The following is a 129,086-nucleotide window of genomic DNA, read 5'->3' on the forward strand; positions in this document are numbered from 1 at the left end:
TGGGGCATGAAGGGTTGAAATAGTGACAGAGCTGATCAGAGCGGGTTAAAACAAATTTGTTACACACATTTCTTATATGAGTGAAACAGTCACTGGTCACAATGATGGTTTATTTGTTCACATGGTGGTGTTATGTAAGTTCTTATATGCACTATGCATTCCCTGCGGTGATGTTTATCACCTCTGGGAGAGGGATCAGAACTCTTGTTTTGCCGTACTGGGTAATGTTGACTTATGATACTATCACATCACTGGTCATGAGCTTAAGCTGGTACTTGCATGCAATATTGTTGTTGTGCCTGTACCTTGGGCACTTTCTCTCAGAATTTATTCATAATCGCACCCTATCTATGGGGAAGATAGGGAGAGATAATTTCTCCCACTCTTCCACCTCCCCATTCTCCTTCAGGCTACTTAAAACAGCTTTTGAGAATTTTGAATATCCCTGGGATGTTCAAGCCAGCATGCTCTTATTGCTCTGTCTCCTGAATACGTCTCAGGTCTTGTAGGGCCACAAAAAATTTTTTTAAGAATACCACCCAGAGATCTGCCCCAAGGCTGGATAGTCACAGGTGGCATGGCATTTGGGACAATATGGGCAGATATCTAGAGAACTTCTCACCTCCAATGGTTTGGAACTTCACTCCCAAACAACTATAGGACCCTGATGAAGTGATAAAATATTTGAAAGGAGAATGCTGTGGGTATGCCAAAGAGGCACAACTTACTGCACTGTGTTGGGCCCTGGCCAGTATCTACCAAACACTGCTCGATATTATGCAGCACCCTCAGGGGGAAGGGAGGGAAAACAGACTGACAGGCACTGCAGCTATTGCAACCCTCGTGACAACCACAGCAGCTACCCCAACCCCAGTGACAGGCACTGCAGCTGAACCAGAGAACCAGCCTGTGCCAGTATCAGTCACGCCCATACAGAAGAAAAAACACACAAAAAAAATCAGTTCTCTTAGTGAGGGATGAAGGTGAACCAGGGTCATCACGAGAACAGGACGAAGAGGCAGAACCAGAGATAATCACCTGATCCCTATCCCTGAGTGAGCTGCAGGATATGCAAAAGGATTTTGGCTGCCATCCACGTGAGCACATTGTTACCTGGCTGCTCCGATGCTGGGATAATGGGGTTAGTAGCTTGTAATTAGAGAGCAGAGAAGCCAAGCAGCTGGGATTCCTGTCTAGGGAAGGGGGTGTCAACAAGGCAATTGGAAAAAAGACACAAGCCCTCAGCCTCTGGAAGCGACTTCTGTCAGGTGTGAAGGAAAGGTGTCCCTTCAAGGATGGTGTTACATGTGTACCCAGGCAAGTGGGCCACTATGGAGACAGGTATCCAGTACCTGAGGGAATTAGCCATGCTGGAGATGATTTATAATGATCTGGAAAATGAGCAGTCACCCACAGATCCAGATGAAGTCCAATGCACACAACCCATGTGGCGGAAGATTCTACAAAGTGTGCCACCATCATATGCCAACTCATTGGCAGAACTGACCTGGAAAGAAGGTGGGGGACAAATGGTGGATGAAGCAGCTGGCCAACTCCAGCAATACAAAGGAATTCTCTCTTCCTCCTCATAGGCCTGCATCTCGGCTGTGGAGAAACTGTCCCAGCAGTTCCAGCAATTCAAAGAGGATATGTCCTACTCCCCACCTGTACGAGCCCCTATCTCAGCTATTAGGAGTGAGCATTCCTGTGCTCAAGAGTGAGGATATAAAAGGTACACACCACAGTGTACCCTGTGGTTCTACCTGCGTGACCACAGGGAGGACATGAGGAAGTGGGGTGGAAAACCTACCTCAGTCCTAGAGGCACAGGTACATGAGTTGCAAGGAAAAACAATCACAAAAGGGGATTCCTTGTGGAAAAATGCCACTCCAGTTTCCAGCAGGCACTTCCCCAGAGGAGAAGGGCTGATCTCACCTCTGATCCTCTTGAAGGGGCTTCTGGTTCATGTTTACAAGAAGTGAGTAGCAGATACTCTAATCAGGATTAGAGGGGCCCTGCCTCCAGCCACGTGGAGGAAATGGACAACCAGGTTTATTAGACTGTGTGGATCCAATGACCTGGCACAATAGGTCCACAGGAGTATAAGGCTCTAGTGGACACCAGCGCACAATGCACCCTAGTGCCATCAAGCTATAAAGGGACAGAACACATCTGTATTTCTGGTGTGACAGGGGATCGCAACAGTATCCCAACAGGGGGATTCCTAACTGTATTGGAAGCTGAAGTGAGTCTAACCGGGAATGAGTGGCAGAAACACCCCATTGTGACTGGCCCAGAGGCCCTGTGCATCCTTGGCATAGACTATTTCAGGAGAGGGTATTTCAAGGACCTAAAAGGGTATTGGTGGGCTTGTGGTATAGCTGCCTTGGAGGTGGAGGGAATTGGACAGCTGTCCACCTTGCCCGGTCTCTCAGAGGACCCTTCTGTTGTGGGGTTGCTGAGGGCTGAAGAACAACAGGTGCCAATTGCTACCACGACGGTGCACTGGTGGCAATATCGCATGAACCAAGACTCCCTGATTCCCATCCATAAGCTGATTTGTTGAGTGGAGAGCCAAGGAGTGATCAGCAAAACTCGCTCACCCTTTAAAAGTACCATGTGGCCAGTGTGAAAATCTAATGGAGAGTGGAGACTAACAGTTGACTATTGTGGCCTGAATGAAGTCACGCTGCAGTTGAGTGCTGCCGTGCTGAACATGCTAGAACTTCAGTACGAACTGGAGTCGAAGGCAGCCAAGTGATACAACACAACTGATACTGCTAATGCGTTTTTCTCAATCCCTCTGGCAGCAGCGTGCCAGCCACGGTTTGCTTTCACTTGGAGAGGTGTCCAGTACACTTGGAATCGATTGCCCCAGGGGTGGAAACACAGCCCCACCATTTGCCATGGACTAATCCAGACTGCACTGGGGAAGGGTAAAGCTCTGGAACACCTGCAATACACTGATGACATCATCATATGGGGCAATACAGCAGAAAAAGGTTTTGAGAAAGGGAAGAAAATAATCCAAATCCTTCTGAAAGCCAGTTTTGCCACAAAAGAAGTTGAGGTCAAGGGACCTGCACAGGAGATCCAATTTTTAGGAATAAAATGGCTAGGTAGACATTGTCAGATCCCAGTGGATGTGATTGACAAAATAGCAGCTATGTCTTCATCGACTAATAAAAAGGAAACACAGGCCCTCTTAGGTGTTGTGGGTTTTTGGAGGATGCATATTCCAAATTACAGTCTGATTGTAAGCCCTCTCTACCAAGTCACCCAGAAGAAGAATGATTTTAAATGGGGCCCTGAGCAACAACAAGCCTTTGAACAAATTAAACGGGAGATTGTTCATGCAGTAGCCCTTGGGCCAGTCTGGGCAGGACAAGATATTAAAAATGTGCTCTACACCACAGCCGGGGAGAATGGCCCTACCTGGAGCCTCTGGCAGAAAGCACCTGGGGAGACCCGAGGCCGACCCCTGGGGTTTTGGAGTCAGGGATACAGAGGATCCGAGGCTCGCTACACTCCAACTGAAAAAGAGATATTGGCAGCATATGAAGGAGTTCAAGCTGCCTCAGAAGTGGTTGGTACTGAAACACAGCTCCTCTTAGCACCCCAACTGCCGGTGCTGGATGTTCAAAGGGAGGGTCTCCTCTACACATCATGCAACTGATGCCACGTGGAGTAAGTGGGTTGCACTGATCACACAACGCGCTCAAATAGGAAACCCCAGTCGCCCAGGAATTGTGGAAGTCATCACGGACTGGCCAGAAGGCAAAGATTTTAGAACATCACCGGAGGAGGAGGTGACACAGGCTGAAGAGTCCCCACTGTATAATAAACTGCCAGAAAATGAGAATCAATATGCCCTGTTCACTGATGGGTCCTGTCGCACTGTAGGAAAACATGGGAGGAGGAAGGCTGCTGTATGGAGTCCTACACAACAAGTCGCAGAAACTGCTGAAGGAGAAGGTGAATTGAGTCAGTATGCAGAGGTGAAAGCCATCCAGCTAGCTTTAGACATTGCTGAATGAGAAAAGTGGCCAGTGCTCTATCTCTGTACTGACTCATGGATGGTGGGAAGTGCCCTGTGGGGGTGGTTACAGCAATGGAAGCTGTAACCCATCTGGGCTGCCCCATTATGGCAAGATATTGCTGCCCAGCTAGAGAATCTGGCTGTAAAAGTACATCTGTTAGATGCTCACATACCCAAGAGTCGGGCCACTGAAGAACATCAAAACAACCAGCATGTGGATCAGGCTGCCAAGATTGAAGTGGCTCAAGTGGATCTTGACTGGCAACCTAAGAGTGAATTATTTATGGCTCGGTGGGCCCATGACACCTCAGGCCATCAGGGAAGAGATGCAACATGCAGATGGGCTCGTGATCAAGGGGTGGACTTGACCATGGACACTATCACACAAGTTATCCATGAACAGGAAACATGCTGCAATCAAGCAAGCCAAGCGGTTAAAGCCTCTGTGATATGGAGGGCGATGGCCTGGCAGATTGACTATATCACACCACCCACCAAAGCAAGTGCCATGTGCTTACAAGAGTGGAAGCAACGACCAGATGGCTGGCAACATATCCCATCCCGCATACCACTGCCCTGAACACTATCCTGGCCCTTGAAAAGCAGGTCTTATGGTGACATGGCACCCCAGAAAGAATTGAGTCAGACAACAGGACTCAATTCCGAAACAACCTCATAGGCACCTGGGCCAAAGAACATGGCATTGAGTGGGTATATCATATCCCCTATCATGCACCAGCCTCCGGGAAAATTGAACCATACAATGGACTGTTAAAGACTACACTGAGAGCAATGGGACACACATTTAGCAAAGGCCACCTGGTTAGTTAAAACTGGGGGATCTGCCAATGGAGCTGGCCCTGTTTCGTGGTTTAACCCCAGCCAGCAACTAAGTACCACACAGCCACTCACTCACTTCCTCCCCACCCAGTGGGATGGGAGAAAGAATGGGAAGGAAAAAGGTAAAACTCATGGGTTGTGATAAGAACAGTTTAATAGAACAGAAAGGAAGAAACTAGTAATGATAATAATAACAATAATAAAATGACAATAATAATAATAAAAGGATTGGAATATACAAGTGATGCACAATGCAATTGCTCACCACTTACCAACCGATGCCCTGTTAGTTCCTGAGTAGCGATCCCCCCAGGCCAATTCCCCCACAGTTTATATACTGGGCATGGCACTACATGGAACAGAATATTTCTTTGGCCAGTTTGGGTCAGCGGTCCTGGCTGTGTCCCCTCCCAGCTTCTCCTGTCCCTCCAGCCTTCTTGCTGGCTGGCCATGAGAAGCTGAAAAATCCTTGACTTAGTGTAAACATTACTTAGCAACAACTGAAAACATCAGTGTGTTATCAACATTCTTCTCATACTTAACCCAAAACACAGCACTATACCAGCTACTAGGAAGACAATTAACTCTATCCCAGCTGAAACCAGGACACCCTGCCCAATCAAAACTTCCACATACTGTAGTGCACATGAAAAATATGTTAGGGAAGACACTCTGGATTATTCCTGCCTTGGGCAAAGGCAAACCCATCCACAGGATTGCTTTTGCTCAACGAGCTGGGTGCACTTGGTGGGTGATGCAGAAGGATGAGGAATTTCACTGTGTACCTCAGGGGGATTTGATTTTGGGAGAGAATAGCCAGTGAATTAAACTGTATGATGTTAATTGCTAAATAACCTGCCACTGTATGTCATCACTACTACAGTTGCTATATGCCATATCAATGGTATTACAGTAAGAATCACCCAAATCACTGAAGGATGGGCTTTGATGAAACCGAGCAAAGTGCCACAGTGATGGAACTTGAACTGGCTTCAGCAACTGGCACCCAGCAACTTCCTCAAGATAGACACCTTCAACCCGCAGACTGTGGGCATGGGCCGCGCCAAATACACCAGCTGCAAGCTCTGGATGCAGCATGGAAGGATCCAACACCACATACCATCTCTCCTGCCCTGAAAGACTGTTATGATAGATGGAGTCCCAAAGTCATGGATTAAATGAACTCAACAGACACGTTAGAGGCATGGCCCATAGTCTAAGGGAACGATATCTCTGTGTGTATCTGTCTATCTATCTATCTATCTGTCTGTCTGTCTTGAAGAGGGGAAAAGTAGTGGTAAATAATTCGAAAGTGTAGGATCTGGGCATGACATAGGTGGTGTAGAATAAGGGATGGATAATGTCCTGGGTTCGGCTGGGATAGGGTTAGCTTTCACAAGAAGCTGGGAGGGGGCACAGCAAGGACAGCTGACCCAAACTAGCCAAGGAGATATTCCATACCATAGAACATCATGGTCAGTATATAAACTGGGGGAGCTGGCTGGAGGGTGGGGGGGGAGGAATCACGGCTCAGGAACAAGCTGAGCATTGGTTTCCGGCTGGTGAGCAATTGCATTATGCATCACTCACTTTATATAGTCTTTTATTATTATTGTTACTATTACTTCTTCTCTCCTTGTGTCATCCTATTAAACTGTCCTTATCTGAACCTATGAGGTTTTACCTTTTTCTTCTGATTCTCCTCCCCATCCCACCGTGGGGGGTGGGGAGGGATGAGCAAGTGGCAGCCTGGTGTTTAGTTGCCAGCTGGGGTTAAACCACAACACTTGTATCCTCAGTAGTCTGCCAGCCAGCTTGGGGAGATCCAGTTTGGTATTCATAACAACTAATTTTCAAGATGAGCTACGAAGGAGAGTGGGCTGGAGGGAAAGAAAACTCCTAATGTTTTTTTTTTTTCTGAAAACTTTGTGGGCTTTACAAAAGCAAAACAAAACTAATTTAATACAAATTCTTTGCAGGTCAGCTTTTAAAAAATGTCTTCACCTCTTCCCTGTGTTCCTTACTTAAAGGCAGGACAGGCACAGCTGCCAGGTGAAAAATTCAGAAATGTTCACTAAACTCTCAGCTAGAAAAGCTCACTTTTCAATCAGCTGACAAGAAGTCTGAATGAAAATTTTAAAAAAGTAATTAGCCCTTGATGTCCATGGGCTCAGATAAATCAAAATTTCATATTCCAAGATTTCTGTGTGCTGAAATAATGTGCTAAACTGCACTGCCTCCAAGCCCCCAACCCTGTTCAGAATAATTCACATCCTTGAGAATATGAGTTGCCTGTAATCAGGAAATCTTTCTCCTTTGTTCCCTGTGGAGACATTAAATACATAGCTATAGAGATACAGCAGTCAATAAGGATAATTTACTACAAGATTAAATTGAACCTGTGATTCCCAGCATGTCTTTATATGCACCTAAACTGTACTGAGAATGTCAGTAGCTTTTAGCAGCTAAACTTCACCACCACAGTCTTGATCAAAATAGAAAAAACTAGCACAATGTGACTGATTATCCAACTCGATGTGATAGATGCATTACAGCTTAAGCAGAAGAGTTGTCATTAACAATATAAATCTATGTATATACACTTGAGGACTGGATTAAATGTTTAATTGAAGATATACTCATTGTGAATTTTATGTAATTCAGTAACATAATCACTGATTGTGGAAGATGCCTGACATCTACCTGACACGTTAAGCACTGCTTAGCTCTCAGACGGCACATTACCTGACCCACCCCCTTCTTCAGACACTTGGAAGATGACAGTTCCTGGCAACTGCAGAATCACAAAGCCCATGAACAGGGTGCACAGTAGCTTTTACCACTTGACTTCATATTTTGAAAACATGTCTCAAATACACCAGCCTTTCTTCTGCTGTCCTACAGGCCTATGAGCACAATCCTTACATGTGTAAGGGAGCCAGAGTGATCTGCTCAGCACTGTGCAGTTAGGTGATGGGGACATGAGAATTATTACTTAGATTCCAAGTTGTTTTGCTACACAGATGCCACAAAAGCAAGATGGGGCTGTGATAGACTTTATGAACTGGAGAATGTGTCCTAGATTCTGTATTCATGTCTTTGTAGCTAAACCTTTGGACATGAGGACATCTAAAATGGAAAAAAAAAAAAAAAAAAATCAAAAACCTGGATCTAGACAGCACATTTTCTGATCCTGTAGTTTATCAGCATTTCCATAGTACAAACCACAGGACCAAACCATTGGGCCATCTATGGATTGGGAAACTCCTTCTGGTGGAACAAAACTAAATCCCAAATAACAAGATCAGGGATAGCTTACAGACAAGACAGTCCACTAGCATCTGCTTGTGTTTTGGTAGCTTACAGCTCTCTGACATAAGTCATTGATTTATTTTCTAGTTTGAGTGCTTCTTCTACCACTGATTCAGCTACTCTGGGAGAATATTTTGTTGAAGAGACCCAAGGAAGCAAATGGCATATCCAACATGGTAACCAAACATAGAAGCAAGTTTCAAGGTCTCTCTCACTGAATCTGTAATGCTTACAGCTTCAATAAGAAAAACTGTGCACACAGAATGCTCATTGCAAGCACAGCCAAGTAAATAGCCATAAAATTTCCAGAAGTGTGTCTGTGCAGAGTTTTGTAGTGCTTGTGTCCACATTGTTTGAAAGAGTACATAAAGGACTAGGTAAAAAAGAGAAAATCCACTTCCAAAATAGTGTCAATACTATTAAAAAGAGACACAACTAAATTTGAATTAGCACTTATACTTCCACTTGAAAGAAATCCAAAATCTGTTCTGATTTATTTGCATATTTATTTTTATGCCAACAAGGAATGTTAGGTCGCCAGTGCTGTCTATCCTCCTCCTTCCCAAAGAAAGAGACCCAGCTGAAGGAAGAACAGAACCTCCTACTCCAAACCTGGAAGAAAATGTATCTGTTACAAACTTGCCAATAACTTTTTTTCCTGCCCAGTGATAACTAGCCTAATTTCTTCCCAGACCAAGCAGAAGAAATCAAGGAAGAAACAGACTTTTTCACAAAGCCAGATTCTCCCCTGCTAAGGTTAAGTGTCCCTGATATAGGCAATTAGGATTTGAGGGGAGCACTGAATGGTCACCTTTCGCTTACAGGTAAGCAGACCGCCAGAGCTGGCACATCATTACTGTGAGGTGCAGCTGGTCAGAGAACTGGCCTGTGAACAGCTGATAGTTTTGGAGATTGGAAGCCCACTGCTCTTGCTGTCATGTTATCACCCAGCTTGAGGATTTTTAAAACTTTCTGCCTGGTTTTTTTTGTATGATTTTTTTTTGTTTTCAAACCCTTATCACTGTATCTCCAAACATCCCTGTTATCCTACGATACTCCGTTCTTCTTGGCAGACATCCCTCCTGATTTTCTATAGGAGTCAATGATGTCTATTCTCCCCAGCAAAAGCAGTAACATAACTGACGATGGGGATTTTTACCAACATCTGCACTTACTTTATCAGAACATGATACATTAAGATTATTCTGCAGAAAAAATCTATTGACAGGTTTTTCAAAATCCAAAGCTCTTTAACCTGTACTAAATTACATTTCATTGTTGCACTGAGTTGTTTGCTCTAATTGTAAAACAATGTTTTGGAAGAACTTCAATTTCTGTGGAGTCAAATCAGTGAAAACTGAGAAAATCTGCTGTGAGTAAGATTTTCCTTTGTGGTAAGCTGCTTTTGAGTAATATTGAGCTGATTACACAGTACGCATACTAACAACTATCTTCCTGAATCTCTTGACATTTCTCTTTTTTCCTTTTGACTGTAGAAATCAGTATCATTGCAGTTCTTGCAAGGTCTACCTGCTTACCAGACAATTTGTATTTATTTGGCATTTTGTCAATGTCTATATGCATATTTAGTATGCCTGCAGCACACATTTGTAATACAGTTATGAAAGGTGTAATGCCTCCCTAACTGATTGTTTTAAGGTCATGATTACACAACTTATCCTTGCACAATTAACTTTGAAATGGGAAAAAGTTACTTCCAACTGTGTAACAGCTTCTTTAAGGCTACCTTCAGCTGAACAGTGAAACTCTCCTTCAGCCAGCAACTGCATATTCAGAGCAAAAGGGAAACACTGTCTGAGACTCCTGCTCCAAAGCAAGCAGTTTTCAACTGAATTATCTTATTTTCTCTCATGGATGGGGTTTCAGTTCTTGCTCAGGAGAACAAGCATTTATGAATTTGCAAAGGCAGTCTTTTTGAAGGCAGCCTTCTTTTCCCTAATAGCACAGTGTGGGTTTTTCTGAACTGCAGGAAAAGTCAGGAAGGACTCCTTATTTTGTCATTCATGTATGTTTGACTGTTACTTCTTGAGGTTTCTAAGAAATGCCAGCCTCTTCTGGCACGGAGGGGCAGCTGTGAAAGCAGCATGAAGGAATGTTTTGGGGTTTGATTACCTTATTTACCACATAGCCTTGGAGTAACAAGTGAGTTAAACAAATGAGTAGAAAGCCTATCTTTCTTTACACATGTTTTTTTTTTTGTTGTTAAAGTAACAGGCCCTGCTTAAAACTTCCACACAATTCCAGTAGATGTGGACTTATTTTGTTTACCTTATGGACGTATCATTGCCACCGAAGCCCTGTCAGAACCCTTTTTTTATCACTAGTGTATGGTTGTCCTGTACCTGAGAATCAGGATCAGTGTACTATCTCTACTGAACTGATTCTGCAATATTGCTTTATACTCCAGCTGTTGTCAAAATCAGCTTGCAGTCTTTTTAAGGTTGAAGTGTAGCTTTCACTATTTGGGTGTTTCCACTGTACAGTGGTCTACATACCAGGGTATATAGATTTAACTCTTCCTCTTGTTTCCTTCTTTTTTTTTTTTTTTGCTACAGAGGTCTGAAGCATCTTTATTTTCTCATTTTTATGGCACACAGTGCTTGAATAGCAAATTCATTAATAAAGAAATAGGAAAGAAAAAAAGAAATAAAAAAAAAAGAAAACCAGAACACTAGGAAATCACCAGATTGTGTATAAATGCTCATTTATTTAACCAGAAGCAATTATTTATATCAAGAAGCTCTTTATCATGAGTGGATCTCTGCTCATTTCTACATATCTGAGCATAGAAATAGTAGCCAGTGCAAGTGAAGAAGCAGAAGTTGGCAATAGGCTGATTTGATTATAGGAACAGGCCAAGCATTGTAAATAGAACCACAAACTTAACCTTTACATAGACAGTCTTCACTGGCCACGCCAGCTGGCATTCTTTTGTTTGCTGCTGGTGGAAATCACCTGCACCACTTGGTACTGAAAACAGAGCGCTTTCCTGGTAGCATAGCTGTGCCTTTCTAAAGTATTAGGCCAAGAAAATAATTTCATTGTTTTGACATTTGACATCGTTTTAGATAAAGATGCAGGCGAGCACGTGGGCAGCATGATTGGCAACAGCCTAAAAAGTGGGGAACGGCGACACGGGGTAGAATTGGGATTGCAGACTTCCCAAGAGAATGAGCTTAGAGGTCCCATGCATCTGGCAAAGGTCGCGTCCGTGCGCTAAGGTGAGGAAATAGGTCACTTTCGTGACACGTTACGGTGAAGGAAGCAAGGGCAGTTACAAGCCTCAAGAAGCAGCGCCGTGAAACGTGCCTGAACGAAGAAGTGAGGAGCTCTCCCTTCCCCTCAGTCTCCGGCAGGTTTTTCCCCCGGGGAGCAGCGGGTGACAAGAGGCGCCGGTCAACACGCCCGCGGCGGAGGGTGACCCGGCCCGGCGGGCGGGGCGGGGCGGGGCGGCGCGGGGCGGCGCGGGGCGGCGCGGCGCCCGGGGAAGGGGGGGGGGGGGAGCTGTCCGTGGTGCTGCCACCGCCCCGCGCCCCCCGCGCCCCGCCCAGCCCCGCCCCGCCCCGCCCCGCCCCGCGGCATCCCGCCCTCAGCCGCCGCTCACTCCGGGGCTGGCTCTCCGCCGGGCGTGTGCGCGGAGCCGCGCAAACACCTTGCCGTGCCGAAGGAGCGCTTGCCCGTCCTCCGGGGCCTTTGTTTGGAGGAAGGGTTCAAAGTCTCGACCTGCCGAATTTTTTTCATTAAAAAAAAAAAAAAAGAAAAACCAGCCCGTTCAGGCGGAGGGTGGAGGCGTCGCAGCCGCGGCTCGTACCTCCGCGCAGGCTTTCTGCGCCGCTGCGCCCACTCTCTGCTACTAAGCGGCCGTGCCGACGCAAAAAGCTGGGAAGAGCTGTCGGTTCACCCGAGGAGAAGGGGGAAGAAGGGCGGCCACCTCCGCCTTCTGCGCCTCGGCTACCTATGGGTGTCCGGATTGTGCGGGGAGGCAGCGCCAGGGCGAGCGCGCCTGCCGGGACGGTGGCGGAGCCCCGTTGACACTCGGCCCGCAGTCCTCGGCCCGCTCTCGTCCTTAAATCCCGCTCTCGTTAAACAAAAGCCTTTTGCTCCCTTTCCTCCTGCTCTTCCCGCGGGCCCCTTCTCCTCTCGGGGGCGGGGGGGGGGGGGGGGGATGGGGAGGAGAGACCGCCTCGCCGCCGGACGCCCTCCCGGGAGGCCGGCCCCCCCCCGGCCCTCAGAGGGCAGCGCAAGGCGCCCCGCCCCGTCGGAGCAAGGCCGGGGACCGGCCGCGGCCGCTGTGCTCCACCGCGGTGACGGTGACACGGGCGCAGGGGCGAGGCGGGGCCCGCGGGACCGGGCCGGGGCGGGCCGGGGCGGAGCGGAGCGGAGAAGAGCGGAGCGGCAGCAGCTGTGCGGCGAAAAACAGCGGCGGGAGGCTCCGTCGCGTCCTTGCAGGTGGAAGCGGTCCCCGCGACGGCACCGGACAGGAAATCCCGGGCCAAGGCCGAGGCCGGGGACGGAGCCAGAGCCAGGGCTAGGGCTAAGGCTAGGGCTAGGGCCGGGGCGGAGCCGAGCCGCGCTGCGCTGCGCTGCCCCGTGTGCCCAGAGCGGCCAGCGGCGCGGAGCGGCGGGGCCGAGCGCTCCCATGGGCAGGGCGCCCCTCGCGGGCCGCCGTCGTCGCCAGCCCCGGGCAGCGTGGGGAGACCAAGGAGAGGCTGCAGTTCTCTGCGACCCCCGACCGGCAGCGCGCGTGAGACCGAGGCGAGCCCGGAGCATGGCTCGGCGGACGAGCAGCACGGTCGCGGACGAGCTGGCCAACGCCGCCGCTCGCGGCGACCTGCAGCGCCTGAAGGAGCTGCTGGACGGCGCGGCGGACCCCAACGGCGTCAATTCCTACGGCCGGACCCCCATCCAGGTAGGGAGGCCCGGGGAGGGGGCTGGGGGTGCGGGTGATGGGGGTGATGGGGCTAGTGGGGGTGCGGGCGGCGGGGCGGGGGCAGCGGTCCCTCCGTGCCCGAGGAGCGGCGGCGGCAGCCCCGGGGCATCCTCCGGGAGCCGGCCGCCCCCCGACGGCTGCGCTCGGCTGCCGCGGCAGCGGCCCGGGGCGGCGGTTCTTCTCGCCTTGCTGGAAAGGCGAAAGTCTGTGACGGCCGCAAGAGAGAGGTTTTAGTCTTAGCAACCCCTGACTTAAACCAGCTGAAATAGGGTGACTCAAAACCGAGAGCTTTAATGCTCATCTCGCAATAAACGTGCAATAAAAAGTAACGAGTCACCTTTTCAGAAAGAATTACCCTTTCATCATACCTCGTCTTCTGATTTATACACCTATTAGTATTTTTCCTCACCTCTCCCGTGAAAAAAGTGTATTCACTGACTCTCACGATATATTGACTGGCCGTTACGAGCAGAAACATCTGGGTGCAATAGCCTTGCCCAGCAGACCCTGCAGGTAGAAAGCTAGCAGTCCCTGGGGGGGGTCAGTCTGCCTACATTTTACAGTCGCGTGAACGTGTAGATAGATGTAATGCCCGGAGGAGTAGTAGGTACTAGATTTATAAAGCCGTGTCGATTTCCGAGGTAGTTCTAGCCAGCTTCTTCTTAAATTTTCAAAATAAAACGAAACGGGAATAATCTGAGAAGTTATATTTAAGTTTTACGGCCAGTGCTTGCGAAACTCTATCCTACAAAATGTCGGTGCAGCATTTCTCTCGAAACAACGTATCCGATGCCGTCCCCCGGCGTGTTTTTTTCTGCACCTTTGCGCAGCAGGGATTTAGCCCGTGCGCTGAACGCCCCGCCGGGTGCGCGGGGGGAGAAAGGCAGCTTAGAAAACGGTGAGCCCGAGCCGGGGGGCTCCCGGGAGTTTTGGTGCTGCACTGGGCGGGCGGGGGGGCAGGTTAAAGGTGCGGTTTGAGTCTCCCCTGAGGGCGAGGGAAGCGCGGGCTCCGCGCTGCAGGGAGGGCAGCTTCCCTGCACACGCGTGTCCCCTTGCCAAGGACCTCCTGGAAAAGCTTCCCGGGTGAGAGCGGGACGGCGGCAGCCCCCGGGAGCGGCCCCACTGGCACGGTTCCGCTGTGGCCCTTGCAAAGCGGCTCGGGACTAGCCCTCGGTTCCTGCAGGGGTGCGCCGGGAAAAGGGCGAGCCCACTCCCCCGGTCCCTCCACCCTGCCCGTCCCTCCGCCCTCCGCCCCGACCCCCCCCCCCGCCGGCTCCTTTCGCGGAGCAGCCCCGGGTGGAGGCCCGCACGCCCCGGCCCCAACGGGTCTTCCGCGCCGCTCTGCCCCACCTGGAGGGTTTCCCTCGGCCGCCCAACGCTCCCGCCGCGTCCGTGCATCCCGCCGTCCGCAGCGACTCCGGAGCCGATCTCTAGGCCTCACCCGCGGATTCTCCGCTCCTTTCCGCGGGCGATCCCCGCTCCTGCGGGGCTGAACGAGGGTGCCTGAGCGGGGCAGGCGCCGCCGCCGCTGACGCTGTCTCTCCCCGCAGGTGATGATGCTGGGCAGCCCGCGGGTGGCCGAGCTGCTGCTGCAGCGCGGAGCCGACCCCAACCGCCCCGACCCGCGCACCGGATCCCTCCCGGCCCACGACGCGGCCCGCGCTGGCTTCCTGGAGACGCTGGCGGCGCTGCACCGCGCCGGGGCGCGCCTCGACCTGCCCGACGGCCGCGGCCGCCTCCCCCTCGACGTGGCGGCGGGGGGGGCCGCACGGACCGGTGGGCCGCTACCTGCGCCACCCGCCGCCCCGCACCTAGCCCCCCCCGTCCTGCGCGATGCCATCCTCTAATTTATTGCCCGCGCCCGCCTCGGGAGACGCGAAGTCGAGCAGCCCTCACGCGCCGTAAATACCACCACCACCGCCCCCACCATCACCACCACCCCCCACCCCCCACCCCGAGTCGCGTTTCCCCGCTCGGATGCTCGAAGGGCCCGCGGGATATGTATCGTTTCTGGTCTACTCTTTGCACGCGCCTGCATGCTACCCTGCACTCGAAACCCCACGCCCCTGCATGCTCTCCCCTTTTCACGCGAGAGCACAAAAGCTGTGAAGTGAAATATATATGAAGGACACCCCCCTCACAGAAATGGCACAATAAATCCCTCGTATTTTGACAGGACGGCGTCTGGGCTTTCTGTTCACCCTCCTCCCCGGGGCTCTCCACTCGCACTTCCCAGCCCCCCGTCTGAAGGGAGCGGCAAAGGCTCCGGGCTCTCCCGGGCCCGAGCCGACTGCTCCCCGTTTGATTTCAGACTCAGATTAAGTGGGACTCAAGGGGAGCCGAAGCCAGTCTCTGCCTCTCCCTGGCAAAACCGGCCGGGACAGCGGGGAACTGAGGCTTCCTGGTGCGATTGCGGCTTTGGCAAATGCCTTCTTACAACCACGTAAGATGCTGTGCAAGTCTGTGCATGGGCCCGTGGCACATCCGTGGCTCTTCTCATGACGGTTGTAAACATGGGACCTGGAGGGAGCAGATAAAGAGCGATTTGTGTCTCTGCAAGCCCGATACCGCCCTCGCTTGAAGTAATAGATGTTTTACCAACTTGCAGGTGACCTTCCCAGAGTTACTGTACGTTTAACAGTATTTTGAAGACATCATGACGACGGTTGCAAATGGAAGGCGGCGCGGAACTAAAAACCAAAAATCGTGCGTCCTAGCTCGGCCCCAGGGCTTCCCAAGCTGCTCGAAGGTGGCACGTTTGGTAAAGAAACAAACGAGCCGTTGCAACAACAAGCGGTTGTAACGGCTGTGCTGCTAGCAGGAGGACGAGCCGGGGCGAGGGGCAGGTTCACGATCGGAGAGCTGCTCCACGTTTCCCTGACAGCCTCGGCGCGGGTAAGCAAGCCGGGCGTGAGCATCCCGCAGGAAAGCCACGGCGGCAGCCCGGCCTTCGCCGCGGGGAAGCGGACGGCCGGGGAAACCTGCTCGCCGCCGCTGCCGGTCCCCGACCCCCGGCGCTGGGCAGCGGGAAGAAGGGGTCGGGCAGCGGCGGGTAGGGCGGTGAGGCAGGCGGCGAGGACGGGGCTCCTGCCGCACGAGTGGGAGAACCTGCCTCCCCCCCGGGCCCCACGCGGGGCCGTGCTCGGACGGGGAAGGAGAAGAGAGGCGGGGCAGCGGGAGAGGTCTGGTCCCGTTGCCCCGTGCAAACCCTGGGCGCTTGGCAGAGCCGCCTGCGGAGAATTAAAGGGGAAGAAGATTTCTTTTCATTCTGCGTCCCTACAGAGTGTCCAACCCCCAGATATTTCACACATACACATTAAAAAATATTATATAAGTACTTTTATATAACGTATTAGAACATGTTATTTATTACAACATAATTTCATACGATGCGTGCGTTATAATTACTTTGTATCGGCTGGCACGCTATAAATATGTAGTTTTGCCATTTATGTACGTCATAGATCGAGGTAATATCTATATACGTAACATGCATATATATATAAAAAATATTATATTATGTATCAAGCCTATGTATTTGCTTATCAATTATTTGTATAAGTAATCCTCTTGTGTTTAATTATAACTATATTACATGCAAATAAATATGTACAAAAAATTCGCATTATATTTAGTCTATATTCATGCTTGGTTATTGTAAGGGTGCCTAGAATATGTATTTTATACATATGTTTAAATAAAAAGATATAAAATTACAATATGCGGCGATACCACCTTACGAAATTGTACTGTGTTCTCTCTTAGTACGTGGCATAGCCATAAGCGAACCAAGGACGACACTGGGGATGCAGCAGTCAAGCACCTGCATCCCATGCCTGAGGGAACTGGGATGGAGCTGGGACCAGACATGGAGACAGGTCACGTCTAGAGCCTGACCACCCTCTTTACAGAAAAGTAAGGGTCTAATAAACTGCACTTCCAATCTCAGTTAGACCAGTATTCCTATTTTAAAAGGTCGTTTTCTCTAAGAAGCAGAATTAGATTTTAAAATTTTGAGTATTTCCATTGCAGCTTATGAAACAACAACAACAACAATAAAAATAAAACATAAAAAATAAAATAAAATTATAATAATAATATAAAAAAAAATTAACGTGGCAGGGAAATAACAGACTTTCCTAGGCTGACCACACCAAACGAGCAGAATATGCCCTCAAAATCCAGCAGGGCTAAATGCCTAATTGCTATAAATCTGCCTCACACCATAGGTCTGGAGCCCCTGCCCCGGCTAGGCCCACGATGGGGGCTACTCACCCCGTCGGAGGATTGGGGTCCCCAACACAATCCTGCTCAGCTGCGGGAGCTTCCACAGGCACCTTTTCTTCTGGCAGCAGCATCAGCTCCAGGTCTTGGAGTCCTCCCTGAAAAGAAGAATAGTAATGGTTAACAACAGACAGCAGCAGCAACATATATTTCGAGAAAGCCCTAAAATAATTACGTTTAACATCTCAGACACCTCGCACTTTTTATTTTTAATATAGCAGCTGTAAGTAAGTACATGTGCACAAACTCCACGCACACATACACATGCACACACAACCCTCTGGCGGCATGGTTTGCGCCCTGTGCACTACGAGATGCTCCTCCGGCCCGGCTCGGCCATGCATTCAGCGTTGGTGGGTATTTGGTTTCTATTGCCAAAACTGTCGGTTCATCCTCCCAGCACTGCTCCAGCACCTGCATCATGCAGCCAGGCAGGCATTCATTTCTCTCAGTTTTGCCTTGCCTGTCGGGGAGGAGTCGTCACGGGAGGGAAGGGAAGAGAAGGGAAGGGAAAAAAAAAAAAAAAAAAAAAAAAAAAAAGGGGGGGGGGGAAAAAAAAAAAAAAGGCAGCATCTCTCGGAGAGCTGCTTTCATTTCGAAATGGCTGTTTTCACTCACCCATTTCCCAGGCTTGAAATCGGACTCGGTCCAGGAGAAACCATTACAGGCTCTTCTTTATTAGCATTGTTGTGAGGGTTACTCCGTGCCCCGGCCGAAGAAGGAAACTTCTGTTGACATCGGTGTTATTACTGTTTGTCCAGCCGAGAGAAGGAGGTGTTTGTTATTGGGGGTGGGGGGGGTGGTGTTGCATACGCGTATGTCCACCAGCCCTCCCAGGGGCTGCCGCGATGCCTCCCCACTCCGGAGCCTTCCCCGCCGGCTCCCTCCAGTCCCTGCACCCCCAGCTCCGCGTCCAGCCGCGCCGTGCCGAGCAGGGCCCCGCCGCAGCCGGGGAAGGCGAAGATGCGCCTGCAGGACCGACACCCTCCCGATCATCACCCTTCCCCGCGCTTCGCGCCGAGGTACCCCACACCCTGGGAGGGGGGATGTGCAGGCAGAGGGGGTCCCGGGGACGGGGGCAGAACGGGGAGGGGGCGGAGCGGGACACCCCTACCACCACCACCACCAGCAACAGCCCCCCCGTCCCCCGCCGCCCAGAGATCCTCTGCCGGACGGCAGGCCCCGCTCAGCACCGACTGTCGGGGGGCTCAGCACCCCTCCGGCGGTCCGCGCGGCAGCGCCTGGAGCCGGCTCGGGAGGGGAGCGCCGGCAGGTTGCTCGGAGCTTTTGAGCGCTCCTCCGCTACTCCCCCCACACCCCCGTCCCGGCCCCAAAATCTCACCCTTCAAACCGAAAACAAAGCGGTCTGGCACCGCGGTGCACGACCGGGAAGAAAGTCGGGGGAGAGGAAACAGTTAATTACCCGTTTCGGTTACCGGCGGGGGGAGACGAGATCCGCTTTTTTTTTTTTTTTTCCCTTTTTTTTTTTTTTTCGCTCCGCTACGCAACGGCCCCGCGTCGCGTTCAAATGACCATGTGACAAGGAAATAGCTGCTCGCCCGGGCCAATACTGGCCTGCGCTTTTAAAGCGGCAGGGATCCGCTAGCCGCCTGCCCGGGGGACAAACGCGGGCCCCGGGGGAACGGGCTGGAGTGGCGGTGCGCCAAGCCGCCGCAGCCCCCGCCCCGCCGAGGGGCTCCCGAAGGGAGCGAGGTCTAAAACCGACCGAACAACAAGAAAAAGAACAGAATCACCACCAGCACCACCACCAGCACCACCCCCCCCGCACCAGGGGAGCGGGAGGCGGCGTGTTTGGAGGGGACGGACGGACGGGGGGGGGCGGGGGGGCAAGGACATGTCGTCAAGGCTTTATTTGAAAGCAGGGGAGCGCCCTGCGATTGGCCGGCCTCCACGCGCGTTCGGTGGTGGTGCTCCTCGGGGCGAGCCGGTGGGAGGGAAGAGGAGCCGGCGGCCTCCCCCGTCCCCATCCCCCGCCGCCGGTCCTCCTTCGCCCGCTTTCGAGGCGGGAGCCATCATCGTGGGAGGCGTTTAAGGGCGGGGGGGGGGGGGGGCGGGGAGGGAGGGAGGTAAGGCGAAATGGGGAGTCGAAATTAGTCAAACGGAAAAGAAAAAAAAAAAAAAAAGAAAGAAAAAGAAGGGGAGAGGAAAAAAAAAAAAAAAAAAAAAACACGCCAGAAAGTCCTCTCCAATGAATGGAGGGTGAGAGGGCCGATTCACCGGTGGGGCCCCGCCGGGGAGGTATTTCTAGCGCGGCACGCCGGGGGCTCCGCCGCACCCATGACCCCCCGGATAAGGTGCACCGTCCGCTTTCGGCGCGCCCGCAGCCTGCGCCGGGCCCGGGCGCTGGCCTGGCGCATCCTCCGCGGTGTCGTCTGGGCGCTGGGGCGGTGCCGGCCGCCGCGGCTCGCCCTGCTGCTGGTCCTGCGGAGGCGGCGCCGCGGGAGCCCCCGGCCCAGGTAGGGCCTCCGGGGAGCGGGGCTGCTGGGGCTGGGGGGGGGAAGGAGGGGGGGTGTTCTGGGAAGGCAGGCCCCGGTGGTGGCGGACGGCCCGACGGGGCGGCAGGAGCGGGAGGCGCTGGCCCTCCTCCCGGGGGGAGCGGGGTGCCCGCTCGCCGCGGCTGCCCGGTCGCGCAGCGCCCGCGGAGCCCTCTCCGCGCCACATGCTCAGATTGCACTGGGAACACGTGAGGTTTGTACAGGCGTGCGGGTTATTCTTTTTGTTTTGTTTTGTTTTTGGTTGGGTTTTTTTTTTTAACGCAGTAGGAAGCGACAGGTTCTTGAAAAGTTACTGTACCTTGCTGCTGCCTTTTTTTCCCCCTTGAGAAGTTTTTGGTTTTGTTTTCTCTATGGCTGATTTAGAAAAAACAATCCCACCACCCCTTACCAACATTTGCAGAACAAGGAACATAACTATTGCTCTGAAGAGAGAAAATGGCCACTGTTTTCCGAGCGTGTGTTACTTTGCACTGTTGTAAATGACAGTGAAATACAGTGGCCTACTTTGCCTTCCCTTGCTGTTATATAAATATGCGCAACAAGGGTCAGAGCGGCTGAGCAGCGTCAGAAAGAGTAATTAAAACACAGACGTGTAAAGGACCTTGAGAGACACCCGAGGTGCAGACGTTTTTAGAGACTTTCTCCTGACGGCAGAATGCAAAATCGGATTGCTGCGGATCTGCACGGCGCAGCTTAGGCCTCGATCATTACACATAATTAGACACATAATGAATAATAAAGAGAATATTAATTTTGAGGAGTATTTGAGGATTGTTCTGCAAAATCCTCGTAGGGGTCATTAGAGGAGTCCACAACCTCCTCTAATCCAGAGCACAGACTGGAGAAGGACAGAGGTGGAAGAGAAGGAAAGTGGAAATATGTGCCTGAAAAGATCTACAAAAATAGAGATTTTATATATTAAAATTATATATAAATTAATTAAATATATAAATTAAACCCTTCATAGGACTTGAGGTGTGGAGATAAATCAATTCACAGTTTGCCTGCTCCAGTCTCTGGTTATATCACTTTCAGCACTTTATTGAATATCAAGTGTGGGGAGATACACACACACACACACATATATATAAACCAGAAAAAACATCCAGTTTTCCTTGTTACCTTCAGATCCCTCGTTTCTTGAATTAGTAGTAGGCCTAATTTCTTCATCTTATACTAAATGGGGGAAAAAAGAAACTATAAACCCTGGCTGACCTGAAATGCACGAATCTCGAATATAAAATATAAATATGAAGGTGCTGATTATCTCGAAGTAAATTCGCTGTAGCAAGGACAAAACCCTCTTATGGATCAGGCAGTGTGGCAATTTTTTTCTCTCTATTTTCACACTTGCTCTAAATGCTGCTGCTTCTCCCCCCCCCCCCCCCAAGCTTTTCATGGGGAAGATCGTGTTCTTCTCAAATGCCAGTTACGTCTAAAATAGTCACTGAAATGTGCTGAAAATCTGATTCTGAAGGGGCTGGGGAGGGGTAAAACAAGCGGGTGTGTTTAATCTAAAAAAAGATGAGATTTTCCCTTTTGCCTAACCGTACTCCTTCCATAATAGGATGTAACAACATTACAGTCACAAAAGTAATGCATAAATATTTTGGCAGCTCGGAGACAGCGAACCCTGAACCCACAGTATTTCGGGCCGCAGTCCGCAGGTAGAGGGTGGCTTCATATTTGGATTAGATGGGAATCTATTTCAGGGGGGAAAATAAGTTTAGAAATAAAGAGAAAACAGCTCTTTTTGCCCTTACTGCCTATTTAGAGAGACTGGTCCTATTCTCAAGGTTCGTTCAAAATTAAATTGCTTAATTAACTAGATGGAACAAAGAAAATGTTAACACTCCTCGAGCAGAGTTAGAGACACTCTTTTGCTGAAACAGCGTCCATGAAGCTGCTTCTGAACCCCGAGTGGGTCTGAGACGAGGACCGACACTCAAAAACTGGCTGATAGGGGCAATCCTACAGCTGCCCACCCGGGCAGGGCATTGGCCACACCATGAGATATTTTTCTTGCAGCATCTGAATCTACTTATTTCTTAGGACGATGGAAGAGATTTTATCTGTTTTGCCTTTTGTGTGCATGTATGTTTATTTGTGATTTGTCTTTTTTTTTTTTTTTTTTTTTTTTTTTTAAAGGAAGGGAATATTTTGCCTCATGAATGCTTAGTTACTTTTTGTAAATTATTAGGTGATTATCCAGAGCCATTAGGTCGTTTTACTTGCCGATGACTCCATAGCCCAAAACGAGGTACCGAAAGAATATGTATCTAAAATTTTATGGAGGGTTTCTAAGAAAAATGTCAAAGTATCTAGGGATATTTTCACAGCTACTTAGGGCAGCATATTACATTCACAAATGCTCCCTGCACAAGTTTATATCACACGACTCGCAAAACAGAAACCATCGTATTTATTCTTTGTTATTGCAGGTTGTTGGTAGGGGTTTTGGCTTCGGCGGGGGGGCGCATTTTTATGTTCAAAAGACACCTCTGTGGCACAACTTCTAAAGGTCTAAAATTAAGGCGCTAGATTTTTCTGTTCTTACCCAATATGTGTAATGAGGATAATTATCTTTGCGAATATAGTGACATTTCAAGTTGAAGAGTAGAATGATAATGTTTAGCTATTTCCTTTATCATTTTTGCTTAATTTTTAGCATAACTCCAAAGAACTGTTTTTTCCACCCCCCCTTAATTGTAAATCAGGTTACTTCCATGCAACTTCTCTATTGCACCCCCCACACCTCCCTTCGTGTGCTTTTTTTGCCTATTTACAGGCGAGGAGATCCCAGTATTATGTTCTCTATAGTGTGTCTCTTTGTACTATTTAATTAACCCTAAACTTATTACCGAAGTACTCGTTAGATGATAAAATAACTCACGTAAATGTTTTGAAGTACATTTTTTAAATTATTTTTTTATTATAATTATTTTCGTTAAAAGGGTAGTACTTGCCAAGCCTTAAACAGGGCATAAGATGGCTGCTTTTGGTAACTGAAAATTACCTTTTCCATCCTGTATGCTATTATCAAAACGTCTGAGAACAATTTGGAGGATTGGCGTATTGTAGTATTAAAATGGATCTGTTTTCAGTGTCAAAGAAAGATCTATATTGTTAAACAGCGACTTTAAAAAGAAATAAGAGGAGAAATGTAGGATAGGGAAACTGCTTAACGCGGATCGATTTTTTTGTTTTTGTTTTTCCTTCAGGGAAATATCTTTGCAGTAAGGTTTGTTGGGGAGAGAAGGTGGTTTCTCCTCCCTTCCTCCAAGATACAGGTGTAACACAAGGGTCGCTTTCAAAACACATTAGCATGGGCTCGGCTGTTATTTCCCTAACTTCAGCTATGACCGTGTGTTGTTATGCTTCGATTAATTTGAGGTCGTTTGTTGGTACGAGAATTGTGCAAAATAGGATTTGCATTTGTGGGGGGAAAAAAATCATATGACTTCAATACTGTAACTTAAAATTGTGTCGTTTTAATGGTCCAGTAGCTTTGATAAGTAATTTGGAGGGTCAGTAGTTGTTAGCACAGGACCGTATTTGTTGTCTCACGCCATTGTGCTATTTCGTAGCTTTTAACAGATTTTAGCAGGGATGGAGATGTAGACAGGCCCTCCGACTCATCTAGTAACGTCTTCACTTACAAATATGTTGACGTGTGAGTGTATACATTTTTTTATGCTTATATATTCACAAAAAGACACGCATGCATATATTTATACACACACACAGAGATGCATAAAATGCACTATCAGTGCTATTTCACAGAAAGCAAGATTAGCCAGTGATAATACGCTACCCTGCCGCACCTCAATATTGATTTGGAATTTTAAGACACCTGACACACATAACCAAGGTTTTCTCCTTGGATTTACCTCTACAAGGCTATCATTAATGGCAGAGAGTGCATGAAGGACTGGAGGGCACTGTGCCTGTTGGGTGGAGGATCCTTCCCTTTTAATTTCTCAGACGTTACGGATTTTTTAAAAATCCACTTTTAAACTTTATTTGATGATTTTTTTTAATTTCTTACTTATTTTATTTTATTTTATTTTATTTTATTTTATTTTATTTTATGTAATCGCCTGCCAGCCCTGGGGTCCACTCTGCACCATGCGCTGCAGCGAAACCACGGTGCATGGGAGCTCACCGCAGGTCCTTGCCGAGCGGGCATCTCACCCTACCCAAGCCCCCTTCAAATGTCGTACCCTGCTCTTGCAACGCCAGTTTCCCCAGAAACTTGGCGAGGAAGGCTCAGAAAGCCTCCAAATGAGGAAATTTCAGTGAACCCCCAACTTGTCTGCGCAGGAAAAAAATTGTGTTTATTCCTCCTCATCCAAGGATGCCTCTGCCTTTCAGCCGTTGGTACATGTAGACATAAAATCGCCTGTTTTCCCCTTTCGCCACGCAATGCTGTTCATGTGCCCGAGCGGCGGGGGGAGGTTAACGCCGAAGGGAACAAAGGTGCATCTGCACGGCAGGTACTCCTTCTGTGGCAATCGCACCGGCTTTCTACAATTAAAAAGAGGACATTAGGGAACTGACATTGGGGGGGGGGGGGGGGGGGAGAAAAAAAAAAAAGGAAAAAGCCCCTAAAGAACCTCCTTAGCCTGTTTTCTGTATTTGCTGACTTTACTGTCCGACCCCGGCGGTGGCTCCGCGATGCCCCGCTCCCCGCGTTGCCTTAACCCCCTCCTCCGCCTTGTCTCTTTCTTACCCAGGTCTGCCCTTAGCTCCGACGTGGCAGAACAAAACCTTCGAGCCCCGGGTCGTGGGCGCTGCGCGGACCCCCGTGGGGCCGATCGCCCCGCTCCCCTCGGTGGGGGGGTCGCTTGGGGGGGTGAGGGGGGTGGGCGTGTGTCACGGACCACCCCGGGCCCCGCAGCGGGGAGCTGCTTGGTCCAGGAGGGGTGAGTGGAAGGGCGGAAAGCAAGGGGAGGAGTCAGGTGCTTTTTGGGGGGGGGGGGACGGACACCTTCACAGCGGCAAGGCGAGGCCCTGCCCGACCTGCGGCTGCCGGGCTGGAGCCGTACCTTACACCGGCTGGGTCTCGCCGCGGCTTTCCTGCCGGCGAGAGGCTCCCGCGGGGCCGGGTGAAGCGTTCCTCTTCTGCCGGGTGCCATTAGGTGGATCGCAGACTTCCTGCGGGCACGGCTTTCTTCCTCATCCGGGCCGCCTGCTCCCGGCCGGCGGCGGGACGGAGGGACGGACCCCAGACCCACCGCTCGCAGGGGCTCGGGGCAGGGCAGGGTCCCGCTCCGGGGGCAGAAGCTAAATCCGTCCCTCGCACAAGACTCCCTCTCTGCCCCTCAGGGAATGCTCTGGTCCCGTGTCGTCCCCCCCCCGGGCCCGTCCCACGCAAGGTAGCCGCGGGGCGCGTCCCACCTGCCCGGGCCGTGGTATCTGCCCCGGCCCGGCCAGCCCGCAGAAGCCGTTTGCCTGTGGGGCTGAGCCCCCCTCCCCTGCCGTCACCCACCCCCACCCACCCCAATATAGGGGGTGGGGGGCGCACAGGGCCGCAGCCCCCATCCCCTTCCTTCTCTCGCACCGACGGCGCCCCCGGAGGAAGGCAGCCCCCGCGGGAGCCGCCCCGCGCCCTCGGGGGGTGTGAAACCGCGCTGCCCCGCGGGGCTGCCGAGCTGCCCCCAGCTCTCAGCTTGGGGAGCAGGTTGCCGGTACCCCACCCCCCCGCCCCCCCCCTCCCCCCCGCGCCCTCCCAGGGAGGGTGCGCGGATTTTAACCGCAGCCGCCAGGACCGTGCTCCTCTCCCGGCTTGGAGCCGGGGGCGGGGGTCACACAGGCTGCAGCGCCCTGCCCCGCCCGGGGTGTGCGGGGCGGGGGGGTGGGGGGTAAGCAGGGCCGTGCCCGTGGCCCGTGGGCCCCCTTCCCCGGATGGGGGGGCCGGGGGGCGGCCGCTGCCCTCGGGGAGGAGGAGCTGCGGAGGGGGAGGTTCTCTGGGGAGACTGAAAGCCAGGGGCGGCCCTGCGGTTCGGGCCGGCGGGGGCGATGCAGGGGTCCCCCCGGAGCGAGGGTTCCGGCGACCGTCTGTGCAGCGCCGCCGCCTGCGGGGACCGCGAGGAGGTGCGGAAGCTCCTGGACGCGGGCGCGGATCCCAACGGGACCAACTCTTTTGGGAGGACCCCGCTCCAGGTACGGAGCACCGGCGGGTGGGGGTGAGGGACGGGTGGGGGGAGCTGTCCTCTGCCACGCTGGCGGGGGGGGGGACACGGAATTTCGGGTTTTGAGTGAGTATTTATTGTTGTTATCAGAGCCGGACTGCAGCCGCAGCTGCCCGAATACAAGCGGGCGCTTTTCTGAACCCTCGCCCTCCTGCGAATGCTAGATGGAGTTTAGAGGGGCACGGCTGGCAGCAAACGAATTATGCTAGAGGGTATTCAGAAGGAGAAGCGGGACTGCAAAATCCGCTTCCAGATGGGTTCAGGGAGTTGCCTGCGCTTCGATCAGCTTTTCTTGTTTGTTTTTTTTGTTTTAAATACAGCCTTAATGGGTCTTTTTCCCCAAGGAAATCGAAGTGGGGTCCCTTACTAATATATTCATGTGAAAGAACAGCACAGAAGGCGGCGTAGAAATTGTCACTGAGTAGAAACTGTAACTCGAAATTAGGTATATATTAGTAGTCGCCAGTATTATTATTAGTATTTTTAATATTCACTATTCATCAATAGTGGTAGTATTAATTGATGGCTATTACAAGTACCAGTGTGTAGTGGAGTTGCTTCCCAGGCATTTTGAGAGCTAGAAGTGTGTTATTTTAATCGACGTACTTAAGCTGAAAGTTTTTTAAATGCTCATCGAACGATTAAGGTACTGTGATTTAAACTGGAGCTGTGTATTTCATGAAAAGGTTTTCTCGAGTTGTCATTTGAAGCATATATTTAATGATTCACCAGCTAACTGAACAGCCATTTTGGTCCTTGCACTTCATATGGATAAAGAAATATTTTCCTAAAGTAAGCTGCTGAGAAAGGCACTGAGAAAGTTATTCGTTTTGTTTCTGTTGTAGGTTCAAATTCCAGATGAAAAGGGTCTCCAAATTGTTGTAAATTTTCTCTCTCCTCCCCCCATGTCAGAGTGAGATTAAGTTCTGTTTCCCTGACAAACACTTTGCAAAATGGCTGCCACTCTCACATGTGGACTTTCTATATCTTCCTGAAAAATTTAACCTCTGCAGGAATTTACGAATTATGAAATTTATAAGCACTTTTGCACTTCTATGATAAATAAAACCAAATATTTGTAGTCCATAACCAAATTCTCTCGAGAAAGAAAATAACGAGAAAACCTATTGTCTCAAGGTATTTTCTACAGTGTTAAGACTCGATTTATAGAGGTTAAAATTCCATTGAAAACAACCAGGACAATGCGGGAAGTAAAACCCCAAGTGTCACATTCTTCTGTTTGTTTGCTTGTTGTTTTTGTTTGTTTCTTTTTTGTTTTGCTTTTGTTCAATCGTGCGTGATCAGACCTTGCCAGAAGTTTCTGCTTTTGGTTCAGCTGCAGAGTGGCATTGGGGCTTCAGAAGGAAAGTTTTGTGCGTTACCCGTGGGTACTCAAGAGCTTCCCTTGCTCCTGTGAGAAGCAGCGCAGGTTTAGCCAGAGCTGAGAAAGAGAGAGAGAAAAAGGGCTCGATCAAGAACTCGGGAGGGGGGGAAATCCACACCGGGCACTGAAAAGAGCCAAACCACTGCCAGGGCCGTTACACCCAACTAACTGCCTTGTCAGGCGGTGCTTGCTGTGCTGCGAGCCCCGCTCTCCAGGGGTAAATCAGTAACGCACCCTAAGCGGCAGGAGGCTTAACGCAAGGCTCCTGAGGGCTGTCACAGAATACACAGTGTGCATAGATATATACAGTGTGTGTGCGCGCCTGTCTGTGTGTACATATATATGTGTGTTTGTATACACACAGACAGGCACACGCACTATTTATGGTACAATGAATGGTACATATATAGGTGGTATATGTAAATGGCATACAGATTGTGTGTGTGTATGTATACCTACGTATATATGTGTGTACATACATATGTATGTGTGCGTGCGTATACACACCCCACAAGTACTGTGTATGCCATGGTATCTAGAAATGGCACAAAAAGTGGAACAGAACGTACGGACGTGTAGCACCTAGTCTGGAAGTCACAGGCATCGCAGCTAGTATTTTATCATAGAACACCCCAGGTTGGACGGCACCCACCCCGACGGATGGTCGAGTACAGCCGTGCGCACCGACGCGGGTCACAGCTACAAAGAGCTGACGCAGGAAAACTATGCCCAGAAGACATCCCAGCCCCGCAGCCTCCCAGCCCACAGCCGCCGCCGTCCCCACTACCCACCCCACCTGCCCCGCCGCGGCTCTCCGCAGCCGCGCTGCTCCGCGCAGCTCCGCGGCTGAGCGGGCGGGGCGGGCGCCGCCGCCGCCGCCGCTGACGCTGTCTCTCCCCGCAGGTGATGATGCTGGGCAGCCCGCGGGTGGCCGAGCTGCTGCTGCAGCGCGGAGCCGACCCCAACCGCCCCGACCCGCGCACCGGATCCCTCCCGGCCCACGACGCGGCCCGCGCTGGCTTCCTGGAGACGCTGGCGGCGCTGCACCGCGCCGGGGCGCGCCTCGACCTGCCCGACGGCCGCGGCCGCCTCCCCCTCGACGTGGCGGCGGGGGGGCCGCACGGACCGGTGGGCCGCTACCTGCGCCACCCGCCGCCCGTCCCCGCCGCCGCACCGGGAGCCGGGACGGCCGCGGAGGCGGCTGCGCCCTGACCCACCCCCCGCCCCGCCCGCTGCCCGGCGCTCGTCCCGCCCCCCTCCCCGGGGCAGCGCCCGAAGCCCCGGCGGCAGCCCTCCCCCGCCTCCCCCCGCCGAGACCCTCTCTCTCCCGTTGCCCCCTGCGCGCATCTCCGCCGCAGGTTGCCGGGGAGGTCCCCCCTGCCGTCGAGGCACCCGGCGAGCGCTCACGGCTGGCGGTGCTCCCGGGACCCCCGGCTGCTGGGGAGGGCGATCCTCTGTCCCTCTGCCCCAGAGCTCCTCCCGCACACCCCGGGCGCTCCGTGTCCCGCTTCTGAGAGGCCATGCGTGCTGCTGAATTTTCCCAGAAAAATCGGAAAGAACCAAACCGCGGCCGCGGGGAGCGCTCCTGCTCCTCCCCCCTCCGCAGGCTCCCCGGCAAACCGTTCTCCGGCATTCCAGGCAGAAAAAAACCCGCAACAATTTCGTCGTTTACCCCCCTCCATTTATTGTTAAATTGATGCGGTTTGGAGAGGTGAGAACGCTCCGTTTCCCTTAGCAGCTTGCTCACTGACCTGCGAGCCGCTGCCTCGATCTCCATCGGATACCTGTCTCATTCACGACGGTACTGATTTTATTCATTATCGCACAATTCCAGAGGGCTTTGCATTTTGGCGATACCTTGAGATTCTTTTATATAGCTCTCAGAAATAGTGAACGCAGTCACCATCCCGTTTACAAATGTAAGTCATCTTCAAATCTTCTCCCCTCACCGCCCCGCTCAATTTAGAAAAGTCTTAAAATATTTAACATTGGTCGAGATTACAATTTGGGAACTACTACAAATATTTTGTAGAGATGTATTGAGGGACGGCTAGCCATGCCAGAAACCAATTGGTAATCGTTTAATTACTACGTAGTGTTAACATTTGGAGATACCCCGCTGATAAAGAAGATGTGGGCAACGAGCTCGGTATTTTTAAGATAGCTTTCCGGGTCTCTAAACCAGATATTTGGAAATAAAAACAAATGACCGAGATAAATCTGAATCTCTTCATACGCATTGCCTCTGTTTTTCCTACGCTATTTCCGTAGGCTACCCAATGTTCACTTATGTTTGATGAAATACGTGTTATTATTCAAGTGCAAAATATATATTAAAAAAAAAAAAACAACAAAACCAAAACCCAACCAATCCTTGTGTTCAACTATTAAACTTCCCTGTACGCAGCACTACTCAGTGTTGGGCAGTGTTATATCGACTTTGTCCTTGGCTTACATTTTTTGTGTCACGCAACACATTCACGCGGGTAGAATGGACAGGGCTTATACGCAGGTGTGAATTATTTACACACATACACACTCGAGCTAAAAACATCCATGAAACTCGTTAATTTCCTTATTTTAAACACGGCTTACAGAGCAACAGGAAAGCTCAGCTGCACTTTGTACCTTTGCATGACTTCACGATCTCTTTAAAAGCGAAATAGTTTTTTTTTTTTTCTTTTCCTGCTAGAAGACCGATGGCAAGCACACTCTGTAGAATAAGGCACCACGGGCGCATACTATGCCTGAAGGCTATTTTTTCCCACTCCGGCAGATACGTTGGTATTTTTGTTGCCCATGCTTAGGAGCCTGCACTTCGCTCAGGGCACAGACCACGAGGCCAGAAGAAGCGCTCCAATGCCCTCTCGTTTCGCCTTTGTTTGCCATGGAACGGCTTTCTGCCGCTCATTTGTTTAAAATAGAAGGGGGAAAAAACCCCAAATCATTCTCCCCTCAAAAAACCCCGGCTATTTCCTAGCTCTCCGGGGGCCAACTGGAGAGCAACCCCCGCCCCAGAGGGCGTTTGGCGGCCGGCGGGACGAGGGCTCAGCAAATCGGTCTGGGGCGGGGGCAGGGCGGGCGGGACGAACGTGGGGTTTTTTTTCCTCCCCCGACCCCCCTCTCCGGCTTGCATGCATGCAGGCGGGAGCCCAGCTCAGCTCTGCGACGCTTGGGCCTGAGGGCAGGTGACGGTCCCACCCGCCCAAGACGCCGGCGGACCCCGGCCGGAGCATCCCTGCCTTCTCCGCATCCTGCTGGGCCCCGGCCCCCGCTGCCCGCCGCCCTGCCCACAGGCTGCCCACCCGAGGCGTCCCCTACCCCCTGGGAGCCCCGGCGAGTCCCTTCGGAAACACGGCAGGTGGAGGAGTGGCATTCGCACTGGCATGCCATCGGGGCTTCCACTCAGCCTCTCCCCACCCGGGAAAGCTGCGCTGAAAGAGCGTGACTTTCCCAGGGGCTTTGGCCTCCGAGCTGCCGAAGCCCCAAACTTCCTTGGGAAGTCATCGGAAGAGAGGAGGATGAAGAGTTTTTGGGATGGATTTAACGTGTGGTGATTTCGGAGGTGGTGTAAGCACGGTAAGTGCCTGAACGGACAAGGCATTCACCAGAGTGAGGAAAGGAAGACTTCGCACTGCTTAGGAAAGTATAGAAAAAGGTTTTCTCTCCCAGTGTCCAGCCCAGCCTCTGTGAAAAAATATTCACCACTTTATTGTCTCTATAAAAAGTCTTTAAAAAGATAGGTTCATCACATTGAGGTAGCAGCTTTATGCTGCTTTCCTTTCTGTCATAAATGTTCACTCTTTGGACAAGGACCCAGCAGCAGTATGTGTTACAAAGCATGCTTCAGTTGTGTGTGCACGCCAGCATCTAAATAATTTGACTAGATATCTTCCACTGTGGTGTCCTCTGTCAAGCTTTTATACTTAATGAAAATCCCTTTAGGTGTAATGGCACTTAGAAAAACAAATTGTTTTCTATGACACATTCTGGAAATTTACTCTTTGAGAACATGACTCCCAGACTTTACAACAGGCATCATCCCCTTTAAATTCACCTAAGTTTATTGTGTCTAAAGGTCCATAGGCTTTACATACTGTGTTCAGTCTTTAAAAGCTTCACAGAAGTGAAAAACAAGAAGCATTTTAGGAAAGTCATCACCTGACCTTGCCTGGGCCATAGGCGTGGAAATAATGTGGAAATAAGCTCACTGCCTACTTACATAGAAAACAAGCCTCAAACACTGTGAGTCTCAGGAGGAAAATGTAAATGCTCAGACCCCTCACAGAAGAAAGTGAGGAATTTGAAGATGGGACAGGTAAGCCACAGGACCTGGTGCTGGAGAGAGGACCTCTGAAGACATTAATATTTTACAAGAGCTCTGGTGGGTCAATCACCCCCAGTAGTAGAGGTGAGGGTTGATATATCTGGTGGTTCTAGGTACATATTTTTTTTAATCAGGTCTCAATCAATCCTAACCTGACACTCACTGAAGTAATTCACCATTTCCTCTTTTTTTTTTTTTTTCCTTTTCTTTCCCAAACTTACAGGAAGAAGAGGTAGGAATACTTTAAGATTCTGTATGAACAGAAGTTAAGAAGGAACACTCTTTTTCTCTGTGGAAAAGAGATCAGAGGACAAATCTCTCCACATTTCTCTCAGTTACCATGTACTCCTAAGTACCTGCACGCTTTTGGTAGAAACACTTGCTAAGAAAGTGCTGGAGAAAGCCCAAGAAGGGGAAGCAAAATGAGAGGTGGTCCTTAGAGTTGAAAACCAAGAACCTTGCAACTGTAGGCTTCAGGTTGCCTCACAGAAAGGTGCACAGATATTTTCCACTAGTCCCAGCATCGCTTTTGGTAGACTGAGGCTGGGTTGTGAGAAGCCCTGTTTGCACCTACTGCTCCAGCCAGGGTCTGTGCAACTAGGGAGAGGATTTCCACAAAGGACCAAGGGAACAAGACATTTAGAGTTCAGCTCACACTGTCAGCAGAGGTCATGGTATTAGAAATACCCTGCTTCCTACCACTGAACTAGGTAGCTCATGCTGCCATTGATGTAGTCACTCTCCTCAGGAAGCAGCCTCCTACACGTGATTTCTGAACAAAGACATTGCTACTTGAGGAGGTGAGACTGGTAATCTAGAACATAAGAGTTTGATCTCCCAGGTGGGGAAAGTCCCAAGATAAGCATCTTTTTCTCTGCACGGTGCTGGTGGTTGATAGCATGGACTGGGTAAAAAGCTAAGAAAACAGGCATGTTGAGAGCTGGGAGGATGGGGCAGAGGCACAGGGTGTCCAGAACAGGTGGAAAGAAGGGAGGTCCAGCTCAGGGAAGAGGTTCCTGGAGAAACGGGAGACAAACATGGCAGAGTCTGTCTAAGCCTGAAAGGATGCACAACAGATATTTACCTCTACCCCATCCCATGTCAACCCAGATCTATGGTTTTTTTGGCTTCTAAAGCAAAACTCATTCCTGCAGACACCCAATGTACGTGGCTGATGAGCAGTGGCTCTTACAATTAGGCAGCAGACCCTGTTTGGTGGAAATCATGGGAGAGAGGGCATTTCTTGCCTCCGGAGATCAAGCATTAGAACACTGCTACCTTTACGGGTTTTTTACATCTGTTTACAACTTAGGTCCTGAGCAGCCTAAGGGCCAGAAGAAGGAATTGAGAGTCAAGCCAAGGTACTAATAACACCATGGAGTGGCAAATATATATCAAATATGGTTTAGGTCCAAGGACAGAGCTGATTCCACCGTCCTCTTCACATGCACTTTAAGAGGAAAGTAACTCCTACCATCACCTTCCTCCTATTGGCTTATCTTCCCGGCTTATTTTCAGGCAGATGTGAAAGAATGATTTTAAATGTTTGACCACAGTATGAAAACAAATAAAATGTATTTCAGGACCTTCTTACACAGTTGATAAAAGCCCGTACAAAAGCTGCTTCCTATAAAGCACTAATTAATAAAACACAGATTCTAAGGTCAAATGAAAAGATTTCCATGAGAACAAATGTCTTTCTCCTTGTGCTAGAGGAACCATGCTGTAAGAAACCACACAACTGGACAGACTTCATGTGTCATCTAAGATATATTTCACTTACTACAGGCATTATTCTTGGTTCTGTATGTTGCTAAATTTGCGCATCAAATGTTTTTTTCTCAAGTTGTACATAGAAACCACTGATTTTTTTAACTCACATTGTTCCGTTATCAGTGCTATTCAACACTGTGGACATCAACATTTTCTACAGATTTGCATCATCCATTTCTTTTCTACAGCTGTACAGAAGCACACAAGCTGTTGCGATTTATCAATATACTTAATTTGCATATATGCTCCTTCTGTGGTTGTTTTCAGTAAATGTTCATGCAGTTCTGTTCACTAGTAGCAAGGCAATCTGTTTCACCAAATGTCAAGCTAAGTAATTCCATGCTAAATAATGTGCAGAAGAAACCTGATTCAATGAGGAATGCCTGCCCTAAGGCAGGACATTTGAAAAAACGGAGCGGTGTATGTATCCAAAAAGAACATCCTGCAAACAGACTAGTCCAGCAACCTCATTTACAAAAATTATATGCAGAGGTTACATTCGCATTTCATGTCAGTCAACAACAATTTGTAGAAAATCCCAGTCTACATAGCCATGGAAAAAATAGATGATGTTAATTAAAAAATTGAGAAACTTCTGGACTCCACTTAGATTTATTCCACATGAATTTAAAGCATTCTGTTTTCTGGTATTGTTACTGAGACCATAAGGCATTTATCTTGCCCTGCTCTGAGTAGAAGACTGAGTCAGAAGATTCATAGTGTCATTCATACCTGCCTAAGGTTTCTGGAAGCAGGGTCTGTATTCAGTGGTGAACACAAGAGCAATAAAGTTATTCCTTATTGCTTGGTTTCATGAGAATAAAATCTAAAGGCAATAGAAAATACAGATACAGAGTTAGGTGTGGGCTTTCTTACCTACACAGAATCTTTGTACTCTCTTCCAGTAAAAACAGCAAACTAGTGTTATTTTCTCCCATACAGTTCAACAAAGGTCAAGAGATCCAGACTGCCAGTTGTGTACTAGGAATTAGGCTATGGAACAATGACTTTATTGTTCATTTACAAGAATTAACTGAAAACAGACAATGCAGAGTTTGATTTTTTCATCCTAAAGTTCTATGACACCCTGATGTTCAGACAGAAGACATATTTCCAAGTATGCCTAGTCATGCATGGCTTTACACCACAAATTCCCTGAGACAATTCATAGTAAAAGTGTTGGAGAGCTTGATAATTATCTAAATAAACAATCACAAACTTTTGCAAAAGAGTGATTAAATGTTAATTTAAATTCTCTTGTACTGTCCTGCTTCAGTCAGTACTGCAATGACAGCAAGGAGAGGAAGCAGTCGTTAAAACAGTTAAGCCAGAGTTTCCATCTTAGAGGGCTGATCCCGCCCAGTGCTGAGCACCTCCTGATTTAATTCCTCCCCTTACTGACACTCAGCTGGTTTCGATAAACAAAATACTGTCTTACCGGTTACAGTTCTGGGAACCCCAACTGCTTTCAGGTCTGTTTTGAATACCAATGTGAAAACTAAATTCTGATGTCATGTGCCACCTGTGCTGATGCTGAGAGATGATTTGGGTGTTGTTAGGATGAAACAGTGCAAAGTATTAGCTAAGTGAAAATGAGATATGAGTGGGCTATCTCATGTTAGCAAGATAGATCAATGTTAGGCTGCACAGAGTGATATAGAGGAAATAGAAAAGGGAGAAAAAGGGTAAATCTAATGGCTTGCTTCATGGTCCCATTTGTGCCATATTTGAACCTGCAATATTGCATTGGCATCAGTACATTACACTGTGAACATCCACACTGGAGGACAATCCGAGCAAAATAAATGGAGATCTCCAAGAGAAAAGGACTTTAAAAGCCTTGGATAGCTGGAGTAAGCAAAATACAACATCCAAACAATCGGTGAGAAGCAGGGTAGACACAACAACTCCACAGTGAGAGAGGTCAAATGCTCATGATACAGAGAAGTGTGGGGTGCTGGCTTGGAATATAGGCAACAGCTGTTTGGGTCTGAATGCTGCTGAGTCCAGATCCAGAAGTCTCTGCAGTCAAAGTGCAAGGAGATCTGCCGCCTGTGACACATGAGCCAAGATGAAGCAGAACTCCTAACGAATGCCACTGGAGGGACAGTTGGACAAAAGTGTGAGTGGGTGTATGTCTTCCTCTTGCATTTGTTATTTGCATGTTGGAACTTACTCTGCAGTGGAACTTCTGCTTGTGGCCTGCATTGATCTGGACACTTCATGTAGTTCCAAGCTCTGGTATTTCTTTTGGAGCCCAGAGGAAAATTTTACAAGGAATCAGCTGGCTACCAGTTCTGTATTTCCCAGTCCTTGGCTAATACTGGTATGCCTCCTGCTTTGTGCACCTGTGCTATATACAATCACTCACTTCCATTCAGTCTCCTCTCTGTATATAAGCCCAGCCGGTAACAGAGCACCCTGAAGCCGCTCACTCACTCCTCCCCCCGGCCCCATTGGGATGAGGAGGAGAAAATACAAAGAAAGGCTTGCGGGTTGAGACAAGGATGGGGAGGGATCATTCATCACTTATGGTCACAGGCAACAGACAGACTCAACTTGAGGAAAAAACCAAAATCAATTTAATTTACTACCAATCAAATCAAAACAAGGATAACGAGAAGTAAAACCAAATTTAATCCCCCCCACCCCTCCCTCCTTCCTGGCTCAACTCCACTCCTGATTTTCTCCACCTCCTCCCCGCCAGCAGTGCAGGGCGCCAGGGAATGGGGGTTGGGATCAGTTGTCACACGTTGTCTCTGCTGCACCTTCTTCCTCAGGGGGAGGACTCCTCACTCTTCCCCTGCTCCAGCATGGGGTCCCTCCCATGGGAGGCAGACCTCTATGAACTTCTCCAACGTGGTTCCCTTTCATAGGCCGCAGTCCTTCAGTCACAGGCTGCTCCAGCGCGGGCTTTCCCATGGAGTCACGGCCATCTTTGGGGACCTCCGCTCCCCTGCTCCTCTCCATGGGCTTGGGGGGGACAGCCTGCTGCCTCACCACAGGCTGCAGGGGCATCCCCTCCTCCGGTGCACCTCATCCCGCTCCTTCTGCACTTACCTCGGTATCTGCAGAGGTGTTCCTCTCACGTTCCAATCCCCCTACTCACTGCAGGTTGCCTTTCTTAAATCTGTTCTCCCAGAGGCACTACCACTGTCACTGATGGGCTCGGCCTTGGCCAGAGGTGGGTCTGGCTTGGAGCCGGGGAAGCTTCTAGCAGCTTCTCACAGGAGCCACCCCTGTAGCCCATCCCCCACTACCAAAACCCCACCACACAAACCCAAAACAATGGCAAAGAAAATTAGGCTTTCAGCATTTATTTCTAATATACCCAGTTTCCCAGCTGCATTTTTCTATTCCCCCAATGCAAATCCCATGAGGGGATGAGAGGCACATGGGACACAGGACACAGGACCATGAGAGACTGATCTGTTCTTCAGCAGCTCCTGCTAGCTCTAGGGGTGATCTCCTTCCCACAAAAGCCTTGAAAACATTCAGGCCATACAAATCAATGACTTAGTTTAGGACAATTCCAGTGGAGAATGAGAAATAGGTTTGAGAAATGTAAGGTTAAATTTCAGTAGCTAATACTTTACCAGGCTTTCCATGGTTCTAATCCATCTTGCACAAGACATGCCATTTAGTCACAGAGAAGCTGCTTCATTTGCTTCGGTGTTCACTATTTACATACCTGTATTGAAGTAGTCACTGTTTAAATGAGGCTTTAAAATGTACCAGATTGGGAAACATACACATAGAAACCAGTCAGGTCCTGAAAGGTCCTACTGAAAGCTTTGTTAATGTTTGTAAGAGACAATATTCGGTGTAAGAGATGTCAGTGTAAAACTGTACCAGTAAGTGTATAACAGGTTGTGTTTAACACACAGAAGACACTGTTTCTCTAAGAGGAGCAATGCCATCAGTCAACCTTGAGAGGCATTCATTTTGGAGTCTGAGATGTTTGAAAACTAGGCAACTGCAACAATTTAGCATCCTATACCCTGGTAAGCTGTTTACCAGGCCAAGATGTGATTTTCCAAGAACCTCAAGCTAGTATTTGTTAACACTGGTTATGACGTTACAACATAGGAGAAGTCAATACTATGCACCACAAGAAGGCACTCCAAATCCATCACTGCAAACGGACTGAATAACGGTTCTACAAAAATAAAATTGTCATGGAGAGACAGCCAAACAGAAGAGAGGTAATTTCCATCAAAAAAGTCCTCTGCGTGTCATTGTCTCACTCTTGTCAAACCAGAGACATTTTGAGCCTAGAACAGCCACTGTTCTCTGCTAGAATGTTTACTTGCTTTTAGTAATGCAGTACATTAAATTTGTATCTTCTTCTCTATCATACCTGTTGTACTTCCTACAATAAATTCGATACCTTTCTTAGGACTGTTTAGACAGACCATTACAACCAGTTACTTGGCCTATCTTTATATAATTGAACGTTACCTATGCTTTTCTTGCCAGTTACCATTTTCATCATGTAGTCTGTTGGATAAGTATCTCCCTATACATTTCAAAGAATATAAAATGTATGCTAAACTTTGCAAAAACACAGTACACACTACCACCATGTTACTGACTATAAATTCTACGTGAGACACCTTTAGATACCAAGCCTATGTTGACAGAACAAATAGGTATCACAGAATCATAGAATGGTTTGGGGTGGAAGGGACCTTCGAAGCTCATCTAGCCCAATCCCCCTGCCAGGGGCAGGGACATCTTTCACTACATCAAGTTGATCAAAGCCCTGTCCAACCTGGCCTTGAACACTTCCAATGATGTGGCATCTACAACCTCTCTGGGCATCTTGTTCCAGTGTCTCACCACCCTCATCGTAAAAAAATTCTTATATCCAGTCTAAATCTACCCTCTTTCAGTTGAAAACCATTACCCTTGTCCTATGGCAACAGGCCCTGCTAAAAAGTCTGTCCCCATCTTTCTTACAAGCCCTGTTTAAGTACTGAACGGCTGCAATAAGGCCTCACTGGAGCCTTCTCTTCTCCAGGCTCAACAACCCCAACTGCCTCAGCCTGTCTCCATAGGAGAGCTGTTCCATCCCCCTGATCAACAGGTCCATGTCTTTCCTGTGATGGGGACCCCAGACCTGGATGCAGTACTCCAGGTGGGGGTCTCGCCAGAGCGGAGCAGAGGGGCAGAATCCCCTACCTCGACCTGGTGGCCTCACTTTTGATGCAGCCCAGGATACGGTTGCCTTTCTGGGCTGCAAGTGCACACTGCCAGCTCACATCCAACTTTTCACCCACCAGTCTTTCTCTGCAGGGCTGCCTCAATCCCTCTATCCCCCAGCCTGTATTGATACCAGGGGTTGCTCTGACCCAGGAGCAGGACCTTGCACTTGCCCTTGTTGAACCTCTTGAGGTTTGCATGGGCCCACACCTCAAGCCTGTCCAGGTCCCTCTGGATGGCATCCCCTCCCTCTAGCAAATCAAATGCACCCCTCAGCTTGATGTCATCCACAAACTCAATCCCACTATTTTATGTCATTGCTGAAGATACTACATAGCACTGGTCCCAGTACAGACCCTTGAGGGACACCACTTGTTACTGGTTTCCACTTGGACATTGAGCTGTAACTCTCTGGATGTGGCCATCCAGCCAATTCCTTATGCTTACCTAGCGTTACCATCTAGCCTTGCATATGACGATGAATGTGTAACAGAAATGTGTAACAAAAACCACTAACCATGGGCCTAGTCTGTGCCATACTGTCCTGTGACACTGTAAGTACTCAGTATATAAAACAAGAAAATTAACACAACCAATTTATATGTCACTACGGAATGTTAAAAAACCCCAACAAAAACAAAAGGGGATTGAAAATGGAAAGCCAGAAACAACTTTCTCTTAGAACACCCAAATACAAACTTTATGGCTCCAATCCATTTCACTAAAACTGTCTAGGGGGCAAAGATAACAACAATGAAAACCATTTTTAAGGCCAGCCATCTGATTTGGCTAGATTTTAAAAGTAGTCAAATGTATGTTAGATCTGTAGCCTTCCTGTCAAGCTTCAAGCTCTAGCTCCTGCAAACTAAGTTCTTTTAAAAACCACCAGGAGATATGGAAAGATGGTTAAGCTATTTTCCCCAGTATCTGAAAAGCACCTGTACTGGTTTTGCTAGGGAGAATATGTCCAAATCTAAAGGCTTTCGCAGCAGGAGACTGGGTGTCTAACAAGACTAGCAAGCTAAAAAGCTTATGTACCTGCTTTTTAAAATTTTCCTTTGGATTAATTTTTTTTCTTTTTTTTTACATTGCTGTGAGAATCCATACCTTTCATGTTTCTCCCTTGCTTGGCTTGGATTGCATTCTGATCCACTTCTGTCTCAGCAATCCCTGTTGTTTCAGGGACTTAGAACCTTAAGTTCTAAGCAGCACAGTATTTTCTAAAAGTGGTCTTTCTAAAAGGGGTGTTTACAAGGTATCATCATCAACCTGTTCCATGAATGGCAAAAGTCATTGTCAGACAAACAAAATTCACTTACTAATGACTAGAAGCAAATAAAAAAAACAATTTCCACACAGTTTGGAGAAGCATAGGTTTCATTTGTTTTATTTACTAGACAAGAAGCTGCAGATTATTTTACTGAAGTCAAATTGTATTAAAAAAAGAAATGCATACATTCAAAGCACTTGAGCACATTCATCACTTAAAACAGAAACTAAACCTGGAGTTTTTCACATCAATGAAGCAGCAAAAGGCCAGCACAGTGTTCAGGACACTGGAAGCAAAGTACTTTTCTGTACCGTTCTGTAAGTCACATAAGTAAATCTTCAGGCACAAATTTGACTTTGGCATTACCTAAATAAGAACATTCATTCATTACACAACTGCTGCTCTGAAAGAATCACAATTATTAAACCATGTCTTCTAGCACACAAACAAAACCCACTGCTTTAAAAAAAAAACTACTGAAATAAAAAATACGGATAATGTATAAAAATAGTATAATTTGAAATGGCCTGTTCGGTTTTTCTGGTATGTTTCTGGAGTGAACTGTAAGCATTTGCCTTGTCAAAGGAAAAGATGGGAGGCAGAAATTGCAAAGCAAATAGCATACCTGTGAATCTGCTTTCTTATATCTTACAAAATTGCAACAGAGTATTACCTAGCCTTTCCTTTCTTCCATCAACTAAAGGTATCACTGAATAGAGGATGACAACTTGCTGCTGACTTTTTTCTTCGGCCACTGTCTGATCCAGCTTGACGGTAAGGCTATTCCTAGTTTAAAACATACTCAAAAATCTAAATTCAGCCATCTTATACGTTATGAAGCATGACAAAGGTTATAAAAGCTGTCTTATACATTATCATCGGTCAACATTTACTCCATTCTTTTACACTTGTAACGACTCTTGAAGATATTATAAACTCTGGAAGTTTGAAAGTGATCCACTCTTCCCTGTGAGCACCCAAACTTCAAGGTCCATCCAGGTTGTTACTGCTTTGGCAGGAGGACTGAACACTGCACTGTTGTCTGAAATACAAAGCCAAAGTAGATGAATGCTTCCTCTGCCAATGCAGAGCAGAATTACTTTTCAACATAAAGGCAGACTACATCGCTTCCATTTGGATTACAAACATGTGTAACTCTTTCCATGTTGATAGTATCTCCAACTTCCTCCAACACCACAAAAATTAAAAGAATTGCAGGGAGGGCATATGCTACAACAGTTCAAGGACTTGTCATTACAACTTTGTATCTGTGTAACAGGCTTATTGGTATTGAGAACAACAATCATATTGCAGAAACACTAAATTAAGGACTTCAGGATCACAGGCTACAAATGAAAAATTGTGCAGCTTGCTTTTTGTTTTTAAGGCTAGCATACTGGCTTACATACATCACATTCATAGAAAGCTCTTTACAAATATTATCAGAAGGCTCTGAAAATGAAGTTCCTTTAAAAAAGTGATTTCTACATGTTTCTTCATCAATTTTGAAGTACAGCTATCAAGAACAGAAACCTTTCTCTAAACGTGCACTGATTGGGAGTGAATGAAATACTCATGTTATGCAGGGACAGCCAACTTTGACATTAGCCTCTTTCAAGGGTAGGACCTGAGAAACATTTCAATCTCAGCTTTCTTGAGAGGTCCTTAGCCTGCAAGGACCACAGTATGTAGACCAATGCAGCTACAGTTGAAGTGAAGCCTCAATGAGTTTTTCCCCTCCACCTTATTCACCTGAGCCAATTCACCCTAGTCACATAAGTATGTTCACTGATTTCACTGAGGTATTTTTTGAGGAAGAAAATTACTCAAGAATATTTACCAGATCAGAGCTCTATATTCATAACATACAAATGTCAGTTTCAGTTTGTGATAGACTAGAAAAAATGGCTGAAAAATGTTAACCTTTATGCCCTTCAACTTGTTAGCTACCAAACATATTAAAAGTCCAAGTATGTCAATAATGAAGTGTGCTGAAACACATCTACAGATACCTTACCCAATCTAAACTATCCCACAGTATTCACTTACCACAGCTCTCTTACCAAAGTACAACATTATTCCTTGTATCAGAGGTCTGACAAATACCATTTCACATAGGCTAGTACAGAAGTTCAAAAAAGCAGGTAATATCAGCAGGTCTCCTCACAGAGTCAAGAAGTTTACCTGAGGAGCATTCACAGAAGCTCTGACACCTCACCACAAGCTGATTTTCTTACGCCCACGCTGTAAGAAAAATCAGTTCTAACATGACATTCCTTTTACCATCCCAGTACAGATGCTCTCCCAATCCTCTTGGGGTTGAACCTTACTCTAATAAAGGTACAGATCTCAATTCCCAGTTCTTATGAGTTAAAATTCTTTTCAACAAGACAGTTTTTCCTCTTTCACCAATACTTTTCCTAACAAAGATAAAAAATAATCTACTATACTGGTTCCCTTTTGAAATTGTCTGCTGTCACTAATTTGTTTACTTCATTAGGCAATGAGTGCACATTGTACTCGATCAGCTTTTGATATCAAGGCAGTGGCTGAAGTTCTTGTTGCCTTTGACATCCCTTCAAAGCGTCAACTACAGGCAAGGTCTGGTTTTCCTGAAATCAACCCTACACGCCTGCTCTTGCTTCTGGATTCCTTCTTTGTAGCTTGTCCCTGCTTCCAACCCTTGAATGCTGCATTTTCACACTGGAGCTCTGTTTCCTGTTTAGCCAAGTCAGTCTCCCAGTTGGTCTTTCTGTGGATCACCCCTGTGCTTAGAGAATGCTGCCCTTAAAGACCTGCCAGCTTTCTGGAGCTCCTTGCCCCTTCAGAGCTGCCTCCCATGAGATGATTCACTGGTTAAACCCAAGTATGCTTACCTGAACTCCAGCATCTGTACTCTGCTACTTGTCCTCCTTGCTCCCTATAAGGTGTGGAACGCCACTATTTCATGAGAATTACAGCAACAACTGCCATTGATTGTCACCTCACTAAACAACTCTTCTCAGTGAACAGCAGATCCAGCTGTATATCACCCATGTTGACCCATCCTATCCAGAAATTTCCCTGACACCAGCCAGAAATCACTGTGATCAATAGCATCATCTGTGTCTCCTGATCCATGACATAAATACAATGTGGTCATACCCTGTTCTAAAAGAGCAAGGGCTTTGTACCCTGGCCATGCTTCAAAATGACAGGCTCTAGAAAGATGCTGTCCCTGCAGAAAAGTTTGCTCCAAACATTTTTTTCAAGCTTATGTAACCTAAGCCTGGAGAACGATCTCTTTTCACAGCAACAGAGCCAGGAAATACTGGCCTAAAGACATCTTAGGCAGTTAAAAAATAGTAACTTTCAAACTACACTTAAACTCATTGGCACATCACAGATGAAAAGACACATGAAAAGGAATGGATGGCAGGCAGCCTATCCTTTAGCAGAAAAACAGCTCTTGGACATTCTTGTTTCAACACTCCAGGGTCTCCTAAAGACCACTGTGAGATTCAGAGGTGACATCACCACATGTGTGGGTGGGTGGGTGGGATGTATACCGCCATGGGAGCAGATAGGTAAATGCAGGTGGGCAAAGAGACTGGCAGCGTGTTTTCTCCTGCCTGGTGAAGTTCCTCCAGTCACAGCAGCCAGATTACAGAGCTCAGAAAGGAAAAGCTGTGTCCATGTAGAACTTCATAGCTTCACATGCTTCCCCAAGCACTAGAAACAGACACTGGCAAATGTCCATTTGAGATGCCCAGCTGCAGCTTGGATATAGGCTGGCATGGCTTTACATCATCACTGATAGCAGAGTACCAGATGCAGTCTTGCTCAGCTCCCTCCTTGTCTGTGTTCCTTACCACATTACCACAGGGCATGCAAGAGGAGCTGCCTTCAAGCTTTAGGAAAAGGTGCCTCAGAAAGATCAGTTCAAAAAACCCATCATCTGACTTTCAAAATTCCCAGAGTAAAATATACAGAAGAACACTTCAAATCAACAAAGAGAATAGTTTTTTAAAACTCTTTATGGTTCAGCTACACACTTGTATGCACTCATACAGAGGCACATACACGCATCTCTCTCTTTGCTGTATTGCAAAATTGCCTCTGTCCTTACTCATTAACACAGAAGCCGAGGACCAATCCTTCATCTACTCTACCACCATTTAATGCCTCAAACAGAAAGATTTTTGGCCTTTCCTGCCCTTCCTAAGTAAAATCAGAGGAAGCCTCCAAAGCCTCAGACTTCCCTGTCACTTTTCCAGTGTACTTGGTTGTGTTAAATCAAAACCAATTGACTCCTACTCTCCTGACATAAAATCTCAATCCTCACTGCCAATACCTAGTTCCTGTTTCCAGTTCTTCTAATGTCTTCAGATCAACTCCCTTTCTCAGTATATTATCACTCAGACCAAGCCACTACCAGCAAAGAGCATAAACACATAAGAGTTGCCAAGCCCAAGTGAAACTATCTCAATACGCATCACTGATACCTGGCAGTAGCAGATGCTTAAGAGAAAGAGTGTAAGAAGCTACATTAGAATGGAGTGACTCTTCCTCTGGTGCATCATATTTTCTTCTTCCAGCAAATAGTAGTTCAGGGACGGAGCTGGAGGAAGCACTTGCATTGGTGTCTTAAACAACTGACAATGAAATGAAAGATCTTGCAAACTCAGTGCCAGCTCTTTCCAGTCACCTGCTCTTTCACTCCCAATGAAGAATCAAGACAATCATGCAAGGGAAAGCCAACAGGACACTGCTTACTGAAGTACACCCACCAGAATTGGAGGCAGATCCCTCAGTACTTAAGCAGCATTATATACCTGGGAAATTTCCTTCCATGGCAGCATGGCCAAAGTAGCTGAGGAATATCTAGCACATATTTTAGATTACTTGTTCAAACTGTGAGTTTTTTTGTATAGCTAGGCATCTGTATTAAAAAAAAAGTGTGACCCAGCCCTCTGAAAATGTTTTCTGTGGATTAGAGTGGAGAAGGAATACTGATTCTGTTGCCCCCCTTACCCATCCATGACACAACTTCCTAAACACTGCAAAGGGGAAGGGAAAAGTTTGTTACCTCTCACAAATGTATAGAGGGGACATTAAAATAGCTGTTTCAGATAACTGGGTGAGGAATAGTCATAAACATAATCCAAGGCTTCCTAATAAAAAGTAAGTTTTCTAGTGAAGAATCAGCAAAAGACTCATTTCAAGTATTTGGGTTGGACCTCCATGCACCTGACCTGGTCAAGTATGCTTAGAAGTGTCTGGGGTGAATTTTGCTTAATATGTCTTTCCTTTAGGACACTGACTAAACTAGAGATGAGAGTCACTGACAAGAGAACCATACTGGAAACAAAACTGAAAATTTGATCCCAATCTGAAGACATGGAAGATTTTTACACCACATACAGTTCTGTTGATAGTTGAATTTCAAGGAGACACTTTCAGAGATATGAAGACATGACTTACTATCTGTGTTCATCTTTCTTACCCATTCAAATTTCAGTCAACACAGTGAAAAGAGAAAGAACCTAAGAGTTATCTCTTAACCTAAGAGATAGGTTATAACCTAAGGTTATAACCTAAGAGAGAGAGAGTTATCAGAGACTGGACTTTCTCAAAAGTTTCCTCAACAGGCTTCCTCCTTTTCAGACTGCTGCTGCTTCCACTAACGGAGATCCTTGTGGCCCACTTCTGTCTGCTCTTTGCCTTTCATATTCCAATCCTCCTTCCCTGTCTCCCATACCATCTCAATATAATCCTCAGTTGCTCTCACGCTTCACGCTTTTGTACTCTTGGAAGTGGCTACTTGTCACAAAAAGCTTGTCGAGAAGCTGGACAGACACCCAAACTATTTTAACATTGTTCTTTCCCTCTATGTTATAGCCACATATGAACCTCAAGCATGCCTGTGAAATAGAGTTGATATAAAACATGTAAGTAAACTCTTGCCTAAGAAAAATTCTGCCTAAAAATTTCTTCACCAATACATTTTGAAATGTTTTTCTTTTTCATTTTTTTTTTCACGCCCTATGGATCTGAAACCTGTGCAAGACCACAGTTCTAATAATTTCAGTCTGGTTATTACCTGTATCTTGCAACAGACTCCTCTCCTTTTACATATTAAAGAGAGCATAATGTTTCTGGTTTGGTTCAGTCTTCTCTGCTTGGGTCTCTGTTGTTCTAAGATCTAAGCTAAAGCTGAGTGGAGGTACAGGTTTTTCATTTGGATACTCACATAGTTTTGTACCTTACCTGTGCTATGAAGGGTTACACTTCATCAACCATACGCAGATGTCCTTATTTTTTTTTACCTTTTGTAACATTTCTTGTGAAACGGAAGCTAGATCTTTGCAATAAAGCTTGTGAGAGTCTTAATGAATTTGTTTGCCCATCTTGAACGGATTTGGTTTGTTGAAGCATCCACTCTAAGAAGTTATGATTTCAGCAGAAACATCTTGGAACATACACCTGTATTATGTGTACATATGCATACACTGTCCCCAGTACTCATCAGCCTCATGTGTGTACTTACTTTCAGGGTGTGCAGGGTGTCAGTCCATTCCATGGAACCTATCTGAGGTATAGCAGTAAGGAGTACGCTAGTAGCCTTATTTGCATTCCCTTTCAGCGTCTTTAAAACTTTATCCACTGACACCTAGAAATACAATAAAACTGAGTGCTGTCTCTCAATTTTGATGGCACACATTTTAAATACCCAAATAAATCATTTAACTCATACATCTCTAAGTGAAAAGGTGAAGCCTTAAAATGCCACAATCTTTTTAGCCATTAAAAACTTCTTTCCTCTGTGGATTTATGACTGATTGTATTTTACACAAATAGGAGAACTAAAGCAGATACATCATTTTGCAGAGAGCTGCAAAAGAAGAAAACACTAGACCAATTATTGGAAGACAAGCTCATACACAGAGCTCATGAGCTTCATACACACAGACTCCAAGATTCAGACAAGAGGAGATAAAAGGTTTGCTAGTAGTGAAGCAAGTTTATGAAAATGAATGAGGTAGCAACAATTACTTTCTTTCTTCTTACTTTACGTTCTTACTTTCACAATTGTTCATCCAGAATAACTCAGTGATACTGATCTAAGTAAGAACAGATTTAGTTCAGTATGTGATCTCTTATTAAAACCTACAGGTTCTCATCCAGATCCCTCAGGACAAGACCCAGAGGAAAAAAAGCTTCACTCACTGCTTCTTCATGTTCCTTCCAGCAGTCGTAATCTGTTGCCATGGCAATACTAGCATAACTCATTCCAGCTTCTTTTGCAAGAATCACTTCAGGCACTGTGGTCATGTTGATAACATCAGCTCCCCAGCTGCGAAACATCAAGCTTTCCGCTCGAGAACTGAAACGTGGGCCTTCGATTGTGATCATTGTCCCCTTGGAATGACACTGGAGCCCAAGCTTCTTGGCAGTCTCAATAAGAACCTGCAAAAGAGGCCAATATCAGGAAAAGGAAACAATTCCCCTGGTGCGCTGCTTTTGCATTCCATCAAAAAACTTATATACAAAAGAAATTAGCTTTATACAAAGCAGTCAAGCTTCACAGGGCTACAGCTGTCCAAAACCAAGGATCAGTTTCAGTTTCCTCATCCAGCAAGAGAAATTAATAGTCCTACTAACAGGAATGATATCTGAGTTTGTTAGTATCAGTTGGATTATTGTGTTCAGTGCAGATTAAGAAGATTGGAAAACAGAAGATTTTTGCATGATATTTAGGCTGTGCTTACCTTGAGAACAGAATGGTGAAAACGCTCCATTGAGCGCTACATTACCACATGGTGGAGTTGAGCTGGTGAGAACAGTAATAGGAAATTTACTTTTTGAAAATAAAACTTTACAAGCACGTACTTCAAAGAGTACCCTGGGAATCTGTAAAGAAATTATTACTACATTTTCCCATGTCAGTGACTGAGCTGTGCACTTTACATATACCATGTACTTCACATTAGTCTTTACAGTTCCAACTAGGACCTTCTATATGGCAGAATCATCATGACTTTCTCTCTTGGTAAATGGCCCGGGTAACACCAGTTGATACAGTAGGAATAAGAGTGTACCAGCATGTGTAAATGGGACTAGGACACCCATAACTGTCCTGAGTAGGAAGGGGAAAGTAACTATGATGACATCTGTTTAAAATGACCATCAACAGAAAAGAAACGCTTGAAAATAAGTATAAAAGCACCATGAAAATTTGTGACGGGACAGGAGAGACCTTCACACCACAGCAGCAGTGAAAACCTAGTCTGACACCACTAGAAGCTGATTTGTCAGCATCATGACCTTCACACAGGCCAGGTGGAGCAAAACGCTCTGCAAAGTCTGCACTCCAGCTGGTTGGTCAACCTGTCATACACGGGTGCTACAAGCAGCAATACCTCGAGTGTACTGTGTGACCTTGTGAGGTGTCTCCTTGCTGGAATGTGGATCAGTGGATTGTGTGGAGCAGCACAAGTACACATAAAGCCCGAGTACCCACATCTCCCACTGCTGATGCATGTGAACAGGTAAACCTGCACTCCCGAAGAGGGTGGGTATGCATGTAACCCACATGTGCTGGGGAAGGGTATTTGTGCATGCAACTGCATGAATATGCATGTAGGGGTAAAGCAGAGCTTCTGGGGATTAGCCACAGAATGACACTTAGAAATTTGTAGGTGTTTATTAACATGCTGTAAGTTAATCTAATATTAATTATACCTAATATTGTGGTTTATTGCTGATATTAATTCTGAATATATGATTCACTGATAGCCAGTTAATTAGACATTGCTAATATATCAATAGACAAGTCCAGTTGTGATTTGACTTAAACCACAGTTGAGCAGTATTTCCCCAAAACTTTTTTACAAAGTTCCAACTTCACTCCCTATAAGATATTGCAGTGAGCCCCAGTTTTGGAAAACAGTAATAACCAAGGCACCCTACATTATTAAAAAATTTGCAGTTGGATAAAAGATAAACTCCTTTCAGATTCTCATTTAATTTACAGTGCATAAACCAAGTAAACCAGAGTATTTTCTTGTATTTGCACCAATACAATTTAATATAACGTTTTCAGATGTTTTCATGCAAAATTCCTTAAATAGTCTATTACATTAATAGTTTTGGGTTTATTATTATTGCATTTATCTACGAAATTCCCCTGAATTAGGATAAACTGGGCTGAAATGATCCAAACAATTTTCAGGGATAGTTCCAGGAAAAAAGTTTAAGTCACTTTTATCTGGTATTTTCAAATGAAGTGAAAGTATCCCTTTTCTGCCTCACTAAGACCTCAAAACCACATGTTCTTTAAAACATCTGTTAGGCTGATTAGAACTCATAGGCTAATGAGATAATGATCACATGTGAGACTGGGAAGTACCTAAATGTTTTTTCTCTGTTTGAAAAGGAGCATTTCTCTGTTGGCTTTTCAAAAAATTTAATACCCAAAGAACACTGTCTCTAGCTACTTAACAATCAAATGCAAACTAGCCTTGGTGTATGTTTCCTGCAAGCTCAGAAAATGGCTTATGCATATCTGCTTACCTTGTTTAAAAAAGAAGAAAGAGACACAGTGTAAAGTACTGCCAATCACTTCAATAATAACACTGTTTTTAATCCATTTCAGAAAGTGTACAGTTAGCTCTCAATAAACTCCTTGAATCTGTTGTGACATGACATCATGCTCAAAGTCAGTAAGCAACTATATGCCAACTAATCTTTAGTAAGAGCATGTGATAGGCTCTTGTTGCATGAAAAATGCAAAGTGTTTTGCATAATTTGCTGCTCAAATTATGAAGGGCAAAAGCATGCACATGTATAATATGTAGTGGTTTGTCTCCTCATGAGATTTAAAATGTCTTTACTTCATTGCTCAGTAGTACAAATATTTGTACATGCTCTGGGTACGGATTGGGCCACCTGCTTCACAATTCAGCTTTGTCCTGCTCAGTGCAGTAACTGCGTCTCTTAGATGGATATGACTGATTCTGTAAGCATTCCTGTGCCCCTGGAGAATGCACCTCCTTGCAGCTTCTCATCAGAGCATTCCACAACAGCACAAAGTACGCAGTTCAATTTTCACCTTCTCTTTTCCTCAGGTCTAAGAATACACTAAGTTGGCATATTTAATCACAGATACACTCCTCCCAGAAGCTTATAAAGGTGCTGAAAAACAGAGCAGTGTTTCACACTGCTTAGTCTAACTGTTTTTGAAGCCTGAAAATCTTGAAGTGACAAAACTAAGAGCAACAGTTAAGAATAAAAGCCTACTGTAATTTGGCTTGTTTCTACATTTAATATCCTTTAAACTAAGCCTTGACTCTTCACCACCACCCACTGCTACAATGCATAAAAGCACAAATGCAATATTGTAATTTCTGTGAATGTTAAAGTACTATTTATTCAATTTTTGTATTAAGTATGTAAAGTGCCTCTACCATAGGTGCAGTTTTATTCAGAACAAAAAGGAACTAATTCCTAATTCTATCTTCCTGCTTTGTCCACTTCATTCCTCTCTTGGCTTGTTACCTGATAAATAAAGATCTTTTGTCCTGTTATTAAGACCCCAGGGAAATCTAGGTTGCCAACTGACATCTTCTGCATATCTCCCTTAGGAAGACAGCTCCTATAGACACAAGATCTTTTACTTCCCATGCCTTCCAAATGTTACATTTTTCCTTAATACCATCATATATATCTGAGAAACGGGAATAAAGAGGTGCAGATTACCTCTGTATTCTAAGAATGCATAATTAGAGTACTATATCATGAATAAGTGCCATAAAAAACCCATTTCTAAATACTATTACAAAATTCACTAACCTCTCTGGTTTTGGTGCAGAACGGCTCTGCCATTGGAATATGACATACTCCTGGAAGAGAGGAATGTTGCCCATCGTATAAAGTACAATGTCTTTTAGTTGTCCTAGAGAAGTAGAAAACATGCTTAGGGAGAAGAATGGGAATGAAACGGAAGAGAAAGCAAGAAATTTACACAATTCAGAAAACATAGCATACCTGCGAGGGAACAAAAGTATCAGTATGATATTAATGACCACCTGTAATCCTGTTTTGCCTCTGTACAAACCTTTCAAAATTGAGCTCAAGAGTATAAAAATAAAACCGTTACTCCAGTACTGCATTGTCAATTAATTAGAGAAAATCTATTGTTAACAAAACACTGAAGTGCTTATTTGTTCCTAAATGACACAAACAGCTACATTATGCTGTGATTCTACCCAAAAGAAATCAGCTAAATTTAATAGTCAGGCAAGTAATCTCTGAAAAAAAGAGCACAGTAAGCTTTCAGGAAGGGAAGGAATCAAGTCTGAATTACCACAATGCTTGTCAAAATAGAGCTTGTTCATATCATTGCATTCCTACATTGAAAGGATGGGAATTTATAGGAACAGCTTCCTGAACAAAAGAGCTGTGAATTCAAAACCCAGAGAAAAACCCTGCAACAGGGTGCCTTCATATTCTCAGAAAGATTACACACATGCATTGGCAGCTTGCAAGTAGAAAAATCCTATTTCTCCCTTCTTTCAATTGAGAAACTGTTTGCTTGCATGAAAATGGTCAAACATGCTTTAGAAATTACCATCTAGCATGCCATTTTGACAACTGGAACTGTTACCCACTATCACTTTACCTTCAAATGCACTGCCTCAAGCTGATTCAGCCAACTGGATGGCGAAAACCTTCTGGAACAAAATTCGTTGAGACATTCCCTTCTTCGCCCCAGTGTGTCACATATTGTACTTTATAGGAGAAAAGTAAGCCAACAGCCAAATTCAATCCACAGTTAAAATACAAAATTTCTGCTGGTAAAACTGCTCACAACAGTTCCTCACCTAAGTCACCAGCAAATATTTAAAAGAAGGTTTTAAATACAAGTTACATGTTAGAGTAGATTTAAAAAAAAAAAAAGAACCAATAGGGTAGCCTTAAGGGTGAGGTTATAAAATAGGAAAAGAGATCAGCAGATTAAAAACATATGCAAAATGAGATATAGCTGTTAAAATCGGTTGAAACGCTAATTTTAATTTTTCCTTTATGGGATACTGAAGATATGCAAATATCTGCAAATAGAATGTATCCGATTTTACACACTTTTTTTCAGTGTCTGCGAATGAATTATTTAGAATTGGAGGAAACGGGAAAAGTCATCATCCATTTCCTGCATTATAATATTTCAGATGTTGTTAGTCAGGCCCTTTCACTCAGAAAAGCCCTGAGGAAAGATCACGTATGTATAAATATTAATCTCTGACTTTCAGATACCCTGTGTTATTTAGAGAGAATGGCCGCATCACTACATGGTCTAATAAAGAAATCCAACTGTGTTTAGCACCATACATACAAACTGCATGGGAATAAGTAACAACAGTAAGACCTATGACTGCTCTGGGCAATGGACCACATGTATTTGTACTTGGAGTGCAACGACTTCTCTTCTGCATGGAAAGCTGCAACTTTGCAAAGGCCTCAGCTATTCGATATGGGGCCAGCTGATGTGTCTGTAAGTTCCTAGGCTTAGGGCAAGAATAAAGGCAGATTTGAACCAATCTTTGATTCTTGCTATCTGTGAATTGATGGCTGTCACAGGGGAATGCCTTTTAGCCTCTCCTCATTTCTGTAGCCCTGCTACTCAGGTCAGGAGTTGGCCATCCTGATCTGTCCCACACACCTGTCTGCAAGGTACAGGGCAGCAGCACATAATTTTCACCACTGCAATACTGCTCCTTTGCATCCCTTGCAAAGAGAAAGAAGGTTACAAAATCACAGATGCTTTTCTTGTCTTACTCTCACAGAGACCAAGAGCCAGAGAGCAAAGGACAGTATCTGCCTAAGGCTCCTCTTATCACAGGAGTTTCAAGACCTTCCCCACATACCCCACCTGACTCCTTATGGAATCAGCAGGAAACAAGATATAAGGAACTCAACAGTCACTCTTCAAAGACAATCTGTTCCTTAGATCTCACAGTTTTTCATGCAGAGAAGTCCGTACGCCCTCCATCAGAAGGAGGGCCTGCTTAACAGAGCACGACTGAATGTTACACAACTGCCTGGTTGTTTACATTAAAACAGGAAGCAGTCACCAAGTGCCTGCCTAGAAACTAGCCACGCTATTTGTAGCAGAAGCGCACAATCCAGACGGCTCAAGGATAGCGTAAAGGGAAAGTACAGAGATGCCCCCAGTGGGTGAGATCAGAAGCAGCACTTGAAAGCACTGGACTGATAACTACAAGGAAGCAGCTAAGAGCTGGGGCTGCACAGCTCCTGCTGGCCATCTGACCTCAGTAGGGCTCTACGGAGAACCCCCACTGTACCCACTCTGTGCCAAACAGTGGACAGCGGTACTGGAGAAAAGGCAATTTGCTCCCTGGGAAAGGGGCATGTACGTTTTTGTGCATAACTGCTTGTGTATCAAGCTCAAGGAGACAGTGGTACTCACAGCGCAAGCAAACCCTTGCACTGTTGCATAGTTTCACCATGCCTGCCTTGCCCTTACTGCTTTTTCAGATTCAGAGCTGCGTGTACTGCAGTTTTGAAGGTGTGCTAAGAGTTTGTATTCCCCACCCTGCAGCAATAGCCACACTTTTAATCAGACAGTAAGGTGGCTTTTGCTCCTTCATTTTGATTTTATCACAGTAACACAAGATTTTCTGGCAATGCTGACTATGACTGATGTTAGGAAGCAAAATCCAACTCAAGTAAGTGAATAAACCAATCATTTCCATCTGTGACAAACAGTCCTCTACCACTTGCATCATCATCTTCCCCTTTCTTCCAGTAGTGTTGAATTATCAACAGGTTATTAGTAATTAAAGAACAAAATGAAAATTCACACTGGCATCTGCTGTATAAAAAGTAGCCCCAGCATGCTCTGCCTCTTTGGGGACAATGAAAGAAAATTCTCCCATGAAAAATGTTACAGAGTAGTGGTGTATGTCACACAAAAAATTCAAACAATAAAGTTGGCAGCTGTTACAGGATTTCTTTTATGAAGCTATTTTCTGCATCTTCCTGACTGAGCTGAGTCATCCAAGTAAGTAGTTACCTTCTTACTCTTCTTTTCTTAGCAAACATCAGCAGCAAACCAAACAGAAAGTATTAAAAAGCCCCTAATCAGTCTGATCTAGCCAGTTGACTAACAACACTGTAATAAACTAACAGGAGCCAAAGACATAAAAAAAAATTCTTCCAGATTTTTTTTTAGGCACTTGTTTCAAAGAAGAGAACAACTGTTGTAGCCCATAATAGTACCTGTGGTTATTTTTGTATTTCAAAGTAGGGAGAACACCATGTAAATATTTTGGTACTTACTTAACAAAATGTATCTTTTATTGCTTAAAGATACAAACTAATAGATAAGCCTGAAGAAAGCAGAGACTATATACCAAACCAAACACTTACTAGTAGTGCTAATGATCTGCAGAACTAAGCTCTCAAAAGTTTGGAACTGCTATATAGTTCTTACTACACCTATTCAGTGTTCCTCACTGTAAGTCAAACCTATGCTCTAAACTAGGTAGAAGTCCTACACAACTTCATATATTGAGATTCTGTCTTTAATGCCACGGTGTACGTGCCCAAGGGGAGCAAATTACAATTTGTGCATACAGCTTTCTGCTCATTTCTAGGTCTTCTCCCATTCCCATTCACTGTTCCTTCTTCTTGCTTCACACCCGGAAGGAGAGTAATGATGTGCTCCCTACTGAGAAGTAGAGCCCAGATACCAAAAGGTACCTGGACACCTGGAAGGCACTGATTTTAATGGCAGCTTGAGTAAATCCCTCCCACCTAGACCCAAGCCTCGTTGCTGTGTAGTACCTGATATGGGTTAATAACTATATAGAAGCCAGGGTACCTTTCAAGACAAATAACCGACTCTTTTTGCAGCTTTAACCAGTACCTTCTTTCCAAGACTGCTGACGTAGTTTGCTTGCAGGACCCTGATCTTTCATTAGAAGGTATTTCAGAAAAATTGCATCTTTTCAGACTTTGGTGGACAAATAATCATTTTGTCCCATGAAATTACCTTCCCATCAGCAGCGCTGTTTTCGTAATGATTTATGGCATATAATACAATCACTCTTACAGATGATACACCCATCTGAAAGGCAAAAATGCAGACCCTACATCCAAAGAACCAGCAGTCTAACACCCACTGGCAAAGATCACCGGGGAAAAAGACTTCTCACAGAAATCAATTGTCAAATGAAACAGACGATTATGACTTGCCAGCTTTCTGAATTAAAGGGCAAGCTAGTAATGATTTTTAAATTCATATTACATATTGTTTTCCACACTGAGACATGTGCTTTTCTGAGAAGCTTCTTGGTTTCCTAAAGCCATGAAACAAGTCCCCACAAGGTCCCACTCTTCTACATCGAAATGAAAACTTACTTGCCCAAATGAAACACTGCTCATATATGGGCTATGTCATTACTACTGGTGACCACCTGAATAAACTCTAAATGAAGATGCAGTTCACAGAATCACTGAATGGTTGAGGTTAGGAGGGACCTCTGCAGGTCACCTGGTCCAACCCCCTGCTCAGGCAGGGCCACCTAGAACTGGTTGCCCAGGACCATGTCCAGGCAGCTTTTGAATATCTCCAAGCAGGGAGACTCCACCACCTGCTTGGGCAAACTGTGCCAGTGCTCTGTCACTCTCACAGTGAAAAAGTGTTTCCTGATTGTCGTGGTTTAACCCCAGCCAGCAACTAAGCACCACGCAGCTGCTCGCTCACTCCCCCCGCCCCAGTGGGATGGGGGAAAAAATCGGGAAAAAGAAGCAAAACCCATGGGTTGAGATAATAACAGTTTAATAGAACAGAAAAGAAGAAACTAATAATGATAATAATAACACTAATAAAATGACAACAGTAATAATAAAAGGATTAGAATATACAAGTGATGCACAGTGCAATTGCTCACCACCCGCCGACCGGCACCCAGCTAGTCCCTGAGCGGCGATTCCCCACCCCCACTTCCCAGTTCCTATACTAGATGGGATGTCCCATGGTATGGAATACCCTGTTGGCCAGTTTGGGTCAGCTGCCCTGGCTGTGTCCTGTGCCAACTTCTTGTGCCCCTCCAGCTTTCTCGCTGGCTGGGCATGAGAAGCTGAAAAATCCTTGACATTATTCTAAACACTACTAGCAACAACTGAAAACATCAGTGTTATCAACATTCTTCACATACTGAACTCAAAACACAGCACCGTACCAGCTACTAGGAAGACAGTTAACACTATGCCAGCTGAAACTAGGACACTGATGTTCAGAGGAAACCTCCTGTGTTTCAGTTTGTGCCCACTGCCTCTCGTCCTGTCACTGGGCACCACTGGAAAGAGCCTGCCTCCATCTGCTTTGCACCCTCCCTTCAGGTTCCCTATTGACGAGATCCTCCTTGAGTCTTCTCTTCTCCAGGCTGAACAGTCCCAGCTCTCTCAACTTCTCCTCATAGGAAAGATGCTCCAGTCCCTTCAGCACCTTCGTGGTCCTTTGCTGAACTCTCTCCAGTATGTCCATGTCCCTCTTGCACTGGGGAGTCCAGCACTGGACACAGTATTCCAGGTGTGGCTTCACCAGTGCTGAGTAGAGGGAAAGAAGGATCACCTCCCTTGGCCTGCTGGCAACACCCCTACTAATACAGCCCAAGATACTTTGCCTTCTTTGCTGCCATGTAAATGAACCCTGTCCTTTCACTCATCTTCGCATCAGATAAATATACTGATATGTTCTATAACACCCCCGTATTTTTTTCCTTCTTGAAAGGGACATGTCCTTAAAACCCAAACTTAACCAAGCTGATTATTTCCTTTCCAGCTCAGAAGTTTTGATGCAGACTGGCAAATGCTGGGAAATGTAAAGATGCGGGAAGAGATTAGGTAGCTTCAGAATTAATTGTTAATTTTGATAATGACATTTTGGATGACGGATGGTCTCAGATTTCATATCTCGATTCATTTCCTGGCTCTGTTAATGTCTTTCTGCCTGACCTCTGCAAGAGTTAGTTTCTCCATACTTCCACCCCTCATCCGCAGCAGATAACTGCAATCATTCCAACTGTTTCTTGTTTAAAACTGCAGGCTCTCTGGGCCAGAGGCTACTTCCTACTATGCATGCAATTCACAGCTTAGCACGATTAGGCTACCCTTACCTACTTAGGAGTCTGCTAGATGATAATGCTGTCAAAATAACTGGTGCTTTACTCACAATCATCCAAACCGTGTATGGAAGTACGTTTAGTATCTTTCCTATACAAATCAATATTGATACTAAAATTACTCCTTTCAAAGTACTACTGGCAGAATAAGGATGATTATGATTTAATCTATATAAACAAAGTGATCAGCCTAAATACTTTTAGACTTGAAAAAAAGAAAAAAAAAAAAAGACCACTGTCAGCAATAGAGCTGCTCTCCACCCATAAACCAACTTTAGTATAACAGGAAGCAGTTTATATGGGGATTGCTCCTGCAGGGTACTTACTCATTTAGATACACTCTACTTAAAATGTACTCTCTTACAAGAAGAGCATTTCAGTTAAACACACACAAAAATGTCAGTAAGTCAAAACTTGAATAGCACTGCACTGCAGAGAACAAACCTAGGTATACATGTTCAGTTGGCAAAGAAATATTGCCAGCAGCCCCACAAAGCACAAAGAAGCTGCATAAACCATTCCAAACACTTAAAATTGGGTGGAATACTCAAATAGGACTTCCAGATATAGTACACCTGTAAGTACTAATAATAAATTTACCTCTTAAAATGTGCAACTATTTTTTAAATATTTGGTGTGCTTGGCGATCTTTAAACATAGCTTCCCTCCTCCCCTCCCCCATTTGCTTGAATTTTTCCAAACATCAGATAATCAAGGAGGGGAGGACTGACTGGAGTACAGAGACTTTGGAAAAAAATTACTTCCTTATGATTCTTAGCAAATAGAAAAAGTTAGCATCTATCCTCGTTTTAAAACAACCTCCTCTCTTTTCCTGCTGTGTTGCATTTGATCTCTCTTCTGTAGAGCCTCATTATTACTGCATAAATTTTCCTACCTGGCTCCTACTATGCCTTCTTGCACCCCTCCATCTCATTTCAGATTCTTCTTAAAACTTGTAACAGCCTGTGCTTTTATCCATGTTCCTCTCCCACACCTGAGAAGAGGAGATATCTTCTCTTCGGAAGACTATTACCAAGGAGCTATACTTTAGTTCGTTCGAGGTCATTCTCCAAAGCCTGGTATTTCATCTATGTCTGTTAGACCTGAATTTCTTGTAATTTCATTCCTGTTCCTATCACATCTTCTTGTATGAATCTCACTTTTTGCCATAAGAACTGAGGCTATCACCTCATTCCACAAAAACTTAATTTAACATTAACATGTTATTATATGGTTTAACCCCACTTGTCCCCCTTTTTCTCCTCCAAAACTAAGAACACAGTTAAAACCAGTGTTACTCACCTGTCAATGAACTGGTCAATTATGACAAGATCACCAGGTTGTATTTCCTCTCGTAAAGAGCCACAGGCAGTAGTCACTAATACATGTGAACAATTTTCTTCTTTTAATGCCCAGATATTGGCACGGTAATTGACGTTCGATGGCATAATTGTGTGATGCCTTCCATGTCTGCAAAGATACATGTTGCAAGAGAGTAAAATAAATCAGACTGAAATTGTCTTCCTTCTCCCAGATAAAGAAAATTCCAGAAAATGTAATTTCCCTAACAGCATTGGAAGTGGAACTGATCATTTCAGCTACTTGCAGTGTAGCTTTCCTAACTGTATTAAGGTTCTCTCAAGATTTGGTTTAAGAAGTAGTGGTGTAGTTTTCTTTTTAAATGCAAAATTTTTAAATTCAAGACTGTAACGAAAAGAATCTTGAAAATACAATCCAAATAGACATTAGCAGCTTCAAGAGTACAAAAAGCTTTTTTCTCTGAATTTTCGAAGTCAGTTCCATAGATTCTGAAAACCCAGGTATAACAAATCAAATCTTCCATACACTACAACAGATTTCTAAGATTTACATACACCTCTACAAACTTTCTGCTCAGAAGTGCTGTTTGTATTCTCCCACTCAGAAAAGAGTGGCATATCACAGGAAATTCAAAACAGAAAGAACACACTGTTTTTATCTGTCACCTTCCCAAAGAAAACAGTAGAATCATCACATTTTTCTCTTTGCTCTTAAAATGATCTGACAGCTTTCATAAATTAGAAGAATGACTTCACACTGTTGCAGTATATTTTTTCACCAAGACAGGAAATACATAGTCTTATAAGCACAAGCTTTCGTGTTATCTCTGTCATCGCTACAGAGGTACATCACTCACATAATGATTGAACACATTTGAAAATTATTTTCAACCATGTAAGAGGAAAGGAGGAACTTAATTTCCCAATTGATTCCTTCACAGAGACCAAAAGGTCTTAAGAACTTCATCAGCTGGGAACTGGGAGTTAGACACACAATGACCAAGCACTGTCAAGCAGGATTCCCATGTTTTCTGATAAGATTTATTGTTAAATGTTGCAGTTGTTGTCATAACCTTCTTCTAGAATATACATGCCTTTTTCTTTAAATCTGGCATTCACAAGCAATTCTGTTATTCTTCCTGAAACACGAAATGAAGTTGCAGGTACCTTAGCCCCAAAAGTAAACTCACAATGGTCATATGTGAATGGTCATAAATCTCAGTGAGGATGTAAACCACAGCTGAGTTGTTCAGCCATCTGTAGCCCAAGGCCTACTTTGATACAGCACAGCTATGAGATCCCGGCTTAGCATTTCATTTGAGAAAATGAGAAAAATGTTGTCCATGTGTAATAGAATACATGAGCAAGGTCCATGCAAGATAAGAAAAGTAAAACCACAGACAGAAGGGTAGTTGCAGAGATGGTAACAGTCAGCAGCTTAACAGAAAAACTAGCATGAAAAGAATCAGGGCCCTGAGTGCATCACTGGGTGGTAATTGCCCTGGCCAGCCTCACCCTGGGCCTCCACGCAAACACCTGGTGTCTGTGAGCCTAGGTGCTCCTGCCTTCAAGCTCAGGCCCTAGCCTTCTCTCCTGGCCTGAGCTATGTCACAGTGTGCCCGTCCCCAGCCCTGTCTCCTGGATGGCTTTCAGACCTCGCTGTAGATTGTCTACAGGCCTGTTTTTTTGGACGACCTTTGGACACATGCTGCAGCCTTGTCTCCAACTCTGTCTCTGGCCCCATCTCCTACTGCTCCTGCCTGGACTCCCTGGGTGGATCCTGGACTTGGATTCTTTGCCTTGACTTGTCCGGGACTGCTGATGGACCCTGTTACCAGCACCTGGCTCTGCCCATGCTGTCCAGATGCTAAGAACTGTATTAGTGTTCTTATATTTAACGTAGTAGCACACTGGTCTTAGATATCCATGGTTACATTAGTGTGAAATTTCCATGCGCTCATCTGCAGATCCTGCTTCCAGAGTCTCTTCTGAGTATGGTAAGAGATGTCTGAATAAAAATGACCCAGGGAGGGAGAGCTACAGGGAATGCAGCCTTGTAAGCAATAAAGGTAACAGCCAGAAGACTTAATAATCACAGGGAATAATTTGGAAGAGTCTGTAGTGGTACCAGAGATACAGTTCATCTGGAAACAGGCAATTTCCCAGTTTCACAAAGGAAATTTGCAAACACAGGGAGCAGTCGGATTACTGAGGTTATCAGGCACCACCTACCTACCACCAGAGCAAGCAGCCTTGCAGGTTGCCATTCTTACTAGGGCAGCACCTCCCACTGGATTTCCCTTTCCTAACCTAGATGGTATTTTTAATACTCTCAGTCCTTGCAGCACTAAATTTGTTCAGGAAAAAACCCAGACTTCTGCTGGACTTTGCTAGCAACCCCAGAGCAAGATGAAGTCAGAGTAAAAATTCAGTTCACCTAATGTAAAAAGAAAAAACTTCTGAGAAACCTTTAAGACACATAATATAAAACCCCTTAAAATGCTCATTTACCTTGCCAACAGCACACAGTCCACATTTTTTATCTTTCCCAATATCAAAGCATCTGAGGGCTGCAAAACAATCAAATAAGAATGAGTTACAGCCTGACAATCACATTAGAAACCTTAACTGCTACTTAAAAATAAGCAGGATAGTTAGGAAATACTGGTTACCCCTGTAGTCTCCCATTTTCTTCTGCTGAGCTCTGTAATTTGATATGGCAGATTAATAAAACTGTCTGGAACAGAACATCAAACTTGACACCAGAGGGATTATCACAATTTTTCTGTGTTCCTACTAACAATATTGCAAATCCTTACTTTAGGGTTTGAAACAGTAATACTTTCAAATAGTTTGAAGCAGTATTTCAAACAGTGATAGACAAACATAAAAAAAGAAGCACATAGGTGTTGCCTTTAAATTGGTTAGACCTCTCACTCTCTTCTGTAAACTTTGGTAGCTTTTTGCTAAACAGGTGCCATTTCCTACTAAAGGCCCCCTCCCAAAAGAAATCACATTTAATCTGTCCCTTTCTGTAACACTCCCCATTCTCCTCTCTGTCCCCCTTCACCCCTGTAGCTCATGCTAGGGGTGTGAGGAGGAGTTGTAGACTCCTCCAACCCACCCTTCACTCCACCCCCCCCCAGCTTCCTGATAAACTCCCTCTTCCCTGCTGCTGGGAGTCCCGCTTCTGGGAATTGAACTGTGATATGACAGAGAACTTCTGGTACACCAGAAGCAGTGCTGTATTTGGTCAGCCGAGGGACCAGGAGACAGCTTGCGCTCTCCTCTCAGCTACACAATGAGAACATGCATTCCTCCCGATGAACCAAACAGCCAGGAAGCTAGAGCGTTTTATTTTTAGCTGCCCAGCTGGGACATGTGCTCTGCCTTGGAGATGGTCATACTGCCCATGCAGGGCAGCCCCCAAGTAATTAACTGCTCTGTGGGCTGCGTTCTGTTCCTGGCTATATGCATTAGGGATCTGAAATACAGAATGCTTCTAGCTTCCCTTTTTGTTAAAAAATGTAAAGCCTCTGTTTAATTAAATACTAAACTAATCCACATGCATCTGTGCAGCTGGATGTGCTGCTTCTCCTGCCCAATTCAGAACTGCACACATTTCACTCTTTTTATTGCAGTGTAGAAGAAACTGTAAGAAAGCTGGAAGCCACTCTGTGCCAATCTCTCTTTCCATGCCCTTGGGATTTAAAGCTGAAATAGCTATTAACAAAATTATGATTTATTTACTGATCACAAGTTTGCAAGTGTCTGGAAGGACTCACACATTTGCATTTAGCAATGTTCTGTTGCCTGCTACCTGATATAATTTTATTTGTATTTTAATGCTAGCGGCAAGATTTCAGTTAGCATTTAGTTTTACAGCTGTTAATTGTATTATACACTTGAAAATTTGCAGAGATCTAGAATAAAGTAATATGTGAGTCCCACATAGCTGCATTTTAGAGATAACGAATTTCTAATAAAAACACCACTTTCTACTCCCTATTGCATAGCTCCTTTGGGTAATTTTTAATGTGAAATCTCTTCAAAGCACCACAATTTACTCAATCACCTAGGTTTAAATTCTGCCAGACACAGATTTACCACTTTTTTGTTTTAGTAAAGGGAATGTTCAGAAATTTTATCTCTAGAACTGTAGTGTGTTCTGATTTCTTTTTAAAAGTCTCCATTTAATATTAACCTATTGTCATTTAACCGTTTAATCTATTTACCTTACTTTATGTATACTCTTCTGAACCAGACACAGCTTTGAGAGTGAAATTTTACACAGGGCAAAAGCCTTGCTGTCTAGGTGCCAAGGAATTTTGATGTTCCAACATTCCATCTCAATGAAGGTTCACAATAATCAGCACTGGGGTTTTGTTTTTTGGTTTTGTTTTGTTTAGAGAGCACACATATGCTGTGTGAAGTAATAAGCATGCAACTTCACTCACAGCAGGATACAAAAATACTCTTAAAAACTAAAGACGACTTCAGCCAAAATTCCTTGCCTCCTATCAAAATGAAAAGTAAAGATCAGTAAATTGAAGACTGGATCCTTTGCTTTACAAGTGACATATTCAAGTTTAGTGCAAGTGATAGATACAAGTTTGTATTAATTTCCAAAAGATTTGGGGTCGAAAGGTGCAATTTAACTGCTATTTGATATTCATCCCCACCACAGAACTCCACTAGCATACACAGCTGACGCAGAAACAGTGCAACAGCTTTGAAATTCAACAGGCTTCAAAATCTGGTTGCAGCAGCTAAGGTTTCCTTCCCTATCTGCTGCCATCCTAGTCACTTCAAAAGGCTTCAGGGTGGCTGCGTAACAGGACTGGTTGTCATCTTTACACAGATTTCCACAGAACACATTCAGGGCATCTTCCAGGTGACTGCCTGAACACCTTTCTTGCACATGATTGCTAGAAATATGGCAGAGAAAAGGAAAGATCTGGAACAAAGAATGTACTGCTAAATGATGAACTGACAGTTTAAGAAAAGAATTTGCAGATACTGTATCATGGGTCATTAGAAGAGAAGAAATAAGGATAAATCAACATGTGTAAAGTTACAGGTGAAAGATACAGAAATTTCAAACTATGTGTTAACCATATAACAGAGCTACTGTATACTTCTGTTCCGCTCTCCTTTTCCCACAAGTTCTTCCCAGTGCTGTACCTCTCTAATATTACCTCAGTTGCAGTCAGTAGCTTTGAAATGCTGATAAAGTAATAGAAACTTCCAATGGAACAATCTAAGTTCAAAGCTCTAGTACAGTATTTTTAAAGCAGGATTTAATAAAAGGCCCAATAAAAAGTTGTCAAACATTAATAATTCATATACATATTTAACTACTTCCTCCTTCCACAAAATCCAAGTCAGATATATATTATTCAGTGTTGCAAAACAGAAAAGGAAGCAAAGAACCCTCGGCAGTTAACCCTAAATTATGACAATAACAAACAATTGAAATAAATTCCCTTTGTCTGCAACATAAATATGCATAAAGTATTGTTCACGTGGTGCTTACAGAATTCATTTTTTCCTTGGTCTCACGTCAGAAGCAAGCTGGAACAGAAAATAGAATGAACAAGCAAAATAAAAATCTAATGAAAACCTGAGATGGAGAAGTATCTCGTAAGTTCCCCAAGCCTTCATTTAACCTGTGATCTAGTCTAGGAACCAAATGATGTATGTCGTTTTGGGGAGGCAGAAGAGGAGCTTAAGTGGCACATTACATGGTCTGATCTTCCTGACGCAAGCATACAAAGCTCATTTGCAAGGTGGGCCCCCTGCTGCCCCTACTTTGCCAGATATACCTATGACCAAAAAAAAGGGGGCCACCTAAAATAATTTTGTAGAACAGGAAGATATTTTGCTGATTTGGGGAAAGGTGATTCAGAACCAAGTTCTGTCATCCAGAAAGTAAAATGATCTAACTAAAAGTATATTCTGAACAAAGTTTTATTAGTAGCTTCAAAATTCAATGATGAAGATAAATGCTGTTGCAAGCCATTTTCTTATCCTGTAAGAGAACAATGTTTTCCACATCTGGAGTTGGAATGCCAAAAAGTTTTAGGGTATTTTCCACAGAATCCAAATTTTTGATGCAATGAAAATGGTGGAAGTCGGCAAGGGAGAAAAGACGGCTGGAATATTAACAGCTGTATGCATATTCATTTTTTAAAAACCTAATGTACTGCATTTTCACTAGTATTACTAATGTAACTTGAAAGATCATGGGAGGACCAATGCCAGTACAGAGAATTGCAAAAATTCTCATACTAGTTTCCTTTAAATTTTTCCATACTTCACCTGAAAAAAATATGCCCACATTCCCTAATGATGTAAGTTTTGTTATTAAATGATTCTTAGGATTTGAGAAGGCCAAAGCAGAAGACAATTCAAGGACTCTATATGAACAAAATGTAAGCTATTATTCTGCTTCTAAAAGTAAAGAAACAGCAATAAAGAAATGTCTATTTTGCTGTTGTCAAAGGTGGCAAGGAACGTCACCACCAGAAAGGTTTTCAGCTAAAAGTCTTTTGGCTATGTCCTTGCCAAGAAACTTAAGCATTAAAAACAAAAATTTAAGGAGAGTACAATTGTACACTTTGCATTTTTACAGGATAGAATGAAATGGAGATACTTTTTTTTTAACTATGCCTTGCATTTTCCTTTTGGCATTCAGACATTAATTTTCTTTCTTCCTAGTTTTGCTTGAACTAAAATAGGCTTGATGTTGCATCTCTAATTCTCTCAGCAATTAAAAGACCACAAAGTTCTGAACAGTTTATTTAGACTAAGCCCTTTACTTCTTAAAATTTCAGGCAGATTATCTCTCCATTGATGTCACAGCTCTATGAAAAAGCATCTTTACGGAAGAAAAATCCCAATTTCGTTTTATTTTGGTAACAATCCAGGACAAGGCACACCTTTAGGAAAAAATACTAACATAAACCACAAACTTCTAAACTTTTCCAAGCACACTTCAAAAAAAGTTCTCATTTGCCCTTTTGCATTTGGCAATAGCTGCTTCTCTCATCTCTGTTCCAAAATGAGAGGTGCAGGCTGTGTAACACCTCCTTCCTGAATGCTGAAAAGTTTCAGCAGCAAAATAAGCAAACATTGATCCACCTAATGATACCAATTAGATTTGTGAAGTTTGTTTCTGCTTCAATTGAAGTCCATGAACTTGACCCACTCAATGCACTTTATGCCACTGCAATTTGTGGTCTAAGCCCTGTGTGTCTTACATTAAGGCTGATCCACCAGTTGCTCCACGAGGATGAAAACTCCATTCAAACACTGAAGTTAATGTGATCCTATGCAGGAGTTAATCTACATGAAACAACCATCAGACTGACGGCCTGAGTTCTTATTAGTTCAGCTCTACAGGCAGAGAGAAGAGAGAACAGGCCAGCAGGGATAAGGACAAAAGCTTGCTGTTTTGCTGTGCTCCCTTTCACAGATACAGAAGCCTCAGGAAGTTGCAGTTTTCCATCCAGGTCAGCTTAACAGTCCCAGTTCAGCTCACCACAGTATCTAGAATCCACGTGTGGGTTCCTACCATGACATCTCAGTTATAACCCCCCGCCTCCTGCTCTACACAGAGACAGAATATTCACAAGCTTTTTCTTTAAGTTGAGCCTATGTTAAATGCATATAATACACAACCTCAGACACAGCCAGTCCATTGATCAAGGTTTCTCACAAACCACAACAGGCAACCAAGATTTATTTTCCCCTATTCGTGTGCATTCTGTGAAGAACACAGAAGAAAAGACAGTAGCTAAGCTGCTTCCTAAATGAAATTAAAAAAGCCTTCCATACTGAAGAAAGGTGCAGGACTGAGGAAGCTTTTTCCACTCCCTTGTGCGGAACCCATCCTGCAGGTACTCCTACTCTTCTCAGCAATACTAAACCCTGCTGTAGGCCACCTACCACATTGCAAAAATTGGGCCACCTACATCCTATTGCATCCCAGCGTTGTGACAGAACAGCCCTCCAAATGCTGTGCTGCCACTGTGCCCTTAACTCTGATCTGAAGAGACGCCTGTGAGGGAGGTGAAGAGTGTTTCATCCTTCCTGGATAGAAAGGCTTCAGTTGCTATCTGCTACAAGCATAGTGCTATTTTTGCTTTGTGAGCAGTCTCCAGACACAGAGATGCTGTGACCATCCATGACTCTCAAAAAATAGGGAATGCAATGGCAACTGGTTTGGTTTAGCCAGTGGATTCCACTTCAGACCAACCCTGGCTACCATTTGGAAAGCAGGCTACAGAAAATACAGGAGGCAAGTTCCCTTCATTCTCTTGCAGTTTGTTAACAGATTTTAAGGGATGGTGGAAAAGTCAGATGTATAATTCTGATTATGTTTTCTCCTCCCTTAATCTTTATCTCCTTCCCCTTCTTGACTGGTGCACACACAAACTCTGCTTGCTCTTTATGCTCTTACTTCCCCTCAAACCGTTTTCACTGGAATCACGGATTCAGATTTTCAGTCACACACCACAGCGCTGAGCTTTCTGGCAAGCTTCTACCCAGAAAATGGCTCGTTACCACATGCCAGATGTTTTATTCTACATATACAACCTTACACTGGTAGATTTCATAAGATATAATTCCAGTGGCAATTATAAAGCACCCAGACTCCCCTGGTCTTACAATAATTACAGAATAGGTGAGATCCAGTTCTTCTATGAACTTCCTGTGTCAACCTCTCTCCCCCTTGATTTCCTGCCTTTAAAACTCTCTCTCATCCTTTGTGTTTTATGTTCCTACTATAAATGCGTTGGGGTGAGAATTGCCCCTCACAACACACTCGGCACTGTGTATAGAGCAACACCCGTAGCCTCCACTCCCTTTTGCTGAGGAAAAGGGCTGAAGCAATGCGAAGGAGAGTTGGTCAAGAATACCTGTGCCACAAAAACAGTTTCAGAGCTTTGTTTACAAATCAGTTTCAAATTATGTGGTTGTAACCATAACTGTAAGGAGAGCATTGGTATGTAAAGCATAATTCAGTGGTTACAGGGAAAATGGTGGCCCATACACCTCAAAGGACAGTTTTCTGCAATTCAGAAAGGTTCCTGGAGCGATCTGACATATACTGCAGATCACACAGCAGCACAAATTTGAAGAGAGGGTTTATCCCTCTTGACTGCAAATTCAGGACTGAGTTTGTAAATTCATCGAATGTACAAACGAGAAGAGGTATAGTCTCCTTTGCACATCACCTTGGTAACACCTTGTTTCTACAAACTAAGAATCACACAGTATGTAGCAACTAAAAGGAAATACTCTTGTGACAGTACCTCCTTTATGCATTCATTTAACAGTCTGAAAATTCTTGAAGCATACAAACACCTTTAGAAACAGCAAAAAGTCTCGGTAATAAAAAAAGTAGTTATACAGACCTTGCCATAAGGAGTATCAACATATTTTTCTGTTCTTCCTTCTAAGATATCCGGATCATCCAGGCCAGTTCCACCAATAATTCCGATCTTACACAGAAAAATACATATTAGTCTTCTTGAGATTACACTCCATTTAACAGCACATCTGAAAAACTAACTAGGCAGCTACAAAATGTATCTTCTGCTTGAGATGGGGCTAGACTACAAATCAACGAAACATAATATGCCCAGCAGTTTTCCAGAAAGGAAATTTCAAATGACTGATTTTAAACAATTGTATTTCACTTGCAAATTTCTTACATTATGATTCTCCTCTTTAAAGATAGCAAATTAAAAAAGCTATGGAAAATGCACAAGATGTGCCAATTCATCATTTATTCCTGTTTTGGGTGGCGAGGTTTTGGTGGCAGGGGAGGGGCTGCAGGGGCAGCTCCTGTGAGAAGCTGCTAGAAGCTTCCCCAGCTCCAAGTCAGACCCGCCTCTGGCCAAGGCCAAGCCCATCAGTGACAGCTGTAGTGCCTCTGGGAGAATAGAGGTCAGTGAGGAAGTAGGGGGAGGAGGAGCAGGGGAGGAGGGGATGCCCCTGCAGCCCCTGGTGAGACAGCAGGCTGTCCCCCCCCAGCCCATGGAGGGAAGCGGGGGAGCAGATGCCCACCTGCAGCCTGGGGAGGACCCCACGCCAGAGCAGGTGGATGCCCCCGAAGATGGCCGTGACTCCATGGGAAGGCCCACGATGGAGCAGCCTGTGCCTGAAGGACCGCAGCCCACGAAAAGAACGCACGTTGGACAAGTTCATGGAGGACTGTCTCCCACGTGAGGGACCCCACAGTGGAGCAGGGGAAGAGTGAGGAGTCCTCCCCCTGAGGAGGAAGGAGCAGCAGAGACAAAGTGTGATGAACTGACCCCAACCCCCATTCCCCGTCCTCCTGTGCTGCTGGCGGGGAGGAGGTGGAGAAAATTGGGAGTGGAGTTGAGCCAGGAAGGAGGGAGGCATGGGGGGAATTAAAATTTGGTTTTACTTCTCATTATCCTTGTTTTGATTTGATTGGTAGTAAATTAAATTGATTTTGTTTTTTCCCCAAGTTGAGCCTGTCTTTTGCCTGTGACCATAAGTGGTGAACGATGCCTCCCTGTCCTTGTCTCAACCCATGAGCTTTTCTTTATATTTTCTCCTCCTCATCCCACTGGGGCCAGGGTGCAAGGAGTGAGCGAGTGGCTTCAGGGTACTTTGTTGCCAGCTGGGCTTAAACCACAACAATTCCCAACATAAAAATGAAGGTTGTTATTTAGGAATGCCTCTAATGAGTGAGAAATACCTGTATAAAACATATTATAACAAAGGCTTCTTGTTCACATGAGGAAAATCAGTCCTATACACAACCACCATACTGAATACCAGGCATTCCTATATAGTAGCATACATACAAAATGATGAAAACCTTTTTTCAAAAAAATTTGTGTTGACTCGCCAAGATCTAAGAACTTCCCCGTTTCTCTAAGTAGTCTCTGCACAGCTTCTGAAAAGGGGGACAGCTCAACAGCATCTTCACAAGTGAAATAAAAAGAATCTGCTGACAATTTCACCTGCTGTGAGTACTGCTGGGTTTCTTCACATACTTACAATCAGGTCATCTGGTACCTAAGAATGTGTAAGTGCTCATTCAGCTTTGCCTGCAGCTGGGTCACTAATTGTTTCCTGTGTAGACATACTGGTGTCAGGTTTTATTCAACTCACAACCTTTCCCCAAGTACAAACTTAACAGACTCTTGTTCCTTCTACTTTTTTAATGAAGTAATTTCAAGTATTTTCTTGCCAAATTTTTATGACATTGACTAACAGTTCCAAAGCATAAAGCAAAAGGGAAAAGAGATGGCAAAGCAAAGGGCCACTTAAATAAAATCTATTTCCTTAGGAGATCAGGCTAAAAGTTCCATGTTGTGTTTTGATACAACTTGTAGTGAAGAAGCATGAAGTGACTCACAATTACCACCTATCTGTCATGCTTTAGTAATTACTGATGTCTTGGTTTTGCTCACTGTTCATCTGGTCTAGTTCTTTTCTAAAAAAGGGGAAAGGAAAAAAAAGGTAATTTGAAACATATTCTCACTGAGACTAAACTCACCTGTGATTTCATACTCCACCTAAAGAAAAATGCATCTGAATTTTCTTGTTTCTAGTTCATCATTGGAAAGTATCTTGTTTTTGTCTTTCTAGGGATAATTCAATTTTCAATCAAGTTGAGTTTTCTCTTGAGTTCAGAACACTTCTAGCTCTTTGGATGGAATGGGTACTGTCAGGCCCTTCATAACCTCAGGCTTAGTAATTATATTTAAAAATAATGTCACCTTTTATCACACATGGAGAAAATGCTACTGCTTTTTTTTTCCTCCAATGCGACCAGTTGTTGCAAAGTTTGTCTCACTCTTAAGCTGAAGAGTTCATATCGTGGCTTATGATTGCTCATCGTGGAAAAAAAAAATTTTGGAACCATTCTGGTGTGAGTTACTACTGCATGGTTCCAGCACTATTTATTAAAGACAGGAAATCTCTCAAATAAAACCTCCAGACTTCAATGTACAACACCCCCCTTCCACAACACACACCCAACTGTCTCTTATTCTAGCTTTTTCTTAACTTTCACATTCATAGAGACCTCATTTGTTCAACCACTGTATTAGCTGGCTCATCAAGCCTTTCGTTTCAACAAGCAGAGGCTCTGTGGTCTTGGTTACACATCAAATACTTCTCCGAGAAAGCTTTCCACACCAGATGGCGTAAAAGCTGATAAGCTGAAGTAGTTTTAAACAGATCTCCTGCTTCCTTTTGCTACCCCCCTGTGGAGCACGATGAGTAGTGCAAAGGAAAATGCACAAACTCCAACCCTGAATATATTATAGTCAAAGCATTAGGGAAAACCTAGACTGTTGTTTCCAGTAGTATTGATGGGTCTGTTCCCATGTTACTCATGTTGCTTATTTATCACAAACGTTCAGATTGTTAGACTGCTCATGAAAATCCTGAGAACTATACAGACTTCAGGATGAATAATTTTTTGCCTTAAGAACCATGTAAGAAGTATGCAACAGGAGTAATCATAAAACTCAAAATGAACAGAAGACCACCTTTAACATTGTTCATGCATGCATTCAGTCAATATGGAAGATTACTACACTGACAGAAGCCAGGATCAAAATGCTGCCTTTTGTCTTTAATCTAGAAAAAAAATGGTTCCTTCAATAACTTAACTAGTTTTAGTTTGGTATAATGCTTGTTTTATTAGTGCCTTATGACTTAAGATTGAGTCTATTCAAAAGGGAATGCTCATCTGCCTGAATTTTTATGTCTGGCAGAGCGAAATACTTGATCTCAAACACTGGCATGAAGAGCAACAAGAGTGAAACTTAACAAAAAGTTATCACAACCAATAACTACAAAATCAAAAGCATTTCTCTGTGGGAGTCCAAATGATGATCACACTTAAGTGTATGCCTTTCTTCACCTGCTGTTTGGTGAAATCCCTCAAACAGGTTCAAGCACAAGACACATAAGTATCAGTGCAGTTAACAGTCTACACTTGTCCATGTGAGGGTCTTAAAAACTAGTTCATGTTAAGTGTTGTCACGATCAGCTGTAAGTCTTTGTGACAACTAACAGCTAATGAACACATCTGTATTCCTCCTCTCTTCTGTTTTGGGGATAATGAGAAGGGGAACAGGATGGCATTAAAAAGGAGATAAACAGCAAGCTGTATACAATTAACAGTTAAGAGAATAAACCTGCTGTCTCTGTAAAATAGACAGCTTATAACCGATTTCTACACACCAAACCAACTGGGAGGGTTACATCACCTCAGAAAACTAATTCATGTTTTGGTCAAAACGCAAACGCAGAGTATCAGCCTAACTTGGCCTGCTCATGTCTGACGCAGGCCGTCACGTTTTGCAGCCATTTTTTGAACACGCAGGACGGACGAGTCTTAAGCTAAACTTTTGTACCGGCTCACTTCTGCTGCAGCTTCGGGATTTGTGCCCCCTGCGAGAGTTACAAACCCGCCCCGCTTCCCCTCACTGAGAAATCCGACACGCCGCAGCCGGGTCGCAAACCCCGACAACCAGAGGCCTCCGGCTCTCCTGTGAAAAAAACCCCATCCGTCTCTTCCGGGACGGCCGCGGGAGAGCCAGCGGAGACGGCCCGGGCCGCCCGCCGGGGCACGGCCGGGAGCGGCGGGCAGGGCTGTCGCCTGCGGCAGCGCCGCGACGCCTGAGGCGCGGGGGCTGCCCGTCCCGCGGCGGAGAGGCCCCAACCGGGCGAGGCGGCGGCCTCGGGGGGGAGGGGGGGGCACTCGGCCCGGCGCCGCCCGCCCTGGCGGCTCCTCTCCCGCCCGCCACCGCTGAGGGCCGCCGTCCTCCCGGGCCCGCTCCCAGCGGGCGGGGCGGGGCGGAGGCGGGAAGGGAGCAGGGAGCAGGGAAGGACACTGCGGGCGAGGGGCTGCGCCTCCGCCCACGCGCTCGGCAGCGCCAGGAGGGCAGCGGCGTGGCCCGCGCCCTCCCGCTCCGCACGCCCGCTGCGACAGCAGCGCCCCGGGGGGCGACAGGCGGGGAGGGGTTGAGGATGGCAGTGGGCGCCGCCTCCCGCCGCCGGCGCCTCCTCCGTCCCAAACCATGGCGGCGGGGAGCCACTCTTACCTTAACGGCCGCGCCGGCGGCCATGTTGGCGGGAAGGGCGGGAAACGTGGGGCGGTGCCGCTGGCACCCGGCCAGCCCGCCAGCGCCGCGCGCCACGTGTGGCCCGGCCCGGCCCGGCCCCGCCCCCGCGGGGCCGACCCCGCTCCCCGGCGCGGAAGGCGGGAGGCGGGAGGCCGGTGGGCGGGCTGGCCGGCCGGCTGGCTGGCTGCTGCCGCCGCCGCCGCCATGCGCTCTTCGCTAGGTGGCAGCGCCCGCCCGCGCTGAGGGCAGGCCGCGCCGGCCCGCGGCGCCGGCGGCCCCTGCCCTCCCCTCCCCTCCCCTCCCCTCCCCTGGCAGCTCCGGCCCCAGGAAGCGCCGGGGAGGCCCGGCAGCTCCGCGGCGCGGCAGGTCTGTGCCTGCGGCCCAAGCGGGAGAGGCCGGGGCGCCCGAGGACTCCGCTCCCCGGGCCTGAGGGACCGGTCTCCGGCTGCGAGCCCGACGCTAGCGGTTTCGCCTAATGCTAGTCACACAGCTGGAATTCTTCAGGAAGCGAGTAGGAGCACACGATGCAGAACAGCTTCTTGGAGTAAAATCTGGTTTATCGTGGTTTTGTGTCACAGCATACGACATAACTGCTTTTTTTCCCCCCTCTTTTTTTTTTTCCCCAGGATATCTCCTCTGTGGAAGTGGATATTGCCATCCCATTATTTCTGAGTATTTCTGTTAGCATGCTGTTCCTGTACTTCACCAGTGGCCTTATCGAAGCATCTCCAGCGTGCTTTTGAAACATCGCTATCATCTGGTCCGTAAGTCGTGACGTGTCGCTACGTCCTTGAAATGTATCCTCAGTGAAGGTTTTAATGCTTTTTTAAAAGCTTTCATCTCGGAAGTACTTTTATTAAGTCAACGAGAATGCTGCTGTGTTTAAATATCTCTTGAACTCGCAGCCAGGGCACCCATCCTGCTTTCTTTTTAATACTTCTGATCTGCACATTTACACGCAACCGTCCAGGAGTCTTCACTGACTGCGCGTAAAGGGAGCGAGGCTGCAGCGGGTGGTATGTAATTGCTTTTCTGAGTTATGCTGCAGTTTCAGAAAACAGTATTCCACAAATGTCGTGGATAGATAGAAATGATTTATCTACTTAAATGTGTAAGCACATGCTGAAAAGGCTAAGCATTGGCTCGGTCTCTGAAAACTGACTTACAGATGGTCCACATTTCAGCTGGACTGCCTACCATATTCCTGGAGACACTGTGGTTTATTTGACTTCCCCTGAAAATTCCTCAATTTGTGAACAGAGGGTGGAACTGAGCAGCACCGCAAAATCCAGGGAGCGCCCTAGAAAACAGTGACATGAAGCAAAAAGTGCTGTTTACTCCTGGATTGCCAGAAATGGCAAAATGAGACCAAAATTCCAGCTCTAACCTATGTGAAAATTCCTAGTTATAAATTAGGTATTTGTAACTAAGTGGAAGAGGTTTGTTTTCAATTAAAAACCAATTCATTTAGAGGTTTAATATGGTTTAAATTAAGGTTGATCTTTTCAAGGCCCAAAAATGATTCTGAGAACAAACTGGAGCATGTTTTGGAAAAAAAAAAAAAAAAAAGGAATTTTATTTTCTTTCTGAAGTATATGTATATAGAAAGTATGTATATTTAGCTCTCCAAGCTAAATATAGCTTCAAGTGATATGAAAAGATAAACACTGTAGCATTATATATTAATAATTACAGTTGTCCTGTTTGTGGTATTTTTCTTGTTGCCACAAGTCCATACATTTAAGCCGAACATTCATTTTACTGTAACACGATCTTACATTTTGAGAAACTTCAATAGTTTTGATATATTTATGTATTCTACTAGTATAGATAGATATAAATATCAAATATAGAGCTTTCAGAAATAGCCAGTATCTTGTTAATTGGAAGGATTTACTTTTGAAAGTATTTGTCATAGATTTTCTTTAAAGCAACTTTATCTATTGGAGAGACCTCAGCCATCCAGACATGCCATTCTCAAGTGCCACTCAGTGCTACCTGTATATTAAAAAATGTCACACATCTGCTAGTAAATGCAGACTCAGATTCATCACTGAATATGTGTCCTACATTTTATCATGGCTGAGAAACCTTCTGAGATCTGTGAGGCAGTTCATTGTATACCAGAAAAAAGATATTCCTGATAACTTAAGGCAGTAGCAGCTAGTGCTGAACTTTTATTCCAGCTGGAATTTGCTCTCTGTGCAGCTTTGAACACTTATCCTCTTGTCTTCAGTGTATGTTAGACATTTTCCTACATAGCTGGGATTTTTGTCACGGGGGCTGAAGACTTCTTACTGCAGTTCAAAATGTGAGACTATACTGATGAGAAGTGACTTCAGAAAATCATAGGTTAATAAAGGGAGAAGTACACACACTTCTTCAGTCTGGTGCAGTATAGCCATAATACCATATTAAAGACTGAAATTTACCCTATTTTTCTCATTCTAGGTTGGCCTTTCTGTTGAAGGTACATGTTGTACTTTCAGTGCACAGAATCTTTTAGTGAATAATTTTTGGCAATTACTTCTGTTTAATTCTACTACAGTTTTCCTCCACTGAACTGCTTATAAAAAGCTGTGTCAGTTTTGTTGCAGTATTCATCTTTTACTAGAACTATGTGCAATCTTTTTGCTTTTCTGGTTCTGTTTTTTGCTTCTTTTTGAATATGAGAACTCACTTTGTTTAAATAGTGTGAAAATATTCACTATTTGAACTCCTGGGGACTGTAAGTTAAAAGAGTCCTTTCTTGCTCCCATTTAAAACTTGTGGTAGCTGTTCCTGCACAGACTGTTCCTGTGGGAGTTTGATACTGTAGCTGTCCAGAGAGGTACCACCTTTCCAACTTCATGCTTATGGACTCTCTAACTATAGTATTTCACAGGAGTATTAGTCTATATAAAGGTCTATATATATGCAGGGTAAATCTGAACACAGAACAGCAAGCAGAAAAGCCTGCTTATGGTGAATTGTTAATGACGTAAGTACTTCAAGAAATGTTGAGCTGGAAGCTCAAAAGAATCTTCATTAGATGGGGTTTCCGAAGATGTCTAGTCTGAGCCACTGTTTTTGCACATTCTAGACAGTGGGTGGACAGCTTGTACTCAGAAAAAGGAGCTGAAAAACTGGATTCTTGCAGACAAACTAAGTACCTTTTCAAGTTTAATACCATGCTAATTTCAATTTAGCTGTTAACTAGTAAGGAAAACCTGTATCAGTATGAAATTTTGCACTCCTTCAAGTGAGCTCACTGTATATCAACAGCTAGTGAAATCCCATTACTTACACCAGCTTATAACTTAGGTCAAGCTGTACATGCATTTAAGCCTTCAGAATGATTTAACTGTTAAATAACAGGTAAGAAATAGTGCTTTGTGAAATATTTTTAAATGCTTTCATTTCTGTAGATAATATGCTTTTGGTAACCCAGTTTTGAATAGCTTAAAATGAAAGTCCTGCTATAGGACTGAGAGATGGAGTCCACTTCAGTGACCGTTCATTAGTAAACTATAATCTAGAAATTCTTCATGCAGCATTTATCATTGTGAGTAGTCAGCTTTCTACAGCAGCCATTTGAAATTGGAAGCAGATAATCAAACACGACCCCACCAAAAGCACCACCATAATTTTCAGGAAAACATCATGAACATGGATGTTTAGGATGAACACATACCATTAAAAAGACACCAGTTACAGCATTACTAGAGAGGTTGCAATTTCAGTTCACAATTCCATTTATGGCATTGCAGAAAACCTTGAAATAAAATGATAGCTTTGTATTTTCCCAGAGGGTGCGCTTGGTACTTTGTATTCTAAATGATGAAATGTAAATCCATTTATCTGAATAAAAATGAGTTATTTAGTGGGGTTTCATTTCACTTTTTCAAAAATCAATGCACAGTGACTTGGAGTCTCTCTGCTTTAATGTCTCAGTATTTCAGGTGGCTGTGTCTCATGGACAGTGTTTCCTTGGGTTAAGTTAAAATAATGCGTTGAGAACTAAGTGTCATTTACAACTTACACCACTCAGAAAATACAAAAGTATCTTTAGATGAAAATAAGCAATTCATACACCAGATTAAGGCCCTTCAAATATAAAGTGTCATTTTTTATGCCTCAAGAGAATTGTGGTGAAAGTCCACATGTTGTCAATACCTGAAAACCCTGTCCTTAGAAGTACTGATGGGAACATCTGACAACTTAAGGTCCTTGCAACTACCTAGCAGTTTTGGCTATATGCCTGACGGAGTTGTGAAATCTTGGCCAAATGAACAGAAACATTCTTGTTTGTGTAAGAAGCACTTTAATGACACAAGTAGTATATTATTTAGTTAAATATAGAAAATAGTCTATGTGTAAGAAGATAATTCTTCACAGTGCAAACAAGGTTGGAAGAAGAGGGTGTAGTGTTGTGGGCAGATAATTAGGACATAGTGACCCTTGAGTTTTAATCCCTTTTCTGACATCAAATACTTTTGTGCATTTATGTAATTTAAACTCTGTTCCTCTTGTAAAGTCATAATCTTGATGATAATCAACCTTAACTATGTTGAAGAGGAGTTCAGATTAGCTGGAGTGTATTTGTGAAAATGCTTTGAAGATGAAAAGCACTGTGTCAAGGTAAAAGGTCCTATTTTTTTTTTACAAAAGTTGCTGTAAAGAAATAACTACTGCATATACATAGCTGAGCTTTGAATTGCTTTTGCTAATGGTACTTTAAAGAAACAACATTAGCACTGAAGAGAGGGGAAAATAAATTCTCAGTGAAGTTTACCTTCTGCATTCATTCATGCAGATCTCAGTGTCGAGAGTTCCCATTATTGTACTTCTTGTAGACTTTGTTGTTTCTGTCCTACAAATTAACAAAATTTATTTCAATAGTGATGGAGTATTGCACACACGTTAAAAGAAGAGCATCCTCTGTGTCCTTATGTATCAGCCAAGACACGACTCAAAGAGGAAGCCCATTTTTACCATATGCTCTTGCTATGAAACTGGCTTTCTCTTGCACAATCCATGTAAACTTTACATTTTCTCCTGTATACTGGAAACAATTTGTTGGACCCTGTCCCCAAAGTAACAATTAAAGATTTCAACTGACTTCAAAGAAAAATTAATTACTGTGGTGCTAGGGCAAATTATTTTTAAGCATGAATAAAGGCTAGTGTATGGAAGCATCCAAGCATCACGTTCAGGAATATGTGAAAATGTCAAGTTTCCAGCTGTTTATTATGATCCACTACCTAGAGTTTAGTGTTTCTACAGCTCTCTTGTGGATCAGAAAGGTCTGTGAACTCTCAAAAGCATGCCAACAAAAGGCTAACTGAGGAAGTTCAAGCAACCTTTATCAATAGCTGAAGTGAAGATGGCTGTCTTCACATTGACTCTGCTATGGGACTGTAATACTTTACATTTGTCCATCCATTTGCAAAATGAACAGTTGGCTTTTTCCTTAGTTGCAACAAGTGGAAGTATCTTCAAGGGACCATTTTAGCAACACAGAAGCACCAGAAAATCCCTAGCATGGTTTTTCTCAAGGAGAAACCATCAAGAAGCTGACTTCACCAGCTTCAAAGCTGTGGTGTGCTCCTTGAGCACTAAATAACCTTAATGAGGTGAAGATTGCACAGTCCACAGAGCAAGCAACTGCCCATTGCAGGTGAAAGGAGGAGAATTTTTCAGCTTACAGGTAATTTACTGATGTAGTATTTTGGAAAGCTTCCATGCAAAGAAACACAACGCTGTATGAGATCATGTATATAAAATCTACTACAAGATAAGATAATCGGGTCCAGAACCTTGACATTTGATGTTACTGACACAAGTTACTTCAGAAAATAAAATCCATGCTGCAATTAGGCAGGAATTTCTTCCCGATTGTAGTGTACGGCCCCAAAGTCCCATTATCTTCAATGATGCCACAGAGAAAAGGGAACCCCAGATCATGTAGGAAATGACTACAGAAAATGAGTATTATTTTGATGATTAGCTGCACTGGTGTGCAGGAATTAGAGGTGTGTCCTTCTCCCTAATACTGCCCCCATACCAGTTAATTAGTTTTTGTGCATGAAGTACATGAGTGCATCCTTACCACCTGTGGATAGAAATGCTTATAAAATTAATCTAGGTAGCTATAGTATGAGCTGCCTCCTCATGTGGCTCTGCTGGAACTTGCTGATCTACCACATGCTTCTACTTCCAGCAACTTTTTTAACATGTGTATCAGCTTAGCTCTACATCCATCGCACAGATACTAAAAGGGGAAGAACGAAAAAGACTGGCATAAGTTTTCCATTGGTTTATGTTGAGGTGTAGTTATTTGAACCCCAGACATATTTTGTTTACCCATAACTCCACTTCGACTGCGTCTTGACTTCAGGTGCCTTACTTGGCTCTGCTGAGGCACCGCTTCTGCATGACTTTGATGACTAAAAGTTAGGTCCGGGAGATCGCACCCCAGGGGACTGGCCCCGGGAGGCGTGCTGACTCAGAGGCGTCTGACGCAGACTGCCTCGGGCTGCAGGCGTGCAGGTACGCACTGCTGGCCTCATGCATCCTTCAGTTAATACATGCCCATCCCACACAGCCTCGCTGTGGATGGTGAGTTGTGGGAGTGGGGCCAGATCCTCACCTCGTTTGTGCCTCTGCCTGCTCCCATTAAGTGGGCTCACAGTCCGGTTTTTCTATGGTTAGACCCCTGGTCCGGCACTTCTTCTGTGGAGGTGAATAGGTATGCGGGCATGTAGTGCTTCGTTCTGAGGTTTGCTGGTGCTTCCAGCCAACTTCTGGCTACGCTGCGCCAAATAAAACCCACATCACTCTTTCATGTGAGTCCGTTGCAGGCACAGCTTATGTCCTTTAGCAACGTCTTTTAACTCTAGCAGCAGAATAGCTCCTTTTCCTTGCATGAGCCATTTCTTTGCTAGTGTAGCCTGTTTGGCAACACTGGTTAAGCCTGGATATATATGTCATACTCTAGCTCATCATCCAGCTTTAAATAGCAACTAAAAATTAGGTCCATGCTTGTTACCTGAAAAAGTTTTGTATGTCTTCTTTGTATTGCCATCTACCAAAATAATAAAATAGGCTTTTTAGGAAGGTGACCACTTAAAAAAGAGTCTAATTCAGTAACTATTATAAAATTTTTGGACTGAAGCTGACTTTTAAATAAAGTTTATAGCTAATATTTTAGTTGGGCTCATCATAGGGTGACTAACACAATGTAGTAATAGGAGTAAAATAAACCCCTTAAATCAAAGGACATACTACTTTCCAGCTTAGTAAGGGGACAATGCTTTGAAAAAAGAGTTCGTGTCTGCTGGTATCCGTTATGCGTATGGCATTCATCTTATTGTAGTTGAGAAATGTGCAATATTTGAAAACTTTCTCCTAACACCACCCAAATGAGATGGGAAAACTACTTACAGATGATAGGCTAAAGGCTTGATAAAGGAAGAGGTCAGGGAGTTGAAATACTGAAGACCTCAGCTGGTGCTCAGGCCTCTGTGTAGGTGATCAGTTAATGGGGAGAGGCCTGCACACCTTGTAATGGGACCAAAGTATCCCAAATGCCAAGAGAGACATCACACAGAGCTTGCAGAGTAACTTCTGTGTTGTCCTTGCTACAGGTTGAGTCTTTTGTCAAACCTGAGAAGGAGGGCAGTGCAATCACAGTGAGTAGTTCTGCCATGGTCACGTCTGCAAAGAGAAGGGAAAGAATTTCCCAAAAAGCCTTTTCTAGGAGAATTCTCTGGGTCTCAAGTGAACACAGAGGTGCATCCTCAGACATCACTGCCCAGGCATCTGAGTCTCACCCAGATTCAGGCACAAAGAAAACAACTCCTTGATTGTGACAGGCCATCTCTATCAGATGCTCATGTGACAGAAGGAGTTTTCAGAAGCTGAAATTTTGTCTATGAAGAAAAGTCTATCTAATTTCCACTATTTGCCTTTGAGCAAGATTTAAGAGATAGCTATAAGGTAATAATCACAGTTCTTGGGATCAATATCCTTTGCTGCTCTTTTTTAGCTGCTGTAATAAGTAGAACATGATTAACAGGAGTATTGTTTTGCAGTGTGTCTCTCTTCTGAAGCTATGCCTTGCTGTAGCCACCAGTGTACCTTTGCAAGGAAAAATCTTTAGTGTAGACAAGCAGAAGTGCTATTAATTGTGAGGGCAGTGCTTTGTAACTGCACAGCATGTATTGAGATGGTCTCTGCTTCAGAGAGCTTACTGTTTACACAGATCCAAACAGGCAGAGAGGACATGAGACAGAAAACAGAAGCAACTGAAGCTACTTGAGCAATGAAAATACAGAAACAGGATCCAGATCTCCTGACTCCCTATCCCATACTTTTTGCACTGAGCCAGACTAAGTTTACAGCCACCGAGCTTCCTCAAGCAATGACAAGTTGTAGTGGCCCAAATCCTAGTTCTGAGCTCAGTCACAATAAGAGTTTGTCCCGCTGCTGCTGTGCACTCATTGTCCCTCCACCCTCCTAACAGCTCAACTGTCTGCACCCCTCCCTGCTTAAAAAAGGATTTTGCCAAAGGTTCCCCAGCTTTCCTTGGGACAATGCATAAGAACAGATTTAAATTTTAATGACTTCAGAGAATTCTCAAACAACTGTGGAAAGCAGAAGGAAAGCAGCAGAAGACTATTGTCTCTAATCAGCCTGAATTAAATGAAATGGGAAGAGTTTTAGGAGCCTAAAAACCCACATGGATAGAATGAACTGTTTAATAGGTTTGTGAGCCCTGTGGAATCACCACTGTGCTTCTAAAAATGTCTTTTTTCCTGTTTTCTGATTTAGTAGGAGTAGATTTATTTAAACAAGATCATCTTTTTCTAAGCAATTAATACAAATCTTTGGATGAAGAAAGGGGAAGGGTTATGCTGGGGTAATTGATTTGTCTTGTTACTATAATGCATTATCAAAATCATTTGAGTTTAAGAAGCTTTAGCAAACTGTCTAAAGCTGTTAGCAGTTTAAAACCCTGCAGCCACAAAGAAGCTTCATGCGTTGATAGTCCTGCCGTGAAGAAAGAGCAGAGGGCTAGAGGAAACAATGCACTGCATGGACATACTGCGGGCCCCAGTAGGAATGTTCGCAGTGGGCCTGTGATTGGGATTTCTGCAAAATTAAGAGCTGTACAGTCTGAGAGACCACATGCTTGAAGAGCATTTCTTGGCAGTCCTGAAACAGGATATACCACATTTTATGGATCTAGGTAGGAGCTAAAAGACAAAAATATTGCTGGAGGATGCATTATGGAGCTGCGGCACTTCAGCTGCTAAATGAAGATACATCTAAAGAAGTAATTCTCAATGTCCTATTTAGAAAGTACTTAAAGTCGCTGCCTTTGGTGGGGCTCTAAGGAAACCATTTTCAACAAATATGCAGGAAAACTGCTTACACTACAACAGGTTGCATGATCCCATGACTCATTTGAATTGCAGAAAGGAAGGTTGACTGGGAGAATAAAGAAAGACTGGCAGAATAACAAAATAAATATAAATTGATGTGTGAGCAGGCAGGACACAGTGCTATCCTGTGTGGGTGTACATACTGATGGTCTGAATGTGCTGCTTACTATTGTTGTGAAAAAGGTGCTAGTTTAAAAAAATGTCAGGAGAGAAGTGGGGGATTTCAAAAGCTCTTGGCAAAGAGCTACTGACTCAGTGGGAACAGAGTAACTTCAAACCCATCTGAAAGCCATCAGTAAGTGCTCCTTTATCTTTGGTATTATTAACAGCTGTGTCATAGACTTTTGGATGAAGTTAGCCTCATGATAATAGCTTTCTATATGAGACACAGAAAATAATGACTATGGAAGGAAAAAACCCAAGCAACAAACTAAAATGCACAGCTAATATGTCTAGCTACTTTGGCCTGATTATCTAATCTATTTTTCAGCTGATACTCTTGTTAGGGGAAATTTCTATTTTGTTATCTCTCTAAGTCAGTAAAGAACTGAAAAGAAAGCAAACAAAGTAATCTTGCCATGAGTTGATGCTCTGCATTGTATGTGCTCTGATGTCCTGCACCACAACAGAAGATGACAAGGCCTATGGAAACAGAGTGCACGCTGGTTCCCTGTGAAAGGATCTTTGCACCATGCACAGAGGGAGAAAACAAAGAAGCTTGTGATCCTTATAGACAAATATAGCCATTTAATAGCTTTCAGCCTTTATATTCCTCTACAGAGAAGAGCAAGGAGGGAGATGAGGATAGAAAAAATTTAAGTAATGCTTGAGATCCACATAGTTATTTTAGAGGATTTTCCTATGCAGAATTGGACTCAACCATTCTGCCTCTGTGTGTATCTGCAACCTCTTTTCTCCCCCCCCCCCCCCCCATTAACTTTTGACATTACTGCCCAATGTCAACCCAATCCAAGAGGGAGAGAAGTCTCAAAGATACTGATACCTTTAAGATACATGAAAACATGTGGCTGGGCAGAAGAGGGAAAGCCAGTTAATAATCCCCTCTTTCCCACCTCTTCTTCCAAAGGAAAGTCAGACAGAAAATCCTTCTAAAATGTACTGGAAACCACGCCTCAGTGTTTCTGCTACTCAGATGGCTACTTTTATTTTTTAGTTAGTTATATTCTCCCCAAAGAAGCAACTGGGTACTAAAACATATTTGAAAAATTCTCCTATAAGGGTGCAAGTGAGTTAAAACACATTAAGCTGAAGTCAGCAGCAGTAATGCATGCTTATCATTAAGAACAGGGATAACTGCTTTGAGAGAGTGGACCTGTTAGGTCAGGTTCAGTTTGAGAGAGATGCTTCCAGTCCGAATTCTCTTTACCCTTTCTCCACAGTGGTAATCTTTTTCATCTCTGCGGGATGTAATGACTGGACAACATGAAAGGAAATGGAAAGTCTGGAAATCTAATTTCTTATTGATTTAAACCACAAGCTAAGAGGCACTTGGAGAAAAAAATGTACCCTTGGGCACAAGGAGTGCAGATTTACCACATTACTTTTTTTTTTTTTTTTAATAGCACATTTTATTCCTTTTTGTACTTTTTTTCCTTCTCTTTCATTGTAAAGCTTAGATCATATATTCCTATATTATTCTCATTTTTCTTTGTTTCTAGTCTTCTGTGTTCCCACCTCATTCTGTCTTTCCAATTTGCCTGATGAATTCTTCCACCTTTATACTGAGGTTTCTGGGGGAAAAAAAAAAAAAAAAAAAAAAAGAGAGAAAGTAAAAGCCCAAGAAACTCAGAAAAAACCCAACTCTTCTTGTAACTATTTGGTGTCACTGTGCCTTACTCCCAGTACAGTGGCAAATACTCATGTGCAGCAAGCTTTCTTGAAGAAATTATGTACTGGAATAAGTTTTAGTTTGGACTGTTCACTGGAACAATTTCCTGTAACTTTGTCATTCTGTGTTAATACTGTTTTGATATTTGGTTGTGTTGAGTCTAAATAAAAAACTTGCTGCCTGACAAACTTTCAGCAAACTTACCTGGCATCATTTGACTGGCCCTTCCAACCTGTGAAATACTTCTTGTTATTACACAGCACCTATTCTGACTAGGCTGAAGAAATGGAGTTGACATCTGATTTAAATATGCTGTCTGTCTCTCCAATCAGCTGTCAGCTGTATTGCAATATCACAATACAATGCTAAGCAGAATGTGTGGCTGCCATTTGGCTGATTAATTAATATTTGCTGATAAACTTTTGTAAAATGTAAGAAATTATTATTATTCATAAATGTGCACAACAACATATTACTTTGTGCATGAGCAGAAAAAGTCCTCTTAAGGAAAACTCTTTTAAGCAAAATTGGTCCTTAAAAGGAAATTGACTCATATATTGCATTTTCTTGTTTCAGCGTTTAGTTTTTTTTCACCCAGGACCCAGGAAAACACTCAACAGACTTTAAAAAAAAAATAAAAATCCAAGGGATAAGGTCTTTGCTTAACAGTTAAAAATAAGGCTTCTTCTAGCCAGGATATTTGTTATAGGGATAGTTAAAAAAAGTGTCAAATGCCTCTCTTATTATTATATGACCAATAAACTCAATCATTTTTATTTTGCTATACTAGATGAACTCTTCTAGAGAAGGGCTCCTGTTAAACCTGGAAGATGACAAAATTCCAGGCAAATTTGAAGGCAATTGTTGGGCAAAATGGCTGGTTATAACATAGGACAATATTAACCTAAGCAGTTAATTGGCTTGCAACTTACCCATTGGCTAAATCTCAGATTTTTAAAGGTAAGTGGGTGCCTAACACTCATATCTAGCTGGTGGATAGTTGTAGGGAAGTTAGACATGTTTGGGGTTTTGCAAAATAAAACATACAACCATCCAGTATGAGCTGACCTTAAATGAATTTCACAGTTAACTTAAACGCTGCTTAGTAATGCCAACGTGACTGTATTCCTTATGCTAGAATGACAGTTTATCAAACAGACACAAAACCCAAATCGTCCTAGTAAATATAAATAATTTCTCATCTATTCAAACAAATATGGCACATAACTGCCACTCATTTATGAAGCATGATTAAACTATTAACATCTGCAGCTCAATTCGCATATGCAAAGAATCAGATGATGCATTAAAGGAAATAGGTGGTGTAAAGAACTTAAAGCAGACTTCTGTCCACATAAATACAGTATAAATGCCATGGTGGCACATAAAGACTTGTGGTAAAGAGGCTTCAGGCTGTTTCATTAGTACATAATTTGGTCTCATGCATGTATAATGGAGATAGAGAGAGCATTCTTAATAATAAACTAGATTTGTGTGGGCAAAGAGCAATAATACTATGTAAAGCTTTTTGAACATAGTCCATCAACTGCTTGTAGAAGGGAAAGCTGGTGTAAAGAAGAGCCATGGTCCTTCACCTTTGAACTGAAGATATCTAACATTCAATAAGAACTTATTACAAAAAGAATGATTAGCAAAATCATTCAGGATCTGCTTCTCCAAATCTTAATAATTTCTGTAAGTTGGAAGTACTTTGGTCCAAAGAATCTGCAATGTTCCAAGTAGAAAACAAAGACAGAGTTGCCTTAAATTTATTCCACAAAAAAAGAAAAATCCCAGAATATTTCATCTTCCCAATCTTTTGGCACTGAGCTCGACCCACCACATATGCTAAGCATCCATTAATAGTATTAATTTTGTAATGCTGTATTACTGAAAGCAATCAGCACTATTTTTGAGTTCCTTTGATTTGGTATCACAAGCAGTGGATGAGAATGTTACTACTTCAAATTAGAAGCTGAATAATTTCTCCATTGACCTCTTGTGCAGTTTAAATTACACACATATGCTTTACATTACTTTTCTTCAAGGCTAGTCACTGTAAAAACCATTCTTTTAATGAAATCTGTGACATCATGAAAACCTACAAGATTCAGATTAGATGTATTGGGGTTTTTTTGAAATATTTGGCACTTGTCAAGGATTTTGAAATAAGACTGGTAACAAGCATGGGAATCAAATTATTTTTTGCTTGCTTGTCCAGATGATTGTTTTATGTGACTGAGTCAGCACGAGTATTAAATCCACATTGATCTTCAAGCATGGAAGTAGTCATGTTAGCTTCAGCACTTGAAGTGACGTGCTGAATCAAACAGCACCCATTCAAGCAATATATATTCATGCAAAATTGGAGAAAAAACCCTATATAACCACCACCACTCCCAACAATATAAAATGCTTCAACTTAAAATAAACCCTGGTGTCTTTGATGAATACCATTCACAGATATCTGAGAACCAAGCATTCAATGCCATTATCAAGTAGATTAAAGATTTGGTGTCCACACTGAAGTGTGATAGTCAACAAACAAAAGGCATGGCGGGGAGGCACCACAGGTGGCCACCCACAGCCAAACTTTAACTATGTCTGCCTCAGGAAATGTGGAGGTTCCTAATTCTGTTCATTTAGCTGCTTTGCCATGAAATTTTTTTCTTTTTATACTAGGCTGATCCCCATGGCAGCAGAAGTGGGCCAAGGATGAAGGCATTTGAAAAATCCTCTCTCACTTTACAAAAGTAATCGTGTTCCTTACTGAAATACAGTACTTGAAAGAGTGGCAGGAAGACCCTTTCACATCTTTATGTTGGTGGTTTGAGTCCCGCTGGGTTAGTGGAAAAATATGGGTTTGCACATGTAAAATTGTTTGGCAACTGGCAGTTCATTGTCAAGCAGACAGGGACTCCACTACAAAGTCGCCTGTCCTTTGTCAACTGCTACTTCTAGCAATGACACCAATAACTTCTCATCCCAGTATAAGCTCTCCTGAAACAGGATCATGATATATTGCCATAGCAGTAGGCTGCTGACTCTGTTAGGCTTAGCGTGTGTATTAATATGACTTTAAAGGTCTTAGGCCTATTGATACGCTGCCATTCACAGGGGAAAATAAAATCTCTGAAATAAAACCTGTTAAATGAGTTAGTTAAAACTGTTCTCGTGCTTTGAAATGTTTAAATTAACTTCCTAAATAGCTTGAAAACACTGTTCTGAATAGGGAGTGATAGAGCTTGGTAGTAGTCATGTGTTACATGATGTTTTATTACTCTGAGCATTTGCTTTGATTACCAAAGCACACTCTGAAAAACACCAACTGTTCAGGTCTAACAGTATGTGGTTGTTTTGTCTCCTTTCAGGCTGACTACAAAAAATTACTATTCCCTGCATAATTTCACAGATTCTTTCTTTGGATTTCACTGGGAAACTCCTGATGAAATGGGTTTGGCTGATACAGAGCAGGAAGTTTGACAAGTACTGCACATGTAGTTAGTACCTTTATACACTGACAGGGAATCGGTAACTGGCAGCATGCTTTACAATTGAAAAATATGTCTTTAAGGAACTAGTACAATGCGGGTGGTATTGTATGGCCTCATTTGCTGCCCTACCCTGACTTTTCCTCTGTCTGATGCATACCTTTCTGATTTTTTACAGAATCTTTTACATTCTTTTAACAGCCCTAAAGAGCTGGTATTGTATTGTGTAATAGGAACCTGCAGAAAAAAGCAGCAGCATATTAAGCAGGCCCACCTGTTGAAATCCTGCTTACATACAAGAAGAACATAATTGGTTTACAAGCATGTCACACTAGTTTTGAATATGACTTATTACCCATGGATAAACTACCCACCACGAGAAAGAACTGTTATTTAACACTTCACATCAGTTAATGTATGCTCTTATGTATCTGAAAAACATTACCTAAAACACTGACCTAATAATTTCTAGTTGGTACTCTGATCACTTTTTTGTTCAAATCTGGAAGGGCTTTTCCAGGCAGCAAATATTTCATTGCACCATTGGAGCTTGAGATCTGTGAGGGAAAAATAAGAATATCATCATAATTGAACTGCAAAACTAATACAAGCAAAATGTGCAATTAATATAAGTTACCTCTGTATTAATGCATAAATCTTCAGAAAATGTGGAGGAATTGGAAGTCTTCATACATGACACAGCTATGCGGTTGTTAACTGCTGAGGTTTGTTAGCAGGACTTACATGATTGAAGTGTTGAAATTATTGGTGGAGACCTACTTACAGATTGGTAAAAGGGGGACAGTGGTGGTATATTGTTGATTTTATCCAATTTATTGACAGCTTGGAGGTCAGGTTATTGAATCTGTTAAATGACTGCATAAAGCACTGGTAGAAAACCTTTTAAAGAAAGCCAGTCAATTCAGATTTAAGAGCCAGTACATTAACATCCTCATCTCTTCTCTAAGGCACCAAAAGAAAAAGGTTGTTATCCAGGAAAAGTGCAGTTACGAAGATGCACGCTACAGAATTTGAACTGCCACCACCACTAATATGGCTTTGGATTTTCTATGGTTCCCAGAAGTTCTACTTCCTCTACTACCAATGTAATGCAAAAAAGTGACCAATGCTGTGTGACAGCTCATTCTGGTAATGCTGCCATAAATTTAATCACTAAATTAGCAGTAAGAGCCTGCAAGTGATTAATGTGCTGCTAATGTCTGTGTGAATTGAACACATACCCATCTATTAATTTATGTACTTAACACTACGGAATTGCCAGTGTTCCCAAGAAGAAATTATTATTGCAGCGAGACATTTCTACAACAGTGTAAATAAAACATAGTTATGTTACAATACTCTATTACTGAAAAGAAAAAAAAAGAAGCTCAAACTTCTTATTTTTAAAAAAATTGGTTACTTCCATCAAATGTACCTTATTAAATCAACAGATGTTTGAAGCATGTGTGCAGTTCAAAATCTGATCAAGAAAATATTCCAGGATAAACTTAACTTTCTACTTTTCTGTATGGTAAGATGGTTTACTTTTTTCTACTGATTTTATTTTTCATTTGATGATTCTTTTTAACGAATTTCTTTAAAGAGACAACTTCCCGGGGGGGGGAAGAAAAGTTTTTGTGATAAGGGGTAGAAGAGAATCTTACTCAAAAGACAGCTAGGCAGCAGAGGGAGGCAGTCATGCAAGCTGTAGTGCCCCTGGAAACATGGCTCAGAGGTGATGGGAGCTATGGGGCAGCTAAATTGCAGTTTCTGCATGGACCAAATGCAATTTCCAGTTTCTGGAGAAATGAGGGGCAGGGAAGCAGTTAGCTTTGGGGAAAACTTACAGTTCTTTATCTTAAAGTTTCATTAGAAATACTAGTGAGAAAAAAACCCCAAACGTCTTTATACGCATACATCTAGGAAATTATGCATCAGATACAATATATGCCATGTATTTTAGTAGGTACCAAATATGCAGTTAGTCTCCTAGAAATTGTATTAACTTCACCCAGGGATTGTTACTAACTACAACTTGGAAAGATATTAATTTCTGGAGCCTGGGAAGAACAAGAAAAATAATATGGGAATGCTGGAACATCATGTACAGGAAACTCGTTGCTCCAGTGTTGTCTTCAAGTAATACCATCAGGGAGGCATTTTCCATTCAGATGAGTTTATTTTTTTGTTGTTAGAGAGCATCAATAAGTGCATACAAAACACAACCTAAAAGTAGGTGAAATCAGGCTTGAAGTACCATGGGCCTCACTGCATTCAGGTAGGGTGAGGGGGAAGATGAACACCAGTGAATTCAACAAGCTGTGTCCTGCGGGGGTGACGGGGATGGGGGTTCTGCATCCCGAGCCCTCCTTCCCACAACCTTCAGTAATAACCATCTTCTGTCATAACAAAACCAAGCTCATGAGTCATTACTCTGTTGTAGATGTTTTGCCCTGCTTAGCCACAGCTCAGCAAATCCCAACCGATGGCAATTTATAGCAAATACGCTGTTAGCTTGCATAAGAACAGGAACAAATGAGTGGCTTGGACATGTGCCCAACTCTGTATAGTGCACACATTAGGGCAGAGGCAACTACTTAGTCATCTCTTCATGCTTCCAATCTTGGCTGGTGAATTTGCACATGCAAATATTATGGCTGATTTGAAAATTGCCCAGAGCTTTGTTTTGAGTGTTTTATAAATAACATCACTTGAATAACACTCTGTAACAAAATTCATTCAATGTGTATTTTCCTCAAAAGTCACAAGAGAAGCCTTCTTCTTCCTTCATGCCTCAGAAATAATTCTCAGGATTTGATGGGAGATGTAATGGGAGAAAAATACATTGTGATGAAGAAACTAGTATGGACTCCAAAATTCTGTGGCTACCACTTAGGGAGGATCAGATCAGTGTCTGATTCATTATCAATACTTACTCAGGAAAGAAGAAACTCAGCCCACTTTAAATGGTCCATGCTATGTCACATAGCACATGAGGCAATACATACTTTATAAATTGCAAATGATACAGACAAAGAATCAAAGCAAAGGAACAATCCTTGTATAAATTTGTAAAAGGAAACCCAATGGCTGTAGGAGTCTCAGTCCAAAGCAGGGGAGAGGGGGCCACTGAGCCACGATAAGGCCTTAATGTAACTTCACTTATATTACATAACAAACATAACAAATAGGTTTAGCATTGTCTGTGGTGAAAGACTAATATACTAAGGTACCATTGGCCCAGCCTAACTATGAAGCCTTAGCTTATTTGTAAGACCACAATGAAATTGCTGACTTGCATTGTCATGAAGTGATTTAGCGTCCTGCTCATTTAATATGATTTCTAGAACGTAGGATAAAAAGTGCAGTAATGGCATGGTTAGGATGCCTAGGGCAATGATGAAAGCAGCGGTCACCTCTGAGTCAGTTTCAGGGAACAGACTCCCCTGGGGAAGAGCTGGAGGATGAAGACACAGTAATAGGAGGACGTTGTGACTGGTTACCTTTGGATCAGCTCAGCAAGTGACTCAGTAATGATGAATCTCCCAGAAAATGGAGGAAATTAATCCCAGAGGTCCATAGTTAATGGTGTCCTAAAGGACAACCCAAGAATGACCAGGGTGGGGTCAGCAGAAAAGGGCTGGCATTGATGACACTGAGTCATGAGCATCAGCTGCTATGGTGGCTGTCCTCTTTTCCAGATCACCCTGACCACCTGCAACACCCTGAGGCCCCGTGCCACCAATGTGGATGCTCAGGGACAAAAGCGGAGTCTTGCAGACCTTGTAGCACCAGGAGATTCCAGGGATTTGGGAGCAGCCATCATAACCATAGCAGTGTACTGCCAGCTCTTCCATGACTGCATGCTGCTAAGTGTGTTGTAGTTATCTACTGCCATCATCATATTTATCTAAGAGTTATCTTACAGTTGAATGCTGCTAAACCATAACTGTGACCACTATTGTCATGCTTGCATTACTGTATTTATATATTACAGTTGTATAAACTATCACACTGCACATGCTATTAAACATCATTATATAGACCTGACATAGTCACAGTCTCTTTTCTTGCTGGATAATACCTCTGCCTCCCTGCCACCAGAGATCCTCTTGCTACCCCTACAACATAGTTAATTTCCAGGACAAACTGTGTAAAAATTTCTGCCTGTGCCTCCTCCACCCACCCCAAGAGGCACCTGTAAATTATATCCCCTTTACTGTGTCAGCATGCACAGTGATATTTCAACATGCCAGAGTGGGCAGGCAGTTTGTAAACAAGGTCTGCCTTTCCAAAATGCCCCAGGTGGTCTAAAAACAGAGATGTAAACCCATCAAACTAAAAAAAAAAAAAAAAAATCTAAGTAACTAGAGAAACCCGTTTTGATGGAGGAGTTGCAAATACTGACATGAACACAATGCTCAAATGCCTCTTCTCCAGACAGGTGTGTTATTTGCTCTAATCTATGAAGAGAGCCTCTTGATGTGTAAAGATAACTTGAAAATTTGCAATAATACAGAAATTTTACTCTGTGCCAGGTATAAATTTTAACAGTCCCAGTGGGTTGACGAAATGACTCTTAACCCAATTGTTTTCTGGGATAGCTATTTCAGAGCTAATACATTGGCCTTCTAGCATAGCTCACTGAGTAGTAGCCTGAGGCTTTTTTACACCAATGTACAGTTCTGACTGCAGCAAAAAAATTGGCTTTGCTGACTTTTCCACTTGCCTGAGAGACATTAAAACCGAAGGACATCTGGATGAAACCATTTCCATTCCAATACTGACACAGACCAGAAGGGAAGAGATGACTAAAGCTAACCACAGACTGTTTCATAGAGTAATGCCCACATTTGAATTGTTCTACAACCAAATCTCTGACACTTGGCATTCAATTTTGGCTCCATCTTCAACACGATAATGGAGTAGTGAGGTGCTGAAAATATGAGTAACCCCTCATTCTCTGCCTTTCGTAGAGAAGAGACAATATGACATTTGGGGATGCTCTCCTCTCCTCTTAAATGATAAAAGAAGGGAGCAAAATTTGCTGACAGTTTTGAGTGCTTCAGAAAAGTCTGTCTCATGGCAAACATGGAAAACCCTTGACCTAGCTAGTGTTCCTTTGCACTTCTGCTGGATACATAAGATGTCCTATTAACAGTTAAGTAGTCTCTCCAGTTCCTCAGAGAACATTGACTCAGTTAAGCTTCATTTAGGATTCCCTGCATGCTTATGGCTTTTAGTCTTCTTGTAAACAATACAAAAATTAAGACAAAAATAATCACTCATCAGATGCTGCAACTGTAGAAATTGCCACCTGAAGAATTCTCATGCAAAGATAAAGGAAGCTGAAAACAACTACAAAAAAATATAGAAAATATAAAACAGAACAGTAATCTGCCTACAGAAGAAAAAAAAGGCGGATGGGGGGTGGGGGGAGACAGAAGGATTCTGAGCCATCTGGAGCTGGGTATTACGTCTATTCCTGCCAGACAGATTAAAAAAGTGAATGAAACCACAAACATTTTAGGTACAATTACTGTTTAATCTTGCAAATATGTTTGCATGCTCAGAACTCATTTAGTATTTATCAGGAACCCCAGCACCCTTAAGAAAAGGCCTGGCTCCTCACCCATATCCCAGCTGTGTCTGCTACAGCAAGTAAAGGAGGCTTGGCATTACAATCAGCAGCTGCAAAACAGGGGGTGGCTTCACTTCTCTGTGTCCGTCTTTCCAAGGAACATCCCAGTCACCCAGCCAAGTACTGCCAGGGCACAGCAATACTGTGGCCATATCCACTTCCTCCCAGCAAACCATCAACATCAGGGGTGCTTGGCACTGGTAGAGTAGCAAAAATGCCTAGGGCATACCGTAAAGAGAAGCTAAGTCAAAGTATTTAAAAGCAGCAGTAAGAATCTTTTGAGTTGCGAAAAGGTTATTTTCAAATTGAAATCTCTAAGGGTCTATGAATTGGTGATACTGAGTTTCTATCTTGAATATTGAAAGTATTAGACATTCTCCTCTTTAAAAAATACATGTCACATAAAACTCAATACATGACTGCACATTTGCCAAGTGTCTTGTTCCATGTATGTCTAAATTCCTGTGATCTTTATCATGCAGCAGTTCACCACCATTGTATATCATGAACTAAAAGCATCAGTAATTGTATTTATCAGCTGGATTAGATTTCGTAACTGGAATCAACTTAAATTCTACATCCTGCTTATCCTGGAGATACATGTATTTCCAGTTCACAGGAAGTGTTAGGGCTACTTTGGAGTGAATGATACCAATAGCATGATGACTACAGGTAAGTAGAGCAGGTGACAGGAGCACAGCCCCAAATATACACCTTCACTTATCTAGGAAGTTTGCTACATAGTCCTCCTAAGAGTACCTGATGGCTACATGTACACACATCAGCATGTATGTGTGTCTGTGTCAACGCATACAGACCAAAACTATCATGTGTAAGTGGGGGGTTATGTTTGTACACATGGGTTCAAAAGTCGTGTTGTGATCAGTTGGTTTGCAGTATCATATATGGCACATTCACAGCTATTTTATTCCTCTAAACCACCCATTCCCCAGTAACCATGTCTCTCAGCTACTGGCACAGCCTAGGGCATAAGCCAGGAATTGAAGTGTATTTCTTTCCTTTTCTTGTTCTTCAGTATTGGACCTTATTGACATTAGCTTAACAGAGAGAAGGAGCTAGAAACACCTCTGGGAGGTGCACACGCTACAAGGGTGCAGCTTGTGCTGCGGTTTGCTGTCTACTGAAAGCTCCACAGCCACCAATGTCCTCTGGCTTCTTCAGCCTGTAACACATTCCCTCCCCGCCTTGCTGCCTGCCAGTATTTACTGGCTCTCTTGGGAGAAAGTCCTCCAGGGAGAAGGAAGATGAGTATTAGATTTTCTGTTTTGAAGAACAATTACAGCACTTCACCTTCACAACAAGTTCATGCACGTGCTCAGGTTGCTCCTGCCTCTGTTTGCTTACCTGGCTCTCTCGTCACCAGGTGTATATTCATGGTGTGTAATGCTCCTGTGTGTCTGCTGGAAAACAGGTACATGCACTTTGGTGAGTGTGCAAAGGGGCATGGCTTTGAGAAGGGAGACTGGAGGTAGTCCTGACCTCTCAAATGTGTGTGAATTTGATCCATAATGATGTCTAAAATAAAAAAAATGGTATTTGTTTTTCCATGGCCTTATGTCTGGGGAAGGGTGCTGAATTCTCCAAATGGAAGGTGGAGGGGAAAGTGGGAGCCAGAGGCAAACACCAGGTGAGTGGAGGGCAGCGTGGAGCCTGGCTCAGCCCTCACTCCTGTGTTTCTGAAGTCAGTAGCTACATCGGATCTTCCAAAGCCACAACTGTCCATGATGTCAACACAGCTGCTGTGTACAGCAAAAATGTGAGGCACTAACAAGCTGAAAACTTCCTCTTTTCAAGCCTGTGTTTATAAACCATCCGGATGCATGTCTGGCTGTACAAGTTAGTTTGAACACAAAGTTTTTTGTACATTTTACTAGGTGCCTCCAACAGTGTGATTTCAATAGCATGATGATTGCAGATAAATGAAACTGATGACAGGAATTAAGTCTGGGACAGAGATGTGGATCTGTTTAAAGAGGGAATACTTGGCAGTATGTGAAGGAGTGGAGAGGGAGAGGGCAAAAGATAGGAAGACTTACAACTGTAAGAAAACTGTTCCTCTTCTTCTGGAAGCCCTTGGACACCATACTGTATGGGCAATTTATTTCTCCTGATGGCTAACTGGAGACCCCACACATGGCCACTGCACCATTCATATCAGCCCTGAAGCAGAGCCCAAGCCCTCTGGGGATCCTCACCCTTGCTGTGAAACTGCTGCTTTGGAGTCATTGCCCTCTGAGCAGCACAGCTAATCAAGGCCAGTTTTGCATGGGGTGGGGTGCTCTTTCCCCTTTGCCCCCTTCCCCTCACACCCCATCGTCTCCCAGGAGGGGAGACCCCTGGTTCTGATGGGACCTGGTACAGAGGACAGTGCATGGCCAGGAGGCCCCAAGTGCATTGCTGTACAACTGCAAGTGATGGCTGGCATCTGCAATCCCCTCTACAGCATCACTGTCAGCCTCCCTCCGCTGCCTGTGTGAAACACATCTCTGAACCTTGCTGCATCGGCTCAGGTTTGGTCAACAGGTTATTAAGGAACCGGCAAAGAGAGGAATTAATACAGTTATTATTAAGCAGCATGGCTCCAGCTCTGTTTCCTGAGGGAAACTAGGCAATATATACAGCAGCAGTGCCTGCATAGCTAAAACAGGTGAGGCTGGGGAGGGAAAGAGGTCAGAGAGCTGCAGTGTCCCTGTGAGCCTCTCCAGTGCTGTGCGTGCATGGATGGCCTCCTGTGAACAAGGACAGGGTGCAGTTCTCAGTCCCCACTACCGCTTTGACCATGTCATATGTTAGGCAGTTTTGCTTCTGGTAGCATTCAGTTTAATCTTTCCCTGGTTAAAACATCACTGAACACCTTCCACTTGTCATTACTGGGTTCCTGTATTGGGTTAATTCACACATATGTCCTCAAAGGAGTAAAAAGATGCTATGTCTGATTAGGACCACTTGACTTGATAGTAGTCTGTAGAATTTTTTTTTTTTTTTAATGTTATAAAAGATATTCCTATTTAACCCTCAAGGTTGCATAATGACAAGGCTACATGAGGGAGACAAGGCAACCACAGACTGCTCCAGGCCAGTTTCATTTTTAGAAATGAAGTCTTGTCCTGTCTCTCTCACATCTCTTTCTGTATGACTGGTTGTTGGCTCAAGTTCAACAAGGTTTTGAGCCATCCTTCTGTCTTGGCAGGCTTTCCCTGCTTTCCTTTCTTTATGCTTACCTGCCACACAGTCTCTCAGTCTGTAATATTGAATTGATGGTCTCAGTGTTTGCTCTTACAAATCTTGGGCACTTGTGCTGTGCAATATTTTCTCTTTCTCAAGCATATGACCATTCCAAATGACACATTCCATTTCTTCCACTCTCCAAATCCCACACCTTCATCACAACATACTCAACCCTGACTTGGCAAGCAGGGGCTTAGATCAACCCTTTCCATTCCTTTTTGCTGTTGCAAAAGATGACTTTCTTAGATAGCAGCTTAGACAACATCACTCTTTGTATCACAACACTGCTTCCCTCTTCTTCTTCCTCACCACATACAGGTGACTTCTTGTCACTGTCAGGGTTCTTCATGTTCCAGTCTCTACCTTTCTCTCCCTTTTTGTATCTATAAGGTGATTGATACTGCAGAGTTGTTCACAGTGCCAGAGTTTGCTCTATTTAATTTTCAGGTGAACATCTTCAGACTTTCTCTCTCATTGCCCTTTAGACTCAGAGAAGATCAGCAAACCACATCAGTGAGGTGTATTATCACCTGTCTCACACTAGTAGCATGATAGCTGTTTCTGTGTAATTGCCTTGCTGTGCTGTTTCAGCTCTGAAAAAGGCTGTTATTTTATTCCATCTTTGCACAGAGTACAGTGTGACTAAGCTCCCTTAGGCTCCCTGACAACACAAATATAACTTAGAACAGAAGGAACTTAGATCTCTGATGTTTTAGCCACTAGTGCTCACAAACACTGGTGCTCCCATGTTTACTGCAGGAAGAGCAAAACTGAGCATTTTCACTTCTGGGTATGAATTACTATGGTATGAATGCAGGTCTGCGCTGAGATGACACATTACTCACATCATCAACCTTAAGTCCTAAGGCACTTTTCACAAGCTTAAAGCTCAACGTGTTTTTAAAAGGTTTCAGGAATGTTCCTGTAATCTTTAAAATTGCCACTGTACTTTAGTTTTCATGAAAGTTGTTCACATGGAACAAATTCACATTTCTTAGACTTAATTCCAACAATAGATGATTTCTTTTAAAATATCACTACAAACGTTTTATTTAAAGGGGACTTTAGGACCAATGCAAATTGAACCAAGAGAATATGCAAAAAGGAAGCAAGCTGCTTTTGCCAACGAGAGGAAAAAAGGCTTTTTTTCATCTGGATGATTTTTTACATAGATTTGTTTTAATAAAAGCCTTTTTGTGCACATGTTGTCACTTCATTGTGAAAAAAAGGCATGGGGGGATCTGTGTGATATAAGGCAGGAGGGAGCTGTCAATAAAAAGACTGGATCTGTCCTACATGAATTTGGGCAAGTCATTTTACTTCTCTAGGTCTCAGCCTCTCCCACCAGAAAATGTCAATGCTTGCAAGGCACTATGGTCTAGAGAGGATAAACTGCTGCAGGAGCACCAGTTAGTATTACTGTTACTAAGTTTCTGACAAGTCAGAACCTCTAAGAAGGCAGAAAAAAATGGTGAATGTACCGTTATATCTGAAACAAGGCTATGACTTCATTGCACAGTCATGTGGGAGGAAAGGGGTAAAGAAAATAGGTAAAAACAAGGCACGTGAACTTTTGCACGTGCTGCTGTTGAAACACTCAGGAACAAACTCCAACCAACCTCTGAGATGTTTCAAAAACATTATGTCAACATTTCCATCTCCCCCCACGCAATGCCTCACACTCCTATGTGGTCTCTGTCCTCCTTCATAATGCATCAGAAATATGTAATCACCATTGTTATCATCTTTTGTCAACTATGACATTAGATCAGTTCAATCAGATGCAGACAGTGAGGTCAGCATAAAGCATTCAAATGATGACAGAAGCGGTTTGCTATGCATAAAGGAGTTGGTTATTATATCACATGTTTAAATTTATAGGTTCTGTTCATCTTTAGCTAAATATCTAGTTATTTAACAGCTGTTATGAGTCAGCCAGAGAGAGGATTAGTTAAAAAAATGTGGTGGTAAGAAATGCTTTAATCTTGAGCTACAATAGAAAAGCAAGTCTGGTCAGGTCATGTCTAATAAAGGTGGTTCTCCAGTAGTACTTAGGAGTTTATCACTGTTCATACAAAACAGGAGATGGTTTGATATAGTTAATCCTGCCATCTTCATATTAACCCTAGCAATTTCAGAGATAGTTGGGAGAGAATTTTTTTGGGCATGGTATCATGCTTAAACATTTTCAGGTAAGATAATTTTGCAAATGGGTACTAAAGTGGTTTGTCTTATGCAGAGCCTTGTATACTCATCAAGGTTCTTGGGATTTTCCACAGTGGGGATATCTTAATGACTTCTTGCTAGTGTGTCTTCACATCACCTCTCTTGTAAAGGTAATGGAGACATTGAGACATGAAGTCATTTTTCCAGTTTTTGTCCATGTCCTTTACCTCTAGCTAAGAAGCATAAAGAGAACACAAAGCCGTAAACCTGTGAGAATGGCTATTGGAAGATATCGCAGTTTTGTGGGTTTCCAGTCTAATGTCTCCAGACCATGCTTAATTCAGCCTGACAACCAGAGGTTTAGACTGTCAGGAGAACAGGCATGCAGGAGAGGCATATCCAGGCACTGCTAACCCATTACTTCCAAGCTTTAGGTGATCACCAATGCCACCGAGACATGTTTGAGCAGCAAGATAAGAGCAGCCCCAATACAATACAGAAACACGGGTATGAAAATGCTGACTTTAACTTGTCTCCAGACTAGATAAATAGGGTTAATAACCTTGGCCTAACATAGTTGTGATGGGTAGGTGCTAAATGTCTCTGAGTTGTGGGGCAGGGTGTGAAAATCAACACAGCACCCAAACAGCTGCAAGGCTGAGGATCTGTCAGCCTTGAACACCTGCAGCCCATAGCAGTATTGCCTCTGAAAAACTTCTCTGAAAACTGGAAAATCTGCAGAAACCCCCTCACAGAATTGAAATCCCACTGCTAGGAAAAGGTTAACTTACTGAAGTCCCCATGGAAAATGTGGGCTCTTAAGCATTTCAAGCACTTACTCTAGAACCTGTGTGTGTGTTTGCTTGTTTGTTTTTAATTCAGATAACATAATAACCCATAAAAAAGAAGCCAACATTTCTTCACAAATATTTATAAAAATAAAGATTGCTTAGCCAATGTTCAGGGACTCATTGAGGAGCATGCTACCAACTGGAAGCTAAATAAATACAACGGAATTGCTAGTCACATTTCTAAGGATGTGGTAAACTCAAACTGTAGCTACTTAGGCAGTTCCTGAAAACCCAGAGTGTAGAAGGACTTAATCAAATCAGACAAAGGAATTATGAAGACAAAGCACTAAAGCAAAGAAAGTTTCTGGGAAAGTACAGAAACTGTATAGTCTCTGTGCCACTTGTTCTTAGGTTTTCCATTTGCTAAATGGGAAACAGGATGGTAGGAACCAGCAGACAGCAAACTGGTTTGCATTTAGACATGTAAAAAAATTTCTCTAATAAAAATTTAACTTTAGTTCAAATGTGAGCCCCATTGATTTTTTTTCTATTCTCACTAATACCTCAGTGGTGTCATAAAAGATATTTCACATAAGATCTGTCAGAATTATTTATTTTCTGTAATGACAATAATGCTAGAAACCTGCAAAAAATTGCAACAGTCAAACAGAAAAACAGTGAATTAAACCCAGGAAACTGACACTGTTTAAGCAAGAAATCCAGCTCTGTTCTTAAGTAAACTAGAAAGCCTGAGGGAAACCCCTTAACAACTGTTCTAAAGATAGGATTATGGTTTTTTTACAAGAAAGTACTTTTCCAGTTTATCATTTTCCTTATTATTAAGAATTATGTGCTGCACTCAGTCTGATCTAGAGCTTTGGATATTTTAGAAGGAGTTTTGGTATTGGTTCTTATCATCTGGTCATCCCCCACGTGGAAATCAGTATACTACCTGGAAATTCAGGACAGTGCTAGAAGCTGATTTAAAATTGAACGTTTTCCAAAGACAAATTCTATATTTATAACTGAAAAGGTGTTTAATATATTCAGCATTTTTTAACCTATCATGTTATCATCTAACCTTTTGATGATGGAACTTCTCAAAGATAGACAGTAGCCACCTCCATTCGCACCAGCACTCAATATAAAATCATATTTCAATCCTGACATGGTTGCAGAAATTATCTACATGAGGAAGGAACAAGGAAAAAATCTATGCTGAGTTTTCACTAACTTTTAAGGCATTAATTTTGCACCTAGAAACAAGGAGGGAAGCAGAAGAAAACAAAGAAAAAATTAGTTGTGCAAAATTATAGAAATACATCCTTCAAGTAGAATATGTGCTTCTGTCCTTTGATGAACAGGGACAGAAATAAGGGTGCACTTAAGTGCTTTGCAATACTTTACCTGAAGACCAGCTTGCTCCTGAGAGATGCTCGCAAATGCACAACTTCAAGCACACCCAATTTCAATATATTCCAAATTCAAAGCCTTTCCTGTCCATTTCTTTTTAAGACTGTAAAGAAAAAGATGTTATCAACATCTTAGCTGAAAAGATAGATAATTTTAAAAAGTAATAAAGAGAAGGTACATCCTCAATTCTCATGGAAATTTCCATGATTTCTTAGAGAAGAGCACAACACTGAGCAATTAAGTGCCTGAAACATTGATTTGGATCTCATGATTTAATTAGCAAATTACACCTTTGTAGGACTTTTCACAGAATGATAGAGGAAAAGAAAGTAGGTCTTTAATTAGTCATTCTAAATTATCTCTGTATCAGAATTGTTATTTAATGAACACCTCTGATTAAGTTTGTTTCATTATATTATGAGATCTGAATCATACTATGAGACCTGTATAGACTTATGAATTTTAAGGGGAAGTAAGTTAGTCCAATATGTGTCAGCTTGACGTCTAAATTATTCATCTTTTTGCTACTGTGCTTATGAGTTGTTGACCTTTTAATAATAACAATAACATCGTATGGCTGCACTCCTCTTATCTTCATCTTTAGCCTGGCTTTATGAAATTACAGTTAATACATAGGACCCTAATTTTTACCCCTAGATGTACTAACAACCCTTAAGACCAAGTGATTTTCACAAAAAAGGGTTTGAAATATTTACTTTGTTTTAATCCACATGGTGGGTTTTTTTTCTGATTATATCTGTTTTGATTAAAGCTGCAAGTTATAGAAATAACAGAAAAATAAATTAAAATGGTTACATGGTAAGAACCTTTACTGTGGTGACATTCATAATGAGATAAAGATGGGGTTTGCCTTTCATTAGCAGAGTAGCTGTGGCAATCTAAGCACCTTTATCTTAGTGGAATTCTGATCACAGTCATATTGCTTTAGCTTTTCCAGTAGGTGTTTAGACACCTTAAAAGTTCTCTAAAGATCGACAACAGGCAACTTATGTCCCAGGAATTAAATGAGAAATGTTGCTGCACAGAAAATTCAGGATCTATTACATAGTATGCTAAGACTAAAGATTAGACTCATAAAGCGGAGGCATTCGCAATAAATATATCTTGAAAAGCAATAAAAAAAAGGCCCTTGATTCATTATCATCCTGATACTTACTTCCAGAGTAATGCAATACACAAAATAAGTAAGGGAAGGAGTTCTTACTGATGAAGTTATTCAGAGACATAAATAGGTTTTGCTTTTTCTTTCTTGGAAAGATTTAAAATTTAGCTTCCATATTGTTCTCTTACTGCAATAGACATTTCTTAGAATTACTAGAATTTACACCATTGTGTCATTAGAGTTACTAGAATAACTAGGATGTACTAGAATTCCTAGAATTTACAGCATTATCACTAGAACATGCTCCAATGAGAGGACAATGAACCTCTTCATTTACAAAACAAAATGCCTACAGTATTCCAAGTTCATTTCAAGAAGTGCAAGCTTGGAAAAAAACTATGAACATTAGCAAAAACTTCCTGAATATCCCTTCTTTAATTTAAAAATAATTTTTCTACCCAAACAAAAATAGATCTCTAAACACGAACAGCTCAGATGATTCTACATTCGTTACAACACACTGAATGGTTTTGTTCATAAGGTGAGTTTATTGTCAGTGTCGTCACTGTCAGCTACTGCCAGAACAATATCCCAAATTTTCTGTCAAGTTTGGTCCTGTATGGGCAATTAGAGTTGTGTTCTTCTAAATGCCTTTGAGTCACTCTCATGCAACATTTAATAGGGCCAGCTTTAAGGGTAGACAAAGAAGTTACAGTGACAAAGAAGCAATTTCTTAAACCCAAGTTACCAGAGAAAACTGCTTCCTGTTGAAATTATTAGCTTAATTCATCTAGCATTTTATAGAGAAATTTTAATGGACAGCAAGGTGAAGTGTCTCCTATCACCCCTTGAAAATAGGCTGGTTCTGGTCTAGGTTATATTCACAAAAGGTTTCCTGACATATTGTGTGTTATATAAGCCATTTGGATTTTCTATTTCCCATTCACATCAGTTGCATGTTTTTGCCTCTTCTTGAACATTTAGTTTAAAAGAAAAAAAAGGAGTTCATGTCTAGTTCTAGACAGAACTAAAAATAAAATCAATAGGAAATTATTCGAGTTTAATATCTATCCTATTAAAGATTAATCCATAAAAAGATTACAACTTTATAACAGAAAAACTGAAACTAAAAATTTCTTCAGGATTGTATTGTCCCAGGCAAATGGTTTACTAGAGTTCATTGTATCCCCCGATACACAGACTCCATAGGTTGCAGCAGCGGCCTGCTACACCAAACACTCAGCATTGGTTTTATCCCTTGATTAAGCAGCAGCGTAAGAGGACTTAGCCACAGTGCTGCAGCACCTCGACACCTCAGTAGCAATCAAACTCCCCACTTCCAGGCACAGCCCTGGTATGATGGAGAGGGCACCACGTCAACCTCTGCAGATCAGGCTCACAAAACCCACTGCAAGCTGGAGTGGCAAAAAAGCAGTTTCATTATCCTGGTTTACATATGAGAAACGAAAGATCCGGGAAAATAAGGAAAATTATATGGGGTGTCTTTGGTAGAGAGAGGATCTGGACTGGGATCACCCAAATTTGGCTAGCATTGGGATACAACTGTCCACACCTCCCTTGTAATGCTGAACAAAAGCAACTACCATGACAGTGAATGACTGTCATCTGTACTGGACTGTAAGGCAGCCCCAAGTCCAAACACAAGCTGCTGCAGTTCAACACGCAGTCAAAGCTTTCCTTCCACTAATTGGAAATTTAAACTTCTGGGTAATGCCTCCCAAACTACTCAGCACAGGGTTATAATGGAAATTTCCCCCAGGTTTCACTACGGAGTTATTATTGTAGCTCCACAACATGGAGCTAAATGATCCAAAAGCATGTTAACGCTGCCGTAGGACACATTAAAGTCATACAACAGCATTTTCCCTGAGTAGGTGTATTCAGATAATTTAAAAAAGATCATGAGTGACTGCACCCCCTTTTGGCTACAACACAACTCAAGGATAGAGAAGTTTAATAGCATATTAGTCATCTGCCCAGAGGTGAAGTATTTCATAATGAACTGAAAAGCCAGAAAATGGGGTATGTGTGTATGTTTTAATATTACTCTGTTCCTACTGATGAAATTTATGCAAAACACCACAAAAACTGATGAGTATTCATCCATAATGTGACTGAAAGATGTTGCAGGTTGTGTTAGGGTGAGGTGTTAAATTATTTCTTACATGTCAAGTTTGGTTTTTTTCTTGTAATTGCTTTCCTGGTATTTTGAAATTTTTCCTGCCGGTTAGTATGAAGCTATTAGCATAAAGGTCAAGAAAAATGTCACAGGTTTTTGTTTCTGCTGTACTGTGTGCTTTGCCCAATGAAGAAGGCAAAGGCAGGGTTATACAAGGAATATCTCAAAACATCTGTAGGCAGCGAACTTTGATTTTTTTTCACCTTTTAAAAAACATCATGCAAGCTAGGTGTGTGTACAAGTGAGGGGGAAGCAGGGAAGGACATGGTGATTCAGAGGACTGACAGTGGAATAAAGAATACATGGAAAAATGAGTTTTGCTTGCAGGCATAAGGATGACTGATGGCATGGCTGAACTGCCTGCCCACCTTTTGAGCCCTGCCTGATACACCCACAGCCCTGCAGTTTGCCCCATGTACCTCTAGATGTTGGGCTTGGCTGCGCATGATGTGAGGGCACCACGACTACTGCTGACCCTGCCCTTGGCCTTTCACCTTGCCCACGGACCACCAAGGTGACATTGCTGGTGAGCACCAGGAAGCTGTTTTTCCCCACCGTCTTGGACTCAGCGTAGCTGTCTACATTTCTGTGCTGTCACCCAAGAGGAATTCCTCCCATCCTACCTAAGCATATGTGATACCACTGCTCCTCAAAAACCTCCAGAAGAACGGATCTCAAGAGCCCCACGTGCCTGGTGAGCCCCTAATTCTTCCCATGGAAACAGCTGCTCATTTTGGGTTTCACTTGGGGCCCGAGGGGTGGGAGACGGCTCCCTTCGGCTGGAAGGTGTCCCCCACCTGAGGACTGCTCACAGCACCCGGGTGCCAGCCAGGAGCCGGATAGCAGGGTGCTGCCTCACAGGTCTAGTGGTCCTCCTGCGAGTATGGATCTGCGAAAGCTGGCATGTCGCCTGCTGCTGCAAACGGACGTCCCCAGGTTGGGTTGCCAAGCATGCTGGAGACCAAAAATGTCCACTGCTTCACCTGGCCTCCAGCTGAAGGCATGTGATGCATGACCAGGGACAGGCTCACAGGACGTCTCTTGTGACTGTCAGTTCCCTGTGACCAGGGAGAGAGAAACAGGGGGAAAAAGCAAAAAGAATCTTCTCTTTTTGGCTAAAAGTTTCTTAAAACTCATTGTGAGTGCCTTGGGCACTAGACACTAAATTGACATATTTAGATTTCATTTGTTTGGGTTTCTATCGAATAGTTTTTAATAGAATTTTTACCAGTAGGTGTATTGTTGCCTAAGAACGTAGTGACTATTGAGCATTTTAAAACCTACGGTGATTATCAAGTTTTCCTCCATCCATCTTCATGGCAAACTTTGTTCTTGTTGGCAGTGTGCAAATAAGAAGAGAGTAAGACTTAGCCTGGAATAGCTTCTTGTCCGTATTAGCGCACAATGCTTTGTGATGAGCAGCTGTAAATTGTTTTAAGGAAAGAAAAGTAAAAGCTACAGATCCTAATGAATGCACAAGTATGTACTGCATGCAGCTCTGCACATGCTAAGATCAAGGATGTGCTTAAATACATTACTGGACTGAGTTATGATGGTACAAATTATCTCCCTACTACCAAATCTGAGATTCTTAGATCAGCTCAAGTCATATGTTTGATGCCTTGAGCACGATACTGTAGTATTTTATTAAAATGGGTCATATACAAATAAAAAATACCCTCTCTCTCAATCACCTCCACAGTATACCTATCTATTTTTTAATTGTCCAGAATGCACATTTTGGCAGAATCAGGCTTGATAACCCAGAAAACTTTTTTCAGTTGATTCTGAAATTTTTCAAAACCAGCTCTCCCCATCTTTGTATGCTTTTGAGTCGTGCTTAACACTAATGCTCTTGTAAGGTTGAATGCAAACTTTTTGGGTTTTTTTCAGGTTTTGAGGTTTACAATAAACCTATATGATCTTTGCAAAGGTGATAGTCTCAGTCCTGGAAATGTCTCATGCATGAAATTTCAGAGTACTTGGAGTTTTGCTGTCCCTAATGAGGGCAAAGCAAATTCACTCATAAAGCAGAAGAGAAAATTCTTTGGCTTGTTGAAAATCACCTTTCTGAATGCATGCCTGGACAGAGGTATGCTATAAATTGCTCTTTCCAGAAACCAGTGGAAAAATCTGTAACAGTATAAGAAGAAATTATTTCTTTTTCTTGTTAGCGTGATATTTATGGAATTCTAACCCACTTGTTCCTGTTTTAGAACAAGTATATACAGCACATTTTACCTAACTGGAGGGAAGTTTGCTATTGTGATTTTGAATTATTGTTATGTAGAAACAGTCTTAAAGACAAATCTGTGCAGCATCAAAGCACTGTGCTGCAAAGAGTGTGATCCTGTTCTGTATTGACTAACATCAGAAATAAATCTTATTGACTTCACGCAGGATTGATATTAGCCTGTGCTTCTCTAACTACTCCTTACTAATAAAGAATTGTTTATAAACTATGCACTCCTATCTACATAAACCACTTTCACTTCACATTATTGATTCTTTCACAGATGTCTCAGTTGAAGGCAACAGGGAAGTTGGCTGGCAAGATACTAGTAGGAAGAAGCTCAGACATAAATTACAAGCCTCTAAATGTTTTGCTTCAGAAATTAAAGAGTTATTTGCCTTACATTCCCTAAAACAAAAGTGTGGTTCCTGGGGCTTACACTTTACATGTCAAAACTCAGCTTTCTGTAATATTTCTCCTGATTTATGGTTTTAGGACTGATTCAAATACCGCCCCCCCCCCTTTTTTTCCAAGCAGACATACAAGTATGCGGTCACAATTTTTTCAATCTTGTATTTTTTAACACTGTTGTTCTTGTTCTGTCCCCAAATAGGTCATAATAACAAGGCAGTCAAAATGCCCTCTTTCTGTTTTTTTAAAAAATGTTTCAATGCCTAAGAAAAAGTGTAATCATTGAGAAAGAAGAACTAATCCACTGGCACATAAGTCTTCAAAAGCCACAGAAGATAACAATCATACATGATAAAAAAAATTATTAAAGAAAGCATATTTCAATTTCAAATTCCCATAGAATTTCACTGAAAAATGAAATAAGATGATGATGTCACAGTGGGCTATGTAAACATCATTATGTGTATAGGTCATGTTATATTCACACACATGGAGTAATGAGAAAGTATGAAAAAGCTCCCCAAGAAAGGCCAAAGATTTGCAGGAACTTTTGCATCTTACCACACGAACAATTTATAAACAAGAAGGAAGAAAAAGACCTAAGCAAGTTCTGTAACCCAGATCTACGATAGTCCCAGACACTACATACCATGACTGTTTTTATAAAGCACCCTTTAGGAATTTAAGCTACTTCCGAAATTTCTGTCAATATTGCTCAAAATTTAGGTTAAATTTAATGTCAGGTTTTTTAAGCATTAGTAAGCTCTCATGAGTCATTCTTACTCATCCAAGCAACCTGTTTTTAGTGTAAAGGGGTGGTAGACTCATGCACTGCAATTGTACCGCTTTTGATTTTTTTTTTTTTTAATTAAATGACTAGCTCTCTTACCATGTACCTACTTGTAAGGTGAGAGGGAATATCCCTTAAAATGTTATAAATTAGAGTGGGAATATGAAGTTCAATCACTGTATTGCATAGCCTTATGGACACTTATGGGAGATCTGTCAAACCAAACAATATCCAGTGATTGCTCAGCAGACCACCTTTACTCCTACACAGGAACACTCTCTTTCATTGTAACAATGGATGTAAAATAACAAATGCTGTACTTCCTATGATATTGGAAGACGGGCAAATAAGGGAGACCTAGTGTGCAAATGAAAAAATATGCTAAGTATGTCAGGAAAGAAGAAGATGCAATTATTTTTGCAAAGCCTTTGACCTCCCCTATAAGTGCATTCACATGACTGCATTGCTGTGTTTAAGTCTGCATAATCTATACAGACAACAGAATAAATAAAGAAAAAAAATTCAACAAAAATACCATCTAAACAAAATTCTTCCAGGATCCACTGTCCTGAATTCAGGATAAGAAGGGGGAAAAACAGAATCATCTGCTTCAAATATATCAAATTTATAAGGACACTGGCATACGTGGAAGAAGCAAAAGAGGATCAGCTGTGGCACTTCAGAGAAAACACAGCCAGAAAATTCACACCCCAACCTGTTATTGGGCAAACAACACAGGCTCCATCCTACAGCTCTTTGGGACACAAAATGTGGACTAGAATCAGGAAAGAATCTGGGAGCAGAACAAGACTTCCAAAGAGAGGCAGGAACAATTTAATCTTGCATACTACTCCTCTAAACCCAACAGCCTGCTGTGGCTCTGAGGCATGCCACTCTGTAACTTTACACACATGGCTGCAGGCAACGTGTACAAGCTGGGAACTGTCATTTCTGTACCAGACACTGGCAAGGAGGGTCCAACAGACCCACAGCCTGCCCTTGAAGAGCAGCCTGCACCACTCTGATCACGCTGTGGTTCCCTTTGCCACTCCAAACTCTATCCATCTGTTTGAAGCTTTATACGCTGCATTTTTCTTTGCAAAGTGCCTCTGAGCATTGCATAAGACCAGAGAAGCATTGGGAAGAAAAAGAAGTGAAATGAATCTTTCAGATACTACTACATGGGAGGACTCCAAGATGACAATAGCAGTTTTGCAGCCCACAAAGTCCATAAGTGTCTCTCACTTCAAGGAAAAGACACACTTGTTTTTTATAGTCACCAACATTTTATTGACCTTTATAGACCAGCCTTCACTTTTGCTATTTTATGTATGCTTATATATCAATATATATGTTTGCATGTGCATATTTCTGTATTTGGTACCTACACAGAAGCACAGAAACATATAGGCTACCCCTCTTTCTTTTTCCTATTCACACAAATGCTGATATAATAGCTTATAAAGAAGCCTCGCACCATAAATCTATTTTTAGTGCTTTTATTTAAATTGGTATCTAGAAATAAGGTGGACAGCCAGTACCACATATGTGTCCTGAGAAACCTCTGCAGGGACCTCTGGCCTAAAATCAATTCAGTTCCCTCTAAAAATGGCCAAATACAGAGGAGCAGAAACTGCAGTGACAAATACACTGAAAGCAAGCTAATTTGTATGAAATTTTTATCAGTGTGAAACAGGGTCTCCACATTACTTCAGCATTGAATTAGTGTGCTAGTTTCTTAGCTTTTAAATGCTTATTGAGCATGCCCAGGGAATGTGTGAGACTTCCCATGTTAGGGAGATCTTCAAGCCTGGTCTTGCTACATTTATACTTGAGGGGCTGTGTTTATCAGGTAAAACCCTACGTAGTGTTAAGTAGGCAATTCTAGAGTTCAAACTGTGGCCGCACAAATGTTTCTGTCCCAGCTTTATGGTGTATCCCATGTCTGAATTTTGCATAACATCAATATATAATTTATACATATATATACGTACACATGCATGCGTGCGTGCATGTGCTTATATAAAGGAGAGGGAACATTCTCACCCTCGTGATTCCCTGGTCAAGAGGAAATTTGACCTAGGAGCAATGGTCAGCACACCTGCTCTAGTTATTTCCAAAACATTAATATCTGTTTTGATGACTTACATGAGTCTTAGATGATCACATATTTTTACTGCTCTGCTGACCACCATAACCAACAAGCAAAGTGAAAATCCTGTGAATTATTGTGACACTGCACATGTGCAAAACCTAGTTTTCAGCATTGAGCACCTCTGTCAGTTCACATCCTCCCAATTTCCCTCTCAATGTAGACAGGATGTGCAATGATGCCTAGTTTCAAAATGGGCTTTTCAGACCAATGCCTGTTCTTTTAAAAGCAACAGGAGTTTTGCCTTTGGCAATGTAACATGCTTCAAATTTACCTCTGACATTAAAAAGAACATGAAAAGTGCAGCTATTTTCCCACCACACTGAACAATTAATATAATCAAATGGACTGTTTCAAGTCATACAAAAAAAAAAAAAATGATTCTATTGCTCTTCGAATGATTTCTTGCCTGCTAGTATTTAGGGAAAAGCTTTAATTTTCAACAACATAGCTCATAAAAAAAAATAAACATTATAATTCCAAAACTATGCCATGAATAGAACAACTGTGCACCCTTTGTCTACTCTGGCATATTTTATGAGCACTGTAAATGCAAATATTGCAGCTGTATACAGCATTTGCACATGCTAGTATTTACAATTGGAATTTATCATATTTATCTTATCATAGTTTCTCTGAATTATGAGTACAGCATCAGACTGGTAAGAGTTGAAAAGGAAGAAGAGTATAGGCAACAAGAATCAGCTGTTAATTTATATCCAACATAAACAACTAAACTGTGATATTATTGCATTAGTTGTCTTTTGTCTACTTCATAATCTTTTTTGCTGTTCACATGAATTATCCCTATGCTTTTGGAAGTATTGAGTTCTGCAGGCTGAAATTCTCCATCCAAACAGGATGTCCCTCCAAGGCAACAGAATAAAACTCTTTTCACCAGCAGGCCAAGTGCACGGGTAACCTTGGAGTTAAAGGGGATCATTGTAACAGTAGTGAGAATATCATCAGTCTCTCTCCCCACTTACAGTTTGTTCCACTCCTCAGGGCAACTGGAGTCTCGGCACTGACCTAGTCCATTCATATTACAAAAGATTTTTCATACAGTAAATATAGCTTTTGGGGTAAGTAAGGAAGAGTGTATATTAAATATTTCAGTACAAACTTTGTAAAAAACACAGTCAAAGTAAATTCAGCCTGCTGAAAGGATGTCCAGGTGTCCTCCAGGAATAAGTATGGTGAAGTGAGGTTATAAGAAGAATTTTTTGCAATATTTTTCTTTTCTGTCCTATAGTGTACAGTAATTAACATTTCCCAGCAAGTACATCTAAATGCTACATTTCAGTAACTCATGTAATCCCCCAAACCATTTTTTTCTTTTTTGAGTATGTTCTTTGAAGTGCAAATTGCACTTAGGAAGTGGACATAAACCACCAGGCTGTCCAGTAGTATAATTAAAGGAAAACATGTAGGGATTGCAGTGGATGACAATCTGAAAATTAGCCAGCAGGCCAAAGCTTTTGACAACAAACAAACAAGCAAACCAGCAAACCCACAAGCAAAAAAAATCAAAACAAACAAAAGTACCCTCCAAATCCTTGTCAATGGTGGAACTAATGAAATGTGAAATTGCATTTATTCTCTTCCAAACCGATAGCTGCATCTACTCCCTCCCCAGTTTCATCTTCCTCAAAAACTACTTGCAGTACACTCCCACATTTTTCATATCCCCCTCTTTATGCTCCCTTTTCTGCCTCGCGTGCCTAGGCAAGAGGAAGCCAGGTGTGAATTGTAATGACAGAGTGGACAGGACGTACATGCCAACCCCTCAACCAGTCAGGTATCTCAAAGGGGGTAGCTGAGCTCTCTGTATGTGCCCAGCCATTGCTTTTCACAAAACTTGTAAGAACTATGGATCCTCATGCATTCTTCTGTCAAATTTCATTGAAATAGACCAATATATTAAGTGTTTGTTCAGGAAAACTAGAGGATATAGAATGAGATAGGGCACAGCATAAGCTCCTTAGAAAGAATCAGGAAAAGGAACTTATCCTGGGATGTTATTCAGAGGAGTGGTATATAGCAGACTTGGGAGCTAATTAGTCTAACATTCAATACAGTTTCAGTGCTGTATCCTTTCTTGGATCTGACTTTTTAAGACAGATTAATTGCAAAGCACTCAGAAAACAAGAATGATAACAGACTGGGGAAACACTATCTATAGAGTAAAAAGTGAGATAAGTGGATATGTTTAACTTGGATATAAAAAGACAGAGATGGGATGTCATGTAAAAAAGATTTTAATGAAATGATCAGTTGCTCTCCATGCCCAGGATAGAAGAGATTGACTTAATTAGCAGCAAAAAAATCTGGATGAAACATTAGAAAAAAAAACGTGCTGGTGAAAAGAGTCAAACAGGTTTTCCACGCAGTGCACAACCACCTACCGTAGAGGTTTTTAACAGCGGTTTACACAAGCACAGTCTCTTGTAGGGACTTTCCACTTACGATTCTGTCACTTGTGCTGGTTTTGGCTGGGATAGAGCTAATTTTCTTCATAGTAGCTGTTGTGGGGCTATGTTTTGGATTTGTGCCGAAAACAGTGTTGATAATGCCGAGATGTTTTTGTTATTGCTGAGCAGTGCTTACACAGCACCAAAGCCTTTTCTGCTTCTCACCCCACCCCACGAGCAAGTAGGCTGGGGGTGCACAAGAACTTTGGAGGGGACACAGCTGGGACAGCTGACCCCAACTGACCAAAGGGATATTCCAGACCATAGGATGTCATGCTCAGCATGAAAGGCAGATTCTTTCTTGCTTGTTGTACCTCAAAGGGATTTTACTACAAAGTACTTTATAAAATTTTAAAAATGTAGATGCTGGAATACAGCTGACATTATTTTTAAAAATTGGATTGCAATAAAAGTCAGGTATACTTAGTTTATAAATACTGTGTTTCATTCACTTTAACTCATCCACTCATTTTAATACATAAATATGTATGAAATTTGGGGTTTTTAGGTTGGGAAAAAAGAAAATACCAGAATTACGCCCCCTTTTACATATACATTCATATCTAAATAACACGTCATTTTCTTGTCCTTCATATATTAGGTCTGACAATAAGTGATTTATGACTACAGTCCTGCAAACCAAGCTACTAAATGAGCAATCATTCCAAACTTTGACACAGGAGGAACTGAAACTGTGGGATATATGGGAGAAAGACGTATGCACTTGCTGAAACAGCAAAGGAATAGATAGGAGATCTCACATGTTTGTACTCAGCATAAATTTTATTTAACATGGCAATTGAAAGGTGGATCAAAGGATCAACCAGAATGCATAATATCCCAATTGTCTAGTTAAGTCTGCCCACATTATTCTCTTAATACTCTGTTTAATTTTCAGGGAAGAAATCTCTCTAAATCCAGTGCTTTGACAATCACAACTAATGGTACATCAGTCACATTCCTTGGCAGCTTTCAAGTTGTTCTGATTAGTAGTGTAATGTAGCTATCTCAGTATGAGGATTTCAGGTCTTGGGAACTCAAAGCCCTTACCACATGCATTTCTCTAAGCATGTGAGTAGTCCAATGGGAGCAAATACGATAACTCCCATGCAAAATGTGTGGCTGGATCTGAGGCCAAGAATTTTATGTATAAGAGAGGAAAGAGAGGAAATTCCACAATAATGACTGGAGCACAGTCAGAAGAAGGATAGAGGTGCCAAGGCAGCAGCCGCTTCCTGAACCACAGCCCTGAGCTGCATTTAAAGTTATCATGTTTGGTCCCAAGTCCATTACACATAGGATCAAGGACTGAAGAAAAGCACCTCCAAGAAGACAGTGCCCAGTTTGCACCATCACAGGAAGCCAAGGCTATGTTTGCACCCCCAAAAATTAACGCATTGCTTGCAGGTTCAAAAGATTTCAAAATCAGAAAAAGTCTTTCTTTGCTAAAAATTCCAGTGCCAGAAGCCATATGATTGACTCAAAGCAAAAAGCATTTGAAGTGAATCATACATCCAGGCAAGCCCAGACAGGACACTGTTAAATATCAATTGGCCATCATAATGGTTATCTCTCTTTAGGAACTTCAGTGTCAACAAAACCCCTGGCAAACATAGACCAATCTTACACGCCGGGCCCAGACCTGTACTCTTTCCTGTGGTAAAATTCCCACAGGTAGCAGTGGAAATTTTACCTTAGGATCTGCACAGCTCTGCCGTTCGTGTGAAAGTCAGACCTGAGTCTTCTGTAGAGAACAAATAGCTACACATATCTTCATACTGCTCTACATTGTGTCCTAGCTAGAGACCCTCCAACAAAGTATCTGGGGAACAGGGGGCAAAGGAAGAGGAAAAATGTGATCTCCCTCCCCTTACACAGTTTATGCATCAGCTTATCCACCTTCCTTCCTAACCATGCCTCTATACCCATGGCCAAGCCACTCAACAGAAGTTTTATCCAATGCTCCACATTTATTTTATGCCATTCTTAAATGCCGAATGGGTAATTTACAAAACTGCATCAGGAAAAATGTACTGCTTAGCTCTTAGAGTTGGAGTGGTGGTTCTATGGCCATCACGGTGCAGATGAGCTCTTTGATCTACAACAAGCCAAAACTGACAGACAGCTTGGGCCAGTACTCCTATAGCTAAGCATTAGCAATTCAGGCTTATGGGAATATATCAGATGGCCACTCCTCTCCAGTCATTAGCTAAAATTCTATGCAATTCTCTAATGAGTCTGGCTCTTCCACTAAATCTAGCCGTAGGCTCCCTTAAAATGGAAGTCAGCTGATGATGAGGAGCACTGGTAGAAAAACTTAACTGGTAACCATGGTGTGGAAAACATCTAAAGTTAGCTGGAGCTGAGGAGGAGAAATTTTATCTGCCTGTTTTTCTGTAGTACCCACCACTGGATTTCTAATATCGTATTCAATCCAGAAAGCTAGGTAGCCTCCACCTGCAGGATTGTCAGACTACTTCAACCAGAACTGACATATTTCTCTTCTAGCTTTGTTTAACTGCCCACTTGGAGGCAGTTGTCCTCACTGAAGGCAGGTGTATATGGTGGGACAATGCTTTACACATTTGCTATAAACTGTGTAGCATGAGTTATATGACTTACCCATAAAAACTTCGGAGATCATCAGGTGGAATATAAAAGCCAGATCTTGCTTACAAGTAATCATTAAAAGCCTTGCAGCTTTTCTTCCAAAGAAGAGGCATCTCTCTGTTATTTCATTGGTCCAACTATCCCACATTTATTGTCAACTGAAAACATTGTTTTGTACTCCTCCTAAAAATTACCACACAATTGTTTTTGTGCCAAAACCTTCCCATTTTCCACCGCACAGACAGTTGCAGCAGATAGATGTAGCAATGGCAAAATGCTGCGTTGCTTCTATGAAATTATGTGGAGAATGGGATTGTTTTTCACGAAGCTCTTTGAGACATTCATTGCAGAAGCTGCTGTCCAAAATGAACAGAAGGAACTTGGACTGTTAATGAAAGTGGTCCAATGTAATCAGTGCATAACCTCTATTTTAATATTTATTAACATTGAAATTCAGTCATAAAATAAAAATAAAATGCATGTTAGCATTTTAAATCAATAAATAATCAATAATTAAAATAAAAGATCTTCCATGGCATGAAAGTAGAGGTTTAGGATGAAATAGCCACTGCACCACAAGTGTGAATAAAGCCATGCCCAGTCACAGCAGCTCATCAAATTATCAGAACTCTTTTGCTGTTATCAAGTAATAATGTTGTTTCATCTTGGGCTTCAGTGATTAGCCAATTATGCTGGCTTTTGTAGACTTTCTTCAGTTAAGAAGATGAGCTAATAATATGAATAATTTTCAGTTTTCTAGATATTTATTTAACAAAAATATAGATAAATACAAAGTTGTTTTTCCTGGAATCTAGCAGAAATGAACAGCAGTAAATTTCAGTCAACAGCGTGCTCAGAGGGCTCTGCATTTGAGAGGACCATACTCACAGTTGCTTCCTTTGCTGGCTTAGTTGACAAAGAGTTCCCTCCTCCCTGTGTTTTCACAACTAGTACCAGTTAAATCCCTGAAACTACACAACTTAGCCTTGCTGTAACTTTCCAGCCACTGCTACTCAAGGCTGCATTTAATTACTCCTTCCAGTCAGCCTGGCAGAAAGGATGCCAAACATAGCTATTGGCCCAAACCAAGTCTCCAGCTGTCTCTAGTTCACCTTCTGATGGCTGGCAGGCATTGACACTCTCCAGAGTAACAATTCCATCCCTACAACTGCCTTTTCTTCCACTGAACCTGGCAAAACATCACTAGGTCTAACACTAGAAATGTAGACATTCAAAAACAGGTTCGGGCAGCTACATTTTATAGACTAGGATGAAAAGAAAAACAATCAGGAGGTATGATATAATTACAGGGTAATAAAACTATAAACATTGTTAATACATTAATTTAATATTTGGCTTTCTCATCTGGGTGTACAAATCCACAGATGTCCAATTGTTTCCACTTTAGGTTGGAAAAAAGTAATTTTTTTTGGCTGATGCCCATCAGTAGACACATAATTTTTTAATCAGTGACACAGAGTAAAAGGTATCAGAAATATTAGCAAGGGAAGCTCATCTCTCCACAGACTAAGCAAAAAGCATAAAATATCTCTTGTTATATTATGAAGATTTAATTTGTCTTCGTGTGAAAAAACCTCTCCGGGAGGAAAAATGTTTATATAAAATTAGGGAGGGCAAAAATATTACTGCTACCATAAAAAATATCCCTGACATTGAACTTTCTGAATCCTTTCTGAACATCTGTGCTGAAATTCTAAAACCCTTGGAAAACACATTGTTTAGGACGAGGCCCATAAAAGCACAATTATCATAATTGTCCTGGCTAAAACCTCCCCATGCTGAAAGCAAGGTCTCCATAGACAACAGAGGGAAGATCATTTTAGCCTTAATTTCCAGAGGGGCAAGAAAGTCAGCTAATGGCAGTGCGGCTAGTGAGCAGAGATTTGCTTTCGTTCCTTTTGAAGAGATGATGCTTGCAGGAAGGTACAGCGTGACACAGAAGCTCTGTAGCTCATGGCAGGAAGGGTTGGGTGGGAAGGAACAGAATTGAAGGGAGAGAAGTGGGTGGGATGCAGGATTTGCTCCAGGGAAGGACTGAAGATAAGGACAAGAGGGAGACTGCAGGAAGCAAGGCTGGTTACGTAATTTGGAGAAGCATCAGATGATCCTTCACCAAATTCAAAACTGGACCAAACCTTACTGCCAATAGAAAACTCGCAGAGGTTTGCCATTTGCTGGTTTGAATACAGTGAGCAAACATAATCCTCTGAGGATACCAGCCATTTTTATATCCAAAATGAGCCTGTGAAACTTCTTTTGATTTGCTTAATTTAAGCTACCTCCCCAAAGACGAAGCTCTGAGACTCCTTGGGAACTGGACACACTATTGTTCTTCATTTACTTTTTTTTTTGTACTTGAAAAGGTACAAGAAAAAAGTGCTTTGGATGAAGAAAGAAACACCAATAGCATTTAAATGGCTGATCTTGGGTGTCAAAGACAGAGCTTATGTGTGTTTTTCTTGTTACAACAAATGCAAAGCTTCCACAAAGCACTCCACCCCTTATTTAAAGTGAGAGTTTCTGAATATGAAAATCACCAGACTAAAAGCTGTTTATGCCGCCTACAGAAGACTGAGATGTTCCAAGTGTGCTCCATATCACTTATCAACAATTATATGCCTGCAGTTAACTCATGGTTCTGCTGAAGTCTGAAGAGCCTGTTGCAGTTTTTCGGGGAAAAAAACCCAAACAAAAAACCTCCTGCAAAATGATATTAGAACAATTGCATACATACACAGTACTGCAGGGAACTCTGCATATGCCTATTACAAATAATTTTGAATCACTGATAAGTAGGGCAGAAGCCTCTGAATGACAGCCGGTAAGATAAAATCAAGTAAGATGAAGAAAGCTAGCCATTAGAGCAATGATGTTTAGGGATTACCCTGTGATGTTTAGGGAGGTAATCCCATTTTGTCCATGTGGGATGGAATGAATGTGCCCTACTGAGGATCTCACTCTGTCCTCCAGAGTCCTCATGTTGCTTTTCTGCATAATTGCTGGTGTTGTACAAGTTGAGAGCAAAGCACTATATTTTTCAGATGATCAAATGCCCCTTTGCAGATTATCACTTTGAAAACTCATTATTTAAGAATGAGTCTGATCAGAGGACACATCCTAAATCCCTTCAATGCAGGCAACTATCTTCTCATGAGCCATTTTACCCCAGATTTCCTTTGAAGAGGACGCAGTACTTGCTTACTTTTCTAACAACAGTATAATGTTAGTTTTGGGCAATATTTGAAAAGAATATGAAGAACTGGAAAAAAATGAGAGAGTTGAAAAATTGCAGTTTCTTAGGTAACGGCTAGAAAATTCTATCTTGTCAGCTATGCACTTCCAAGTGTTACTATGAACAGGATCACAGCGCCCTTTGCTAAAATGAATTCTCTGAAAAAAGATTGTTGCAGTTACTTATAAGGTTCACAATACTTTTGTATCATCCCATCTTAAAAGAGAAAGTAAACTAATTTTTAAAAATTCTACAGAGAACTCAAGTCAACAACATATTTTTATAGACATTTCTCTCTGTATATATATATAAATATACACATAGATATATAAATTTAGATATATAAAAAATAAACCCAGCCTTACCTACAGTGAAAATCTTGCAGTGATATAAGAATGAAGTGAGATGAAGCCCTTACTCATAATGAGAATCAGATCATAAGAAGAAAGAAGGTGAAATCTGGAAGCTAGCTCCTACTCGAAAAACCACGACCGTGAGGAAGGCTGTAAGTTTCTTTATGAATCAGCCAAACATCTGATCTCTGGGGATAATTAACTGCCTGAAAATAAATGCATCTGGAATCTTTTTGTGGAATAGGAGGTAGGAAAAAAAATAGAAGCAACATAAATAACAAAGCTCAGAAGCTTTTTGTAGATAACTGCTGTAAACAATTTCACAATCCTTTGTAAAAATCAGTGACTACTGAACAGAAAGCAAAGAACATAAAATTTTCAGCAGCAGCCAGTACTTTTTCATCTACACAAGCAAAGGAAAAAGAAATTGCAGAATTACTGAAATAGTAGTATTACATTTTTTAAAATGAAAGTGCTGCAAATTAAAATGTTTATATGCTTTTATAGCACAGACTAACCTGACCAGCTGGAGTGCAGGCTTCCTGCAATACACACATAACACTGATGTTTCTTTACAAACTGACAAACAATAGGAAATACAAATCAAAGCTGAGACACCATTTCTAACTTGCACAAATGCAGCAAAAATATAAGCCCAGTCAAATTCCCCTAGGCAAATTTGGTGGTCTTGCTCTCCATGTGCTCTGTAAATACAGTCTAAATGATGATGACTGTGACACTTTTATGCAAAAGCAATAGGAAATATGGTCTGAATGAGACATTTACTTGTCCCACTATGTATACTGTAATATGTGTTTATGTACTATAGCTTTATCTTCTATAGAGTATATAAAATTGCCTTAATTAACTCAAAATATAAGAAATACTTAGACATGTTTAGATATTTTAATATCTTTCTGATACACACTGCAGGCAGAGGTTAAAAATACACATGAAAGGAAATAGCCCTTTTATTGCAGTTATTTAATTACTTCAAACTAAATGTAAGAGCCAGAGCTGCACCATCCCAATGATGCACTTTCCTCTAAAACCAAAAGCTCGCAAAACTGGGTTGTCTTATTTGCTCACTCCACTCTACAACGTGGATATTGAAATGCTGCTCTCAAATTGGGAGGACATTTGCATCCTTTAGAAAAATCAGATTCCTGTCTGTGAAGTGGCTATTCTTTGACTTTGGAACATTCAATGCTGTCTTAAGATACCAAAATCAACTGATAGTTGCAATTGCCATATTACTGTTTTTCCTTTATTGAGCAAGTCCTTTTGAAAAGCATTAAAGAAATACAGAAAAGGATTACAAGGTACTGAATCGTAAACAGTACTTTACACAATTCTATAAAAAGAAAATTAAAATCAGTCCTGACCTGCTGAGAATGTGAACACTATTTTCTGGGGTTTGCTCCTGCTGCTAATAGATTTTAAGGGAAAGGCAGGGCCAAACACCAAGCAGCTACGTGTCCTTATCATAGAAACGTATTACAGCAGACAGCAAACACACAGAAGCAGAGCATAAACTAAGTTGTCACATTTTCCAAGAAAACATTATGAGAGATGAATCTAAGAAGAAAGAATGCAAAAAGTACTATCCAGAGGGTAAAAGTGCTCATGAAGAAAATCAGACTCTTCCAAAAGGAGATCATGAAACTTTGTCCGGGTGGTAACATAACATTTGTTCCTCATCTCCTCCACCTTTGCATCTCCCACTGGTTTCAGGCCCAGTGAATGCATGGATGGATGTAAAGCCCTGGTTGTGTTCACAGCATGACACGCTTTCCTTGGGGTGAAAGTGCACTTTAAACCATTTGCGATTCCCAGCCATAGGACATCAGTAGAAGCAGCTCTGCAGGAGAACGTTTTTCTATAGTACCCCCGAGGACTGGAAGTCTCTCTGAAGTACAGGGAACACACAGTAGTTAAGGGATGCCACAATGGGTTGCTACAATGCAGGGGTGCCTGCACCACCACCAGAACAGAGTTTTGAGGTTAGCATGTCCTGTGGGACATGGAGGGTTAAGTTTCACAACTAGCACCTCCACAACACCACGGAAGGAGGAGAGGGCAGCACAGAGCTCTGCAGTGGGAAAAATTATTTCAACAGGAACAGGATGAAAGCTAGTGTCAAGGTTTTAGTGCACCAAAAAAGTGTTGAAATTTAACCCAAGAAAGCAAACTTGAGGGAAACATGCTGAGCTTGCAGCCAGGCTAAAATCAATTTCTTTGGCACTTTTCCCGTGTGTGGAGACTGGTCCCTCTTCAACAGCAGCTGGTGTTGGGCAGCGTTGTGGGGTGGTAAGGGCATTATCAGTTTTTGTTTGTGTGGAGACAGGGCAGTCATGGCTCCTTTCCTGGCCTCCTTATGGGCAGTGCCACCTCCTGAATGTGGTCCTTCCCTTGAGGCATAATCCACTCCACTTTTCATTCATGAAAAAGTGATTTCTTTCAGCTCTTGTTTAGATCTTTCTTAGATCAAGTAGACACTTGTTCTCTCCTACCATAGTACTTCAATCTACAGCTAAGGTCCATTCATGTCTCTATCATTGTGATTACTAGCCTATTAGCTAGACTATATGCCCAGTAGAGTTGTCTGTTAAGATTTGATATAAAACCTTTCAACCACCCTCTCTGACTGCACCTCAGTCTGAACATGCAGAGACCCAGACTCAACGGGATGCAAATGAACTCAGAGTATAACATATTCACCTCCGCACACAGAGTCCCCAGGTAGACCCGTCAGTTGGAGGTGGCAATCCCTAAGGGATGGGAGTGGGGAATAAGGCTTCCTCGCTACAAATTATTAAAATCAAGGCAGTCCATCAGAGCAGGGCTGCCAACTATAGACTTTCCCATTCAAATGTACAGAGAAGTGCTGGCTATTGGGCAACATGTTTCTGTGTTTCAGTACCTCAGCAGCACACAACTGGAGAAGAGCCTACCTTGTCCCCTGCTGCATACTCTGAGGAGCTCACCTGTTCCTCAGGTACCCCTCGTGCATCACTGCCAACTCGGTGCTCTGCTGTCACAGGTCCCACATTGGTGAGGCAGTTTGCTCTAATCACACTCTATTTCAGTTACAGCTAGACTGTATTTTTATTCCTCATCAAAGTGATCATATATAGGTGGATTTTGAAAGGCCGTGGGTTCCTCTCTGCTTTGAACAAACTCTACTGCCATACACTGGTGCTCAGAGGTGCTCCTGGAACTGATCATGAAGCCAAAGCCAGTGTGCAGTGAGGGAGCCCTGTACAGATGCTCCTGGCAGAAGAGCTGGGGTTTATTTGTGCTTTATTAATATCTCCTTGCACATTTTCTCCCCACTCCCTTTTTGACTGTTTATATCTTCTATGGGCTGGGATTCCTTTCTACATTGACTGCATAGACCCTGGGACGACCAACTGGGGTTTCCATGTATTTCTAAAAAAGAGAGTAATACACTTTTTTCTGCTGGATTTTTTAGAGCTAACTTACCACTTTTGTACTTACTGTCTCCTAATTTACATACCATCATATCTATTTGCTTATACAGATGCAAGTATCACTAGTGACAGGAAGTCTACATGTGGATCATCATTTCATCCAATTTATGAATTTTCTCACTTATGGTCCCTTCAGTGCTTAGTACCATGATGATTTCCTTTTCTTTCTTTAAAAAGTTTTCATTGATGAGGAGACAAAATGCTGTCATTCCAGTGACAGGGAAAACCAGACATCTGTTCCATTGGGCCTCCTCTTTTAATTTCTCTTAAAATTGCGCAGTCTTTGCTGCCTCATATTACCTCTACCTTTTTTTGCCATAAAGGCCAGCCATTACTAAATCATGGCAGGGAGCCAAGTCTGAATATGCTTTATATTAATTTTTATTCCCTTCATCTGATTAGCAGCCATTTTGGGAAGAAAACAAGGAGGGAATTTTGCACATGCTGGAATTTTCAGAAGTGTATTTACTCTATGTAATGACTTTTGGAGATTTCTGACTTAACTGAAGAGAGAATTATCTTCTGACATCCAGGGGCACTGGAAATATTGCCTCTCTGATCATCTGCTGTTTAAAAAGAAGTACATGTTATATATGTATCTATATATACACACACAAATACACAGGTGGGATAGATTCCACTCCAAAAGACTCATGGTTCAACTCAAAGAACACCATGGCATGTATCCATCATTCTGGAGGTGCTCCCACATACCTGAAGCCACTTTTCATGTAAAAAGACAAGCTAATGCACAGAGGTGACATTAGGTGTTTCACAGGGTCACAGTCTCAGGGATTCCTTATGTCACCAAGACTCTCCAGCCTATTCTTTCTGAGTTGTAAGTACCAAAATCAGCCATATTCAGCTACCCAGCTGTGAAGGAGCAGCACAAATCCTGATTTGGACCTGGTGAATGCATATGGGCTCTCTCCTCAAGAGTGCCCCAAAGCCACTCTTAGGCCCAGATCAGCTACCTATGCAGACAGCAAACCTGTCAGTGCAGCCCCAAATCCAGCCAAGAACTGCTTTCCTTGAGCCTATCTGGTATGTGACAGACGGTCTTGTGCTGTCTGGAGGCCATCATGTTCACCTCGATATGCTGTCCACAAATCGCCTTCAAAACTGCTATGTGAAGAGGAAGATCTGAACAACTTCCTTCACCTCAGGCCTCTCAATGACCTCAGAGTACCATAATTGCAAAAACTTGTCTTTGGCAGCTGAATCTCTCTTGTAGCGAATATTCTGGCTACTCCTTGCTCTCAGCCAGGACAGCCAGACAACTCTATTTGTAAAAGGCCTAGCAAGCCAGAAATAGGCCTCTGACATCCCTTAAATATCTCTATCAGCATCCATTAGCAAACAACATTCAGCAGATGCTGGGGCTTTCTATAAGATTACTTCCGTTATTCTGGGCTTTCTCTTTAATACTTTCAGACTGTCACATAACTTCTTCATTGTAAAATGAGACTGTTCGGCTCTTCCTACCCACATCTTAGTACAACTCCACTGATAACTAAATTCTAGCTAGAGACAGAAATGTTCTTGATGTGACTCACTTTTCAATGGCACGGAGTGAACAAACCCATTACCTTTACACCACTGATATGCAACTGATGGGGCAGTTATTGACTGGCAACATGTAACATGTCACCTGCTCCAGTGGAATTATCTGTGCCCTCTGACAGTCTCAGAAGAGAGAAAGAGGAAACCACCCCCTCTCAACTGTGATCACTAGGAATAGATAAATGAGTTTTTGTCCAAGATGAGAGAACCAGCATGATTACCAGTCTGAAATCTAACTCTAAAGAGCTGGATGTGATTCAAGCCTTCTCCTTCTGTCCCAGGCCATGTACTTATTGCTGACAAGTCACAGACCAAGTAACTGTGAGGTTTTCTGGTGACTCATGTCCATGAAAATTCCTGCCATGTAACATCTAATGAGAAAATCCTGAAATGAGCTTGGTCATAGTGTTGCCAAGGAGGAGAGCTGAGAGTCCTGCAGAAGGGTGTGTAAGAGACAAGAAGATCATGGGTAGCAGCATGTGGGCATGGGAAGGTAGGTGACATTTTACTTGATTCCTTACACAGGACAGAGGAAAAGCTATGACTTTTCTCGATTTTGTTAGTTAGACCACCTGTGCAAGGAAAAGCAGTCTAATTGGAAGCCAGAATGCTGTTGGAGGGTGGGTAGGAAAACCAGCAGCTTTACAAAAGAGGGGGACGCCCATAGAAATGGTCCAGGTATGATAAGCAGCAGACTTATAAGGTGTTATGGGATGGGATGATATTATATCTCCAGGGGAGAGGTGTCACAATATGGATGCAATAGCTAGATTGCTATTGACTGTAGGAAGGGGAATCTGAAGTTCCAGGTGATTGAAGGATGGCTTCAGAAGACATACACCCTACACATATCTGTAAGGCAAGTTGATCAGGAAGGGATCAAGCTGGGAATTTTTCAAGATGCTGCTTTTTTCATCAGAAAATGACAGTTCATTGAAAACTAGTATTTGCCAGGAAAAGGGCAAGTTTCAGGACTGGCTGTTCACACAATTTTCACCCAGCTTTCCAAATCACTTGGTTTAAAAGTTTGTAACTAAAAATATTTTATTTAACTTGGAGAACAACCTATATTGTAAGTAAAACTAAATGCATTTCTTTAAATTTAATTTCTTTAAATTTGAAATCTTTTATGTGTAAGTGATCAAAACCTGTATGAAGAGTTTCAGTGCTATCAAAAGATTTCAAATTATACAAACCATTATCGGTTTTCAATGTTTATTAGTAAAATAAACCTATATGTTTGATTTTGGGGAGGAATTAAGTGCTCTTTACCTCATTCACCAGCTGTACTCCTGATGGTCTGGTTAGAAAATGTTAGGGGGGGTAGGTCTGTCTGTTAGAGGATGAAGACACAAATATAACTTTTGTACCATTGTAAGTGACACTATCAGGTTGAAGATCTTCTAAAAGAGAAGCCAGGCCCAAGTCCTTTAATTTCATCACTACATGTCCAACCCACCTTACAGCCAGTACGCCTTTAGACACCTGCCCAGCAAAAAAGAAATAAAAAAGAAATAAAAATCTAAGTGGGATTAAGTGGAGCTTGAACTGGCCCAATGCAAGCAATTAGGGCTTGGTAAATAAATAAATAAAAATATGGAGCACAATTTTTTTTTAAGTGGATGGAGGGGGGAGGAAGAGAAAAAACCTAACTTTAAGAAATATTATCTGAGTCATCATGCAATTAAAGTCTGTGGGCTGAGCTTGGGTCTGTTCCACCTGCTTTGCACCAGTTCCAGTGGTATTATACCTTTCAAAACCTGCCTCAGCTGCCCATCAAATGATGCCTTTAGCATAAGGAAATCCCCAGGAGTCAATCTTTAAACATTCCCTCCTGGGCTTTTGTGTAAGGGGCAGGGCCAGTGACAGGGAACGTGGTTTGGGACTTCCACAGGGTGCAGCTAGTCTTTGGCTTCTGGGGTGGTCCCTTGGGGCCATAGGCAGTAGGCGTTAAATTCACTAGCCCATGGCTACTTTTACTTACACTGGCAACTGTTATCAGGTAGCACCAAAATATGACATACACATAAATACTGTGAACCAGAGACCAACCACAGGAAGAATGCAAGCAGTACTTTGTGCCTGCAGGTAAGATAAGTTCACTGTTCATGAATGCAAAACTAATAGACTGATTCTTTTAAAACAAGTCTCTTCCTTAGATTGCAAGGAGATATACAAAAGGAGCTGAGTTTCGACTGAATCCACTTAACTCATGCTGAGTTACACAAGCACAACACTCGGGAAGGGATGTGAAAGACTGGAGAAGACAGAAAACAGAACGGACGAGGTTGATTCAACAGAATCTTTCTTAAAAATAAAGTGATGCTATGCAAAGGCTGGGACGGGTCTTGTTTCTGTAAAAAGTTTGCAACAGCATGAGTGAGCAATAAAAGGAAAGGAAACAAGGAGGGCAGTTCTAGCATCCTATCAAAAGCCTTAAAAGATATGTCAGAAGGTGCATAATAGCATACAGTATTGTGAAGGTACCACAAAAACCTGAAGTCCATAGGATATCTTGGAAAGATTGCCAGTAAGCCAGAATGCTCCCTTAAGCCCAAATTTTGTCCAGAGAAAGGCCTTCCATTGCTTTCCCCCATGTCGCCAACAGGTATGGAACAAAACAGTGCAAAAATTCCGAAAGCCCCATGCTCCACTGACAGCAGGTATTGAACCGTGCTTTTTAGAATGGAAACAAGGGAGCTTGCTCCTAGTATTGAAGGTTTTATCCAAATAATAACTGAGAAAGATTATCTGAAAAAAAAAGGAGTTCTGTAATGAAAGTTGTATTCCAGTTCGCAGCTTTTGCTGGTAGTATAACACATAGGAGTCTGCAACTTAACAATCATGACTGCAGTTGGTCAATTTTGCCTGTTTCTCACCAGATATCCTGATTAATTGATAATTCCTCATTCTAAAATGTTAGTCACCACATAAACTCTTTGACATATATCAGTAATCACTCTGAAACTGCATGCTTTTTTCAACTGCTCAATTACCCTGTCAGTGGCATGAATACCTGCACCAGTTAGCTTAGACAAGGAAATACTAAAAATCTTAACATATAGGAAGGACAAATGTGTGTGCATGTGTATATATAATATTTTAATGTATATATTCGTACATGCACAGACACGTACCCGAAAATACTTCACTGAAGTGTAGTGAGTTTTGAAGAGAACTTGGCACTACTGAAAGATTCATATAAATGAACCTGAAAACTGGTTGTCAAATAATGCAAACCAAGGCAAAGAACACCATATACTATATTAAATACTTTGAGCTTACCGAGTTGCTTGCTTGGACTTGCAGGAGAAACCTGAAAACTGAGATATATAGTCAGTATGAAACAGCACTTAGGACTATGTACTTTGCCTCCTACTCCTGCATATTTTATCATTTATGTTAATTATGACTTTTAATGCTGGGTAATCTTCAAAGAGGTATAGGAAGATCTCTGAGACAGAGGTTGAAGACAAGGAATAAAATAGGTACAGTCACAAATCAAGGGGTGGAGTGAGAAAACTACCTTGGATCTGTGGGACAAACACTCAACAGCATGAGGGGGCTAAACGTGGCAGTGAGTCAGAGACAAGGCAGATTTTCTCCTAGGGGAAAAGGAGGGGAAGATCAAGGACTCCGGTGTAGGGAGGCAATCTGGAAAGAAGAGTTTGTCTGACAGGGAGAAGAAGGAAGATTTAGGAGATCTGTGGGTGGCAGAGCAGGGACATAAAACCATTGTTGAAACAACTGAAAATTCTTTTTTTGTAACCTGCAAGTCTAAGTCATCCTCTGGAGGCTGTTGACTGCAGGTAGCATCTTAGACAACACCTACTTCAAAGTTTCAGTTAGGAGCCCAGAGACAACTTGAAAAAAATGAGTTTCCAGCAAATCAACATATAAAACATATTCAGGAAGAATGGAGAAATCCTCCTGGACTTCATTGGTACAATGTATCCTAGGCCTGACCACTACTGCCTTAAAAGAAAGGAGCACAAAAATGCCATCACAAGTCATTACACAAAGACAAAGCCCTGACATTTTATAACCTTATACTCTCTGTAAGGAGTATAAGCACTGTCCTCTCCTAGTTTCCAACAAACAGATAAGAATGAACTGGAGAAGTAATCATGGTCTTGTAATCGAAAGGAAAAGCCATTGGCTGTTTACATCCATCAATATTTTGGTTAAAGGGCAGAACACTGGGCCCTATTAAAGGACAGATTGCAACTAGCTGTATGTCGAAATGCAAGAGACTGCAAAGCAAACTCCTTGTCTGAACATGTATCAGTCTTCTGAAATTATCATCGTGTGTGACGACTATGGCACAGCCCTGCTGCTTTAGCTGGTGAAGTTGCATTGCAACAGAAGGAGGACAGAGAAAGAAATTGGACACCCTGCATCTCCTTTGCTCTTAGAAATGCTGCTTATAGCCTGAGTCTGTGGGAGTTCTTGTTAGGTATCACCGCCTGCTTCTCCTGCTAAATGTATGAATACTAAGACAGATGGATGTGAACCAGAAACACTAGACAAATTCCCTTCTCACACTTTGGAATGACAATCTGATATAACCCCATCTTGCTTTAAGGAACCTAACTCAGAGCTGAATTTTATTGAATACTTGTGTTTGAATATTCTTCATCTGTTAAAATGAGATCTATTACTGTTTTTAATTTATGTATTCAAGCACTATTAGATTACTTATTTGATGAATAATAGCATTAAATAATTCACTTGATGTTTAGTTTTTCCTGACTTTCAGTGCTCTTGTCGTTTTCCATCAATATCAGAAAACCTTCATCATGTGGAAATGCTGTCTTTCTACATCCAGGAAATTTGGGGTTCAGACTGAGAAACACAATAAACCATCACTGCTGCGATTCATCTTACTTAGTATAATCAAGAACCCACCCCTGCAAGTTCCTAAGCAAAGGAGTCCTGGGGGTTTTCCATGGGAAGGACAACACAGCCATGAGGCTTCCCTGTGAAGAACACTGGACGACCATCACGTCCCTGCTTTGAACTGGCACCACCCCTCAGTTGATTCCTGAGGTTTCTGAAATTATGTTGTGGTTTAACCCCAGCCAGCAACTAAGAACCACGCAGCCGCTCACTCACTCCCTCCCCACCCAGTGGGATGGGGGAGAAAATCGGGAAAAAGAAGCAAAACCCACAGGCTGAGAAAAGAACAGTTTAATAGAACAGAAAAGAAGAAACTAATAATGATAATGATAACACTAATAAAATGACAACAGCAATAATAAAAGGATTGGAATGTACAAATGATGCGCAGTGCAATTGCTCACTACCTGCTGATCGACACCCAGCTAGTCCCTGAGCGGCAATTCCCCACCCCCCCCCCCCCCATCTATACTAGATGGGACGTCATATGGTATGGAATACCCTGTTGGCCAGTTTGGTTCAGCTGCCCTGGCTGTGTCCTGTGCCAACTTCTTGTGCCCCTCCAGCTTTCTCGCTGGCTGGGCATGAGAAGCTGAAAAATACTTGACATTAGTCTAAACACTACTAGCAACAACTGAAAACATCAGTGTTATCAACATTCTTCACATACTGAACTCAAAACATAGCACCGTACCAGCTACTAGGAAGACAGTTAACTCTATCCCAGCTGAAACTACGACAATTAATTACTGATTATTTGGAGGAGTTAGGGCA

The 129,086-nt window shown here is 43.1% G+C and overlaps 3 protein-coding genes and 3 long non-coding RNA genes across 11 annotated transcripts; 3 read left to right on the forward strand and 3 right to left on the reverse strand.

Annotated features, from left to right (window-relative positions):
• Window positions 1-12,585: 12,585 nt before the first annotated feature.
• Window positions 12,586-15,313, forward strand: LOC115337410 (cyclin-dependent kinase 4 inhibitor B-like). The gene is given in 3 exon segments (XM_030005677.2): window positions 12,586-13,121; window positions 14,693-14,899; window positions 14,901-15,313. Coding segments are annotated over 3 exon segments (534 nt in total). The 5' UTR covers window positions 12,586-12,851; the 3' UTR covers window positions 14,958-15,313.
• A 28-nt stretch (window positions 15,314-15,341) lies between these two features.
• On the reverse strand, window positions 15,342-18,175 carry LOC115337411. The gene is made up of 3 exons (XR_003922137.2): window positions 18,045-18,175; window positions 17,418-17,524; window positions 15,342-15,662 (listed from the first exon to the last, which is right to left on the reverse strand). It is a non-coding gene; the product is annotated as an uncharacterized LOC115337411 (long non-coding RNA).
• Window positions 18,176-19,545: 1,370 nt separating this feature from the next.
• On the forward strand, window positions 19,546-29,739 carry LOC115337409 (cyclin-dependent kinase 4 inhibitor B-like). 2 transcript variants are annotated; one of them, XM_030005675.1, is made up of 2 exons: window positions 19,546-19,903; window positions 28,424-29,739. In XM_030005675.1, exons 1-2 carry the CDS (start codon window positions 19,640-19,642, stop codon window positions 28,730-28,732), a joined length of 573 nt encoding a protein of 190 aa, XP_029861535.1. In that variant the 5' UTR covers window positions 19,546-19,639; the 3' UTR covers window positions 28,733-29,739. The 2 variants fall into 2 exon arrangements, with proteins under 2 accessions (XP_029861535.1, XP_029861536.1); XM_030005676.1 differs by lacking the exon at window positions 19,546-19,903 and adding an exon at window positions 25,919-26,107.
• Window positions 29,740-40,179: 10,440 nt separating this feature from the next.
• On the reverse strand, window positions 40,180-72,807 carry LOC115336865 (methylthioadenosine phosphorylase). 2 transcript variants are annotated; one of them, XM_030004534.2, is made up of 8 exons: window positions 72,712-72,807; window positions 68,026-68,112; window positions 61,115-61,173; window positions 58,587-58,754; window positions 50,929-51,031; window positions 47,305-47,544; window positions 46,625-46,747; window positions 40,180-41,137 (listed from the first exon to the last, which is right to left on the reverse strand). In XM_030004534.2, the coding sequence occupies exons 1-8, from the start codon at window positions 72,733-72,735 to the stop codon at window positions 41,099-41,101; spliced, it is 843 nt and encodes a 280-aa protein (XP_029860394.1). In that variant the 5' UTR covers window positions 72,736-72,807; the 3' UTR covers window positions 40,180-41,098. The 2 variants fall into 2 exon arrangements, with proteins under 2 accessions (XP_029860394.1, XP_040976867.1); XM_041120933.1 differs by lacking the exons at window positions 61,115-61,173; window positions 72,712-72,807 and adding an exon at window positions 72,022-72,447.
• A 119-nt stretch (window positions 72,808-72,926) lies between these two features.
• On the forward strand, window positions 72,927-91,545 carry LOC115336866. Of its 2 annotated transcripts, XR_003921950.2 has the most exons (4): window positions 72,927-73,243; window positions 73,359-73,748; window positions 88,952-89,031; window positions 91,202-91,545. It is a non-coding gene; the product is annotated as an uncharacterized LOC115336866 (long non-coding RNA). The 2 variants fall into 2 exon arrangements; XR_003921949.2 differs by lacking the exon at window positions 88,952-89,031.
• On the reverse strand, window positions 83,780-118,483 carry LOC115336867. 3 transcript variants are annotated; one of them, XR_003921953.1, is made up of 3 exons: window positions 118,369-118,483; window positions 87,959-88,057; window positions 83,780-83,911 (listed from the first exon to the last, which is right to left on the reverse strand). It is a non-coding gene; the product is annotated as an uncharacterized LOC115336867 (long non-coding RNA). The 3 variants fall into 3 exon arrangements; XR_003921952.1 differs by lacking the exon at window positions 118,369-118,483 and adding an exon at window positions 100,755-100,857; XR_003921951.1 differs by lacking the exon at window positions 118,369-118,483 and adding an exon at window positions 100,429-100,535.
• Window positions 118,484-129,086: the final 10,603 nt, after the last annotated feature.

The sequence above is a fragment of the Aquila chrysaetos genome, chromosome Z (assembly GCF_900496995.4).
Source record: "Aquila chrysaetos chrysaetos chromosome Z, bAquChr1.4, whole genome shotgun sequence".
NCBI lineage: Eukaryota > Metazoa > Chordata > Aves > Accipitriformes > Accipitridae > Aquila > Aquila chrysaetos.

What these genes read in the sequence shown, in the direction of transcription:
- LOC115337409 (XM_030005675.1), top strand. Translation starts at nt 19,640, where the DNA reads ATGGAGGGTGAGAGGGCCGATTCACCGGTGGGGCCCCGCCGGGGAGGT. An exon ending in CGCGGGAGCCCCCGGCCCAG is followed by an intron (nt 19,904 to 28,423) that starts GTAGGGCCTCCG and finishes CTCTCCCCGCAG; the next exon opens with GTGATGATGCTGGGCAGCCC.
- LOC115336865 (XM_030004534.2), bottom strand. Translation starts at nt 72,735, where the DNA reads ATGGCCGCCGGCGCGGCCGTTAAG. An exon ending in CCGCCGGCGCGGCCGTTAAG is followed by an intron (nt 68,113 to 72,711) that starts GTAAGAGTGGCT and finishes TTTCTGTGTAAG; the next exon opens with ATCGGAATTATTGGTGGAAC. An exon ending in TCTGCACCAAAACCAGAGAG is followed by an intron (nt 47,545 to 50,928) that starts GTTAGTGAATTT and finishes CCTCTTTTGCAG; the next exon opens with GTTCTTATTGAGACTGCCAA.